This window comes from Gossypium hirsutum, chromosome D01, assembly GCF_007990345.1.
Source record: "Gossypium hirsutum isolate 1008001.06 chromosome D01, Gossypium_hirsutum_v2.1, whole genome shotgun sequence".
NCBI classification, from domain to species: domain Eukaryota; kingdom Viridiplantae; phylum Streptophyta; class Magnoliopsida; order Malvales; family Malvaceae; genus Gossypium; species Gossypium hirsutum.
In genome coordinates, this window is record NC_053437.1 from 15,473,904 (window position 1) to 15,617,718 (window position 143,815).

Genomic DNA, 143,815 nt, shown 5'->3' on the forward strand with positions numbered 1-143,815 from the left:
TAATTGCACAAAGTGTGAGGCGTAAAAGAATTAGTATTGTTGTGACAATATGGTTGGAAATCTGTAGAATCGCGATTTGGTTCTTATTTAGAATGGGTGCCAGCCTTAGCCTACATAGACCAAGGATTAGGTCCTATACCGTAGATTTTTATACAAAACGAGATTATGTGAAGAGGCCTGTATATGCTAGTGACGAGACCTGTATTGAACAAGTTAGGATGAATAGAGCTGCCTTTTTTAAACTATGTGAGATGTTAGAATCGATAGGGGGATTGAAGTCGACAAGGTTCATGCTTGTTGACGAGCAAGTAGCAATGTTTTTACATATCATCTCCCATCACCTGAAAAATCGAGTTATCAAGCATCACTTTAGAAGGCTCGGGGAAACTGTTAGCAGAGCATTTCATAGTGTTTTAAATGCTGTCATACGCTTGCAAGATGTGTTATTTAAAAAGTCGGAGCCAATTACAGCCGATTCTTCTGACACAAGGTGGAAATGGTTTAAGGTATTGGACTGAGTTTTATATATAGCTTCAACAACATTTACTTGATTTAGATTTAAATTAGAACTCTAACTCAAGGTTTTATATCATGTGATATAGAATTGCTTAGGTGCTCTTGATGGAACCCACATCAAGATTAGGGTTCCAACAGTTGATAAACCTAGATATCGAACGCGAAAAGGTGACATAGCAACAAATATGCTAGGTGTTTGTACACCTGAGATGCAATTTGTTTATGTTCTTCTTGGTTAGGAAGGTTCAGTTGCCGATGGACGGGTTCTTCGAGATGCCATTAGTAGAAGACATGGATTAAAAGTTCCTCATGGTAAAGTGTATAATTAGAGGACTTTGAATTATTCATTAAGATCAAACTTTGCGTGCTGAATTAATCATTTTTAAAAAAAAATTTATTTTATAGGTTGTTATTATCTAGTTGATGCTGGATACACAAATTGTGAGGGATTTCTTGCACCATTTAGAGGACAGCGATATCATTTGAACGAGTGGCGTCAGGGTTATCAGCCAAGTTCTCCACAAGAGTTTTTTAATATGAAACATGCCTTAGCACGTAATATTATTGAAAGATGCTTTGGCTTATTAAAACTTAGATGGGGAATACTTAGGAGTCCATCGTTCTATCCTGTAAGGGTGCACAATAGATTATTATTGCATGTTGTTTGCTCCATAATTTTATTCGAACCCATATGAGTATTGATCCCATCGAAGCGGAGGTGGGAGAATGATTACCTACAAATAATGTGGTGGATGACGATGAACCGAATATCACAAATATTCATCCATCAGATGCTTGGGCTACTTGGAGGATGGAACTAGCCAACCAAATGTTCGATGAATGGCAAGCATCTAGAAATTAGTTTGTGAAACTTTTGTATTGATTTTTGTATTGTACTAAACTGGTTGAATTATAATATAATTTCTTCTAATTCAGCATGTGTTATAATTTTAAATTTTTTGTGGTATGGAGCTTTTGATTCATGATACTCAACTTAATTCCTTAGATTTTATAAAGTGTTGACCTTTTGAATCATGATATTAAAATAGTAATTAATATAATTTGTTTTTTTCTTAAGATTATTATGTCAGGTGTTCCAGAATCAAATGTTTCTTCTCAAGCTTCTCGAGGAAGCAAAAGAAAATGGGTTCCCGAGGAAGATGCAGCATTAGTTTCCTGCATGGTGGACCTGTACAATGTTGGAACATTTAATGCTGATACCGGGTTCAAAGCCGGTTATTTGAACGAGTTGGAAAGAATGCTACAAACAGTTTTACCAAATGCAATGTTGAAGGCGAAACCTAAAATTGAATCAAGGATTAGGTTACTTAAAAGGGAGTGGTCAATCGTCTACGACATGCTTAATGGCCAAAACAATAGCGGTTTTGGTTGGGACGAGCATAGGCAGCTCGTTGTTGCTGAAGATGCGGTTTGAGAGTCCTATTTAAAGGTAAGATTATTTCAAGTCTTTATTATATTATTTTTACCAAACTTATGACTAATATGATTTCCTCATTTTTTTAGAGTCACAGAGAAGCCGCTCAATTCAGATATCGTACTTTCCCTTACTACGACCAGCTTACTACCATATACGCAAGAGATCGAGCAACTGGGAAAGATGCTCAAACAGCTGCTGATGTTCTTGAAGAAGTAAATGCTGAGGACGTTCGTACTACAGGTATGGATGAAGAAAGAAACTCATTCTATGACTGCGAAGCTGACATCCCTTTGGATGACATGGATGTTTCTGCTGCGGAGCCGCAACGAGATAGAGACCAAGGGGGTTCCTCATCTTCAAACAAGAGAAAAAAGAAATCTGATGCTCGTGATAATGTGTATTCTTCATTTGATGAGGCTGCCACTTTGTTGGGGGAAAAAATCCAGGCCGTTGGCGATCAAATCAGTATGAGTATTGCCTCTGAGGTGGTAGTTCAGCAGAAGTCAGAAGAATATCAAAAGATAGAAGAGAAAGCTTCAAATTTATATTCAGCCTTATGGTCAATTGAAGGTTTAACCGACGATCAGCGGTATGATGCTTTGAGTAAAATTCCCGATCATCCAACTCAAATGATCATTTTCTTTAGTTTACCTTCTGTTGCCCGATTGGAATGGGTCAGAAGATTTCTTTCTCACCATTAAATATCAATGTTCAAACTTTTTGATGTTGTAAAACTATATAACATATGGATTATAATGTAGAATTTCATTTTCATCTAACATTTTCTTAATATAAGTTAATTATGTTTATGCATAATATAATTCTCAAGTTATATATTGATTTTAGTAAATTCATATAAGAACATTTTATTATTAAGAATTTTATGAAATTATATATCATTATTAAATTATATTTAATATTAATTATTTTAAATTGTATAAATTCATATAAGAAAATTTATTATTAAGAATTTTATGAAATTATATATTATTATTAAATTATATGTAATATTTATTATTTTAAATTATACAAATTCATAAAATATAATTTATTAGTTATAATTATTTTAAATTTTATTAAATCATATATTTTAATTTAAATATATTTAATATTAATTATTTCAAATTTTCTTTTATAGTATCATATATTATGATTTGAATAAATTCATATAAGAATAATAATTATTAAGAATTTTATTAAATTATATATTTTAATTATAATATATTTAATAATAATTATGTTAATTTATATTTTACAGTATCATATATTATGACTTGAGTAAATTCATGTAAGAATATTAATTATTAAGAATTTTATTAAATTATATAATTTAATTATAATATGTTTAATAATAATTATGTTTAAATATGATTAACTTATTTATTATTGATATTAATAATCTTATTAAAATTTAAATAACAATAACAAATAATTTACCAAAACAAATTTCTGCTAATTATTAAGAATTTTATTAAATTATATATTTTAATTAAAATATATTTAATAATAATTATGTTTAAATATAATTAAATTATTTATTATTGATAATAATAATCTTATTAAAATTTAAATAATAATAACAATAATCATTTACCAAAACAAATTTATGCTAAGGGTATTCTAGTCATTTTTGTTTTTTTCCATTATGCTATTACACCTCTATTACATTCAACCAAACACAGGATTACTATTACGCCTCTATTCCATTACATTCAACCAAACAGTTGATTTGCTATTACACCTCTATTCCATTACACCTCTAATCCAATACAGCGAACTAAACGTGCTGCTAGAGTTTATGAAAAAACCTTATTAAAACATAAAAGTTTCAAATCCCAAAACAAAATACAACCAACAATAAATAATTCATGTGTTCAACAGGCCTGAGGGAGATGACTGCTTTCTTAATTCCCTCAAAAGCAACTTAGATAATCTAAAGGAGAAGAAATAAAAAAAAGTTCTTCGAGGAAGAACGATGAAAGTAAATTCCGCAAACGAACTCCTATAACTGAGGGTGTTGAAGATGAGGTTAGGTCAGAGAATGAGAGTGATGATGATAGTCCTAATGGTTTTATCGTTGATGGCTTCAACATTACCAATTGTGACGATAGTTGTAGTGAGTCGCAAGAACATTCTGATTGCAATAATACTCATAGCGAACAACAAGATGTCTCTAGTGACTCAAATAATGAAGTGGACTTCAATATGATTCTCTCTCAACTCAAAAGGAAAAGGAATCATAAGTCGAATCGGGAATTTGAGGGGGAGATGCTCGTGGCCTTTGGCAAGGATCCAAAACTTTGCATAAAAACTGTATGTTCTCTCTACCTGCAACAAGCATCAAGGGAGAAACTTTCCAAGGTAGCCTTGTGCCAAAACCAGAGAGGTTTTAATAAAACCGACGCCTACATGTACGAATTCGAAAATTTATGATTTAAATGACCATCGTCATTGTACTTTGCGCAACAACTGATATCTATATGTTGGAATTTGTACTGTGTCTTATAGGGGCTAGACGTTGGAAGCACGGACATGGGAGGGAAGAAGAAGAATAAACATGACCCAAAATACAAGAAAAAGAAAAATGAAAGAAAACTGTGATTGACAAACAAGTTTGACTTGATCATTTTAGTATGTAAAATCAGATTTTTGTTATAGGTGAAAAATTTTATTAATGATAGTAGTTAAATTACAAATATTTTTATTTAGATGACAAAATGAAAGCATCCGAAAAATTAGGCGATGAACTCCATATTTTACCCTTAAAAATATAACTTCAAAATTCAAAGAAGAAAACATCATTTTAAAATATTAGATGAGAATGTAAGGTAACTGAGCCAAAACCGGGTTACAGTGCTTTGTTTGCTTTACAACTAAGAAAGTAGGGGATCTTTAAAGCCGTAAATTACGTGGCAATTTGAAAGAAGCGAGTAGCCGAGTAGGTGAGGAAGCATAGAGCGAAGGAACGAGCGCGTTATCATTCTAAATTCTAATCAACTTGGAGTAAATGCAAATTAAAGCTTGTACAGTTGTACTCTACACTAAAATTACATTGCCAATTCTTTTAAGAGAACAATGACTTTTTTTCATAAAAACATATATATGTAAATATTTTTACTCTACCTTATAATTTATTATTATTTTTTATTTTTAATGAATTTAATGTATAAATTTCTGTTTACTTAACTATGACTATAACAAATAGAATGATTTAGGATATTAGTTTTCTGAATTAAAAAATTATTTATTAATTCTCTTCTTTTTAAATAATAGCGGTTTAAGTAATGGGAAAAGGAAAAGACAGAGAAAGAGAACAAAAAAATTACTTTAAAAAAAAGAAAGAGAAAAACTAAAATATTTAAAATAAAAATATCTGAAATAAAATATACTACTGAATAGTAAATACAGCGCCTAAAAATTTCAGATTTCTAACATTTCTTTGGAAAAAAGTTGTTTCCTGGTACTTTGCCCTTTTCCCTTCAGAATTCCTTAGTTTTTTTTTCTCATCCGTCTCTTAGTCTCTGAAATTTTCCTATTTATTGGTAAGTTATTGGCATTTTTTTTTGTATTTTTCTCCTATTTTCTGTTTTTATTTTTGGATAATAGATTATATATTTGTTATAAAACTGTAATTTTTCGAAAATTCTGAAAATTGTCCGTAAAATTGGTCAGAAATTCCTGGGTTTTTTTAGCCATTATTAAAAAAATTGCAGCTTCATCTTTGTAAGAAAAATGGAATTGAGTAGATTTGGGGACTAAAACTGAAAGGATTGCAACAGTTATTAGGGTTTTAATTTGGCGATGAGTAAATTCTACTTTTTTGCATATAGATTTTTCACCCTGGGATTTAAGAGCAAGGTAGCTTGTTAGGCTCAAGGTTTTTTTTTTTCAGTGAATTTTGAAAGCTTGATCAACTGACAGTTCCTCGCTCAAGTTGAAATTTGAAACTCCATTTTAATTTATACAAACATTTTCAAAAATCTGCACTTCTCGAGTTCGAGTTCGAGTTCGAGAGAGTTCAGTGCACCAAACAGTGAGTGAGTTCTTTTCAACAATAATTCTTAACAGTCAGCATGAGTATAACATTTCATGTTTGAGATTATTATATTTTGCTGTTTAAAAAATTAGGTTCTTTTTCTGCTGCTGCTGCTGCTGCTGCTTCTTGATCTAATGAATTACTTAGGTATGAGCAAAGGAAAGAACTGAAAAAGCATATATAATTCAATTTTAAACACCAAACAGAAAAAGGAGAAGAATGTCGGGATCTGAGACGGGAATGATGGCGAGTAGAGAGCCCTACAGCTTGGGCATGCAACAGAAGAGTCCGGTGGCGTCACAACCGGCGATACAGAACATGCGTTTAGCCTTTAGGGCTGACGGAACAGCTGTGTACAAGCCCATCACTCCCGCCTCACTCACATATCAGCCAGCTTCCGGCGATGGTGGGGCGGAGGGGTCCGCTGGTGGACCTGCAGTCACTCAAGAACAAGGGCAAGCTCTGAACATGAGCATGAGCATGGGGAGCGAACCCTTGAAGAGGAAGAGAGGGAGGCCCAGGAAGTATGGGCCGGAAAGTACCATGCCTTTGGCTCTTATACCAGCTCCTTCCTCTGTCAGCGTAACCCAATCTAATAGTGGAGGAGGATTCCCCTCACCAACTCCTCCGCCACCTCCTTCAGGAGGATCAGCCTCTTCACCAACTTCAGGAAAGAAAGCTAGGGGAAGACCGCCTGGTTCCTGCAATAAGAAGCATCAACTTGAAGCTCTTGGTACTCTTTTCTCTTGATAGTTGATACGCAAATAAAGCATTTTAATCGTTTAATTTGATGAATGTCTTTTTTTTGCTTTGGATTGGTAACCACGACATTTTCTGTTTTCTACCTTGTTCTCGAAATGCCACTATACTTAGGGATTAAGATCTAAGAGGAAGGATCTAATCTCCCTGCTTTTTCATTTTTACTCTGTTTTGTGTCATATATAGACATACACACGTGGGTGGGATGTGGATGGCAGGTGAGGAGAACAAATGGGCAGTGCGGTAAAAATAATAAAGGAGTGATGGTTTTAGTTTTGTTTATGTTTTTGTTTATGTTTATGTTTTGGTGTTGGTGATGATTTGTAGGGAGTAGTGTCGATTCTGGGTTCTGATTTCTGACAGGATGGAACCCAAGATGCTCTACTGAATAATAATAAATACTAATAGTACTGTAGTACTTACCAGTATTTACCACTAATTAGTAGAAGACTGGAAGTCTTAAAGAGATTATATAAGGATAATCAAACTAATATTCCAAATATCAACACGTAAATACCTGTGATGCTGTGGAATCACATCTGCATCTGTAGTCTGTATTGTAACTTAGACTTCTAACTTTAGACTTGGGATCTGTTCTAACTGACTTTAGACTTCAGAGTTCAGATTCTTATCTTTCCCAAATCACTTATATGCATGCCGACATGCCCTTGCTTCATTTTTCTGTGTCCCCTTTCTTGTTTTTCTATATCTCCACTCTCTTATGTCAATAGCAGCTAGCTAGCAATTAACATCTACCAAGAGTGCTTTTATAAATATATATAATATGTACATAAACATTCTTGAATAATACTGAAGGATTGCAGCTTTCTTGTTATTACAAGATATTTGTTCTTTTCTTTCCTTTTTTTTTTCCTTCAATTACTTTTTCAATATGAAGCATAGTCATTCTATGGCTCTATAAACTTTTTATTTTATTTTATTTTTTAAAGAAGATTCTTAGAAGCCTGAGCTATCTTTGTACTTGGTTACTAAGCTGACATATTTCACTAAATTGTTCTCTTTTTGCAGGATCACCCAGAGTTGGATTTACGCCCCATGTTATCACTGTTAAAGTGGGAGAGGTTTCTCTTTTTCCTTTTAACTTCCCTTACCACTTTTCCTGGTTTATGTGGAAAACTTTTTCTTATTGCTCTTATATGCTAGAGTCAACCATTCTGAAAATTCATTTTTATTCCATTTATTAATAAATGGCATGTTCATCTTCTTGCTTGATGCAAATATGCCTGTCATAAGTTGCCGAAACTTCTTTCATTTAATTTGCTTCGTAAAGATTTTTATTCAACTCTTGTCTTTAGAACCATATTGACTCTGGAGAAAAGTGTTATGTCATTAGTTTTTTGCATTTTGCATGTGATGAAATAAAAGGTCAAATTGGGGAAATGGATTACTTCCCAAAATTCCTCTTCTGACAATGAAAATCAATGAAAACAACAAAGAACTAATGGAGTAAATTAAAATTTTGATAATGTTTGTGATTTTGCAAGTTCAAAATGTATACACAACTTAGAATGAAGTTATGTGAATGAATAACATTATCTTGATGAATATTTTTATGAACTCCATTCCTTTATTTGGTTGAAGATATATTTCTTTCTTGTTAATTTTATAAATATACTGCACATACAACTAGGGGGCATTTGGATAGTCATCTTACTGATGATAAGTTTTGGTTCAATACCATCTATTTCTTAGGTAATCTTTATATTACCTAAGTAATCTAAAATTTGTGACAATTTTACTCATTTTTATTGACTTTGATCCATTTTATTTAAACTAAAACAAAATAATAATATATGCTAATGAATCAAATTCTCCATTTCTTTAATTCCAACTATATATATTATATTATTATCATTATCATTACTGTTATCATTATTATAAGTATAAATTGAGGAAACTTAGCATTTTGTCTATTATATTACCTTAAGTTTCAATTAATTATTATTATGAGTTTTTCCATTTTTTAATTATTTATTAGTTGAGAAAATTTAACAACTTGTCTGTCTTCATCATCATCGTGGTCGTCATTTTACCTTAATTATTTTTATCTATTTTCGTTGTCACCTTTTACTGTTTGCATAATTTAATAGCTTTTTTCGTCCTTATTTGTGATCAATGACAATTTAATACTATTAGGTTATCTTGTATTCTCTCAACAAAAAAATCTTACATTCCAAACAACTCAATCAAACAAGAAAATTAAACATTACTGGTAATGTGCTAAATAATCTAGATATGAGATAATCCTATTACCAGAGTTAATTAAACATTCTCCTAACCAAACACCCCCTTATAGTAAAGGAGAGATACCTTCCCTTTTATTTATATTTTTATTTCTCAATGTGAAGTATTTTCATCTTTTGAGCTATCCATTGCTCTAAATTTCACTGTGCTTCTTTATAAAAACATGTGTATGCAATGGAGTTGTTCTCTCGGTGATATAATAGTTGTAGTTAATTGGGTGATCTGAAGCTAAAATTTTATGTATTTACCTGGTTCTAGGATGTATCGTCAAAAATAATGTCATTTTCTCAGCATGGTCCCAGAGCTGTTTGCATCCTCTCAGCAAATGGAGCCATATCAAATGTAACTCTTTGCCAACCAGCAACATCTGGTGGAACTGTAACTTATGAGGTTTGTGATGTGCCAAAGTATTAGTATTCTTTGTTGTTGCCTTCTGTTTTAGGATTTAAATTTGTTCTTATAAACTGCTTTAGGAATTGAAATCTCTACAGCTTAGCTCTTGAATTTGAAAAAGGCAAAATATTATTTTTATTTTCACTAGTAATTTTTAGGGTCTGTGAGAAGGAGGTGCATATTGGCATAAAGATTCTCGAGTATCAATTTGATCACGCAATTTCTGTATCTATATCGTGTTCATGTATATTGTAGTGTCATAATTGTATTTAAAATATTTCATATTTATGTAAAATTGAATACGCTAATTCACATTATATGGATGTCAAAACATTCATTTATTCATGTTGTATTTGTGTTATTTTTTGTATCCTAAGTTATATCATGTTTTAGTTATCTTTTTGTGCTGTGTCTGATATTGTCAGGTTTAACATCAACCTAATAGATGGATGGCTGTATCCTGTTTAAACTATAAATATTGAACTAAGAAAACATCTTATATAATATCTATTAATGGATGTACTCCCAATGGATGATGGCTGCATAAGTTTCAGAGTGAAATAGAATTTTGTGATGCTTGTTAGAATCATCTATCTGTATTAAATGCAGCCATGGGAATTTAAAGATGTTTGAATAGGAAATCTCAATTCTTAAGCATAAAGCTGGAGCTGATGCTGTCATGGGAAGAAATATGCAAAAGTGGATTTATTGTCAGCATATAGCAGAAGTTACTATGTTCTAGGGATGATTATTCTGCTTCTGGAAGCATTGTTATACCACCAAAGATGTGCCAGATGTGAACTTTATAATGAAAATCAATTATATCAAATTTATTCCACAACCTATAAAGAGAGAGCACCAGTTTACTACGAATATCTAATTTAATGGCATTATGTTTCTTTTCCATTGATGGTGCAGGGGCGATTTGAAATTCTGTCACTGTCTGGTTCATTTCTTCTGTCAGAAAATGGTGGTCAGCGGAGCAGAACTGGAGGGTTAAGTGTGTCATTGTCTGGCCCAGATGGTCGTGTTTTAGGTGGTGGTGTAGCTGGCCTTCTAACAGCTGCATCTCCTGTTCAGGTTTAATTCCTTTTCTCATTTGATATTTTCGTTACTGCATTGTTCTTTTGTTCTAGTATCTTTCAGATTGCATATATTTTCAATCTTTTCAGAATCTTGTGGTATACAGGGATGAACCAAAATCACTCTACGAGAAGTAGAAGTTTCTCTAGATTTAACTCTAGTGAAATATGATGTTAGAAGTTCTACCACCTAAAAAAAGTGATAAATATTTTGTGATTGATGTTATTATTAATAATCCATTTAATTTCAATGAAAAAACTCCATTTAATGTTAATATTATGAAAAATGTAAATTTTAAAGAGTGAGTATTTGATACACTGGCAGTGCACTTTTTTAACTCCCCAAACAAAGTTATAAATTTGCCACATTTCTCATTTCTTTTATATATATATATATTATATGTGTGTGTTTTTTTTATTTTTACTATACACTATACACACTTGTCATCAACCAACCTTGCTTGTCGAATTTTTAAAATCCACTGACAGGATACCAAATATTTTCCCTTCATGAAGAGTTACAGCAAACCTAGGTTTTAGGCCTTTAGGTTTGATGATGTTTACCATATGTCAACTGTTAACTATGTAACATTGGAGCGTTTTGGAGGGTGGAGAAATGGTCTCTGCCTCACCTAGCATTTATCAGTGAGCTCTGTCTCTCCTTTATGCAAATATTTAGATGTATTTTAGAAGAATTATCTAAAGCTGACATGATTCATAGTGCTGCTATTGGCTTTGGGTTCTATACATTACTGCCCATCTCATTTTAAGTAATATACTTCACGTGTCTATGGTACTGAAAGTGAGCTACAATATTGCTTGCAGGTGGTTGTGGGTAGTTTTATTACAGACAATCGAAAGGAAGCAAAGTCAACATACCAGATGGAAGGCCTATCTGCCCCACCAAAGGTTGCTCCAGGGGTTACCAGCTCACCTTCACATGGTACTCTAAGTGAATCCTCAGGTGGGCCTGGTAGCCCGGTTAACCAGAGCATGGGAACCTGCAATAATAACAACAATAATAACCCACAAGGCATGTCAAACTTTCCATGGAAGTAAAATCATGCTTTTAACTGGGTAGTCTGTAGTGGGTCAGCCAGTGTTGTAGTGGGAACCATTTTGTAATTTAAGCATCGTGTAACTGAAGTAGAATTAAGGGTACAGGATTTACTTTTTTTGTTGAACTTGGGACTTGGATGCTAAGCTAGAAACGCCCGATAGGTCTTGGCTTAGGAGTGTTGTTAGTGTGATGCATTTGTAAGGTAAAGGTGTAAGTTAGACGCGAGAGAGAAAGCACTTGTGTTCTAGTTTTTTAGGTGTTGTGTTTCAGACTGAGATGCTGAGTTTGAGTTTGTTGCCAATTTCAGTTACGTTAGTGGAAGGGTGATATTGATGAAGATGATGATGCTCATGTTGAAATTAGCTGTGTTTTACGTCTTATTTATTTTTGCATGTATTCTTGCCAAATCTCAATGCTCCATCCGTCATTCATCCAATGCTTTCATTTTATTTACATTTTGGTTAATTCTGCTAAGTTGTTGGATTTATGTATTTTAATTTAGTTATTTTTAGTTTTCGTACTTACAGAATTTTAAAATTTTAGTTTTGATTATTACATGTTTAGAAATTTAATTAAACAGGTTTGAGATTTAAACTGATGAAATTAAAATATAAATATAAAAGAATATGACCTTTACATTTGTCTGTACAAGGGAAATCGTGTAACAGTTATTACCATGGACCACAAGTTGTTATGGAAATGAGGTGAGTACTCATTACATTAGATGAGATGAAGTTTTCCAATTTTGTTTGATTGGGAGGTGGGGCCTTGGTGAGGGGGTAAAGTCATTTCACAAAGTTGAATGTTTAATTTTTCCCGTTTGTGGCCATTAACAAACCATTCTACAGTGAAGTGAATTAAAGTACACCAACACGAATGCAATGCTCACGCAACTTTTTTAGCTCTCTTCAACAATAGCCTCAAAGAGGGAAACCCAAGTGCAAAAGTCTGCCAGAACCATCCTGTTGCATTATCAGGATCCACTCTTTTTGCCAACCGCCACGCGTACATGCCTTCTCCGATATGTGCTGCAGTAGCTAAGCAAAATGCTAGCCGTATTCCAAACATTGACCGAAATAACATAAGTCCAATTGATCTAAGGAGTGGCACTGGTCCTATGGGTGGGAACCAACCACTAGCAAAAAGTGAAATCATTCCAATCAAAATAATTCCCCATACATATATTGTAGGTCCGTCCAAACTTTTGTTTTTCCTATCCTGCCAATATGATATAGTTGCTGCCATGCCTTCCCGAGGACTCACCATTGGAACATATCCAAGCTCTTGCTGTGCTTTAAGGTATGAGAAGTAATGGGTAAGACCAACCTGCAAACATGCATCAGGTTCATTAAACACGATTTTTTACTAGGAAAATTGTCATACCACCTCAACAACCTATCATCACAATATATAACACCAATATTTTACCCTATTAAAATCAAAATCAGAACAGATGATCGAATATTTATTTTTGGTGCTTTATGCAAAAGTTCTGAATCACAGGCACGGCTCAGAGCAGGGAAAGGGGGAACCAGTTATTAAACAAACCTTATATACTTCAGCAGGAAGAATGAAGGGCTGAGGAAGCCACCACCGATTCAATAAAGGATATAACATTGAGTATACAGCCCAGAAAATCTTAGCTAGATAAAGAGCATGCGAAACAGCGAGCCAGGACTTTGGCAAGTCATAATCTAAACTTTTTAGAAGTGGTTGGATGAATTCAAAAGTGTTGATTGGAGACCCTGCAAAAAGTCATAAGAGAAAAATACCCTTGAGAAACATTGTCAACTTCATCCAGTAAATAGTCAAAATGGATAAAACTGCTATTGCAAATAGTTTTGCACGCCTAATGGAAGAAAACAAGAAAAGCATTGATCACTATTCATTACCATCAGATATGAAGTATGGCTGGCCAGCTGCAACTGGACGCCCTTCTTTTCCAGGAATGTCATCTAAAAGTCTCATGCTTGCCAATAGTAGAGCGAGTAGCAGGTTATCCACATAAACCCAGTCTGTTTTCACATTAGAATTACCTATTTTGAATGGCACCAAGCCTAATTTTGCCATAGATACTATCCTAGGGAGGTGTCGCTCTTCACCGGGTCCATATATAGCAGCTGGACGAACAGCACAGGTATAAAGACATTTTCCAATATTATTCCTGCACAGCAAAGAATCCCCCATGTAACTAATTTCTCTTTGGAGCAGAAAAGGGTGAAGAGAAGGCATGTTCAATGGCAAACTTCAGTAATAATTTAATCTAGATTATCCACTATGCTAGAGTAGATTTTGTCATTCAAGTATATTCTGTGATGACCCCATGAGCTGATGTGGTAGAAACAGCTGAAGGAGAGCCAACAACATGCGCATCAGGAGGACCCCACGCAAGAAAACCAAATCTGTTATTCTTAAGAATTATGTGACCTAAGGGCAGGGGATATTTTGTAAAGGGGCAGTACAATCTATCTATTATAAATAAGTAGAAATGACCTAAGGAAAGCACGAAGGAATTGTCTAGAGTGTGACTGCTACTGCCTCCTCGCTTGGATTAGTTTCTTTGTACTGATCCATTTCTTCTCTTGAATTCACCATACTCTCCTATTTCTTCTTCCTCCTCTTTCGGTCTCTACTTCTTATTATAGTTGTTTGTATTGTTTGGAATTCATTTTGAGGTTGCAGGTTGGTCCATTTTTGGTGCTTTCGTTGCTCTAACTCTCCTCCACCATGGTTGATGGTACTCGATTGGCAAACTTAGATCTGGTAGTGGCTGTGCTTCAGGATGATTTTCAACTACAATCTCAAGCTCTTGCTCAACAAACTAAATCCCTAGACTCCCTTCAATCCACAGTTTCTATTCAGTATCAAACAATGGTTGATATGAAGCATCAAATGGAAGCTGTTACTACTCAACTCATTCAACTTGGGCAGTTAATTAAGGGTAAGGCCACGCAATCAATGATGCCTCCCGATGGAACCAAGGTTGAGACTGATTCCAGAACAACATTCAAGGGTGATCATACATCTCCTACCAACCATTGCCATCCGTCGCACCTTGAGTACGATTCTGATAGGGAAGAGTTTCCGTTCAAGCCCAAACCCGCTCAAGTGGAACTGACTAAATTTAATGGTACTGATCCCGAGTCTTGGATTTTCAATGTGGAGGAATTTTTTGATTTTTACAAAACTAATACTATCATACTATTCCACATACATATAAACTAATACTATCTTGTACCATTTTATTCAAGCCTAAAACAATAGTAGCAGAAAAGGTAACCAAACATGAGGATTCTGGCAGTTCGATTTACTTACTTTAAAGGGCGGCCGTTGTACTTAAGAACCACCTGCTCGGCAATTGATTTACTTCGACCATAGGGATCAAAGTGATCATCAATAGGGAAATAGGGCAAGGCCTCATTGCCATTGACAATCTCCTTTCCACCAAACACAACATTATATGTGCTGACATAAACAAGCCTAGTGATCCCAAATTCAAGGCAAGCCTCCAAGACATGGCAGGTTCCATTGATATTCACCTGGTCAACACGAGAGAACTGAAGCATTTCTTTCCCTGACATGCCGTAGGAAGCCAGGTGAAAAACGCAATTGGCACCACGAAGAGCATTTTCAACATCTTTCTTCGAGGTAAGATCGCCTGTTGCAACCACACAATTTAGGGCAATGGGTATAAGCATCTCAAAATGGTAAATTGAAGGCCTCCCCCGCATATTTAAAAAAAAAAAAAAGACACAGCACAAACTTTATGGTTCAATCCATCTAAGAAAGATAAGTTGAAAACTTTAAAGTTTCTAAGTTTTTGTTACTTTCTTCCGATCATCAGAAAGAAAATAATAGTAGTAGCAGAAGAAGAAGAAGCAGAAGAAAAGGGAAACCTTGGAGGCAGCGGACGCCGTGGTTGGTCAGTTGGAGGGACCAAGGGGAATGATGGCGGAGGTCAAAGGAGCGAACTTGGCGAGCACCTCTGCGGATGAGCTCCAAGCAAAGGGCAGAGCCGACGAAGCCCAGACCACCGGTGACCACGAAGGTGTTGCCTTCGATGCCTTCATTTTCGCTCAAGTGCATTTTGTTGTTGTAGCTGGATTGGATGCTAGGGTGAGATATAGGGTAATTTGGTGAATAAGTAGGGGGATTGGGACGGTGACCGATGGATGGAGACAAGTACTGAGGTTGGCCTTGGCACAATTTTAGTCAATACGGTGCTGCATACGTCTATTGCCTTTCCTCACGGTAATAATGAATTTATTTAATTTTAATTTATTAGATTGAATTATGAATTGGATTACTCGGCTTGATTTGAAGGTTCATTCTAAAAATAAGAGGATTTGAATAAAAATATAGTCTCAAAAAATAAGTTTAAGTAAAAAATAAAATTCGTTTAAAAAATAGATCAAGCCTCGGGTAATGTTTTTTGGCCTAGCCTTAACCCCAGCTGTAGCTCGAATTTGCAAAAAAGAAGAAGCTTGCAATTTTATAGCTATTTTGCTGCTTTTTTTCACTATTTTACTCTAATTTTATTGATGTGACATATAAATTAATTATCATTTGGATGTTAAGATAGCAATTAATTTTTTAAATTTTAAAAAAAAATTAAATATTAATATGGTGTGGGTTGTTACATTGATGCCATATAAGTAAAGTTAACAAAGTCAATTTTTTCAATCTATTTTAAAATAATTTGACAAATAATATAAGTTTAAAATATTAAAAGAAATAAAAATAATTAATAAATAATTAAAATAATTTTTTTTAAAATTGAAACACCAAATAAATCATTTTACCTATATAATATAATATAATATATCCATTTGAAGAGGGAACATGATTATTTTATTCATCTCCGATCCACTTAGAAATTAAAAACTTTTTCTTCAATTTTCTTTTATTCTTTTTTTTCCTCGCAATTGTGAAGGAGGCCGAAAAAGAAGAGGCAAATTTGGGTGAGATCAGTGCAAATTAAAGAAAAGGTACAAAAATGAATAAAGCTTCCATTTTAGGCTTATGTTATAGGTAGAAGAAACTGAAGTAGTTGAATGTTATTCCCCCACAACAAAATCAAAATCACATCTCATCATCATCCATTATTCTAATATTCATAATCTTTTATATAATTTATGTATTTGTTAGAATTGAGTGACCCGAATCCTTATACAATGATAAAATAAAATAAAAGTAAAATCCATATAGAACTACACTTCTTTTATTTTATTTTAAAATAAGGTTTTTCAACCTTATTATACTTCATCTATTTAATATTGATTAAAGTAAAGTGTTTCAACCTTACTACACTCATTCTATTAGAATATGGTTTTACAAGCCTATAAATAGACATAGTCTACTCCTCTTGTAATTAAAAATTCGAATTCGACATAGTGAATTATCTTCTCCTCTGCCAGTGGTTTTTTTCGAAATAGTTTCCACGTAAAATTATATGTGTTCTTTATTTTTCTTTCTCTTTTCTTTACGATACATTGTCATTACCGACATTTTATTTTTCACAAATTGATATCAGAGCTTTCCAGGTTGCTTATCTCAATCACGGTAATGACATCTTTGAAGTATGAAATTTTGCTATTGGATCGCAACACAAGATTCGCGTTTTGGTAAATTAAGATGCAGGCGGTTCTTGCGCAGATGGGTCTGGAGGATACCCTACTAAGGATAGATAAGATGCCTTTGACATTGACGGAGGAAGAGAAGAGGCATAAAGATTGAAATGTGTTAACACAGTTACATCTGCATTTTTCTAACAAAATTTTACAGGTTGTGATGAAGGAGAAGACCACCGCTGCATTATGGAAGAGGCTGTAACAAATATGTATGTCGAAAACTCTAATTAGCAAGCGGCATCTTTATGCTTATCGTTTGGAGGAAGATGCGTCTGTGCATGAACACTTAATAGTGTTTAAAGAAATTCTCTCAAACTTAGAGGCCATAGAGGTTTAGTATGATAAGGAAGATCTAGGGTTGATTCTACTTTGTTCATTGCCCTCGTCTTATTCAATATTTAGAGACACGATTTTATATAACCGCAAGTCTCTCACAACTGATGGGGCTTATGATTCTTTGAACTCGTATGACAAGGTGAAGTATCTTATGGTTAAACCCGACTCTCAAGGAGAGGGTCTCATTGTTCGTGGGAGACAAGATCGGAATGCTGATGATGATTGTGGAAGGACATAGGAACGGAATCCTCGTGGTAAATCTAAGAGAAAATCGAAATCTTCAAACAGAGGTAAAACTTGTAACTTCTGTAAGAAAAAATGACGCATTAAATCTGAGTATTTTAAGTTGCAGGACAAGATCAAAAGGGAGCCTGCGAATCAAAAGAGCAAATAACCAGAAAAATTTGGTGAAGCTGATGTTGTAGAAGACTACAGAGATGGTGAACTTCTAGTCGCTTCTATCAACAATTCTAAAGTGAGCAAGGAGTGGATCCTTGATTCGAGTTGCACCTTCCACATGAGTCCCAATCGGAATTGGTTTACAACTTACGAAACAATGTTTGAAGATGTTGTTTTGATGGGAAATAATGCTTCATATAAAATCACAGGTGTTGGAACAATTAAAGTTAAGATGTTTGATGGAATTGTCAGAAAACTTAGTAACGTGAGACATGTTCCAAAATTGAAGAGAAATTTAATTTTGTTAAGTACTCTTGATTCAAAGTGGTACAAATACACAGCTGAAAGTGGGGTTTTGAAGATTTCTAAAGGTTCCCTCGTTGTGATGAAAGAGTAGAGAAAGACTGCCAAGTTATATGTTTTGTAAGGTTCTACTGTTACTGATGATGCAGCTGTCGCTTCCTCTTCCCTATCAGATGATGATGTTACTAGACTTTGGCATATGCGCCTAAGACATATGAGTGAGAATGACATGGTAGAATTGAGCAAAAGAGGACTTCTTGATAAGTAAAGAATTTGCAAACTAAATTTTTGTGAGCACTAAGTTTTTTGGAAGCAAAATAGAGTTCAATTTACCAGAGGAATCCATAACACAAAAGGAACATTGGAGTATATTCATTTTGATTTGTGGGGGTCATCTAGAGTGCTTTCGAGAGGTAGAGCTAATTATCTGCTAACACTTAATAATGATTTTTCTAGAAAAGCTTGGGCGTTGTTCCTGAAGTAAAAAAGTGACGTGTTTTTTGCATTTAAGTCTTGGAAAATTATTAATGAAAAACAGACAGGAAAACAAATAAAACACCTCCGCACAGACAATGGCTTAGAGTTATGTTCTGATGAGTTTAATGAACTGTGCAAGTTAGAAGGGATCGCGAGATACTTGACAATTTGTCATACTCCACAGCAAAACAGCGTTGCAGAACGAATCAACAGAACGATCATGGAGAAGATTCGATGTATGTTGTTGAATGCTAACTTACCAAAGTCATTTTGGGACGAAGCAGCCTCTACAGCATGTTTTTTTATCAACTGATCTCCATCAATTGCCATTAAGAAAAAGACTCCATAAGAGGTATAGTCTTTGGGTGTCCTGCGTATGCTCATGTTGATAATGGAAAGTTAGAACCAAGATCTATTAAATTTGTTTTTCTTGGTTATAAAGCTGGTGTAAAAATGTATAAGTTATAGTGTCTTGAAAATAGAAAACTTGTGTTTAGCAGATGTGTTGTTTTTATGAAACTGCTATGCTACTTAACTTCTCTTTTAAAGACTTTTCCAATAAAGAATATCAAAAGCAAGTGGAGAATCAGATTAATCTAGAATTTACAACAGAGTCGAATCCTCAAGCCAGTACAGAAATTTAGTATAGAGTTTCTTCTTCACCACAATTCTCTATTGCCAAAAACAAAACTAGAAGAGAAATTAAACCTCCAGAGAAATATGCCGAGGTTGATCTAGTTGCTTATGTTTTAATTGTGGTTGAAGATATAGATGCAAACTAACAGTTATCTAATTATTCTAAGACGGTTAGCTGTGAAGACTCAGAAAAGTGGATGTTTGCTATGCAAAAAGAGATGGAACCACTCCACAAAAACAGAACATGGGATATTGTGAAGCTTCCTAAAGGCAAAAAGGTTGTTTGTTATAAGTGAGTGTTTAAAAAGAAAAAAAAAAGACTCCAGGGGCTGAAGAACCCAGATATAAAGCAAGGCTTGTTCCAAAAGGTTATATTCAAATTCCAGGTATGGACTTCACAGATGTGTTCTCCTCAGTTGTAAAGCATAGTCTGATTCGAGCTTTGCTCGGTATTGTAGCCATGTATTATTTGGAGCTTGAGTAGTTAGATGTAAAAACTGCATTTTTGCATGGAGAACTTGAGGAGGATATTTACATGCAATAACTAGAGAGCTTTACAGTCTCAGAAAAAGAGGATTATATTTGCTTGCTGAAAAAGTCCCTTTACGGTTTGAAACAATCACCAAGACAGTGGTACAAGAGGTTTGATTCTTTTATGACTTAGCTTTGACATTTGTGTTTACTTTAAGAAAGATAATGATGGTTCTTTTGTGTATCTACTCCTTTATGTTGATGACATGCAGATAGCAATAAAAGATAAATGAAAGATAAGAAAGGTTAAAGCCCAACTAAGTGAAGAATTTGAGATGAAAGATTTGAGACCGGCAAAGAAGATACTTGGTATGAAGATTCTCAGATATATAAAAGCAAGTAAATTGTACCTAAGTCAGAATGGGTACATTAAGAAAGTTCTTTGTAGGTTCAATATATAGAGTGCTAAGCTTGTTAGTACTCCTTTAACAGCCCATTTCAGGCTTTCATCGACTTTATTACCACAATCAGATGATGAGATTGAGTACATGTCACATGTTTCATATTCTAGTGCAGTGGGATCTCTCATGTATCCTATGGTTTGTTCACGCCTAGATTTATCATATGCAGTCAGTGCAGTTAGCAGATACATGTCGAATCCTAGTAAAGAACACTAGAAAGTAGTTCAGTGGATTTTAATATACTTATGAGGTACTACTGATGTTTGCTTACAGTTTGGAAAAACTAGAGATGGAGTCATTGAGTATGTTGTTGCTGATTTTGTTGGAGATCTTGATAGAAGAAGATCTCTCACAAGTTATATATTCACAATCAGAGGTTGTGCAATCAGTTGGAAAGCCATTTTGCAAACTATAGTCGTTTTGTCTACCACTGAAGCTGAGTACATGGCGATTACTGAGGCTTATAAAGAAGCAATTTAGTTGAAGGGACTCTTTAGTGAACTCAATGAAGACCTTCAAATCAGTACAGTATTTTGTGATAGTAAAAGTATCATCTTCTTTACAAAAGATCAAATGTTTCATGAGAGAACAAAATACATTGATGTTCAATATCATTTTGTTCATGATATTATTGCTTGTGGTGATATTGTTGTGAGCAAAATTAGCACTCATGAAAATCCTGCAGATATGATGACTAAGTCACTTCCCATAACCAAGTTTGAGCATTGCTTAGACTTGGTTGGTGTTCATTGTTAAAGTTAAACCCTTAAAAGATTTTATGGAAGAGGTGGAGAACTTGTTTGTTGAGAGTTCACGATGAAGAACTTGTTCATTGAGAATTTGTGTCAAGGTGGAGATTGTTAGAATTGAGTAACCCGAATCCTCACCTAAATAAAATGCAGTGGTAAAATAAAATAAAAGCAAAATCCATATAGAACTATACTTCTTTTATTTTATTTTAGAATAAGGTTTTTCAATCTTATTATACTTCATCTATTTGATATTGATTAGAATAAGGTGTTTCAACCTTATTACACTCCTATTAGAATATCGTTTTACAAGCCTATAAATAGACATAGTCTACTCCTCTTGTAATTAAAAATTTGAATTCGACATAGTGAATTAACTTTTCTTCTGTTAGTGGTTTTTTCCCGAAAGGGTTTCCACGTAAAAATTTGTGTGTTTTTTTTATTTTTCTTTCTCTTTTCTTTGCGGTACATTATCATTACTGACATTCTATTTTTCATAGTATTAATTCACACAAAAACTTAAAAAAATCCATCAATTTTTTTGAAAATGTTGAATCTCTCTTCAAATCAGGGATTTAAATAGCGGTCTGATATCAAAATAGTGGCTGCTATATAGCGGTAACGGTGCGTGCGAAACTGTTACTACTGAAAATAGCAGTGTGAAGTGGAGTCACACCGATAGCGGTGGATCACAGCCGCAATTTAATGGGTAACGGTCAATTGCGGCAATAACGGGCCGCTATTCCCGTTATTTTCCGTTACAGTAAATTTAAAAAAAATTCCATCTCCTATAAACAAAAATCAACAAAAACACAATAAAACAAAAGGGAATATATTCCCCTACCTACAAAATCAGAGAGTTTTCAATCCAAAAAAAAAGAAGAAGTCCAAATAAACAGAAAAAAGCAATCAAAACTCAAAAGTAATACAAAATATGAAATTCTATTTCTCATATTTCGGCAAACAACACAGCAACAGATGAAAGCGAGGACTTGAATCTGAAAAGCAAACCCTGCCCTAATCACTTGCACATTTAGAGATTGATAATTCTCAAGTAAGTACCTGAAATTTTGTCTTGATTCTTGTTTGCATGTCTTGAATCTGCAATGCAAATATGTTCTTTAGACTTTAGGGATGAAGGGAGAAGGCACAACTAGCATATTCTAAGAATTTGATATGCAAAGTAGAGGATATGAGTTTTCAGATGAAAAGGATGATAGAGTTTCTCTTCAGTTTTTCTTCTTTCTAAGTTTTGTGTGTTTAGGGATTTAAGAACAAAGGCGTTTCTGCCGTTTCATTTCCTTTTTCCTTTATTTTTTCATTTTTATTTCATTTACTCTTAGGCAAAACCGAGGCACCGTCTTGACAGGTGTTAGGATCAATTTGTTGATTAGTGTACTAATTATTAAATATCCTTTTTTAATGCATTCAGATTTTTATTTCAAAAAAAATCACTAAAAAATTAGAACTTAAAAAATTAGAATTGTTTGGAGAGATTTTATTGAAAATGAAAATTACTTTGTCGACAATCATATTATATTTTTTAATATGAAAGCTTCAATCTTATCAGATTTATAATTTTACTTTATATGTTATTTTTAATTAATATTGTAATTATAATTTATAATGATAATTATTTATTATTTATTATTATTTTAAAATTTCATAACTTTCATTACTCAGGGTTTGTTTAGGGTTACACACAAAATTAATGAAAAATTATAACCTCTGTTGCTTGGGATTTGTTTAAGGTTATACACAAAATTAATGAAAAAATTATAGCCTCCATCACTTATGACTTGTATTATAAAAAGTAAAAAATCAAGACAAATTAATTCATTGTGTTTTTCTTTATCAAATCTGATAGATGACTTCAATTCAACATTAGATAAATCTCTATTGATTTTAGTTTGCATAATATGAAAAACTTGAATTTTTAAATTTGATCCAATTTGAATTTAAATTTTATTAAGATGGAACAAAACAAACTATTTATACCAAAAACTTTGGAACCAAGTAATAATGGGTTATGGTGTATTGTTGTTTTTTTAAAAATAAATAAATTATGTATGGATTATGCAATAAATTTAAATTTTTCATGTTAATGATGTTTATTTTTTTTTGTATTATATTGTTGATAATATAAGTAATGAGTTGCTTATATTTCTAAATATAATTTTATGTTTCTTATATATAAATAAAAATAAAGCATGCCACCACGTGAAGAGTTCTCGACTAAAGGATTGGAGGGTGCACCAAGTAATGATATAGGTTGGCACTTTGGAACTCCAATGCCAAATGCGAAAGGAAATATCCTATGTAAACTTTGTGCTAAAGTTGTAAAATGAGGAATAACATGATTTAAAGAGTACATTTCTCATAAAACCGGCAATGTTGCACCATGCCCTAATGTTACTGGTATGTGATACTTTATTATTATTTTTAAATGTTATTGTAAATTTATCAATAAAGATTATATATAATTGATAATAATATAAAGTGTGAATTATTTTTATTTTATTAACAGGTGTCATTAGAGAAAGTATGATGAATATACTTAAAGAAAGCAACACAAAGAAAATAGACAAAAAGAGGAGAAAAGATTAATTCTTATCTCAACTAATAGAATAGGAAGATGAACACGAGGAATTCATTGATGAGGTTTCTTCTATAAGGCAAGCAACTCGAGAAAGTATCCAATCACAACACGAGTGGGATAGAAGGGAAGAATTCAGACGAAGTACTGGTGGTTGGGATAGCATTTATGAAGAAGGGAGATCTTCTCATGGATCAACTAGAGAATATCATAGAGAAAAAACAAGTAAATCCATCCCAAGTGAGTCTGATTTTACCTTAATAGGAGCTATACCTAAATTGGTTAGAAGCAAAAGTTCAAAGCAACCAAAGGTCAATGACTCTTTTTTAAAGAGTTTTTGAAAGAAGATAGGTGAAGCGGTATCTAAATTTTTAATATATAAAAGACTTCATTTTAAATTAACAAGCTCTTCATGGTTGTATAACTTAATTCAAGTGTCAACAGAAGTTAAATAAGGTGTAAAGCTCCCAATACCTTATGAGGTTTCAGATGTGTATTTGGAGTTAGAGTATCAACGAGTTCATGATTGGATAAATGGACTAAAAACTCATTGGAAAGAATTGGGTGCAACTCTAATGTGTGATGGTTGGACCAACAATTTGAATCAAATGCACATCATTAATTTCCTTGTTTATTGCAGTAAAGGAACCATTTTTTGGAAATCGGTAGATGTCTCAAGTGTCCATAGTAGAGATGCTGAATTCTACTACTATTTGTTAGATTCAGTTGTAGAAGAAATTGGAGAAAATTACATTGTCCAAATAGTGACTGATAATGAGGCAGCAATGAAAGCTGCTAGAAAAAAAATTAATGTTGAAAAGAAAATATCTATATTGGACCTCATGTGTAGATCACTGTTTAGATTTATGCCTTGAAGATATTGGAAAAAAGACCAGTGCATCAAAAGTGTTAGATGAGGCAAAGAAAGTGACTTGCTTTATATACAATCACATTTGGACTGTTGATTTGATGAAGAAGTATATACAGGGGAAACAAATACTTCAACCCACTCTTACTCGATTTGCAACTCATTTCATTCAACTTGAAGAGATAACAAGAAAAAAGCAAGGTCTAAGAGAAATGTTTAATTCAAAGGTCAGTATTTTATAATTGGTTAATATAATTACTTAAATATATCAACCTTTAATGATTTTATTAGTTCCAAATAATTTAAATTATATTATTTTAAAATTTTCCTTTCGAATATATAGGAATTTAAAGAATCAAAATAGGGACAGCAAAGTCAGGGCCTGCTTATGAAGCCAAAAAAATTGTTTGGGGAAAAGATTTTTGGAAAAAAGTCAATGACCTCATAAAAGTTTACATTCCCCTAGTAAAAGTATTGAGACTTGTGGAGAGCGATCAAAAATCAACAATGGGCTTTATTTATGAGGCTGTTGATAGAGCTAAACGAGCAATTCAACAAGATTATCGATATTTCACCAAGTACGAAAAGATTATTAACAATAGATGGAATTTTATGCATTCCGACTTGCATTCAGCTGGTAAGATAAAATGTTTCATATTATATATTAAGAACTATTTTTATATTTTATTATTTTAAGCTTTAGATTATTATTTGATGATATTCTTATAAATTATACTTAGGTTATTTTCTCAATCCTCAATTTCAATTTGGGGTGGTGCATTCTGAGAATGTACTAATAGAAACATTAGAAGGTACACGATCAGTAATTGAAATATTTGAACCTTCTCTTGATACTCAAGTCAGAATGGTTAATCAAGTTAGATTCAAGTACTATTATTTGTAACTTAGTTACATAATTTGAAATAGATTTTTTTTTTATTTTTACTTTATCTTTTATTTATGCAGTTGTTACTATTTAGAGATAAACATGAGACATTCGGTACTCCACAAGCACAAAGAGCTTGGAAGCAAATGAATCCGGGTAAACAGTTAAATAAATTATTTAATTTAATTTATATTATTTAATTATATTGTACATTTTGAAGTTATTTTGAAATTTAAATAATATTATGTAGCTGAGTGGTGGATAATATACGGCACATGTGTTCCCGAATTACAAAAATAAGCAATTAAAGTGCTTAGACAAACAACTTCAGCATCAAATTGCGAACAAAATTGGAGCACATTTAGTTATATTCACACCAAGGCAAGAAATAGATTAAAGTATAAAAAAATTGAGAAACTAGTGTTTACCTATTATAATATGAGGCTTCAGATAAGGCATCAAAAAAGAATGAGCACTGATGATATAAACGCTAGTGTTAATCCTATCAGCCTTGATCATATCTTTGAAGATGTTGATTCACTATCAGAATGGCTTCATGAGAAAAAGAATCCATTGTTAGATGGTGAAAATGTTGGTGTGTTGCCTACGGATACATCTGATGATGAAATAGACGTTGATCAATATCAACAACAAAATTTATCTCATTCAAGTTCTAGTTCAACGCCAAGTCAGAGTGGCGATGGACCCGATGGTGGTGGTTTAAGTCCAATTGATGAGGATGATGGATATAGTGGTGATAGAGGTGAAATTAGGTCTTCTAGTTAGTATGGAGGAGAATATGGGGTTGGTACCACTAGTGGATATTTTCGTGATAGATTAGAGTTTGATGGAAATATGTTTCCTGAACCTAGGAGAGATAGAAGTGAACCTAGAGCTCCATCAAAAGGAAAAGGCAAGAAGCATACTTCTATAGGTTCTTCATCTGGTAGGAAATCGAGTTCTAGTAACCTTGGGTATAGTGATTCATCTACTAGCACTCAAGGTTTTTATCCACCAGAACAACGTTTATATTTTCAACCTTCACATGGTTATCCACAACCATGTGGTTATTATCCACCATTTCCTAATTATGGTGTGCCATACCAGTCTTAAATGCATCCTCCACCACCAATGTATCACCCACCTCCACCTCTCATGTATCCTCCTCCTCAAATATATCCTCCATATCAATTATATGAAAACCAAGGTGAAAATGTTACTTTTTTTGGATATATTTTTGGACAAAGGCCAAGAGAATCAAGTCAAGAATGCTCTCAAAATGGAGGTGAAGGATCTGATCTTCCTCGTCATTCCACTAATTTGTGAAACTAAATCGTACCACTACCATTATTTGTAAGGTATGTTTTTTTTAAAGAAAAATTTTGTTAATGTTCTTAATTTTGATGATATTAAAACATTTAAAATATATCTTTAGATAAATGAATGGAGTATATTTTATGAAAAGATAATTAATAATCGAAGCATGTTAAACAATATATAAAAGTAGAGTAGGAGTGAGAATAAGTGGTAGGAAATAGAAATAATTAATGAGAATCTATACATTTATCTATTTTTTTTCCTTTTGCAGCATAGAATGTTTATATCTTCACCATCTTCAAAGCTATCAAGAAATATTGAAGGCACCTCTCAGGTTTGAATTTTCAATTATTTTATTTATAAAAGCTTTCAAACTTATTAAATATGATAAATGTTTAATATTTCCTTTTATTTTTACTTTTTTATAAGTTAATATAACATTCTTAGAAAATTCGTAAATAAATGTAAGAATAATTAATGATTATAAAAGTTGTGTTCTCATATCATATTAATAAAAGTTCATAAGTATTAGAAAACACTCTAGAAATCATTAAAAGTGACTTTTTATAATTATAATTATAATTCTAATTATTATGTTTTACAATAAATTGTGCGAATTTTAAAAAAATTCACAACCACGATACCCGTAGTGACCGCAATAACATCCGTTAGCTTTTCCTCTCCCAAAATCACTTCTGGTGCTTAATTACTTTTTCACCCCTCCAATAACATAGTACTTTCTTTTTTTTTTCTTGGTGCTTAATTACAAATGTGTTAAAATCATTAATCAAAAATAAAAAAATATTTTTAAAAATAATAATTACAAATATTTAATGGTTATATTTAAATATTAAAAATATAGTTTATATGTTCTAATTAAATTTTATAAATAATTAATATTTATTGCTTAAAAATATTTAAAATTTATATTTCATATATTAAAATATTAACAACAAGTTATAATAATTTTTTTATATTCTTACTAAAATATAATAATATTAACTAATTTAAATATTTGTTACTTGATAATAACATGTCTAAAATGGACATTTTATTTCTCAAAAGCACTTTTTGACAGCAATGCTAAACACTCAAATTTTAAACCAAACTTTTCAAAAGCACTTCTCAAAAGCACTTCTCAAAAGCACTTTTCCACAACACTTTTCAAAAGCATTGCCAAACTAGCCCTAAAACTCAAAAACGCAATAAAAGACCAAAGACAAATTGAATATAAAAAAATGAGTAAAATAAATAGAGGTCTACGTGGCAACTTATGATTGGCTGAATTTGTTTTTCTAACAGGACTAATAGTTGGGGTAAAATGGATAAAGATTTAATAGTTTAGGTACCCGTTCTAACAAATAAAAATGAAAATTTAAATACCAATTTTAGAAAACTAATATAATTTAGATATCACTTTGTTGTTTAAGCCTAAATAAAAAATTACCCTGCACTTTTCCCACTCAAGTACATTTTTTTGTAAGAAGTAATACTTAAACTTTAATTTTGTTACCTTTTTTAGTTCAACCATTGTAGCATCCATTAAAAAAATTAACCAATCATATTATGACATGTAGCATTTTAATTAAATAAAAATATAATTTAATAATATTTACACCTCTTGCTCTTCATCTCTTTCCTTATCCTCTCCCATCCTTTTAACTATAAGAACCCTTCCTTTCCTTGTCTTGAGTCATAAAAAAACCTCCACAACTTCATCTCCTTCCTCATTACCAATTTTCCCATCTTCTAAACTCCTCATCTCTCCCTTAAACTCTTTTAACTGCTTTAAAAATATAGACATTCTATAACAACCCGATTTTTAGTGATATTGGAAAAGATAATTTTGAAACATCATTTTTGAAAATCGGGTCCGTAAATATTAAATACAAATATTTATGGAGTTAGTATAAAAGTATATTAAAGTTTGGTCTAATAATTTTGTTGAATTAATAGTTAACTTAGGAGCAGAGACTAAATTGTAAAAGTCTTATCGCTATAAGTTTTTAATTGATCAAAGACTTAGTGATTTAAATTACAATTAGCCAAAGGTTCAAAATGATACATAAACTATTTTTTAATATGAATTAGTGCTTGATGATGGAAGATTCCACTTATAATTTTTAATGAAGATTCCACTTATAATTGTTAATGATGGATTAAGTTAATATAAGTATGGTTAAGTTAATTTAATTAAGTGGTTAAGGTTTTAATTAAATTATACTAATCAAATTACGTGGAAATGTGTTCATCTTTTTCTTCTTCAACCTGCCAAAGCTTAAACACCTAAAGAAAAAGCCATTTTTGAAGCCTTTACATTCAGTCCTTAATTGGTAAGTTTTTCGAGTCATTTTCTTGTAATTTGTATGTTTTTGAGGTCATGGAAACTTGATTTAGCTAGCACATGTACCAATTTGTAAAATTTTTAAAGTTTTTTTTTAAGTTTTCATTTTTTATTTCTTGAACAAATTGGTGTTAAATTGATAGATTTTAAACATAGATTATGAAAAAGGACTAGATTGCAAATTTTAATTGATATACTTGTACATAAGACTAAATTGAATAAAATGTGAAATTGAGGTGAAATTTTGGTATAGATAGAGAGTAAAGGGCCCTTAAGGGATGTAATTGAAGTCAGTTTTTAAACCAAAGCTCAAAATTGAAAGATATGGCTATTTTGATTTTAGGGACTAAATTGAATAAAATGTAAAACTTTAGGGGTATCAAAAATGAGATTATTTGGGTTCATTCATGTCATGGAATAATGTAAAAATGTTTAGTATTGATGAATTGGATGGAGTAATTGTATCGATCAAGAATTGGATCAAATTGGGGATAATCGTGGAAAAGCTAAAATTGTAGATTAGTCCATGAAAATTCAACTTGTTTGGTGCTTTCACCAGGTAAGTTCATATGGAAACTTACCACTTTATTTTATTTATGTATTATGTTTAAATTTATATATATATTAGAATTGAGTATAATTAAAGGAATTTGGCACATATGTCTTTAAAGGACTAAATTGTAAATTCTTGTAATATTGGTTATATCAAAGTGGTACATGGTGCAAATATGAATATTGATTTTTTATAGAACTTGTATTGATAAATGAAATCATGTAAAAGGATAGATAATGACATTTATATGAAAGTGATGCCCAAGTGAACTTAGTAAAATGTTAGGATATGTATTACATGCCATTAGGGTTATACACGTAATTGAATAGAGATTTACATGTTATTACGAGATCTAGAATTTGTTACAGATTCTTGAGTTAAATGTATTTTAGGTTTAGCACGGACGGGTAACCTCGATATAATGTCATCTTGTGTGAGCAACCTGGTTATAATGTCAGCTTGTGTGAGCAACATTGAAATATTGTCAGCTTATGTGAGCAACCTTGAAATATTGTCAGCTTATGTGAACATTTCATTCTCGTGTATCTGAGTCTATTTTACTAAAGTTCTATTGGGCGATGTTCAATTTTTTTGAAAATGGAAATTTAACCATAGAATGGAAAATGAAATGATATTTGACAATGTTAATGTATAGATGATTACATGACTTTGATTAGGGTTTGAATTATTTATGATTTGAGAACGCATCTAATGCATTTGATTGATGTTATTATATGTATAGATATATCACAATGTGCTAAATGATAGTTAGAAAGATTGCTAAATGGATTAGTTAATTATTCCTAAATCAAGGTATGTTCTAGTTTTCATTTGAACTTACTAAGCATCTTATATGCTTATATAGTTTGTTCTCCCTTTTCCTTGTGGATCGTCACCTTGCGAAACTCGTCAAGACAAATCGTCTTGAAGCTCACACTATCCTATGACCAACTCAGTCGTTATTTGTTTAGCTTGAGTTTTAAGATTGTGGCATGTATATAGGGATAAGATGTTAAGGAAATGGTCACTATCTTGTTCATTTGGCATGTTTTGATGGTTGTGGCAAATATTAAGTTGTTTGAAAAGTTTGGTATGTAATAAATGGTGTATGGATTAGCTATGCTTGATGTTGTTTAGTTAATGATTTTAAACTTGAATATGTCATTTAAATATGCTAAGAACTACATATAGAAGAGATGGTAGGTGAATGACTAGATGAATCATACATGTTTTAGTTTTGACTATATAAATGTGATGCCTCGAATAAGCATATACTTGATTTCTTATTAATTTGTTCTAGGTTGAGTAAATATGTTTTAACATAGGTGATTATGATATATGAATGTATGTAATGATAGACTTTGGTCAAAATATTTGAATAGGTACCAAATGATTCATTTTTGCCAAAAATAAGATTCATGCCCGATGACCAATCTACCTCATCGTAACGTCGACCAACAGTAAGTGACATCGCAACATCGAGTGGCTTGAGGTTGTGACCTGGCTTGCTATTTTGGTGATGTAACGATGTGGAAGATATGACGTTAGGACGTCGGCCCTAAATTTTTAAAACTTTGTAATTTGGTCCCGTTTCGTGCTCGGGTAGACAAAAAAGCTTTCGTAAGTTCGACTAAGACTTGATTTTGATTCTTTAACCATAAATGAATGTGTTTGACATTAAATTGCATGTGCAAATGATTATTTTACTGTGAATTGACTGTAGTTGCTCCGACAATGGATGTAGCACCTTGTAGTTAGACCCGGGGTTGGGTTGGGCGAGAGGTGTTACACATTGTTGGCATTAAATCTTTCTTTCATAAAACCTTCATAGGGAATAATTCTTCATACCCATTTGTCCTAACAACTTGGCGATTGAAGCTAAGAAGCTACAATTGAATGCTCTTTCATTAGTCATTGGATTGGAAAGAAAAAGAGATAGGTTTAAAGATTTCAGTCCATAATTTCTTCTAATAAGGAATTCTTCTGGACTTTACTAAGAAGGAATTTAAGGGTCAGGATCAAATTGAGCCAATTTTCCCTGCATTCAAACCATATTGCTATTCAGAGCATATGGCTTTTCCTTTTAGCATTTTCTTTGAGTGCATTTGGTTTGCTCTCTTATATAATTTTTGTATGCAAAATGGTAAAACCTTGCATCATTCTAATGATGCAAACTGAAAATTAAAATCTTCCTTTGTTTTTGTGATTGAGAACGCAACATTGAAAATAAAACAATAGAGAAGATGGAGATCAACAAAAAAATAAAGAAAATAAAAATTTAACTTTTACCTTTTCTAATTTATATAATTAATTTTATTTTAAATTTTATTTTAGCTAAGCAAAGTGCCACAAGTCATTATATATTTTTTTAAATGGAAATGTGTCTCATTAAAGAAAAAACCCTCTTCACCCAAACAAACCGAAGTCCATCTCGGGACAGCAAAATGAGGGAAAAAGTGCACCAAATTTTATTATAAAATGAATAGCTTACAATCAGTAGTACAAGCCCACAACAACATCCAACCAGAAAAAAAAAACTAAAGCATAAAAACACCAACTAACAAAAGACATAACATCTACAAGATTAGAAACAATTTTTAACCATAGACGATATGCTCAGGAAACAACGTCAATAGCACACTCCAGCTTAGCTCTGACTACCGACAACATGTCTATAATATAGAGAATCAGATTTCTCTAGAAACACTATGGTCCTTCTAAAACCTATAGAAAATTTCTCTCCCGTCCAGTGCCTCTTTTTGCCAACCTATCTACTTTAGTACTTTCCTCTCTAGGAATTAGAGTAATTCGTCAAACAACATCACAACAATACCTATGGTATGCTAGAACATCAGTTTTTAGAGAAGGGACCGGTATGAGGATGTTTTAACAGTCAACCACACTACTACAATCTGACTCTACAATTAGTGTATGAGAAGTCACCCATTTGGAAGCACCATATACTAAACATGCTTCTTTAACAACCATCAACTTAGTTGTGATGGGATCCAAAATTCCCATAGATTTTGATAAACAAATAATATAAACTCCTCCCTAGTCCTTTAGCACTTAGCCTACATTGGCTTCTCCGAAACAACGACAGACTGCCCTATCAACATTGAATTTGAGATGATTGGTTGGAGGCGACCTCCAATTATTGGTGCCACTGCGCACTTTCTTTTTAATGGTGATGCTAGTTGTTACAGGACATAAAAAGACATCATTAACAAATTTTATAAAGTTAGGCCATTTCCCTTTACAGCACCAACTTTCCATCAAAACAACAATGTCGAATAATTAATTTTCATCCACCCTTTTACCATTGAAAACAACCTCATTCCGAAAAAGCCAAATGGACAATGCAATTCCAAAGAAACCCATCAAGCAAATTGGTAAAGATTGAGGCTTGATGTTGGAATTAGCTCATATTTCCAAGAGGTTTATAGGATTCTCAAGCATGAAAAAATGGATACCCCACAAGCTACTACATTATTGCCAATTTTTCAAGAGTCTGAACAATAACAGGAAATCTGATTAACCGATTCCACATATTTCAAACACAGAACGCAGGTAGTGGATGTCAAGAGAAGGATTCCTCTTTTGGCCATTTCTATCTTTATTGGGATTCTACCATGAAAATGCCTCCATATATATTTAAGGACCTACCCATAATGCGTCATCAACTCACAAATAGATAATATAACAGTTGGAACAAAAGTTTAGGGGAGGGTTTGGTAGGGGTGAAGTGCGGTGCATTTAGCTTACTTCTTATCTCAAACTACAGTGTCACTACAGTATCTAATCTCACTGCCACCATTGTTTTTACAATAACCGCAGGTAAACCCACCGTCCATCCAAACCCACCCTAAGTACCACTTCTAGTTAAAAAAAAGTTTAGGTACCATTTATGCTTAAAAAGAAAGTCTAAGTACTTAAAAGGAAAAACCAGTTATAATTTGGGGCCAATTTATGCTTGTGTGTGCAAGGTTTTAGGTTCGAATCCTCTTTCTTGAATTTTTTCTATTTTTGCCTAAACTCCTATCTTTGAACATCTGGTTTATAATTTATTTATGCTCAACTAATGATAAGGATGAGTCTACTGGTTTAGTGGTAAGGTGTTAGCTTACCATTTAGTCTTGTGTTTGAATCATTGCATATGAAAAGTGGAAAAGATTATTTTTGTTTTAACTTCGGGAAAAAAAATCTGATGTAGATAATGATAGGAGTTAGTGAGGTAGTTGTAAAAGTACTAGTGTGGGATTTTCTCTTAAATTTACTCCCTTAACCGTCCATCACCCCCATTCTCTATAACGTACATTTAGTTGTTTTCATTAAGCCATTGAGGACTATTTTTTTAACTCTTTGTTTTCAGTCGTAACCAAGATTTGTGTAAGTAACTTCGTTTTATTTTCTGTTATTAGGTTTTAGTTCATTCTTGAGCAAGTTTTGAGCTGTTAATGTTTAGTTTCCGTTCTTTGTTACTTTCAATGTTTCTGTAATCTGTGCTTAGGTGAATGGTGCGAGATACGTGATCCTTCGGTGGTTTAGATATTGTTTTGAACTTTGATTTTACGAGGTAAGCATTCGGATATTAATTTTGGGGGCTGATTTTTAATGAAGGAAATTATCAAATTAAATATTGGCTTTATCTCTTAGTTGTTGAATGGTATGATTTTATGTTGTATGTAAGATTCAAGAGTGCTTTATTGTGTGGTTAACCAAAAATAGAATCAGGTGTGTGACTCTAACCTGAAACGTCGATTAGAACTCGAAAAAACTGAAAAATAGAGGTTATCTTTGAAATGCTCTACATCACATGGCTGTGTGGTAGCCCATGTGAGCCACGCGGCCTTGTGGACACACGAGCTGGCCAGTTGGGCCGACACGACCCATTTTTCAAAAACTTTTACTTAGGCTAGTTTGACTTAAAAATTTGTAATTAGACCTGATACGAGTCAAGGAGGTGACACTCAAGGGGTTGTTTTTCCTAGTGGTCCAATCACTCGAAGCAAGGCACGACAATTAAAATCAAAGATGAATGCTTTTGTCCAAGACTTTGTTGCTATAAATTTAATTCATCATGTTCGTGACGTTGACAAATACGGGAATGCAATTCACTGGACCAATCTTGGAATAGTGAAAGCCCATAAATTGGTGGATTAATCTTTTATGTATCTTATTATTATTTACTTAATTCTCATTGGTTGGGACACATCACTTATGAGTTTTAAGTAATTTTATTGGTTAGGATATTATTTATTTATTTATTTTCTTAGATAATTTTAAAGAGTTTTATTAGGGTTCAATTACTCTTGTATTTTGCCTATAAATAGGCTTGCTTTCTACACATTGGGGGGAATAAAAAGAGAGTATTTGCTTTCTTCCAAATTTGTGTGAGGCAAATTTTTGAGAATAGAGTGATTCTTCTCTTGCTATTTAGTTTGGAGTTTGTTACTTTCGAGGGTATTTCGGAGTTACAAATATTCAAATTTCTTTCCCGTTCATCGGTGTTTCTAGAGGTTCTTCTTCTAGGGGTTTCGTAGGGAGCCGCTCAATCATTGGCGTTTTTGGTTACAAGTTAACCAAGGCTTCCATAGGGCAAATCTATCCTGTTTTTTCTTTTTATTATTATTATTTAACTAATTTTATTTATTCTCATTTTATTTCTAATTTGTGTTTCTCTTGTGTCTAGATCTGGGTTTCCGCATCAGTTGGTATCAGTTTCAGGTCATTCGGTGTTATTTGTGTTTTTCCTCTTATTATTTAAAACAACAACAACAAAAAAGAAAAGAAAAAGCAAAGAGAGCAAAAAAAACCGCAAAAAAAAGTTGCCTACCTTTCATATGTAGGTTTCTTCTTTTCCTATTATTCTTATTATTTTTATTTTTATTTTTCCTAAAATTGAATTTCTTTTCCTTCTTCTTTTCTTGACTCAAGTATAATTAAAGCTTCAATTTTTGAAAATATTAAGACACCAAACGTTTCCGATTTTTGTTTTTTTTTTAAAATTGGGTAGAGTTTTCTTAAATGATCTTCTTATTAAAGCTTTTCTTTGACTCTAGAGTTAGGGATCGTTGCAGGTTTATGTTTTTTGTTTCTCTTACGCTTTCTAACACTTTGTTTCTTCTTGTGTTAGCAGGTATTAAAGGCACGCACAATTCCTTCATCCGTGTAGCCTCCATTACAAATTGCCTTGTCAAGTTTATTGGCCTCTTAGAGCAATTAGGGTCTTCATTGTTTCTTTGAAGTTTGCACCTCCATTATTTGATCTTGATTAGTAACCTTCTCCAAACATATTTACAAGTTTTGAATCATTCAGAGAGTTATTCTTTTGAGAGCTAACGAGTGATGTTATTATTTTTTCTTTCTTGTTCCTGTTTGTTTGATCTTTCACAGATACCATGCCGCTCACTAGATCCCAAACTAGTAAAAATGAAAAGGATGAGAAAAAAAGAGAGAACGATCATTTGGTCGAGTTGTTACAAAAAGAGATGAAAAAGTTGCAAACTCAATTCGAACATCGCATGACCCAGATGTTACAAGAGCAAAGGAAGTATCTTGATACAAAACTTACAACTCAAGAGAGATACATTGCCGATAATTACAAGAAGTTGAACGAAGCCTTTATAAGCCGATCAAATTCGAGAGATCGAACTTTTAAACGACGGGAGGACCATGTTTTTGATGATGACTTTGAGTCTGAGTATGTACCTAGAGAAAGGTTGGAACGAAACAATGACACCCCTAAACCAAAATTTCCTTCTTTCTCAGGGAAGAATGATCTAGATGTTTACCTTGATTGGGAGGAAAAGATGGAAGCAGTCTTTGCTTGTTACAATTACTCTGATGAGAAAAAGGTAACATACGCTGCCGCTAAGTTCATTGATTATGCACTAACATGGTGGAATCAATTATGTAAAAGCAGGATTCTTTATAGAGAGTAACCTGTTACTACTTGGGTTGAAATGAAACGCATCTTGCGAAAACGGTTTATTCCACCATAATATTATCGAGAAGTCCATCAAAGATTCCAACATCTTGTTCAAGGAGATAGATCTGTGGATGGCTACTACAAAGAGATGGAGACTATTCAGATTAGAGACAATCTTGTTGAAGAGGCTGAGGTGACTATGGCTAGATTCCTTCCTGGCCTAAAGCCTGATATTGCAAATCGAGTTGAGCTACAACACTACTTGGATGTTGAAGAGATGCTTCAAACCGCACTCACCATTGAAAAGCAATTACGAAAGAAAGGGACACTGAGGGGTGCTAGTTCAGTTTCTAATCCTGCTTGGAGAGGAAATTGGCAAAAACAAGATGATAGATTGTGGAATGGGAGAGATGCACTGTTCAAGCCAAATGAGCCTAGAACTTACTCCAAAGATAGAGGTATGACTAATTCATTTAAAGGTTCTACTTCTACTAATCGAGCTCCATTTTCTTTTTCTACTTCTCCTAGTGCCATTAAGCAGCCAAAAGATATTACCTGCTTTAAATGCCAAGGAAGGGGTCACTATGCTCGAGAATGCCCTAATAAAAAGTCATTGGTGATTCGAGAAGATGGCGAGGTTGATTTTGAGTCTGATAACGAAGATGAGATGCCTCCTTTGGAAGATGCTGATGATGTGCATACTCATGATGAGTATGAAAAATACTTGGAGTATGGTGCGCAAGCACTTGTTGCTTGAAGGGCTTTAAATGTCCAGTTTAAAAAGGAAGGGCGCGAACAAAGAGATAACATTTTCCACACGAGATGTTTGATTGGTGGACAACCTAGTTCATTGATCATCGATAGTGGAAGTTGCACCAATGTGGTGAGTTCTTCCCTTGTTAAGAAACTTGGCCTACCTTGTGTGAAGCATCCAATGCCATACCGCTTGCAATGGCTGAATGATAGTAGGGAGGTAAAAGTATATAAACAATGCTTAGTTTTATTTTCCATTGGTAGATACTCTGATAAAGTTTTGTGTGATTTGTTCCAATGCAAGCTGGGCACATATTACTTGGACGGCCATGGCAGTTTGATCGACGAGTAAATCATGATGGTTTCCTTAACCAATATACCTTTGTGTTCCTTGGAAATAAGTTTACTTTGGCTCCACTTCCTCCTCAAGAAGTCTACAATGATCAACTCAAACTTGCTAGTGAGGTGGGTAACGGAAGTGAGGTAAAATCATTGAAAAAGGCTAAGAGTAAAGAGGCTCTTAGTGTTAAAAGCCAACTTAAAGGCCCAACATTAGTGAGTGATTGCACACACAAGTCACGAGATGAGAGAGAGTTTATTCGCTAGGTTTCGAGATATCAAATTTGCTCTTTGTACAAAACAAACATTTGTAATTACTAGGTTTAGGGAAAACTTTGTTTTGACTAACCCTAATTCACATTTGCCTAGTTGTTTTGTTGATCTTTTGCAGGATTTTGAGGATGTATTTCCTTCTGAAATGCCTAAGGGATTACCTCCTTTACGAGGGATTGAACATCAAATTGACTTTGTGTCTGGTTCGAGTATTCCGAATAGACCAGTCTATCGAAGCAATCTTGAAGAAACTAAGGAGATGCAAAGGCAAGTTGAAGATCTCTTAGAGAAAAGGTTGATTCGTGAGAGTCTAAGCCCTTGTGCAGTCCCTGTACTTCTCGTCCTAAAAAAAGATGGTTCTTAGAGAATGTGTGTTGATTTTCGTGCTGTCAACAAGATTACGGTAAAGTATCGACATCCAATTCCTCGATTAGATGATATGTTGGATGAGCTTAATGGTGCATGCATTTTCTCTAAAATTGACTTAAAAAGTGGTTACCATCAAATAAGAATAAAACAATGTGATGAATGGAAAACTGCTTTTAAGACTAAGTATGGCCTGTATGAGTGGTTAGTCATGCCATTTGGCTTAACTAATACTCCTAGCACATTCATGAGATTAATGAACCACATACTTAGACCTTTTTTAGGAAAATTTGTCGTTGTGTATTTTGATGACATACTGATTTATAGCAAAACTTTGAACAATCATGTTGGGCATGTTAAATTAGTATTGCATGTGTTAAGGCATGAATGACTCTTTGCTAATCTTGAAAAATGCACCTTTTGTATGGATAACCTTGTTTTTTGGGGTTTTGTGATAAGTTCTACAGGAATCCATGTGGATGAGGAGAAGGTAAAGGCAATTAAAGAATGGCCTATCCCTAAAACTATTTCTGAGGTAAGGTCTTTCCTTGGGTTAGCCGGTTTCTACCGCAGGTTTGTTCGTAACTTTTCCACAATTGCTTCACCTTTGACTGCACTTATTAAAAAGGATGTATATTTTCATTGGACATATAAGCAAGAATTAGCATTTAATGAACTTAAAGATAAATTGTGTAATGCTCCTATTCTTGTTTTACCTAATTTTGAAAAGACCTTTGAGATTGAATGTGATGCTTTTGGTGTAGGTATAGGTGCCGTCCTCATGCAAGATAGTAAACCACTAGCCTACTTTAGTGAGAAACTTGGTGGAGCACATTTGAACTATTTGACCTATGATAAAGAGTTGTATGCCTTGGTAAGGGCATTAGAAGTTTGGCAACATTACCTTTTACCAAAGGAGTTTGTGATTCACACTGACCATGAATCACTTAAGCACTTAAAGGGACAAGGTAAGTTGAACAAGCGACATGCGAGGTGAGTTGAATTCATTAAATATTTTCCTTATGTTATAAGGTATAAGAAAGGTAAAGATAATATTGTGGCTGATGCTCTATCAAGGAGGTACACTTTACTTAGTACTTTGCATACTAAGTTATTAGGTTTTGAGTATCTCAAATATTTATATGCCACTGATTCTAATTTTGCAAGCATTTATGACGCATGTGAACATGGTGCATTTAACAAATTTTATAAGCATGATGGCTATCTTTTTCAAAATAATAGACTATGCTTACCAAAGTGTTCAATGCGAGAATTATTGGTTCGAGAGGCTCATAGTGGTGGTCTTATGGGTCATTTTGGAGTCACTAAGACTTATGATGTTTTACATGAGCATTTTTATTGGCCTAACATGCAAAAACTTGTTGAGAAAATTTACTCTACTTGCATTACTTGTAAACAAGCTAAATCCACTGTGATGCATCATGGTCTATATACTCCTCTTCCTATTCCTAGTTCACCTTAGACTGACATTTCAATGGATTTTGTAATAGGTTTACCAAGGACAAAGCATGGACGAGATAGCATCTTTGTGGTTGTGGATCGATTTTCTAAAATGGCTCATTTCATTCCATGCCATAAGACTGATGATGCAACCCATGTTGCCGATCTATTTTTTCGTGAAGTTGTGAGATTACATGGAATCCCAAGGACTATCGTTTTCGATAGAGATGCAAAATTTCTTAGTCACTTTTGGAAGGTGTTATGGGGTAAGTTAGGTACTAAACTACTTTACTTTACTACATGCCACCCTCAAACTGATGGTCAAACCGAGGTGGTAAATCGAGTTTTGGGATCTTTGCTTAGAGCCATAATAGGTAAGAATGTTAAATCTTGGAAAGAATGGATACCCTATGTTGAGTTTGCTTATAATCGTTCTGTTCATTCTTCCACAGGTTTTACTCCTTTTGAGATTGTATATGGCTTTAATCCACTTACTGTTTTAGATTTGCTTCCTTTACCTTTGAATGAGATTGCTAATTTAGATGGTGAAAGGAAAGCTGATTTAGTGAAAGAGATCCATGAGAAGGCTCATAAAGCCATTGAGAAAAAGAATGAGTCCAATGCACATCGCGCTAATAAAGGGCGAAACCAAGTCTTGTTTGAACCTGGAGATTGGGTATGGGTGCATATGAGGAAGGAACGATTTCCTTCTAAGAGAAAGAATAAACTTGATGCACGAGGAGATGGACCATTCCAAGTACTCGAGAAAATAAATGACAATGCTTATCGCATTGTTCTTCCTGGTGAGTATGGTGTTAGTGCTACTTTCAATGTTTCTTATCTTTCTCCTTTGAAATTTGATGTAGGTTCAGATTCGATGATGAATCTTCTTGAAGAGGGGGAGAATGATACGAGCCAAGGAGGTGACACTCAAGGGGTTGTTTTTCCTAGTGGTCCAATCACTCGAAGCAAGGCACGACAATTAAAATTAAAGATGAATGCTTTTGTCCAAGACTTTGTTGCTATAAATTTAATTCATCATGTTCGTGACGTTGACAAATACGGGAATGCAATTCACTGGACCCATCTTGGAATAGTGAAAGCCCATAAATTGGTGGATTAATCTTTTATGTATCTTATTATTATTATTTACTTAATTTTCATTGGTTGGGACACATCACTTATGAGTTTTAAGTAATTTTATTGGTTAGGTTATTATTTATTTATTTTCTTAGATAATTTTAAAGAGTTTTATTAGGGTTCAATTACTCTTGTATTTTGCCTATAAATAGGCTTGCTTTCTACATATTGGGGGGAATAAAAAGAGAGTATTTGTTTTCTTCCAAATTTGTGTGAGGCAAATTTTTGAGTGTAGAGTGATTCTTCTCTTGCTATTTAGTTTGGAGTTTGTTACTTTCGAGGGTATTTCGGAGTTACAAATATTCAAATTTCTTTCCCGTTCATCGGTGTTTCTAGAGGTTCTTCTTCTAGGGTTTCGTAGGGAGCCGCTCAATCATTGGCGTTTTTGGTTACAAGTTAACCAAGGGTTCCATAGGGCAAATCTATCCTGTTTTTTCTTTTTTTTATTATTTAACTAATTTTATTTATTCTCATTTTATTTCTAATTTGTGTTTCTTTTGTGTCTAGATCCGGGTTTCCGCATCAAGACCTTTCGTGAGGTCTATTTGGCTTAAATAAGACTCGAAACATGACATCTATCGATATGTGTGAGTATGTGTTATGGTTAAGGTAGGTGAAAAACTTAAGTAAGATCTGTGTTTCGATAACACTGAAAGCATAATTACGTGTAAAAATAAGTATGGCACTTGTGTGTAAAATAACTGTTAGTATAAACAATATGATATGTTATGTTGGGTATGATATGTTTAGGTATGCATGCCATACCATTCATGTGATATATATGTATGTTGTTTTGATTATGCATGTGCATTGGGGTGGGTTTGGTATGATGGAGAAAGTGTTTTCTAGCAGTATTACTGCAATTCTGGTGATTAAATCGTAAATATGTCTGGTAGCTCAACTGCACCATTATGAGTGGCAAACCACCACAACCCGTTGTAATTAGATGGATGGACTCTTGTAGTCCTATTTGGTGTGATTGGTTGGATGGAGTTGGTGTGTAGCGGATGGGGGTAGGACTTGTTCTTATATGATATGACATTTTGATTTGATATATGCTTATGAAAATATGACATTCTAATCATATATATGTTTCGGGTGATGCGACATTTTGATATGATATTTGTATATGAGTACATAATGAGTAGAATTATGTGTTGGTATTTTCATTTGTGTATGTTATAAGAAAAATTCTGTTTGTGGGCTGAGTCACACACTGGGCTTCTAGCTCACTTGTTTGTTTAATACGTTTTAGGTGACCTTCAGACTTAGGATCGGACGGTGTGCGGGAGCTTGAATTATTTTTCCATATAAGATGGTTTGAATTATTTTTAACTAAGTTTTCTGGATTTTTTATTTTTAGACTAAGCTTTTGGATTTGATTTTGGTTTTAGATTTTTTTTATTTGGCTTAAGTTTTCTACATGTTTTCTGTTAAGTTAAAAGAAAGCTTGGTTTTTAAAATTAAACAAAATATGAGTTTACAGCTGCGAATTTGAAATACGCTTAGCGTAAATTAACAACGAAAGTTTTAGAATTTGCACAATTTGTAATTATATGTTTTCTCTAACCTAAATCATGGTTTTTTCAAATTAGGTACTCCAAAATTTTCACTACAAATCTGAGTATTTAGTTAAGTGTTTTCTGTAAAATTAATAAATTCTGCGCGTGATTTCATAAAAAAACTTGTAAGTGTTTTGCTGAAAATAATATTTTTTTGGAATCCACGATTTCTAAAGCTAGGTTCAAATTTATGGGTTTTCAAACAAACTAATGTAATTCCTCTAGCTTCGACCTTAACGTCTAGGTCGAGTTTTGAGTGTTATACTAAAGCACACTTCCAACCTTCGTAAAACCAGTCCAAAACCATACCAATATGCAATATTTTATCCATTTTCAATCCACTAACAAACATGTCTCATTTAGTCATCAACATGTACCTTTACCCATACAATTTAACCAACTAAACCATGCATAACTTAATGCATACTTATTTCCATCCATCATTCAATTATACCAATAGCCATTCACAACATTACTCAAGCCAATAAACATTCATTTAGTACTTTGTTAAACATATCAACCTATGTAATGCCAAATACTCAAACATTCGATATCATCTACTATCACCATTATACTCAAGCATTCCGTCATTATATTGCTATTGAAAAAAATATAATGTCGGTAATGAAAATATATCGCAAAGAAAAAGAAATAGAAAAATAAAGTACACACAGATTTCACGTAGAAACCCTTTCCGGAAAAAACCACGAGCAGAGGAGAAAAAAATTCACTATGTCAAATTCGAATTAATTACAAGAGGAGTAGACTATGCCTATTTATAGGCTTGTAAACCTTATTCTATTAGGAGTGAAACTCCTTATTCTAATAATATCAAATAGGTGGAGTTTAATAAGGTTTAAAAAACCTTATTCTAAAATAAAATAAAAGAAGTATAATTCTATAGGGATTTTACTTTTATTTTATTTTACCACAGTATTTAATTTAAATAAGGATTTGGGTCACTTAATTCTAACAATCTCCACCTTGACACAAATTCTTAATGAACAAGTTCTTTATCACGAACTCTAAACGAACAAGTTTCTTCACCTCTTCCATAAAACCCCTTAAGGGTTTATTGTCAACAACGAACACCAACCAAGTCTAAGCAGTGCTCAAACTTGGTTATAGGAAGTGACTTAGTCATCACATCTGAAGGATTTTCATGAGTACTAATTTTGCTCACAACAATATCACCATGAGCAATAATATCACGAACAAAATGATACCGAATATCAATGTGTTTTGTGCTCTCATGAAACATTTGATCTTTTGTAAGGAAGATGGCACTCTGACTGTCACAAAATACTATATTGAGTTGAAGGTCTTCATTGAGTTCACTAAAGAGTCCCTTCAACCAAATAGCTTCTTTACAAGCCTCAGTAATCGCCATGTACTCAGCTTCAGTGGTAGACAAAGCGACTGTAGTTTGCAAAGTGGCTTTCCAATTGATTGCACAACCTTCGATTGTAAAGACATAACCTGTGAGAGATCTTCTTCTATCGAGATCTCCAGCAAAATCAGCATCAACGTACCCAATGACTCCATCTCTAGTTCTTCCAAACTGTAAGCAAACATCGGTAGTACCTCGTAAGTATCTTAAAACCCACTGAACTGCTTTTCAATGTTATTTACCGGGATTCACCATGTATCTGCTAACTGCACTAACTGCATATGATAAATCTGGACGTGAAAAAACCATGGCATACATGAGAGATCCTACTACACTAGAGTATGGAACATGTGACATGTACTCAATCGCATCATCTGATTGTGGAGACAAAGCCGATGAAAGTCTGAAATGGGTTGCTAAAGGAGTACTAACAGGCTTAGCATTCTGCATATTGAATCTGCAAAGAACTTTCTCAATGTACCCCTTTTGACTTAGGTACAATTTATTTCTTTTTCTATCTCTGAGAATCTCCATACCAAGTATCTTCTTTGCTGGTCTCAAGTCTTTCATCTCAAATTCTTCATTTAGTTGGGGCTTTGACCTTTCTTATCTCTCCTTTATCTTTCGCTGCTATCAACATGCCATCAACATAAAGGAGCAGATACAAAAAAGAACCATCACTATTTTTTTTAAAGTAAACACAACTGTCAAAGCTATTTCTTTTAAAATCATGAGAAGTTATAAAGGAATCAAACCTCTTATACCACTGTCTTGGTGACTATTTCAAACCGTAAAGGGACTTTTTCAGCAAGCAAACATAGTCCTCTTTTTCTGAGACTGTAAAACCCTTTGGTTGTTGCATGTAAATATCCTCCTCAAGTTTTCCATGCAAAAATGCAGTTTTTACATCTAACTGCTCAAGCTCTAAATCATGCATGGCCACAATACCAAGCAAAGCTCGAATTGAACTATGCTTCGCAACTGGAGAGAACACATCTGTGAAGTCCACTCCTGGAATTTGACTGTAACCTTTTGCAACAAGATTTACTTTATATCTGGGTTCTTCAACTATTGGAGTCCCTTCTTTCTTCTTAAACATCCATTTACAATGAACAACCTTTTTACCTTTAGGAAGTTTCACAAGATCTCATGTTTTATTTTTGTGTAGTGATTCCATCTCCTCTTGCATAGCAAACATCCACTTTTCTGATTCTTCACAACTAACCGCCTCAGAATAATTAGATGGCTCTTGGTTTGCATCTATATCTTCAGCCACATTTAAAGCATAAGAAACTAGATCAGATTCTGCATACTTCTTTGGAGGTTTAATTTCTTTTCCAGTTCTATTTTTGGCAATAAAGTATTGTGGCAAAGAAGCAACTCTATTTTGAATTTTTGTACTGGCTTTAGTAGTTTCTATTTTGTAGATTCTAGATTAATCTGATGCTCCACCTGCTTTTGATTTTCTTTATTGGAAGAGTCTTTAAGAGATAAGTTAGGTAGCATAGCAATTTCATCAAAAACAATATCTCTGCTAATCACAACTGTTCTATTTTCAGGACACCATAACTTATACCCTTTTACACCAGCTTTATAACCAAGAAAAACACATTTAATAGATCTTGGTTCCAATTTCCCATTATCAACATGAGCATACGCAGGACAACCAAAAATCTTTAAATCAGAATAGTCAGCAGGATTACCAGACCATACCTCTTGTTGAGTCTTTTTCTCAATGGCAACAGATGGAGATCGGTTGATCAAAAAAACATGCAGTAGAGGCTGCTTCGGCCCAAAATGACTTTGGTAAGTTGGCATTTGACAACATACATCGAACCTTCTCCATCTGTTCATTTGTTCTACAACACCGTTTTGCTATGGAGTATGACGAATTGTCAAGTGTCTCACAATCCCTTCTGACTTGCACAGTTTATTAAACTCATCAGAACAGAACTCTAAGCCATTGTCTGTGTGGAGATATTTTATTTTCTTTCCCGTCTGTTTTTCAATCATGGTTTTCCAAGACTTAAATGTGAAAAACACATCGCTTTTCTGCTTCAGGAAGAACGCCCACACTTTTCTGGAAAAATCATCAATAAAAGTTAGCATATAATTAGCTCCACCTCTCGAAGGCACTCTGAATGGCCCCCAGAGATCAGAATGAATATACTCCAATGTTCTCTTCGTGTTATGGATTCCTCTGGTGAATCGAACTCTCTTTTGCTTCTCAAAAATGCAGTGCTCACAGAACTTCAGTTTGCAAATTCCTTACCCATCAAGAAGTCCTCTTTTGCTCAATTCTGCCATGCCATTCTCACTCATATGCCCTAGGCGCATATGCCAAAGTTTAGTAATATCATCATCTGACAAGGAAAAGGATGAGACAGCTGCATCACCAGTAACAGTAGAACCCTGTAAAACATATAACTTGGCAGTCTTCCTCTGCCCTTTCATCACAATTAGGAAACCTTTGGAAATCTTTAAAACCCCACTTTCAACTGTGTATTTTTACCCTTTTGAATGAAGAGTACTCAACGAAATTTAATTTCTCTTTAATTCTGGAACATGTCGTACGCCACTGAGTGTTCTGACAACTCCATCAAACATCTTAACTCTAATTGTTCCAACACCTGCAATTCTACATGAAGCATTATTTCCCATCAACACAGTACCTTCAAACACTATTTCGTAAGTTGTAAACCAATCCTGATTGGGACTCATGTGGAAGGTACAACCCGAATCAAGGATCCACTCCTCGCTCGCTTTAGAATTGTTGACAGAAGCGACTAGAAGTTCACCATCGATGTAATCTTCTACAACATCAACTTTACTAGAATTTTCTAGTTGTTTTTCATTTTGATTCGCATCCTCCCTTTTGATCTTATTCTGTAGCTTATAGCACTCAGATTTAATGTGTCCTTTCTTCTTGCAAAAGTTACAAGTTTTACCTCTGTTTGAAGACTTCGATCTACCTTTAGATTTACTGCAAGGATTCCATTCCTGTGTCCTTCCACGATCATATCAGCATTCTGATCTTGTCTCCCACGAACAATAAGACCCTCTCCCTGAGAGTCGGTTTTAACCATAAGATGCTTCATCTTATCATACGAGGTTAAAGAATCGTAAACCTCATCAACTGTGAGAGACTAGCGGCTATATAAAATCGTATCTCTAAAGGTTGAATAAGACGGGGGCAACGAACAAAGTAGAATCAGCCCTAGATCTTCCTTATCATACTGAACATCTATGGCCTCCAAGCTTGAGAGAATTTCTTTAAACACTATTAAGTGTTCGTGCACAGATGCACCTTCCTCCAAACGATGAGTATAAAGACGCTGCTTCATATGCAGCTTGCTAGTTAGAGTTTTCAACGTACATATTTGTTCCAACCTCTTCCATAATCCAGCGGCGGTCTTCTCCTTCATCGCGTCCTGCAAAATTTCGTTAGACAAATGCAGATATAACTGTGTTAATGCCTTTCGATCCTTACATTTCTTCTCTTCCTCCGTCAATGTTGAAGGCATCTTATCTACCCTTAGCAGGGCTTCCTCTAAGACCATCTGTGCAAGAACTACCTACATCTTTATCTGCCACAACGTAAACCTGGTGTTGCGATCCAACAGTGGAATTTCGTACTTCAAAGACGTCATTACCATGATTTGAGATGAACAACCCGGAAGCTCTGATACCAATTTGAGAAAAATATAATGTCGGTAATGACAATATATCGTAAAGAAAAAGAAATAGAAAAATAAAGTATACACAGATTTTACGTGGAAACCCTTTCGGGAAAAACCACGGGCAGAGGAGAAGAAAATTCACTATGTCAAATTCGAATTAATTACAAGAGGAGTAGACTATGCCTATTTATAGGCTTGTAAAACTTATTCTAATAGGAGTGAAACTCTTTATTCTAATAATATCAAATAGATGGAGTTTAATAAGGTTTAAAAAACCTTATTCTAAAATAAAATAAAAGAAGTATAATTCTATAGGGATTTTACTTTTATTTTATTTTACCACAGTATTTAATTTAAATAAGAATTTGGGTCACTTAATTCTAACAGCTATCTATTCACATCAACTATAGCTTAACATATAACCAATATGCATACATAGATACTCAAAATAAGACCATCCAAACCAAACATCATTTAAGTTTCAAGATCATGAACATTCAAAATAAGTACACATACACATATAAAGCCTATATACATGCCACATAATTGAGTCTAGAACATTTAAAAGTTTACTAAGTTAAAAGCTAGATAGTGTGAGCTCCGAGATGATCCAATCGACACATTTCGTAAAATGACCACTACAAAAATAGAAAGCAAAACAGAGTAAGTTCATAGGTTTTAAAACATTAAAACTTATCTCTTATCACAATTACTGTAACAAATTAGCTAACTACACAACTCTCCTATCATCACATTTCACAACCGTAAGGTGAGTTCACCACATATGAGTCTTATAACATTTCAATCAGTAGAACATAATCTCATTCAGTGTCACTCTATAAGATCATCAAACACATACATCATTTACATCATTCCAGTCTTATATTTTCATTTCTATCACAATACATACTAACATTCATTCATTTACCTTGTTACCCTGACCGTTAAGCAGATGAACAATAATAAACAAATACGAATATACAAGTAACCACCAAAACACACTAGATTGCTCATCCAAGCGTTAACTCCAATACACATCTGAGCACCAAAGTGCTAAGCCCATAGGCAGCATATGTCATAAAACATTACATCCTTTCAGAACACACTAGGGTCTTCGTAGAGATAATCAGTAATAATGGTCTCCGTAGAGACAAAACTCGGTAATCCGCAACAAATGTTGGATTCCAGTTTACACAATGAATTCTTTGTACATTAGTATCATCTCATATAATATCTCGTCCAACACGCAAATAACCCTATTGGAATGTCAATTGTATCCTATCCTTTCTTACGTTCATCCGGACACATTTAACATATTAGTTCTTTTCTTTACAATTCAGTCCATTTCGCACCTTTTTATACCATTTTATAACCAATTCAAAATACAACCACAAGATATAATTTCATAATTTAAACACATCTAATACATTTACAAACATAACTACACCATATGAACCTACCCGACAAAAACAGCAACAAACGAAATGTCGAAGACTTATCTGTAATATTTTTTCCTCGATTATCTACCGATTGGTCCAAATCTTGATCTATACGGTAATTCATTTCAAATTATCAATTTCAATCACTTTATACTATCTCATTCCGTGTATATGACATATTAATTTCACTTTTAAAAAGTTACCTAAAATTTCACATTTATTCAATTTAGTCAATAAAACTGAAACTATCATAGCTTTCACATTTGAGCACAGTTTTACAATCCAATTTCAAATATATCCTTCTATGACTCTATACTATTTATTTTATGAAAAAACTCATGTCAGTTTCACAAATTATTCATTTTAGTCCCTATGTGCAAAACTAATATTTAAACTTTACAAATTAGTCCTTTTTCATTTTTAAGCTTAAAAGCTAACATTTAAACACCAAAAGCTTCAAAATTCATCAATGGTAACTTTTATAAACTTTAATAGTTTCACAAATTAACCTTTGGGCTAGCTAAAATAAACTCTCGAGATCTCAAAAATATAAAATTTACGAAAAACGGACTTCAAAATCGCTTACATGCTAAGTCTGAACCTTGAAATTCAAAAATAGACAATTTCTTCTATTTTCCTAGGAGAAAACGATTGGGGAAAGAAAAAATTGTTAAAGATGACCCTTTGTTTTCATATTTTAATGTTTTGTAATAATAAATTTTTACATTAGTTTTAACATATAATTTACTAAATATCAAACACCAACCGTCCACCACTTTTAAAAAGTGGTTAATTGCCACTACAAGCCTTGAACAAGTTCTATTTAAGCCTTTTAACTAATAAAAATCAATAGCAATTAACTTTTATGGTTTTTACAATTTAGTCCTTTACCTTAATTACTAACTGTTCAATAAAATTATCAGACTATAATTCAATATAATACTATAATAGACTCGTAATTATTAATTAAAAATATTTACATACTCGATCATCAGAAAATGGGGTTCTGAAACTACTGTTTCCTGTACCATTAAAAAACGGGTTGTTACAATGGGAACTAACTAGGATTCCTTGCTGCCATGCAATCTCTGCTATGTACCATGACAACAAGGAACCAGAAGATTTTGTCTCTGATTATAATAGTAAAGATATACATGGTAGCTTACAAGCATATGTTGCAGCTTATTAGAGGGAAAATATTTTGGCCTAAGACAATTAAGTTAATTCAACCTCTAGTTGTTGAGGTATTGCTTGGGAGGCCCAAGAAGAAAAGAATAAAGGGCAAAGATGAACCAAAAACGATCAAGATTGATAAAAAAAAGGGAGGTAGGCACTGTAGAGCGTGTGGCGAGGTTAGCCACAACATTCGAGCTTGTCCATCCAGATTAACATCTAGGTCCAATACAACTTAGGTATACCTATTGTACATAGTGCCATTTTTTGTGTTCCTGGCTTGATTTTGTTTTATATTAACATATTCTTCATGTCAACTAGAATATTGGATTACGTTCCACAATTGCCAACAGTTTAAGGAATGCCAAATCAACTTCCAATAATGACCGGGATAACATTGCATTTTTATTCAACTTGTATACTATGCTTTATTAATGTTTTTATATACTTGTAGTTGATGCAAATTTTTTGTAGGCAACACCTAATACACAGAATATTTGCTCATATACAACACCTGCCAGTAATGCAATGAGTGCACCAATGCAACATGGTCCAACAACTAGGAGCAAAGGGAAACAAAAGCTTGTAGAATCAACATATGAATCTCATCCCACCATTGCAGATCAATCAAGAAAAAGGAAAATGCCCTATGGTATTGGTTTGTATACTGATATGCGAATTTGTTCAATAAACATGGAATGTAAGTATATGATATTTGTCCCTATACATACTAAATCCTTAAACCTATCACATGCTACTGATACTCAATATATATGTTGTAGCCTGGGTCATCAAGTGAGACAACAGTCACAATCAAAAGAAAGATTGGAGCTACTGCTCCATCGCAGTACCAACATTCCATAAAAGGCAATGGCTTAAAGTGGCAAGGGAATCCTGCTTTGACAAGGAGACAACTACAACAACAACAAGAAGCAAATGTAAGAAGGAGGAATAAGGGGAGGCCTCCAAAGAACTAAATCATAAAGAGTCAAGGAAGCCAAACTTAGGCTAATTACTCAAGATGTGATACTAGACACTTTTGCTTTTATGAATCCAATCATACTAGACACTTTTGCTCTAGGAAATTATCATTCTAGTACGATGCACAATCTTCTTCCTCTTCAAATATTCTAAATTCTTCATCACCATCTTCAATTGCTTCTCCATTTTTTATTGCTTAATTCCTCATCATGCCCCACTATTAGACCTTTTCCATGTCATCCATAAGGGACAGATCTGACCACAACAGCAAAAATCATCTTCTCCCTCATACTCCTAAGAAATTCAACAATAGACATCATTACAACTGGTTTGAAATGATGAAGAATAGGAATTCATTTCGCCAACCCTAAATAGAGGAATAAAACCAAAATTCAGATGAAAAACTCAAAAACCCAAAGACCCAAAGAATAAAACCCAGAAATTCAAAAATAATGTTTTGAAATGAAAGGCACTTTGAATTGTAACCAACAAAGCAAAATCACTTAGTGTTCGCCAAATACCAAAACCCTAATGATTTTGAAAATTTTATATTTCTACTATTCCGAAGGATTAAGCAAGTTATATTTTGCCAGATTGTTTCCGAAGAATTTCAAAATTTTGAGAATTTTTCACAAGTTTGAAGACCCTGTCCAGATTCGATATGATGTATCGATTAACCTTCAATTTTTTCCACGTCAGCAATTTTACACATGATGTGCGCACATTTATTCAGTTAGCTACAACATCAGAAATTACGGTCAATTCTGATTTCTGTTAATGGAAGAGATACTATATATTTTTTTAGGTGAATAAAAATTGGTGTACTTTTTTAGTGCTTAATTGAATTTCTTTTTTCATTTTTACTATTTTTCTTTACCTTTTAAGCCTTTAAATTATTTAATAATAGAAGATTAATTTCATCGGAATTACAAGGATAAATCTGTCATTAACGAAACGGTCAGAGAGAGAAGTGATTTCATTAGAAGCGCTTTGTTTGCGAGCTAGCCGACGCACCGTCCCTTCCTCCTCCGCAGTTTGCTTCTAAAGGTATCATTTTTGCTTCTAAATCTCTCTATTTTACTTGCATTTAATTTTTCTTCTTCTTTTATGCTGTTCTTGTTCGTTGTTGACTTGCTTGATTCGGTTCCTTGTATAATTAATTGGTTTGATATACTTTCTGCATTTTCTTGGGCCGTCTCTTTTCGCATTCTGTTGCTGCTATCGCTTTATGTTCAAAGCTTAACCTTGTTTTGATCTCTAATCAGTTTATGACTAACCCCGCCCCAGGATTCCTGCGTTTCCTTTATCTACACCTCTAGTTTGGGATAGGTATAGGGTTTAAGCCCGTCTGCCTCTAATCCTTCCCTATTTTCTCAATTGCCCTTCTTTCTAAGCGGTTTTTATGATATGTTTTTCATGCTCTTAACAATTTTAGCTTCGAATCGTTTGCCTTTCCCCATCTACTTGTATAGAATTATCTTTGCCGTGGTTCGTTCATTAAGCTTGCCATATTATTCAACTTTAGAGTTTTGCAAACCTTTGCTGAGTTTAATATGGATGATTTTTTCCCCCAAAAGACTTTCGAATGGATCTGTTGACAGCTGGGGAAAAGTCGAATTTTGTTCACAACGGGAACTCATAAAAATGATTTGAACTTTTCCTTTTTATATCATGCATCGAGTACTTATGTTAAACTTTCCCTGTTTTTTATTTATTCACCATGAGCTATATTGTTCTCTTTTTCCTTTCAAATACGTATGTGTGTGTGCACACACGCTGCCAGCTCTTGTATCTAAAGATATATGGATTACTCTGATCAGAGGAGGTAGGTTGGCTTCCTTTTTCTACTTGGCCCTTCTTTTGTGTTCTATGCCATGCATTTTCTTGATCTAACTAGATTTAAAGCAGTTTATAGATGTTAAAACTAAAGTACTAAGTTTCCGGAAGCATATCTCTTGTCAATGTTTTAAGGGTCTAATCATTGACAAGTCCTTTTATTGAGGATGCTGATGCTAGTTGGTCAATAAAGATTTTGTATTAACTATTTTTTTCTCATTTTAGAAAGAAATTATTTGCACTTTTGCAGAACCTGAGGTTGATTAAGATCGCAGTTCGCAGCTCTTAAACAAATAAATTACACCATTTCTTGCCATTCTTCATTAGCTGTAGGTATTAGTAAAATAAAGCTCTTTCACAACTGTGGAGCTCCTCATTATTTTTCGAAATACTAGTCTTTAATTGTGAGGAAAAATAAACAAATGAAAGAGACTTTTTGCATTTCAGTTCATCAATTCCAATCTGGACTTTTAGGTAAAAATCTTGTGGCTGACGTGGATAAAGGGAAGTTGCTGCCATGGGTGTTCAAGATTATGCAGAGTCAAAGTTGAAGCCATCTGTTGATTTAACTGGATCTGCAAAAGAATGTAGTAACGGGCCATCCATTGGTGTTATAGACATTGGTGTCAGTCAAAGTGCCTTCCTTTTCCGAGTTGCATTGCCGGGCATCAGGAGCGATCAAAGTAAGTTCCCTTGTCTCTTACTATGTTATTAATGGCATGTAAAATGCAATGAACCTGTGTAGTTTGTTTAGAGTTTCTTTTCTTTAACTAGTAATGACATTATTAGGCTGGTGCAATCAGAATAGCCATGTGGTATGAACCCTTGCTATCCTGTTGAACAGAAAATATAAATAAATGATGAGTAGATGACTGAGTATGTAATGTTGGTTCCACCAGGTAAGTTAAAATGTGAGATCCAACGTGATGGAAAGGTTCTGATACAGGGTATAGTAACACAAGGCAGTGAAGTGCTGCAGGGATTATCGAGTGTGTGCCAGATGACAGTTGAGAAGTTATGCTCTCCTGGGCCATTCACCATTTCATTTAATCTGCCTGGACCAGTTGATCCGCGATTGTTTTCTCCCAAGTTCCGTCCTGATGGCATTCTGGAAGTGGTGGTCATGAGATACAGGAGGCCAAGTGATCCAGTGGATGCCTGGGCTCCACCTTCTTGAGATCCTTGCATCAAATTATCAAGTTCAGGAAAAGGCATCATGTTTAAAGTTGGGTTTGAAGTTTGTTTTGAGTCATAGAATCAAGTGGTTGAATGGTATGGACATTACTCTCTCCCAACGTGTTTTTATCTTTTAATAACCAGACATTGATAGGAGAAATGAGATTAAGGATTAGTCAAGAAACAAACCTTATAGAGAAGTAGATGACAGTACAAGTGAATTAACATTCCAGATTCTCCAGTGAAGCAACTACTACTCCCTGAAAATTATATTAAAAAACCAACTTGACTTTATTATTAACAAGACAACTTTCATCTTGGATGCCTGCCTTATAGTACAGCATAGATTGGAAAATTGGTCACCATGTATGACCGTTACTTAGGCATAATGATTTTCTTCAATTTAAAAAAAAATTATTTTTAACTTTTTTTTTATTTAATTTCACTTCTTTTAACCTTTGTCAAATCATTTTAAATAGATGAAAAAGTTAACATTTGTTAATTTTATTAATGTGGTATGTATACACATGGATTATTATGTAGATGATATACTAGTGTTTAATTAATTTTTTAACATTTAAAAACTATTGTAAAATATTATTACATCTTTTAATAATTTTAATGGTTTTTAACTTTTGAAAATATTTTTTTATATATTTCTTGAATTTTTGGACTTTAAAAATTTAATTAAATGATGACTTTTTATCTATGTGATAATTTATGTTAATTTATATGTATTTTGCATTAGTAAAATTAAAAATATTAAAAATTTTTTATTTTAGGATGATTTGATAAAGATTTAAATTTAAAAATTAAAAAAGATAGAAAAAATTAAAAATTAAAATGATTCTTTTTATAATATTGAAGAGTAAAATAAATTATTATATTTAATATAAATAAGACGAGGACATGGAATTAAATTTAATTAATTATATAAAGAAATTAGTGGAAAAGCGGGCATGAGAGGGTCTCACTCCAAAGTCCAATCACAGTGTCATGTGTAGTCTGCTCTGCTCTGCATTGCATTGAGGCTGCTCTAGTTTGACTACACCAAACCAAGTGCACATTTGCATCTGTGTTTCGTACATTATTGTAATATAAATATATATATAAATGAAAATGCTATCTCGTTCTCTTTTATTGGGTTCATATGAACGCAATCACATTCACTCTTTTGAATAATAATAATAATGGCATAGGTCATGCAGTCAAAGAATAGGGCAAAATAACATTAAAGGCTTTTTTTTTTTAATTTATCGAAATGGGCTCGGTATTTTATTATTTACCGAAATGAGTCTTTTTTCCCAAAAACGCATCCCCGTCAGCGCGATGTCAGGAGACGTGTCAGCAAAACGCGTCCCTGGGGGTGCGCTTTACTTGCATGGACACAAAGCGCGCTTACAAGGATGCGCTTTGCTGCCACGTAGGCAAAGCGCGCCCCTGGGGACGCGTTTTCCCCGCGTGTGAACAATGCAACGATCATTTTTTTGACCGTTGCCCCCAACGGTAAAAAAAAAACCTATAAAACTCTTTACCCTTTCATTTTTTTTCACAAACTAATCCTCTCTCAATTATTTTCTCAATTTTCTCTCAATTTGCTTTCAAGTTGCTCTCAATTTCCTTCCAAATTTCTCTCAAATCCATATTTAATTTTATTTTGCTCTCAATTTCCTCTTAAATTTCTCTTAAATCCCTATTTTTAATTATTTTAAAAAAATTTAATTATTTTAAATTTTTTTAAATCGTAAAAATTTGTATGAATTTAGCAATGGCCGGAGAATTGATTCGTCTTGATAACTAGCACATATCCACCGAACAAATGAAAATGGTAAGTGTTAAATTTATTTTTTAATTATTTTTTAAGATTTTTTTATTTATGCATTTTTAGATAATTATTAATTTATTATTTGTTATAAAAGTCTGTAGATCGGATATTGGAATGCTATATCCGGAATATGCATGATCCTCCATCACCGTTGGTAGAGAATTACCTGCGGGAAGCAGGTTTTTGGCACGTGGCGACGGTAGGCTGGGGATGCAAGTTGGATCTGAAACTTATCAGTGCGTTGATCGAGAGGTGGAGACCCGAGACGCACACATTCCATCTTTCATGTGGAGAGTGCACTATCACTTTGGAAGATGTAAATCTGCAATTGGGATTGTCGGTGGACGGGTACCCAATCACCGGGTCTGTTCAATCTGGCGATTGGGGAGCGGTGTGCTACGAGCTTTTGGGCGCTATTCCAGAGAAAATTAACAGAGGTCGGATCGAGATGGGCTGGCTACGAGACACATTCTCGGAGCCGGATGATGGTTCAACTGAAATAGAAATAATTCGATATGCTCGGGCATACATTCTTCAAATAATTAAAGGTTGTCTGATGCCGGACTTGTCACGGAACCTCGTACATCTAAGATGGCTGCTGAAACTCGTTGATTTTAGAGTAGCTGGTGAATTGAGTTGGGGGTCTGCCGTATTGGCAACATTATATCGGGAGATGTGCAGGACGACACGACCGAGTAAAGCGTAAAGCAAAAATCGGAGGTTGCCTATCACTACTGCAGTCATGGGCACGGTTTCGCTTTCCATTTCTACGTCCTCGAGTGGACCATTCATATACATTCCCATTAATAATGAGGTAAATTTTATATTAGATTTTTTACAATTATTATGTAGATTTTTAAAAATAATAGTATGCTAAAAATTTCTTTAATTAAGTGGAACCATTCGGCAAGTTATGCTCGATTACCTACCTCTCTTGAAGATATACGGCTTCTATTAGACCAATAGTCGGAAGCACATATAAGTATTAAATAAAATTTATATTTCCATCATGAGCTAGTCGATTGGTATTTAGTATTTAGTATTTAGTATTACGTATATAACTAATATTTCTATCATATTCATATAGTTTCAATGGACATCATACGAGGATCCGGCAATTCGGGCAGTAATTCCGGATGAGTTCTTATAAAATCCAAACGCTTGGCACGCGAAAGTCGCGTTGATCAGCTATGCGACTGTGGAGATGCACCAGTCAGACAGAGTGTTACGGTAATTTGGATGTAGACAACCGATTCCCGTGGCACCTGAGGTGTTTGATGATCAACACAAAATCGACCTACAGTAACTGCATACGGATTGGCCGAGATTCTGGTCCCACTACATCGAAATGTGGGAAGATTGGTATGAGTATATACCTACTATACAATTGATCATCGTTTCGGAGTTAGCGTGCATGCCGGAATACATGCCATGGTTTAGGATCCATGGCAAGCTGTATTTACTGTCGGGAGAGGAGAGGTAGCGGCAATTGCGTGTCCAAAGGGAACGACGTGGGCCTTTAAATCCAAGACAAAAGGACGACGACGCAGACCCATCAACAAGGCCCAGAAATTCACCTGGCCCATCATCAGCGCCCATAACTTCATCAGGCCCAGCAACAGTACCGACACAGTCACCTGACCTAGCAATTCAACCGACGATACCTACGGCACAACCTTTTCAGATGATGCCAGGTGCGTATCCTAGCCCCTTAATGTATCTTAACCCTTATATGTTTCCTTTTTCGAATCCCATGGCAAGTTGGAGTCAATGGCCGGTTCATCTCAATTTTCTGTTATGCCGAGTGGACTACCGATGTATAGGCCAGCATCGCACGAGGGATCGCAAGAAGGGCCGTCGGGGAGCTCTTCTTATTACCAATCCCCATTACTGTATGGGTTTCAAACACCGTCGATATTGGTGATGGAAACTCCTCCACATTCAATATTCTATCAAAGTGGTTCATCGTCCCACACCGACAACCAGATGCCCTACCGGAGGAACCAGAATCCCCGCCGGAGCAATCACAACCCCCGCTGGAAGCTGGACAAAGGAGGAATTCAGTACGTAACCGTCAATGGTCGCCATGTGGCACTGAATCCGGCGGGTACGGAGATTGATTTGTAATTTAATATATTTGTACAAACATTTTGAATATTTTGATATTATTTGATGTAATAAAATAGAAATTTATAAATTTATAATTTATAATTAAATTTTGATATTAATTGACAAACACAAAAACCTTAACCATAACCCTTAACTTAAAAACCCTAAACTAATTTATTAAAAATTTATAAATTTATAAATTATAATTAAATTTATAATTTATAATTAAATTTATAATTTATTTGACAAACCCTAACAAAAACCCTAACCTTAACCCTAACCCTTAACTTAAAAACCCTAAACCCTTAACTTAAAAACCCTAACCCTTAACATAAAAACCCCATAACCTTAATCTTAACAAAAACTCTAACCCTAAACCTAACCCTAATATGATATAATTTGATAAACTTACTAACAATTAATACAATTAACAATTAATAATTTTACTAACAAAATGTTAGATTTTACAAAATGTTTTGATTGGTACAAAAAAATATAATTTTTTTACAATGACATTTAACTATTGCGATTTGGGCATGATCGACTTGTATGGCCTGGATTCCTACACCATCCACACAACTTCTGTTGACTGGATGTTTCTCGAATATCCATATTGTTACGTATTCTAGTCGAGCAAGGTCGACCCTTTGGTTTGCGACGCAATTCTCTATCCGGTAACAACTTAAAAGGAGTAAGAGATACGGGCGGCCACTTACGTTCATCTAGGACCGATGAGAAAACGTATCTCCAGACGTTGTACATGTTTTCTAATTTGTACACTTCGTCCACATAGCTCATCGGATCTAGACGGAGATTTTGACAAGTTGTAATAACATGAGCGCATGGATAACGAAGTGCATCAAACATCCCACAATCACAAGTCCTGTTTCACAAGTGTACACGATATTTCCCCCAACAACACCTTGGTGCGGTCTGTCAAACTCTGTCACGCGAAACCATAAGTTGTCTCGATCGTGACACACTGTGTGCATAGTGTATAACACACTTTGGAAACCCTGCATCTGGCCTACATAAATCGTTGCTCACTTTGGAAATAACGCCTCCAAACGAAAATATGTCTCTCGCACAACCGATGTTATCGGTAGATGGCGCGTTCCTTTTAGAACAGAATTTATGCATTCAGTCAGGTTTGGGGTTATATGATCATATCGTTGGCTATCGTCGTATGCTTGTGCCCACTGTTCGAAACGTATGTTACAAAGGTAGTCCGCCCATTCCCCGTTAATTGAACGTAAAATTACCAACATCTCGTGAAAACGGTCTTTATTTATTTCATACCCTGCCAATATAAGTTCATAGCGAATATTACATACCACTTCTTCATTTGCAACTAATTCAAATTGACAAACAAAATAACACAGATAGAGACTAAATACCCATGTTGGTCACTTGTCGACGTTCGCTCTTAGATGGATATTGCCCGTAGTAGTTGGAAGTAATGTGCCTTAGGCAATATCGATGGTGTATGCGCTGCTATAAGCTTCCCTGTCGATCAAATGCAGCTAGTATACCTGTACCCCAATCTGAAATAACACAGATATCAGGTTGGGGGCATATATGCCTCTTTAACCTAGATAGAAAGAAATCCCAATCATCAGATGACTCCCCCGGTGTTATTGCAAACACAATTGGAAGAATTCTCCCATTGCCATCACGTGCCATTGCAAGCAATAGCCGATGAGTATACCTACCAAACATAAAGGTACCGTCTATTTGTACCAATGGTTTACAGTATGGAAATACGTCTCGGCATTGCTTAAAGGTCCAAAATAGGCGTTTGAACATTTGGAATCCACGTAGCAATCAGTCGTTGTAGTATGCATATTCTGTTTCAAGGTTTGTGATGGCACTTGGGACGTATCTCTCTAGCACTTGACACCACTGTCATATTTCATTATATGAGGCGTCCCACCCACTATGCATCTTCTCCAACATCTTTTGCTTAGCTATCCAAACCTTTTGGTAAGAGGGCGTGTATCCTATTTGGCTACGAATATTGACAATTAACACCGGCACTGAAGTTCTGGGATCTACTTTCACCGTGGGCAGTATCAAGCTAGCTAACATAGCTGAATCTATCTTGGGATGATCTTATGAAACACCTATAAACGGAGTACATTAAATAATGCAACATTACATAATAACAGTATTATTCAGAAACCATCAATACTGTACCTGCATCACATGTATGTGGACCTTTGTACTTTTTTATCTCCCACAACCTTGTCCTTTAACTTAACGAGGTGTAGATTTTCCATGAACATGTGCCGTCTTGCACGGCACACTTCACCTCAAACTTATCAGTTTTAGATTTAATAACGTGGTAGTTAACGCCGTTTTTTATGATATGTTGTTTCAAAGCACCAATAAAACTATCCTTGTTGGAAAACTGATTACCAACTTCAAATTCACCCAAATCTAGCCCCGAACTTGTACAATCACGCAATCGGTGTGGTAGATCTAGAAACTCTAACGCATCATCTGCAAATAGATCGACATTATGCATGTGAGTTGGAGGTGAGTATGCTCTGAGTCGTGGATTTTTTTCTTCATCTGAACTCCTTTCAGCATCTTTAGGTTCTGTTGGAATAGGCTCTGGTTTAGAAAATAAGTCAACTTCTGCACCATCGGGCCCGGGCTCTTGAGGTGGATCCAATCAGAGTCATCTTCTAACCCACCATCATCTGCAGCGTACGAGGTCCCCTCACAGGTGGACGTCGTAGGGAGTACATCATCCCTTCTTCTGGGCATTTCATAACGTCCCCAATTGGATGTAGATTGTCAACCACTAGAACTTGATGTCGTTCCCCAGTACGTGTTTCCAGCATCAAACATCGAGCCACTGACGTACATGTCCCATCCACCGACAGAGTGTCTTGCAGGGGATGTGCATTCTACACCGCTACCAAACATGGGCTATTCCGTGTTTTGTAACCCGCTAATCGAGTGTCGGCCAGGGGTCGTGTATACGTCTCGAACACCGGTCGCAAGTACACCATTTTGGCGACGTAAATTGTACATATAACTCAATATACGGTGCTCTACTAGCAAGATGAGTCTGCACCATTGCCTCCAAGCTACGAGCACCTTTTATGTCGAACGAGTCATATGTCACCGGATCAACAGAAGAACAAAATTGATATGTAATAGACAGAACTTTCATTGGCGTCGTTCCGAAAATTTTACGCCTAATTCTTTTACGAAGTTCTGTCAAATCTATGTTCTGGTTAAAAACCAGTTGCACCGTATTCTCCGAAAAAAAACAACACCGTTCTCGGTGTAGCAAACCTCACCATCATAGTAAATAACAGCACTAATACGTTCACTCCTATTTAATTTCTAACCTTCTTAGCCTCTCTAAATTTTTTTGCTTTGTAATTTATGCAATCTGAGAGTATTTTTTGTCTCATTTATAGCCTCACCCTAAACATGCTACTGTAGGAAAAGCGCGTCCATGAGGGCGCGATTTCATAAATTCTTCTGATAAAGCATCATACTTGAAGCGTTTTTATATTATTCGCTCAGAAACGTAAACTCGAAATTATTTTTCAGGACCTACTGTAGCAAAAGCGCGTCCACGTAGGCGCGATTTCAGAAATTCTTCTGATAAAGCATCCTGCTTGAAGCGTTTTTTATACTATTCGCTCAGAAATGTCAACTCAAAATTATTTTTTCAGGACCAACTGTAGCAAAAGCGCGTCCACGTGGGCGCGATTTTAGAAATTCTTCTGATAAAGCATCCTACTTGAAGCCTTTTTATACTATTTTCTCAGAAACGTCAACTCAAAATTATTTTTTCAGGACCAACTATAGCAAAAGCGCGTCCACGTGGGCGCGATTTCAAAAATTCTTCTGATAAAGCATCCTGCTTTGATTTTATCTTAAAAACCCATAAACACGAAACCTAATATAATTTTTAAAAAATTATAATTAATTTAATTAAGAAACCCTAAACCCTAATCCCTTATTTGTTTAATTTTTTTATCTAAAACCCTAAAAACCTTAAACCTTAACCCTAAAAACCCAAAACCTAATGGCGGCAAAAATGCGTCCCCAAGGGCGCGCTACGTGGCAACAAAACGCATTCCCGGGGGTGCGCTTTGCCTACGTGGCAGCAATGCGCGTCCTCGTAAGCGCACTTTGTGTCCACGCAAGCAAAGCGTGCCCCAGGGATGCGTTTTGCTGACACGTCCCCTGACATCGTGTTGACGGGGATGCATTTTCGGGAAAAAGGGCCCATTCCGGTAAATAATAAAATATCGGGCCTATTTCGGTGAATTTAAAAAAAAGAGGGGCTTTTTTTAGTATTTTGCCCCAAAGAATATATATTTCAGTAGGAATGATAAAATTTCAATTTTTTTCATGATTTTTTGATTGAATTGTTTTATTCGAAATGAATTTTTTTAGAGTGGATGTGAAGCGGGGCGGGTAAATTTGTTTTTTAAACAGTAGAAATAGAGTGGTTATGATAATTGCTTATCATGTCCTACCCCAATCCATTATATATAATTACCATTTTTATCCTTGTTTATATAACTATTAAAAGGGTAATATAAAAATGTATTATAAAAGCTTGATATATTTTATGTTCAAATATATTTCTAAAGAATATATTTAAATATTTACTTGACTTTAAAAATATTAAAAACAAGGGGCAAAAATTAAATTGAAGTAGAGTAAGGTGGAGAAGGGATGGATGCATCCAACATCCATGGAGATGGTAGTGGATTTCAAGATTATACATCCGCAGTAGAGTGGAACGGATGGTAAAGCAAAGTGTGCCAACTGTGAAGAGATGGTGAATTTAGCAACATCTTCCCCATACCGCTCCTTTGCCATCTCCAATTCCAAAGCTAAGGCTAGTCTTTTAGGCTTTAGTAAGTTTTATTTCTCCTTGTTATCCTTGTTGCCTTTTATTGTTTCATATAATATAATCTTAAGTTACAAAATGGTATCAAAATTATGTCCATTTTCTCAAGTATGTATTTAAACTTTTCCTTTGTCACAAGTGGTACATAAATTATATCCATTTTCTCCGTTAATCACATTATCCCAGTTGTTAAACAAAATCTCTTAACAAATCATTTTAAGGCACTTCACAATTTTTAATTAAAAAATTAAGTTCAATATTATTTTAATTTAAAAAAAAATTATAAACGTATTCGTCTATTTTGTTATTCTTTGTTAAGCTAGTCATTGTATGGGTGGAAGCAATCTCCAATAGAGCAATCTATGAAGGCTTTCAGTTATAATCAAAGCAATCGCTGATCACACTCTATTCATAAAGAAACGACAAGGTAAAATTACTGCACTCATTGTATACATTGATGACATGGTGGCAATAGGAAATGATCTCGATGAAAGGGAAGCACTTCAAAACTAATTGTTTCAAGATATTGAAATGAAGGACTTTGGTCCTTTGAAGGTTTTAGATAAACTAAAGGGAATCTTTTATCTCAGAAAATATACTCGTTTCAAGAAACTGGTATATATGGCAACTTATCAACCAATTGATACTTTTATTGAAAACCAAGTTTCAGTCGACAAAAGGAGATACAAAAGTCTTGTAGGAAGTTTGATATATGTAGCACACACACGTGCAGCCTAGACCTTGCTTATGCATTAAGTATTGTAAGCCATAATCTTGGAGAGCAACACTTGAAGATAGCTATGCGATTTTGAGGTATTTGAATATGCTCTAGGGGTGGAAAGTTTGTTCACGAAAAGTGCAAATGGTTCGAGTGTAAAAGCATATATTGATGCCGAGTAATAGATGATAGTTAAGGTCCACTTCTGGTTATTTTACCCTTGTAGCAGGCAATCTTGTCACTTAGAGAATCAAGAAACATATGTTGTTGCATGGTCGAGTGCGGAGGCTGAATTTAGAGGCATGGCACTTGGATTATTGAAGTTTTATGGCTCAACGTTATATTTGGGATATCCTCCAATACAACCAATTCAACTACATTGTGATAGCAAGGCTACCTATGATATTGCTCATAATTCGATGCAGCCATGCATATGGAAGTTGATAGATTCTTCATCAAAAAGAAATTGGATGAAAACAATACTAGAGTTGCCAAAAATTAAGTCAAAGGATCAATTCGCCATTGTTCTTACTAAGGTAGTGTCAAGTCAAAATTTCTCCAAGTTTATAGGTAACTTAGCCATCTGTGATTCCATGCACCAACTTAATGGGTATTGAAATATTTGAGGCTTGGTTCCATAGATTCAATTGCATGATTTCGTTTCAGACTCTTCATAAAATAGGAAATGATTAGTTAGGAACTTGATTGTAGGATCTTTAGCTAAAATAATATAACTGTCAATATACTATATTGTTTATAGCTCATGCTATTTATCTAACCTCTAAAGCTTGCCCAAAATTTGGGAAGGCTTGGACAAAGAATTAGACTCATTTAAAATATGAGTCGGGCTTCAAGGCTTGAGCCTGGTTTGACTCATTTTTTAAATTTATAATGTTTTATGTCGTGTTATTTTTATATATTATATAATTTATAACACATAAAAATTAAATGTATAGTAATATATAATACTAATATAATGTAGACATTAATAAATATTAAGATTGACTATACATAAAATTTTAATAAATAAAAAATATCTAAAATTATTAAATATTGAATTAAAAAATATAAAAATATATATATATTTAAAAATAACATAGACAAACTTAAAATGAGTCTAGACAAATCTAAAAATGTTAATATGATGCTTAAATTTGACTCGAAACTGAACTAATATGACTCATGCACACCTCTAATAAATACCCATGCATGCATATTCTTCGAAAATAAATATTTGAACTTCAGTAGTATTCATCTATAGGTAATGCATTTGGCTACTTGTGGAGGCCGTTGCAAAGAAATTATTGCATATATTGGTATTGATAGCTGAGCTACTTTAGCAGAGAAAGAAGCAAAACGCACCACAGCAGGCTCCGGTCGATCTTAAAATAAAATAAAAACATGTCTGTAAATGTAGATGTAGATGTTTTCTTTTGGTACACAGATGTAGATGTAGATGTAGATGTAAATGTAAATGTGATTCGTAGATGTAATGTAGGGGATGGATGGACATTATTAGAGTATAGACTCTGTTAGTCTGTTACCATTTTGTTATATAGGCTGGAATATTGTTATCATTTTATACCATTTTATACCATTTTGTTAGTCTATTATTGTTACTATTTATGTTCTAGTCTATGTGGATGATATTATCGTTACTGGAAGTATGACCGACGGTATAAATGACTTTATTCAACAGTTACATAATGAGTTTTCCATTACAGACATGGGAGATCTTCATTACTTCTTAGGCATTGAAGTCACTCGATCGTCCACTGGGAGTCTCTATTTGTGCCAACGCAAATACATCCAGGATCTGCTTGACAGGAGTTCCTTGGCTAACACGAAGAGTATTCACACACCGATGGTTAGTTCTTTTACGTTATCTAAAGATGAGGTAGATCGCCTCGATTATCCTACTGAATATAGAAGCCTTACCGGTCATTAAATATGTTGTTTTGACTCAGCCTGAAATAGCTTATGCGATAAATCGTGTCTGTCAATTCATGCATGCACCTACTACGGTACATTTGGTGGCTTTGAAAAGAATCTTGCAATATTTACATGGCACTATTGATTATGGGTTAATTTTTCGTCCGTCCGACAGATTGTCTTTAGTTGGCTATGCTGATGCCAACTGGGGACTAGATTTTGATGATTGTCTCTTGGTGTTCTAAGAAACTACAAGTTGTTTCTCACTCCACGGCTGAGGCGGAGTATCGGGGTCTAGCAGCAGCTACTAGTGATGTTACTTGGTTAGTCTCTCTGATAATGGAATTACAAATTCATTCTGTAGATCCACCTACTGTTTGGTGTGACAACTATAGTGTAGTAGCGGTTGTTGCTAATCTAGTCTTACACTCTGAATTTAAACATGTCGAGCTTAATCTATTTTTTGTTCGCGAAAAGGTCATTGATGGTTCTCTCGTTGTCGGTAAGGTTCCCGCATGTGATCAGGTCGCTTACATTCTCACAAAACCATTGTCCATCTCTACTTTTGCTAGGTTTCATAGTTTACTTCAAGTCTTAACTCTTGCGAAACTGGGTGAAGCCGGGTGAATATTAGAGTATAGACTCTATTAGTCTGTTACCATTTTATTATATAGGTTCGAATATTGTTAGCAAATAGTAGCAGCAGTTAATCATAGCAGTTAGTCATTCAAGTATAAATTGTATTAATGTATTATTCAAGGTAAGCAAATAATATCAGAAGAGATTAAACGTGTTCATTCTTCTTTCTTGGTTATTCTCATAATACAGTTGTTAACGGACATGGGAGTGTTTTAAGTCTTAAATAGATGGCCAGGCCTAGCAGAGTTGACTGGGCCACTCTCCTTTGATTGGTTAGTATAAATTCGACCCTACATGTTTCCTCTTATTTTTCCCCTCACGAGGAGCGAAAAAGGTGCTCAATAATCAGAGCTAGCTTAGCTGGCTAGACCAGAGAGAAACGAAAAAGAAAACACGTTGAAAAAGTAGCACTAACACCTACTCACTAGGGATCTAGCTAGCTACCTACATAGCTGGGTAGCACCACCATGTGAAGGGGAGGAGGTGTTTTATCGTTTATGTATCTTAGATATACATAACCTAAAGTAAACCAAACTTCTTGTATTCCTATGAATGTATATGCATGGATGTAATGTATAGAATATAAAGAAGCTGATTAAGGCCAAATTACTACGATATACGTGCAAAAGTCAGGAGTCAGGAAGGATATCCTGTTGCTGGGTGGTGTTATCTTTTACTTGGCCTACTCACCATGATCTATGTTTATGTTATGCATACGTAGTTACTAGAGAGAGAGAGAGAGAGAATAGCAGCCTACGATACCCTTTAAATTACCTGCTCATGCTACACGTGCAACGCCGACATTTTCTAGAGCTCAGCTGCACCCCCCCCCCATTAATTAATCAATTAAAACAACTTCATCAATCATCAGGTAGCTAGGTTTGCGGGTAACAGGGCCCGGCTCCCATTCCCAGGTATCACCTCCATTTTAACTACTATACTAATTTTCTATTTCCAACTTATTTGAATTATTACATACGTTTAGTCTTGTTAATCTCAAACAAGTAGAGCTCGTGTTATTTGTATAAGGTTGTTATATCTAACATTAAATGGACCAAGATTACGTATGTATTATATTATATATATAAAGAAATATAAAGAAAATGAAAAGAAAGGGAAAGGGAAAGAACTACCCGTATTCCAGATTTGGCGATCTAATTATTGTACAAAGTAAACTAACGTTAAATTTTGTCTAGAAAAAAAGAAGGGAAGAATTGAGTGATGATGATGATCTCACTGTTGTGTTGTGTCCTGTGAGTGAGCTATCCCTCCCTCCCGTGGTTATCCATCCATCATAGAACGTACCTTACTGACTCATCTCTCTTTTCTCTCTCTTTTTCAATATGCTCACATACGCACGCATAAATCTCTGTCCTCTGCAACCGACTTTGCATTTACTACCCCCCCCCATTCTCTCTATTACATTTACATATTCCAATCTCTCTGTTTTTTTTTTTTGGTAGCTCTTCTCTAGCCTTTCAAGGCCTCGATTCAACCCTCCCCAAATACCTTTTTATCTTGTTCAAATATTTGCATGTTCCTCCATTCATTCCAGTCACAACAACTAGCCTTTACTCTCAACAAGATGTTAGCAGTGGAGGAAGTTTTAAGTGAACTTGGCGGGGAAGAAGTGAACGAGCAAGGGTTGCCGCCGGGGTTTAGGTTTCACCCCACTGATGAAGAACTCATAACATTTTATTTGGCTTCAAAGGTATTCAATGGAAGCTTCTGCGGAGTGGACATTGCTGAGGTTGACCTTAACCGATGTGAGCCTTGGGAGCTTCCAGGTATATAATAAATTAACACTCAATACTTATTAGTGTGTCATTGTTAACATGTGTATGGTGGGTCTAACTATTTAGTGTACTGTTGATGATGGTAAATGGATAAGATGTGGCGAAAATGGGGGCAAGGGAGTGGTACTTCTTCAGCCTGAGGGACAGGAAATACCCGACGGGAGTGAGAACAAATAGAGCTACTGGAGCTGGGTACTGGAAAGCCACCGGAAAAGATAGGGAAGTGTACAGTGCCTCCACTGGAGCTTTACTTGGCATGAAAAAAACCCTTGTTTTCTACAATGGCAGAGCACCCCGTGGAGTGAAGACCATGTGGGTCATGCATGAGTACCGTTTAGACGGTGACTTCTCCTGCCGCCACACGTGCAAGGTTGGTACATGTGCACCGGTGGGAATCCCACCAGACACCCCCTCCCCTCTTTTTCATTTTTTCCTTTTTGTCGTTTTCTGGGTTGACATATTCTGCTCAGCTGAATGCTAATAATAACAATGATATGATGAAACTGTAGGGTAATTTCTGATGTGATTGCCTTCATTTCACTTACTAGTTACATGTTTGTTGTTCATGCACAGTTCAAATAAGATTTGGAAAAGGCTAAAAGCATGAGTATGTAACACTGAATTGTCAAATACTACTCATGGTATAATATTGAAATGGTGTTATTTTTTGCAGGAAGAATGGGTGATTTGCAGAATAATACACAAAACAGGTGAGAAGAAAAATGGGGTAGCTGCTGCGCAAGGGCTAGGCTATATCTTGGAACTTTCTTTATTATCTTCAACAACAAAAACAACAAATTGCCTCCGTCCACTGCTTGAAACCCCAACTCCTTTGTTAGAATCTCAAACCCAAATTTCAATGCAGGCTGCCCATAACTCTTTTCTGGAAAATGACCTGAAAAGCTTAATAAACCCGGTTGTGTATCCAGCTAATGGGTTCCAACCCTCCTTTACAGCCACTCCCACCACCTTTAGTAGCACACCCGACAAGAACGCCAGCAGCAACTCATCAGCAGCCGCATCGATGCTCTTCAAGTCCCTCCTCTCACATCAAGAATGCGTTTTGAGGGAACAAGCAGCTGCTACTATTCCCAAACAGTGCAAGACAGAAGCTAACTTTTCCAATTTCCAACTGCCTGATTCCACCTTGAGTTGGACGGAGAAGATGCATCCCAACCCTTGTCAAGATCCCATGTTTTTCGACATGGATTATAATAATAGTGTGTTGGGGTTCGCTGAACTCTGAAGGTCAGGTGTTGCGACTGAGGCCTGGGGTCACTTCAATTGCTTTCTAGATTAAGATTGTTAGTTAAGATATCATATTGTTAGCGTTAGGACCCTATCCCTATGTCCATGACTTTCTTTTTATCTTAAGTGTTTGTGCTGGCTTGTTGGTGTAAAATGTAAATGAGTATCCTACAAAAACTCTGAACCCAATCCATGCACGTAACTTTGTAGGATTGGAGAAATTCCTGCACCTAATTCAAGTGATTGTGTATTATTATAATATTTATGGGCCTTATGTATATATTTATTTGTAATTACAAAAACTTCTTCCCACACCTCTGTCAACTGTTTTTCTTGAAATTCTCGTCCAAAGCCAAGCCAGGGCAGACCGTACTGAAAATAAAGCCTGCCTTTCTTCGATATACGTTTGGCTGCTTTGATGCGAGGAATATTGGAATGGAGTGTGAGGTGAGGTAAGTTGCATTGCATTTGCGCCACTTCAATGTTACCGAATACCATCATAAAACTATATATTTGGGATGTTCAATGTTAAAATATCTTAGTCATCAGTTTTATATTCTTTTGGATATATTAAACTATTTTTTTTTGGTAAACTGCATCATTAGTCATTAAATTATGTAAAGTTTTTATTTTGATCATTTAATTAAAAAACTTACAATTTAGTCATCAAACCATTCAAAAATTTTTCATTTAATTTATTGAATTATTAAAATTGATGTTATATAACTTTCTCTGTTTGCATTACCTGCGTGTACTGAATCTTGGGTTAAAGTTTCGGGGGACCTATTAAAATTTTCAAAAATTTTAGGAGTTTTATGAGAATTTAAAAAAAAAATAGGAATCTAATTTATTTTTCTGAGATTAATGAGAATTTTAAAAAATTTTAAGAGAACATAATTAAAATTTTCAAAAAGCATTAAAAGGTATAATTAGAATTTTTAAAAATTTTGAGAGGGTCTAATTAGAACTTTTTAAAAGCTTTAAGGGAAAAATAAAGCTTTCCAAAAAATTTAAGGGTCTAATTAGAATTTTCTAAAAATTTCAAATGACAAATCAAAATTTCTCAAAATTTTGGGAAGCCTCATGAGGATCCCCTCTGCACTAATGTTTGCTTTTTTTTTCAATCTCGAATACTAATCATCATATTGACTTAAATATAAAGTATGTTCTACTTATCGATAGGATATTGATCCATCGGTCGAATCATTGTTGAAGCTCACTGGTGGAACTTTTAAGAATAAAAAAGCTTAACCCAATTATTTTAAATAAAAACTTTAAAATAATTTAATGACTTAAATGAAAACTTTCAAATACTTCAATAACAAAATTGTAACTTTTTTTAATTAAGTGGCCAAAACAAGAACTTAACCATAATTTAGTAACTAATGGTGTATTTTATCCTTTTTTTACATTAAGTCAAACTTTACATGATCTATATTAATTAGAACATGAAATATGACAATAAATAGTAAAAAAAAATTTACATAAATATATGTAAAACTTCTTTGATCCCTCACCTACGGAGAACACTCAAATATACCAACAACTTGAACAGAGACTGCAAGTATAGCGTTTTACATTACGAGAGAATGGTTTATTTCGGTTGACACATTCATTCTGTTCAAGACTTAATAAGGATCCACTCTCAAAGTCACAGCTCATATTGATAAGAGCTAGTTAAATTAGAAGCCAAAACAAGAACTTAACCATAGTTTAGTAACTAATGGTGTATTTTATCCTTTTTTTTACATTAAGTCAAACTTTACATGATCTATATTGATGAGAGCTAGTTAAATTCGAAGCCACGTTTTACCAAATTCTTTTGTGCTCTTCACAAAATAAAAGAGCAACATTGCAGATAATTCGCAATTTCCAGCTGAATGTGAGCATATAATAGCAAATTTCATGCTCAACAATCTGAATTCTAAGGCAAGCTGAATCCATAGTATAGCACAGAGGACCAATTAACAACATAATAATCCAAATTATTCGGCAGGGTTACGAATGGGGCATTCTTGTATTCATTACATAATATCTTATTCTTTTGACAAAGTCTGAGAAGAAGGGAAGATTCATAACAGAAAAGTTCTTCTAAAGGCAAATAAAATGCGTTCAACCCTCTACAAACCTAGAAACAGTATGCAGACATCTGGCAGAAAACCCCATTAATGGAAAGAGATACCTGCATCAAGAAAATTACGTAAATAGTCAGTGAGCATCCAACAGTATATTCAGTTAGCTGCATGTTTTACTTATCCCTTGAAAACATAGCACTTCGGACAGTACTACAATGACCAAAACCTAATGTTTCAAAGTTTTCTTCCCAAAATAACTTCTATTCATTAAGCTTGTAATAACAACAAATTAGTCCTAGATGCATTTCAAAATTCACTGAAATAGCCTTCTATATATATACCTACAGGTTGGACGACCTTACAGTTGTTCCAAAGGAGGAAACAACAAATTCGGCTAAAAGCAACAACAATCAGATAAATAAAAGCAATGGCCTGTTTACAAAATGTGTTGTCAATAATGAATAAATCTAGATCATGCTTCCTTAAATACTGCCTACCCAGCTATCGGTAGGGCAAACCATTAGAATTGCAGCATGAGTTAACCAACTAGAAGGTATCGTAAAATCCCAGTTGCAAAATGCATAAAACATAAGGAATATGTCTGAATCTGATCTCTGGTACATGTGCTATTCTATAGAGCATATCAGAGTCTTTGAAAGAAATGAATCACTCAACAGAAACTTTGTCACCAGAAATCGCTTTCTACCTAGCAATTTTCTAATTGGTATGCATGATCCCAATCAAAAAGCCTAGCAGTCCAATTAGCATATATGGTTTATTATAAGATTATTGAATAAAACACACTTAAGAATTTATTTATTTATTTAGAATTATATATTTATATAAACACGAAAACTATACATAAATTCCAGAAAACGTTTTAGATTCCAATAAATTGTTTTTAGTTCCTACTAAACGAACCGAAGAATACCACTCCTATCGAATTAGGTTTCATATTGATTCACGTTCCCGGGAACATAGGCAGAAACCATATAGTAACTTCCTAAGGAAAGGATCCCCCCCCCAAAAAAAAATCCATAGGAAAGGGATTAAAGCCTCACGAATGGCAGGCAGGCTGACTTAGCACCCAATAATCAACCAATGATAAGGAGTAGGGAAAATCAATCCAGTCAACAAAGTTTTATGACACTTTTGGATGGTCAATATTTCAGATTAGCAGAGGGGGTCTTTGCTGTCCCAGACCTAGGCTAAAAGGAAAATAGATTAAGGAAAGGCGATATGCAAATTGAATTTGCAGAGCAAGCGGGGCGATATAACTGTTATCAAATCGCAATCAGATCCGTTTTTCACAATAATCAAAGACAGTAATTAAGATCCGAAACGCAAGTGATCATAAATACAATAGGTAAAACCCTAACCAAAGCAGAATCGACTTTTTGCTTTTCCAGAAAAAAAGGGGGGGGGTAAAAATACAAACCAGGAGAGAAAAACTAATTGGGGGATTTGCCCTTCTTGGGAGAATCATAGTTGGGAGGGGAGTAAATAATAGCAGCAACCATGGATCCAGGAAGGACTACGTATTTGGAAAAAGCAGCCAGTCTTGCGACCAAAGGCTGTCCCTTCAGCAGCACCATTTTGTTTTTCTGTTTGTTTTTGGGTTGTTTAAGTTTCTCCGGCGGCTGGCTGATGTTGTGATTGTTTTGTGATGACAAGTGATATCACTTCAATCTAGTTTTGGATTGGGCTTTTATCTATTCCAAGTTTCTCCTCCCTCCACTTTCATTTGGGCCTCCCATTTTGCTCCCCACCTCAGCGTCTGTGTCATTTACACGTAAAAAAAATATTATGTATCATTTTAATTTTTTATAAATTTAAAAAATATATAATGAGCTCATGATGTCATGCATTTTATTAAAATTTCCAATTTCAATTAATTTTATTATTAATTTATTATAAAATTGCTATATTTTGTATTATGTTAGTGATAAAATTTAGTTATATATTAAGCTTTTTAATTAAATAAGAGTGTATCAAAGGTAAAGCAAATAGGCCGCCCGAAAACATAAGCCCTACGTAATATAAATATATATTATATGCATAAGTCATAACTAATTGTTAAATAGAAGTAAGAAGTTTAAACTTTTTTTGATTGAAAGTTGAACTAAATTTATGATTTTACATACATAACAGATCTAATATGAAAGGAAAATATTAAGGAGTGCAAAAAAGATTTTTCGATATTAATCCTGGATCATTTTACACTCCAAGTCGTCATCATCTAAATTCAGTACTTTGTGATATGGCTAAGTTCTTGTTCTAAAGCTGCATAGTTTTTTGGAGTACTACAATGAATATACTAATTATTTCCTTCTTCAACGAAAAGATGAAAAATTCTATAAGATCATATATTAAGCCTAACTTTTAAATTATTATCATGAACATGTTGAGAAATCCATATTAAAAGTGTTGAAGTTAAAGATTTCAAGCTCCACAAATAAGGGATATTTTATTGGAATTAGTTGAAGTTAGTGATGATCTTTAAGTCAAAAGTGAAGTCGAATGTTTAACAACAAATGAGCTTGAAAATTTTGAGTTTTTGTCGGGCAGTCATATTTGTTATGAAATATTATTTGCTGAGAACTCGGTTAGCAAAAATTTACAATTGAAATATATGCAAATTGATGTAGCTATAAAATAATTAAAAGGTCTTCTTTCATTTTTTTTTTCGAAAAATATAAGGAAGACGGGAAATAGCTATTGAGATAGAAATAAAGCCTAAATTTCATGAAAAATGTATTATTTGTAGAAATAAACGATTAGATGAAAAATGTTTATAATGAAACAATAAAATCTCCTCAAGAATATTTTAGAATCGAATATTTTTTATACATAGTAGACCAAAAATAGATTTGAATAATTTAAAATATATGATTTTTTATTCAATGTAGAGAAATTAAAGTCAGTAGACATGTTTTCTTAATCTTGAAAATTCTTTAAAACATGGAAGTCACACAGATATTTATGGATTAGATTTGTTTTTGGAATTGAAAATTTGGAAAGAAATTATCAAATTAAAAAATGACACCCCAGCTAACATATATTATATAAAAAGACTTGATTCCTTTCCAAATGTGTATATTGCTTGTAAAATAATGTTAACTATTCCAGTTTCTGTTGCATCAAAAGTTTTTCAAAATTAAAATTGATAAAATCTTACTTAAAATTAACAATGTCTCAAAAAATTTAATTGGATTAGCTATTTTTTCAATTAAAAGAGATTAATTATAATAGTTAGATAATTTTGAATCAAAAAAAAAAATTTTAATAGTTTTCTAATAATTACATAAGTAATTTTAAAAAGCCTCACTTTACAATTTTGCATTACCCATGTAGAGATGTCGAGACACCATGCAATTAGATAATGACATTTAATTTTTTTTGTTTTTTTTAATCCTTAAACTTGCATTGTTTGTCAAATCACCCCAAAATAAATGGAAAAGTTAATGTCTATTAAGTTTGCTGATGTGGCAACCACGTGTATGCTACATTAACAATTAATTAGTTCTTTTAAAAATTAAAAATATAAAAAAATTAATAATTTTAAAATTTTAAAATATATTTTTTAATTTTTTAAAATTTTAAAAAAAATTAATTAATTCATGGCGTGAAATCCACGTAAGGCATCCACGTGGCAATTTACGTGTATGCCATGTCAAAAAAGTTAACAAATGCTAAAAAAAAGCGAAAAAAAAAATAAATGAAGGCTAAAATAATTTTTTTGTAAAATTAGAGGGCCAAATAAATTATTATACCTTTTTATAAATGTTTGTTACTGTTCACCCTGTTACATAATTTAATAGATATATAAAGTGTTATTACATTAAATTTAACTTTATAATAAAATTTATATATTATGTACAGGGAGGAAGTTAAGAGACCTAGCAGGGGCCTGTGACCCCATACGTCTTTAAAATTTCATTAAACCCTTACAATAAACATCTAAAAATATGATCATTTAGATGACATTTCACCCAATACAAAGACAAACACCCGCCCAGTACGACTTGGTTTTCATTAAAACCAATGGAAGATATCAACTTTGGGAGTGTGGAAGTCTTTTTCCCAAGGCAAATTATTGTGGGTGTTGGGTGTGATCGGAGTTAGTGGAGTTGTTTTGCTTTAGTCATTCTCTTTACCAGAGTGTAAAATGAAGAAGGCAACTGCTGGAGGGCTAGGAATGTAGAAAGAACAGAGGTTGGTCAGTGCTGAAGACATTGGTGGTGCAAACGAATAGGATGATGAAGAGATACAGAAGTAGGTGGTATGCAAACCCTATCTGAAACAATCAACTTGCTATCTCACAGGAGAAAAAAAATGAAACTATCAATCACCACCTACCCGTTTTGTGCTCTCTCTCCAAGTATCTTATTAATATAATCCCATGTGACTCTAGCTCCTATTAATAAGGAACTCAACTTCCAACAAGTCTTGAATAGGAACTAAGATTTAAGAACTAGCTGTCAATTAAACTTAGAATATCTTTGTGACACAAAAATGAGAGTCAATTGAGGGTATAAAACTATTCATCTTCCTATAAATCTGTGGCTTAACATGATGGTAATAGCAATGGACTGAGAACAAATCTTGTTTGCTTTTGTTGATATGTATAAGGAAGAAATTATCATCATGATTTTGGGTGGGTAAGTTTAATTTTATTCATTTTCAACTTGTTGTATGAGTGATAATGTTGAAGAAGAAGTAAAAGTAAAAAAAAAAATTGAAAAATTATAATCTCAAAAAAGGTTTTGAAAAATTATGACATATGTCGCGATTTAATTATTGTTAAGTGCAAAATGTATTTTTTTAATGGTGCTACATTTTGGGCTAAAGCATTTGACAAAATCAAATTTTAGGGATTACTTTTGACCAAAAATATTTCAAGGTTCAAGAACCATTTTACTATTAAAGCCTTAGAAATTTTATTTGTCCGAACTCAATATGTTCCTTAGGCCTTTGATACTTCTTTAATATCAACAAGGATTGTAGGAATAAAAAAAAAAGCCTTAATTGAAGTGAGCTATAATAGCCTGCATGGCATAGATCATACCAATATTCTTTTGGCGTATAATTGAATAAGTCAGAGTGGTATTGGGGTGAATTATTGGCTTAAGAGTTGGGTTGGCGTGTTTCTTGAATTCTTCAGTACGCCATTGTGAGGTTCACCTTGGTGGAATTCACCATTTGGTGAACTCTAAGGTTGGCAAACTCTAGGGTTTGACGGACTCTTTTGTAAGGCTGTCTGCCAACCCCAGATGTTCTGAGCTAATTTGTTAGTCTGCGAAGTGATAAGATTGTTTTATGTAGAAACGATAGCTCGGTGAGCATATTTAGAGTTCATTTCAAACCTAGTTGGAATTGAACTAGAATACTGTAGATGACAACTTGATATGTTTAGGTAACCGAATGACCTGTTTAGTTGGTTGCCTAAGTGTGCAAGCAATGTTTTACCACTCTGATTAGTGGTGGTAGTTACTTTTGGCAAGGGTTAAATTTCAAATGTTATTAGGCAAACTTAGTCTCTGAATTCAAGGTCGATAATGGGGTCTCAGACCTTTCCACTAAGCTTATCACTGTTGTTTGTGCTATAAAAGGGTGTTTATAATTAACATGTTCTACTTTTTTGTTTTTTTCTCTATGTTCTCTCCTACATCCTTAAGAAATTTCTTTTAAGTTATCTTCTTTAGAGGAGACGAGGAAAATTTCTAGAAGCTTATCAAACGTCATTGATAAGTACCAACAGACTGGTAATATCTGGGAAACCCTTAGGTTGTTGTCAAGGAGATTTACGTCTTTACTCTAGTACATGCATGATCAATTTATAGTAGAATGGTATGATAACTATGATTATTTCTTATTTAGCTCAAGAAGCTAGAGAAGGTCCAAGCGATCGAGGCAAATGACCAATAGAGTAGATTCTATCCTAAAGGTTTTGGTGAGTTCCTTTTGCTTCCTTTGGGTTTTAAAAACTCTTTGATATAGAGTTGTGTAAGGTAAGTTGTCTCAGCGGAATATATGTCGATGTGTTGTGTATTGATGAGTTAGTGTTGTGTGTACATGGTCATGGTCACGGTTAATACCCACATTGTGTGCTAGACCAGTACCAAACTATCTGTGAAATGTGAAAATATGGAAAGAAGCTTTATTTGTGATGCCTTCGGTGGAGCAGCTTTATTCTAAACTGAACTGGCAGATCACAGCCCGACCTTGAGGAAGAACACGTGTTTAATATGATAAGGAATATGAATAATACTATGATTATGATTGATATACGATTCTGATTTCTGAATTATGAGTTTGAGGCTGGTACAATGTTGGATCACAAGTAAACATACATGATTAAGGAAAGTGTACATAAGTTATTAGCATGTGTCAGCTGAAGGGTTTGTGTGTTATAATTATGGGGTGTGCGCTAGAGAAATGTATTGGTAAATTGGCGTAATGTTACTATAAGGCGGAGTCCAATAAATGTCTTTATCTTCGATTTGATCAGGGGTAACTTGATAATCATGTTATGTTTATTAGGAACTCACTAAGTTCAAATGAACGTAGTCTGTCACCTTTCATTCTCAAACAATTTATTAGTAGAAGAAGACCCATAAAAAGGGATTGCGCCAGAGTTGTGTCTACAAGTGAGCCACTTACCTGTTTTGTATCATGCATGGTTGTTCGGCAAAAGGCGTATACACACATTTTGTGTTTAACTTTTTTTTTACTACACTAATGTATTGTTTTGCCTTATAAAGTGTAATTGACCTTATTTATAACTTTGATCGCCAAATTCCCCTTATTGACAGTTTTCAAGACTATCTTTTCCTAAATGTATTCGCCTTTGATGGCGGATCCTAATCAATGGGTAGTTTATTAATCCCTATTACACTTCTTAAAAATGTAATACCAAATGAGAAAGGAATAATGATTTTAACATAAAAAATGAATTCCTTATAAATTTTTTTTCAAACTTTGAAACAAGCCAAAGGTTTTGAATCTATCGGTAACAGCTCGATCGTTGGGCAGATTGTTTGGTTGTTTGGTACACACCATGTCTTCCAAACGGGATAATGGGTGTTACATGAGCGTAAATGGTTCTCCCGGGGGTCTATCTTTGGGGTGGAATAATAATTGTGATATGCATTTAAGATCTTTTCCAAACAACCATATTGACATTGATATTAGGGAGCACGTTGATGGAAATGCTTGGAGATTCACAGGGTTTTATGGAAAACCAGAGTTATCTAATAGGAATCGTTTATAGGAGCTACTTCAAGAATTGAGTGGGAATTATGTTGGTCCGTGGTTGGTTAGTAGAAACTTCAATAAGATAACATATGTCTTTAAAAAGAAGGAAGGGTTACAACATGTAGAAAGTTAGATGGGGGCCTTTAGGGCAGCTCTTGATTACTCGGGTCTAGTTTATTTAGAGTATAATAGCCACTGGTGTACTTGGAAAAGAGGTCATCTCCCGCACACGAATATCCAAAAGCGATTGGACAAGTGAGTAGCTATTACAAATTGATTTGGTATGTTTCCTAATGTATCTAATCTCATATTCTATACTTTTTTTCTGATCATTTCCCTCTTTTATTCGATATTGGAGTGGTTAGATTGGGGATAGAGGTGCCTAATGAGGTAAACATAATTTGGTTTGAGGTTTGGTGGATTACAAAAGACACAATGGAGAAGAAGGTCCTCGCCAGTCATGGTTAGGGTGTAAAGGTGATGGGCTAACTAAGCTAAAATCTTTGGGGAAGGATTAAAATATTGGGCTTGAAATAGGAAGACGACCTCCAAGTAGAATGTGCGAATTTTGAATGATTGACTTGCTGATCTTTGTAATATGGATCCCGATGAGGAGGTGTTAAATAAAATAATTGACATGAAATTAAATACGAATTGGGAGATTGACGAAGAGGAAAAGTATTGGGAGTAACAAGCTAAAGTGAATTGGCTCCTGAATAAAGATTAAAACATTGTGTTTTTCTGCTAGTTTGCTAATCATGGAAGAAGAATAAACATGATTCGGTGTTCGAAAGATTGGATGGCTTGATTGGTAGATTCTAATGAGTTGATATAGGATGTAGCAAAAGATTATTTTATTGATCTATTCACATTTCAAGGGGAAATAGATTTGTCATTAGTGCTCTTAGGTATTAATTGTTGTATCTCTCTCATGATATGAATAATTCTCTTTTAACACCTTTTACAAATGATGAAATTTTCCAATTTGTTAAAGGGATGCATCCTACTAAGGTTTCGAGTCCTGATGGTTTCTCGACTATATTCTTTAAGAAGTTTTGAAATATTGTGGGGTTGAATATTGAGAAGTATTGTATACAGATATTGAACAATGAGATTAATGCTAATTGGATTAATGAAACGATTACAGTTTTAATCTCGAAGAAGGAAGATGTGTGTAGTATGTGTAATTTCAAACCCATAAGTCATTGTAACATCCTCTTTAAAATCGTCTCTAAGGTTATAGAAAATCAATTTTGAATGATTGTATTGATGGTGCACAGAATGCTTTTATGCTTGTTAGGCTTATTTTAGATAATGTTTTACTAGCATATAAGGTATCTTATTCTTTCAAGAACCGTCACGTTGGGTTGAAAAGATCTTTTGCCTTAAAATTATATACGAGTAAGGCATACTATCAGGTGGAATGGAACTTAATACAAGCTATTATGGTTCACATGAGTCTTAACGCGAAGTGAGTCGATTTAGTAATGCATTGTGTTAAATCAGTTTTGTACTCGGTTTGCATAAATGGGATTATAGGTGACTGATTCTTTCTGCGGAGAGCTTACGTGAAGGTGATCCCCTTAGCCTTTATTTATTTTTTATTTGTTAGAAGTTTTCGTTGCTTTGTTGCATTTGGATAGGACTAATGGATCGTTGAAAGAGACGTGAATTTATAAAGGAGGCCCGAGTTTGACACATTTGTTTTTTTTACAGATGATAGTTTATATTTGGAGAAGCATTGTCGATGAGCATTTTAGTGGTTCGATCCATAATTCAGAATACGAATCTCTATAAGGCAATAGGTAAATTTTGATAAGTCTAAGATCTTTTTTAGTAGCAATGTTCCGAAAAGTTATGCCAACTTGATCATTCAAACTTTAGGGGTTTGAGAATGTTTAACCTTGAAAGGTATTTGTGCTTCCTAAATCATACCTACACACCTTATTCTTTTATAGGGGAGGCCACAACTGTTATTCATGCATTATGATTTGTAGAGGATTTAGGCGTTGCATACATTGAGATTGAAGGAGATTTATTTATGAAGCTAAGGCATTGGTTACAAGATTCACACAACGCTAGTTCAAATTTATTTAGAAAGGTCATATACCTGTGCACTGTTTGGCTCGTGAAGGAATCCATCAAGGCATTGATAACTTTTGGGTAAAGAAAGCTCAGATGCCGATTATGGCCACTATTGAGAAAGATAGGTGGTGGGTGGATCCACCGAACTAACTTTTGCTGCTAGTCGATTTTTTTGGGGCTGATCGAACATTTTTAGAAATTTTGCCCAAATATTAGCCTTTGAGGTGGCTGTTAGGTTCTTTTGAAACTCAAAAGCTTTGGTTGAACTTTATGCTTGCTAGGAAGATAAATGTCTTTATTTTTGTGTTTTCTTTTTACTTTTCTATCACAATTTTTTAATGTTTTTTTTGAGATAGCTTAGCTATCCTCCATTGATTTTGTTGTCTAGTTTTTTTTGCCTATCTTCCTTAATAAAGTTTAGCCTTTAAAAAAAATTTCCTCCTTAATTATATGAGTTCATAAATTGAGTTTGTGTAAAATAAATTTGTTTATTCTATACACCTATATATAAAAAGGTCCAAATGACCTCCTTTTTTGACACATGGCTAGCCTCCTATAGTTTTTTTTTTTACGTTATGTTAATAATGGTTGAATTTCAACTTTGATCTTTCTATTTTCTAGGTTGTATATAAAAGGGGCCAATTTTCAAATGATCCCTTTATTTTTTAGGTTATACAAAAATAGTTAAATTTTAATTTCAGTACTTATACTATGCTTAAATTTTAGATTTAATATTTATATATTAATTTTTAACATAATATGGTCTCTAAAATTTATAATGCAATTAGTGAGTATAAATATTTTATTCTGATTAAAATGTTGACGTGAATTTTAAGAATTGTTAATACCATTTTTTTTTAAACTTAGATCCATTACAATGACATATTTATCACATGATTAAATAGTGAGTACTTTTTTAAAAATTTTAGAATATCACACCAGTAAATTGAATAAAAAAAATTTAACCATGTTAACAACTAGATCTAAAATTTTAAATTTGAAAAATAGAATGATTAAATTCTTAAAAATACACGCATAGGGACTATATTATAAATGTGTAGAAAACTACAAAAACTTAGAGCATATTGTAATATTTAAATTTTAACAACATTCTTACCACTTGACATGTTTTTTTTTTCCTTTTTTGGGTTTGCCTTTTATTTGTTTTTATTTGGTTTTTTTTTTACATTATAGTTAAATTTTAGTTTTGTCCCCTATATTACGCTGAAACTTACGTGCTGTTTGGTTGGGTGAAATAGGTATGCCATTACAGCCCTATTCCGTGGGCTCCACCTATTCCGTCGTTTGGTTGGGTGTAATGCCCTATTACGGGCTTATTACATTACACCCCTATTCCTAAAATCTGCTGCTTTCTATTCCCGAAGGAAAGCTCAGTTTTGCTTCCGTTTTGGTTCTCCCGATTTCATCTGCCCTGTTTTACCCTCCCAACCCGAAAGCCACCTCCACCCTCTCCCTCCCAACATCAAACAGAACCGCCCCTTATATTTTCCCTTATTTTCCTTCTTTATTACAAGTGTAAAAGAAATCTGAGTCAGATTTGTTCCTGAAGGTAACTGCAAAAAAAATTGGAGGACCGGCCACACCAAGTGAGTTTTCAGAAATACTGAAGGTAACTAGGGCACTTCAAGAGATTCAGAAATACCAGAAGAGCTCAAATCTACTCGTTCCTGCTGCCAACTTCATCAGAGAAGTGAGCACTCTTCCTCGTCTTCTTTATGTTTTTGGTGCTTATTAAGGTTTTCTCTTTCTAACATATAAAAAAGCAATACTGTAATCAACAAGCTTGGTTTTTTCCCCCCATGTTTTAATGGTTTATGCTATGTAAAATTTCTTTAAACAAACAGCATGGGTTTTAAGCTAATAAGCTTTTAAAAATACAATATATTCATTTCCAAAGTTCTTAACTTGCATCTGGGTTTTTCTTATTTACCTTGTTTTTGCATTAAAAACCATTCCTTTGCTCTTTTTTTTCTTCTCACAATCAAAGTTCTTAAAACTTCAACTTTTTTATTCATTTATTCATCTTTATTTATTTGTCTGTTTGTTTGAATTTTTATTTAGTAAACGTTTTTGAATTGTATTCACTACTGGCAAGTTTTATATATTTTTTATTCACTTATTTTGTTTTTGATCTCAAAATTCTGACAAGGTTGCCTGTAAGTGGGGGTGTTTCTTTAACTTCATACCTTGCAAATTGAGTCTCTTGTTTTGACTTTCTTGTTTGGTTCTTGATTAGGTCTCAAGATTTCCTTGATCTCCATTCTTTCTGGGTATGTTTTGAATTCCTTTTTGTCTGAAACTTGTAAAAAACAGTGTTTACTTTTACCAATTGCATTGGTTTCTTGATTGATTTTCATGGAAATTGAATGGTGTTGTTTGGTTTTATTGAAATATGGATCCCTTTTTGTTCATCCTTTCTGTATGTTTTCGATTCTTATATGGCTCCAACTCTTCATTTTTCTTGAAATTTTCGTGTTCGACATGTTTTTAGACATGGGTTCGGGGTATCAAACATTTATACCGAATCTGAGCAACATAGCTTTGATGTGCCTTTGATAATATTTTGTCTGTTTTATGTATATTTTCTGAATAGTCTTTCTATTTTTAGTTGCAACATATTCTTGCTTGATTTTGGATATTCCGTGGACTTTTTTGTTCGGTTCTTGATTGGCGTCATCTTCGTTTGCAGTAATTCTTGATTTTTAGTTTATACACATATGCGATAAAGAACAGTTGCTGCAGTATATGTAATTGTAATATTATTATGGTAAATTGAGATTAAAATAAGCTCTATTGGCTATGAGTGCATGAGTTATGGTTGAATTTGATTAAAGGAGGCATCTTATTAAATTTCTATATTTGACTCTAAAATTTTACAATTAGCTGATATTAACATCTCTACAGTGACTTATCCAAATCATCTCTGCGCGAATTATACAGCACCTTTCAACTAAAACTAGTATTTATTTTTATAAAACTTACCAGTTTTTAGTATTAAACTTATAGAGTAGTTTAGGGTGAAAATTTAGGATGGGAATCAGCCTATCAGGATATGGAGACTGATCTAGCATTATTGTACAGGGGTTTGCTAGTAAGAGTAAGAAAGAGAGAGAGGTTTGATTTTGTTGGCATTTTGCCAATGTTTTTCGGTGAATATTTTTAATAGGTACATTTAATCATTTAGAGGGAGTCTTGAACCTCCATGAAACTTTTCTATTCTTCAGATAGAGCCAATCCCAAGTGGAAATCTACCTCCTGGTTTTGATCCTGTTGAAGGTTGCAAGCTTATCAGAAAGGAAAAGGTATTATTTTCAAGATTTTCCCTTTTCTTTTTTTCCCTTTATGAAGCTGTGAGGGTGCACTGTAATGAATATTTTATATGGAGCTTTAATTCTCTGCCTCTGGAAGGTACCTTTTTTTGAAGCAATGTAGGAGTGGGATAGCAATGTAGGGTGTTGGATTTATTTTCTCTTAATCAATTTATATATATATGATTTTGATAGAGTGATAGAGTGATAGATGTTGCTCCCTTGAGGAGTTATATCGACCATGATGAGTATTTAAGGGATCATGGGCTCAATTACGATACTTCATCATTTAGCTCAAGTTTCGGTGTCTATGAGAACTATATGTTTTGCTTTTTTATGGTTTACTCCATAGTAATGTTTTTCTTTATATTTTGCAAGTGGTGATGTAATAAGTTGATTTTTATTGGTATTGAAAAATTTGAATTTGGGATCGAATTTCTTAAGTTGAGCTAGTTCAAAAATTTTAATCGAGCAATTACAAGACCTGTACGAAATTATATGATCAAACCACTAGTGATTACTTAGATGAGCCGTTAGATATAATACAATGAATAAATTGTAAGGTGATTAAAATTGAAGGAATTAATTAGAAATATTTTATTAAAAATAAAACTAATTAAATAGGTATATTCATATACAACGCATTAATTAAAAATGTTTTTAAATAATTAAATTTAAAAATATTATTTTAATAATATTACATATATATCAACTTTTGAACCATTATAAATTAAACTCAATCCAATCATGAGTAAATAAAATAAAATAAAAATTGGATCATTAGATATAATCAAGTAAACAACTTGATTAAAAAACAATTATTCAATATATTAGTGGTAAAAAAATTTCAAATCCACATTGAAGTTGAGAAACTATCACTTTATTCTTAATTTTCATTTAAAAATAAAAATAAATAATGAGACACATGTTGATTTCATAATTTTGGTTGTGGTACCAAATAATAATCCTAATTAAAATTAATTGTATAGTGGATTTTTTTAATATTTTAGCATTTTAAGAAATTTAAATGAAGTTTTTGGGTGTCTCAAGTTGAGTTCCTAATCGAGCTTAAGTACTAATTATTCATTGTTATTATGATTGAAAGTGCTTTTAAAAATTGTTTAAAGAAAAATGTGGTTTGTTAATGTTAAATTTGTAACATTGTTGTCAAAAATACGGTTAAATGTTAAAATGTTCTTCCTAGAGATGATAGTGCAAAGTAAAAGATAGTTAAGTTACATGAGATTTAAATAATTTAATACAATGATACACGAGATATAAATTTTAAATATTTTTTAAGTAATTAATATAAATTGTTTATAAAATTAATGAAATAGATATCCATATAAAGAAATGAATTTTAAGTTGGAAAGATAATTTTAATTTCTATTTTTTGCTTCGTAAAGATTCTAAATTTGTATTCTTCATTTTTCTTTGATAGTGTGTTATTGCTTCCTATTGAAGCGGCTTGTTTGATTGCTTCCTCCACCCACAGTTGAGCGTCTTCTTTTCACACAATCACTGTAAGTTTTTTGGCAATTAAATTATTTAATTTTATTTTACTGTTATTGAAATTATGATTGGAGAAATGTGACCCTTTTACTACGAGTTGACAATATGGAACACATTAATATCTTGCAGTAATGGCTCGTCTGCCTTTAATTGCACAAAGTGTGAGGCGTAAAAGAATTGGTATTGCATTGACAATATGGTTGCAAATCTATAGAATTGCGAGTTGGTTCTTACTTACATTGGGTGTCAGCCATAGCCTACATACTTATAGACCAAGGATTAGGTCCTATATTTTAGATTTTTATGCACAACGGGATTATGTGAAAAGGCTTATATATGCTAGTGGCAAGACCTGTATTGAACAAGTTAGGATGAATAGATTTTCCTTTTTTAAACTATGTGAGATGTTACAAACGTTAGGGGGATTGAAGTCGTCAAGGAACATGCTTGTTGATTAGCAAGTGGCAATGTTTTTACATATCATTTCCCATCACCTTAAAAATCGAGTTATCAAGCATCACTTTAATAAGTCCGGGGAAACTGTTAGCAAATCATTTCATAGTGTTTTAAATGTTGTCATACGCTTACAAGATGTGTTATTTAAAAAGGCAAAGCCAATTACAACTAATTCTTCAGACACAAGGTGGAAATGGTTAAAGGTATTGGACTGGGTTTTATATATAGCTTGTACATAATTTAGTTGATTTAGATTTAAATTTAGTATCCTAACTCAAGGTTTTATAACATGTGATATAGAATTGCTTAGGTGCTCTTGATGGAACCCACATCAAGATTAGGGTTCCAAAAGTTGATAAACCTAGATATCGAACGAGAAAAGGTGACATAGCAACAAATATGCTAGGTGTTTGTACACCTGATATGCAATTTGTTTATGTTCTTCCTAGTTGGGAATGTTCTGTTGCTGATGGACGGGTTCTTCGAGATGCCATTAGTAGGAGACATAGACTAAAAGTTTCTCATGGTAAAGTGGATAGTTAGAGGACTTTGAATTATTCATTAAGATCAAAAAAATTTTGGAGAATTAATCATTTTAAAAAAAGTTTTTTTATATGTTGTTATTATCTAGTTGATGCTGGATACACAAATTGTGAGAGATTTCTTACACCTTTTAGAGGACAACGATATCATTTGAATGAGTGGCGTCAGGGTTATCAGCCAAGTACTCCGCAAGAATTTTTTTAATAAGAAACATGCCTCAGCACGTAATGTTATTGAAAGATGCTTTGGGTTATTAAAACTTAAATGGGGAATACTTAGGAGTCCATTATTCTATCCTGTAAGGGTGTACAATAGAATCATTATTGCATGTTGTTTGCTCCATAATTTTATTTGAACCAATATGAGTATTGATCCTATTGAAGCAGAGGTGGGAGAAGGATTACCTAGTAATGTGGTAGATGACGCTGAACCGAATATCGTAAATATTCATCCATCGGATGCATTGGCTACTTGGAGGATGGAACTAGCCAACCAAATGTTCAATGAATGGCAAGCATCTAGAAATTAGTTAGGTTTAGGGACAAAATGAGTTTGAGTTAATTTGTTTATGTTATTTTATGTATCTAGCTTATGAAACTTTGGTGGTGTTTGAATTGTTTTTTGTATTATACTAAACTTGTTGAATTATAATTTAATTTCTTTTCATTCATCATGTGTTATAATTTTATACAGTGTTGAGCTTTTGATTCATGATATTGAACTTAATTTTAATTTTATAAAGTGTTCACCTTTTGATTCATGATGTTAAACTTAATTTTAATTTGTTTCTTTTTCTTAAGATAATTATGTCCGGTGTTTCAGAATCAAATGTTTCTTCCCAAGCTTCTCGATGAACCAAAAGGAAATGGGTTCCAGAAGAAGATGCAGCATTGGTTTCCTGCATGGTGGACTTGCACAATGTTGGAACATTTAATGCTGATACGGGGTTCAAAGCCAGTTATTTAAACGAGTTGGAAAAAATGTTAGAAAAGGCTTTACCCAATGCAATGTTGAAGGCTAGACCTAATATTGAATCGAGGGTTAGGTTACTAAAAAGGGATTGGTCAATCGTATATGACATGCTTAATGGCCAAAACAATAGCGATTTTGGTTGGGATGAGCATAGGTAGCTCGTTGTTGCTGAAGATGCGGTTTGGAACTCTTATTTAAATGTAAGAATTATTTCAAGTCTTTATTATCTTATTTTTACCAATCTTATAACTAATATGATTTACTCATTTTTATAGAGTCATAAAGAAGCCGATCAATTCAGACATCGTAGTTTCCCTTACTACGACCAACTTACTGCCATATATGCAAGAGATCGAGCGACTGGGAAAGATGCTCAAACAGCCGCTGATGTTATTGAAGAAATAAATGTTCAGGATGTACCTACTACAGATATTAATGAAGAAAGAAACGAATTCTATGACTACGAAGTTGATGTCTCTTTGGATGACATGGATGTTTCTGCTACGGAGCCGCAACGAGATAGAAACCAAGGGGGTTCCTCATCTTCAAAGAAACAAAAAAAAAAGAATTCTGATGCAAGTGATCATTTTTCTTCTTCATTTCATGATGCTGCCACTTTATTGGCGAAAAACATGCGGGCCATTGGCGAACAAATCAGTAGGAGTATTGCCTCTGATGTGGTAGTTCAACAAAAGTCAGAAGAATTCCAGATCATCCAAGAAAAAGCTACAAATTTATATCCAACCTTATGTGAAATAGAAGGTTTAACTGTGGATGAGCGGTATCGAGCATTGAGTAAAATTCCAGATCATCCAACTCAAATGCTCGTTTTCTTTAGTTTACCTTCTGATGTGCAGTTGGAATGGGTTAGAAGATTTCTTACTGACCATTAAAAATCATGGTTCTGTTGATGATATTTTCGTAACTTTTTCTGTTTTTAATATTTGGGATGGTATGTCGTTATAATGTTCTAACTTTTTGATGTTGTAAAACTGTATAACATATGGATTATGACATAGAATTTCATGAATTTCATGTAACCTTTTGTTAATATATGAAAATTATGTTTATGCAAAATATAATTCTCAAGTTATTTATTACTTTTAATATTTGTTTTATTGTAGAATAATTAAATTATTTGTTTCACTAATGATATTTTAGCACATTAAATATGTATTGCAGTTTAAAAATAATAAAATAGATTATAAATTATATTTAATAATAATTATTTTAAATTATATTTTATAGTATTATATAATATGATTTTAGTAAATTCATATAAGAATATTTAATATTAAGAATTTTATTAAATTATATATTTTTATTAAATTATATTTAATAATAATTATTTTAAATTATATTTTATAGTATTATATATTATGATTTTAGTAAATTCATATAAGAATATTTAATACTAAGAATTTTATTAAATTATATATTTTTATTAAATTATATTTAATAATAATTATGTTAAAATATGATTAAATTATTTATTATTTATATTAATAATCTTATTAAAATTTAATAACAATAACAATACCAATACCAATTTTCCTAAAAAAAATTCTGCTAAGGGTATTCTAGTCATTTGAATTTTTTTCCTTATGCTATTACAACATCATTCTATTCAACCAAACACAAGAATACTATTACGCCTCTATTCCATTCCATTCAACCAAACAAAAGGATTACCTATTACGCCTCTATTCCATTACACCTTTATTCCATTACAACGAACCAAACGTGGTGTTAAGATTTAATATATATTGTAATTTTTTATTTAATTTAATTCTTGTACTTTTACAATACCATTAGTTAGCATAAATAGTTAATATTGTTAATTATTTTAATTAAAATGTTAAACCTAAATTTTTCTTAAATACACCATTCTAGTTTTTTTTTATCATAAGGAATTCAAATTAGTGTTTTTAAGAAAACTCTTAGGCCTTGTTCTTTATTGCGTTTGGGGTTCCAAAAAGTGCTTTTCAACTTCATAAATAAAGAACACCTAGCTTTTTGGGTCAAAATTGCAGTAGAAAGGTGCTTTTCCATGCAAAAGTTGGAATTTAAGTGCTTTTGATTTTTAACTTTTGTGTTTGGAAGTGAAAATTATTAAAATACCCTTAATTATATTATTTATTTAAAAGACATATAAAAATTAAATTAATTTGTATTTAATGTATCAGTATATTAATGTTTTAAATATAATTTATTATTAGATTTAAGTTTTAAAATTTTTTTATATATGATTAATTTTATAAATATTTTATATTGATTAATTAAAAGGTATGTAAAATTTATACTTCATGTACCATTATATTAAATTATTTAAATATCATATAACTTAAATAATTTTTAACTTTTCACTAATATGTCCAAAAGAGATATTTTAACCTTCAATGAAGAATAATAAAATTTACAAATCACACTTTTTTATAACACTTTTTACCATACTCTTTAAAAACACTTTTTTTTCTAAAAGCATTTTTCAATGTAGAACTAGCCATTAATCAACATTTTCAACATTTTTTTTATTGTTACACGATTATCAAATAAATATTTTTTTCTTTCAAAATGACACGCTAGTGAATCCAGAAAAGGAATTTTAATGACGATGATTACTGGACTTGAATTTTTAAATATCGAAAGTAGAAAGATAAAAATCCTGAAAATAAAAGTAGGAGACTAAATTACAAATATACTAAGCGTATAGAAACTTAGAACATAATTTAATCTTTAAATTTTTTTTACTCTATAATTTAATACCAACAATTAATTCATCCAATGCAAAGCATTAGATTACCATAGTTATAGTCAGACTTGTCCATGGGTCAGTGGCCCACTTAAAAAGTGGAAGAGTTCGGGCAAAAAATATAAGTTTAAAAAATGTGTTTGAGAAAAAAAAGCCCATTTAGAAAACATGTTAAGCCTCGGGTAAGATTTTTTGGCTCAGGACCAGCTTGGCCCGACCTGAATTTGCAAAAAAAGAATCCCTGCTATTTTGTTTTTTTTTTATTATTATTTTGCTGTCATTTGACTATTATGTTGCTACTATTTTGTTATTATTATTTGGATATTGTATAACTCTTGTTTTATTCTTAATTTTGCTACTATTTTAGACATTAGCATGTTAAATCGCAAATATGTTAGTTTTTTTAAAATTTATTTTCAATTTGTTGAGAAACATTTATTTTAATATTATTAATATTTTGATGAATTCTATTTTTAAATTTTTATATAAAAAAATAAAATGAGTCAAGCTTGAATTTTAATACACTTAGATAAACATTTAAATCCATTCTTCGAACTAGATTAAACCCCAGTCTATCAATCGTGCCTAGAACATCACAACTCTAGTTATAGTTATTATTATTGAATCCGAGAGTTAAGTCCATTTTAGTATGTTGACTAGATGGGGTTAAATGCTAAGGGGACAGTGGTCCCAATAAGGTGGGTTTGGGCCACATGGTCTTATCAATTGCGTGGCCGAATTACAGATGAACTAAACTGTTCATATTTTAAATATTTAAATAAAATATAAACATAGTTCTTGTAAAATATAAATATATAAATATATAAATAAAATTCAAATGAAACATTAATGGAATTATTTCTTTATTTGAACTCAATGAATATTAAAAATGAAAGTTCTTAATGCCTTTAATTAATATAGATTGTAGTCGAAAATGGAGTTTTATAGTATATATTATTTCTTTTTGTTGGAGGTTTGATAATTGATGATGAGAAAGAGGAGGCACGGCACATCAATGCTATGAATCTATCTCGAGGATGAGGGCCTTGGGTTTTTAATAATAATTTATTGTTGATTTAGAGAGGACCTATTTTTATGGATTTCTGTGTTTAGATCGTATGGTCTAATGTTGAAACTTATGGCAAAATAGTTTGGTTAGTGGTTAATTACAAAATACAACCTCTTTTATCAGCGAATCCAAATTAGACTCTAACTTTTAATAGTTTATTTTTTTTTATAATTTTTAAGAAGTTAGATTAAAATTTTATCATTTTTAATGTAATTAATTTAAATTTTTAAATGACCTAATTTTCCATTTTAGGGGGGGCTGGGGGCCATGCCAGCTCCCTTAGATACGCCACTGGCTTGGGGGATTTTGATTTAAGTGATTTGGGTTTCTAGGGACTATGATTGACTTGGGAGCAAGGTAGAGTTCCTAAGGATAATATACGTGAACAATTAGATCGAGATAAATTTTTGAATAATTCAGTGATTAAATTATAATTATTTTTAATTAAGTGACCAAAATAAAAATTTACCTATAGTTTAGTAACCAATGATACAATTTACCCAACATATTTCAACTTTTCAATTTTGTTTTATATAAATAAATAATATATATTATAATTTAAATATTTTATAAATTATTGAATTAATTGACATTTATATTTTAATAATATTTTTTCTTTCTTCGCATTCTTTTGTTTCTTTCTTCTTTATTCTTTTGGCAATTTGTTTTTCATTCTCTAAAATACAAATAAAAACAATAAAATTTTATTGACTCCTAAAAACATTTAATATTTATTATATTTTTCCTTTTTATTGGTTTATAAATAAATACAAAGAGAATTAGGTAATACTTTAAATTAGTAAGTATAAATTTTATTTTCACTAATTAAATTCTAAAAACAAAAATATTAAATGAAAATATAAGATAAAATACTCTTAATTAAGTAATGTAAAAAAAATATTCTAATAAATTATTTATTTAAATTGAATTAATATAAAAATATAAAAACACGAGTTTGAATAAACTTTTAAACTAATGAGAATACCCTTTCTTTTTCATCATATTACTAAATTTACATTTAAAAATAACCATAATATTTAATCTAGAATTATTAATTGATATAAACAAAAGTTGTGCAAATTTTTTTGATGTAAAATAGAGTTATTATTTGAATATGATTTTAAGCATATTGATTATCACTTAATTAATATTAGAATTAATTATGTTGATTAGTTATTATTCAGAGTAATGCTACTTTGCATTAATTATAGAAACTAAATTTGCATATTGTATGCTGAATATGTTAAAAATGCTTTAATTATTATTTACATTTTTTAATTATAATATTTTAATTGAAAAAATTATATATTTTATTATATTTAATGATTCAAATAAAAAATATTATTTTTCATTAATTATTGTAATTAAAATTACATCATTTTTAAAAACTAATTAAATATTAAATGCATAAAACTAGTGGTGAGCGTTCGATCGAATCGAATGAAAAAATTTCGAGTTAATTGAGTTGACAAATCATATTTTATCATCCTAATTTGATTTAAAATTCTCGAATCGAGTCGAGTGAGATGAAGTTCGAATCAAATCGAATAGAATATATTTGTTCAAGTTAAATTTTAAAAAAATAATTTTGGGTCCTTGTAACCACTGTCACCCACCGTAATAAAATTTGTCCACCGTAATAAAATTTTTTATTAACTCTCATCACCTCATAATTTATTTATTAATCTTTTATATACGGGTTAGCTTCTTTGCTTGCTTAGTTCTTTCAATTATCTGCAGATTCTTGTCACTATGTATTTTGGAATTAAAAAATATATTAAATGTAAAAATGTGGTTTTTTAATAAAAGTTATTTTAAAGATAAAATTTAAAATTGATACCAATATAAAATTTTAATACGAATATTGTATGACATCATTAATAATTCAATTTTAATATAACTATTTAATATGACTAAACAATTCAATAATATAAATAATATAAAATGTGAAATTTAATTTAATAATATAAATAGTAGATATAAAAAAATTTATTACTATTTATGTTTAGGGGTTTTTTTGGATAATTTTGATTTTTATTTGAGAGTAGAGGGTGAGAAAAAAAAATTTAGGGGGAAAATAAAATGTTTTGGGGAGTAAAAGTTTGAGGGAAAGTAAATAGGGGAAGTAGAATTTTGGAGGGAAAATATTAAAAAAAATTGGGGGCTGGGGATGGGTTTGGGGTAGATGGGGGGTGGGATGGGAAGGAAGTAAAAGCTTTCAGGGGGATAATGGGAGGGAGTAAGAATTTTAGGGAAAAATAAAAAGTTTTGAGGGTTTTTAGAAGTAAAATTTTGAGAAAAAGTAAATAGAAGAGTAAAATTTTGGTGAGAAATGAATTTTGGGTGGATGGAGGGATGGGAGGGGAGTAAAAGTTTTGAGGGAGAATGGGAAGGAGTAAAAGTTTTGAGGGAAAAATAAAAAGGTTTGGGAGTTTGAGGTAAAAATGTAAAATATTATAGTTTTATATTTGATTTGTTCGAATTCGAAAACTCAACTCGATTTGAACGCGAAATTCAAAAAAAAATTCGAGTTGACTCGAATAACTCGATTCATTTAACTCGAAATTCAATTTGTTTTTTTAATTTTTTCGAGTCGAATCGAGTTCTGGTCACCTTTGTATAAAACAAAAGGGAGAGTTAAAAAATAATTTTATAAAATTAAGAGTATTAAAATTATTAATAAAGTAACTAAGAAGCGGTCAGAAAAAGTAAAAACATGTTAAAAGTTTTAGGGATGAACATATGGGTAGTTTAACAACATTTGGTGCAATTAGGACTAGAAAATGGCAACCAAACAAGTAGTAATATCTGGCAGCTCTAGACTCAACGTGACTAAAGGCGGACATCCACATGGCAAACATGTGCACCCTCCAAAGTCTCACTCTACTATTGATTTACTACTAAACAGATAACTAATAGTCTTTCTACTTTCTATTCCAAGAGTCTTGCACCTTCCGTCCTTACTCCCAACCTACGTTCTTCTTTTCATACATCTTAATTTGCACTCTTATTATTCCCATCCTACTCATTTTATTATTAGTTTATATAGATATATGTCAGAGTTTGATGTTCAGATTGCCTTTTCCCCCATTATTACCGTTCTATCCAAAAGACAGTACAATCATGCCAAAACTTAGCAATCCATCTGTACTAGCTGAGGTCCACTGAGTCTGAGCAGAAGCAGCAGCATCTTTATCAATTATTATCACTTAAAGGTGGAGCGGGTGAGAACCAATAAATATTCACAACCAAGTTACCACTGTTACTGTCTTGGTGTTAGCATGGAATATAATAAGTTTTTTATTATTATTAAAATAATATCTCACATATGCTATCTATTAGGCACAAGGTAATCCTTATCCCTCTTCTCCACCTTCACCCAGCTGGCCAGCTCCTTCAGGTTGGGTAGCCTAGATTAAGTATTAAGAATATAGTATGCATAGTACTATATGATTCTCTTGTAGTGACTGGCTGAGTGGTTTCTGTTTGACAATATGGTGAAGAATGGTGGTTGTGCATTTGACTTCGAGACCCTAAAATCTCATTTACTTGCTACTACAGGAAGGACTCTTTTCTTCTCTTCTCTGGTACTAGTGCTAGTATCTAGTTACAACAGCCATCCCTTCCTCTGTCTCACAATAATTTTAAGTAAAAGTTTTCTTTTTCAAACTCTCTCTCTAATATATAGATTTCCATCTTCTGTACTTTAAATTCTGTCTCAAAAGGTTCACTTCTCCTTTTTGGCTCATACAATACAAGGTTACTCACAGCTACTAAAAGATATAAATATTTTTGGTGCAATGAATAGTTTTGTTTTATTTTTGAGTATTTGGGGGGGGCGGGGCGGTTGATGTGCTATTGCGATGATTTTGGGGTAGAGTCTAGGTGGATTGATTAAATGCAATCAATGTTTGGTGTCTTTCAAATAAAGATGGAGGAATGGTTGATTTGTGATCCAGGTTTCTTCTCTGCTTGCAGATAAGTTCCAGGCAAGGTGTTTGATTCATTGTTGAAAAGAGATGAGGGGTGCTGCTTTTGTAGCCATTGCTGCTACAATTGGTAACTTTTTGCAGGGATGGGATAATGCTACCATTGCTGGTACTTCCTTCTTTCACATTTATATTTGTTACCTGCTTATTTCTTCTCAGCATCATGGTGTTTCCATGCTTCCAACAAACAATATCTAGTACTTGTTTCATTCATTTGTGCTTTCAGGAGCAATTGTGTACATTAAGAATGACCTCAATCTAGGAACTAGCGTTGAAGGTCTAGTGGTGGCTATGTCACTGATAGGAGCAACAGCTATTACAACATGCTCAGGGGCTATATCAGATTGGCTTGGTCGGCGTCCAATGCTGATAATGTCTTCAATGCTTTATTTTGTCAGTGGTTTGGTAATGTTGTGGTCACCTAATGTCTATATTTTGTGCCTAGCCAGGCTATTAGATGGATTTGGAATTGGTTTAGCCGTGACTCTTGTCCCAGTCTATATATCTGAGACTGCCCCATCTGAGATAAGGGGATTGTTAAATACGTTACCACAATTCACTGGTTCCGGGGGAATGTTTCTATCTTATTGTATGGTTTTTGGGATGTCATTGATGGACTCACCAAGTTGGAGGTTGATGCTTGGGGTTCTATCCATCCCTTCTCTCCTCTATTTTGCCTTTACGGTTTTTTATTTGCCTGAATCTCCTCGGTGGCTTGTGAGTAAAGGAAGAATGCTTGAAGCTAAACAGGTTCTTCAGAGATTACGTGGCAGGGAAGATGTTTCAGGTTTTTTTTTTTCCTTATTTTTCTCCCCTTTCCTTTGAACATGTTGAAAATATAGGGGACTTGGCTGTTGAATGGTTAGATATACTACTAGGAGCTAATAGTTTGACTTGTTTGCTTGCTCTACTGGATCCACTGAGAGGTGTTACATAAATCATGAATGAGCATAAGCTCCATTTGTTATTTATCTTTTTATTCTTTAAGATATAAACAAAAAGGCATGATGCATGCATGTAGGTCATCGGAAACTTGAACAGGTCTGATTTATATATTTGTAGACTATACAAGGGATTGGAAAGTTAGTTGGTTTTGTCTGTATTTTTGGGAAGGGTTTCTGACCTTGGGGTGTTCACATCAATATAATACTTTTTGAGTGCTTTTCTCCCAATTTTGTTGGCATCCTTTTCATGAGTATTAGCGAGGTAGGCATCATGTGCAGAATAGATGTTGGGGGCAAGAAAGAGAGGAAAATCTTCTCCATTCCTGTCTATTAAGTCCTTTCACGGCACGCACTTGCCTAATCTTTATGCCTGATAAGTAATAACAAAGAAGCCTCCATAGCATTTCTTTTTTGGTTTATTGAAAATGACAGAAATTCCTGTGTCCTCCTATTTAACTCGTTTTAGACTAATTGAAGGTGTGGAGCTTACTGAGACTTCTTTGGTCTACAGGAGAGATGGCTTTGCTGGTTGAGGGCCTTGGCATTGGAGGTGAAACCTCTATAGAAGAGTACATAATAGGTCCAGCTGATGAACTTGATGAAAGTCAGGAACCCGGTGCTGATAAAGACAAAATCAGACTATATGGACCGGAAGAGGGCCTGTCTTGGGTTGCCAAGCCTGTCGCTGGACAAAGCATTCTTAGTATTGCCTCTCGCCCCGGAAGCATGGTGAACCAAAGTATGCCCCTTATGGACCCTCTTGTGACATTATTTGGTAGTGTTCATGAAAAGCTTCCCGAGACAGGGAGCACGCGTAGTATGCTTTTTCCGAATTTTGGAAGCATGTTTAGTACAGCAGAGCCTCATGCTAGAAATGAACAATGGGATGAGGAGAGCTTGCAGAGAGAAGGTGAGGACTATGCATCAGATGCTGCAGGAGGAGACTCGGATGACAATTTGCATAGCCCATTAATCTCACGTCAAACAACAAGCTTGGAAAAGGACATGGTTCCCCCAGCTTCCCATATCAGTTCTCTAAGCATGAGACGCCATAGCACTCTTGTGCAAGATGTTACAGAATCAGTTGGTGGTACAGGGATTGGAGGTGGTTGGCAGTTGGCATGGAAATGGTCTGAGCGAGAAGGTGAGGGTGGAAAGAAGGAAGGAGGGTTTAAAAGGATTTATTTGCACGAGGAGGGAATCCCAGGATCTCGACGTGGCTCTCTTGTATCACTTCCAGGTAATGATATGCCCGCAGAAGGTGAGTTTATCCAGGCAGCTGCACTAGTGAGCCAACCTGCTCTTTATTCCAAGGAGCTTATGGATCAGCATCCTGTTGGACCAGCAATGGTTCATCCAGCTGAAACTGCCTCAGAAGGACCAGTTTGGACTGCTCTCCTTGACCCGGGAGTCAAACGTGCTTTATTAGTTGGGATTGGGATTCAGATTCTTCAGCAGGTACTCAGCAGTTATATGTTTCGACTTTTTCATTTTCTCTACAAAGTTTAAGATTTTAAACAGCAGTGGCAGCTTGTTACATAACAATGTTTGTGAATTTGTACTTTAAACGGAGAAGTTTGAATCTTGTATTTATCAGTTGAGGCTAATTGCATTATGATTCCCATGGTAAGTTAAACTAATTTTCGAACTTCACATGTAGTTTTCCGGCATTAATGGAGTTCTCTACTACACTCCTCAAATTCTTGAAGAGGCAGGTGTTGAAGTGCTTCTTTCAAACTTGGGCCTTGGTTCAGATTCTGCATCATTTCTTATTAGTGCATTTACAACCTTGCTGATGCTGCCCTGTATAGGTGTAGCCATGAAACTCATGGATATATCAGGCAGGAGGTAATCTCAGTTTCTCTTAATATTCTCCTTAACACCCCTTCCCTTTTTTTTATCCTTAAAAATGGAAAGAAACTAATACTTGTATCGTTTGCAGGCGGCTGCTACTCACCACGATCCCGGTGCTTATAGTGTCACTGATCATTCTAGTTTTTAGTGAACTTGTGGATTTGGGCACGGTTGTGAATGCTGCCATCTCAACTGCATGTGTTATTGTTTACTTCTGCTGCTTTGTGATGGGCTATGGACCAATACCAAATATCCTCTGCTCTGAGATCTTTCCAACAAGGGTCCGGGGGCTTTGTATTGCAATCTGTGCTTTGGTTTATTGGATCGGAGACATCATTGTTACTTACACACTGCCAGTGATGCTGAGTTCTATAGGCCTAGCGGGCATCTTCGGGATATATGCTGTTGTATGTCTGATATCGTGGGTGTTTGTGTTCTTGAAAGTACCAGAGACCAAAGGAATGCCACTTGAAGTCATTACCGAGTTCTTTTCTGTTGGTGCAAGACAAGCTGGTGCTACAAAGAATGAGTGAAGTCACACTGCTTTCAATGGTGTCAAATTCTTTTTTCAATTTCGGCCGTTAAGCTTTCATCATTTTTGTTCCTTCTTGTTGCTTTGAAAATTAGGGATCCTCTTATTCAAACATTAAAATTATAAAATTTTCCCACTAGAAATTGAGTTTACGTGTATTTTACATGGTGAACCACCCTTCTTAACTTGGATTTCATAAACAATAATTGCATCAACAAGGTATGTGGTGGTATATAGGTCCTGCCGCCTAGACGACTAGGGTTCTCTTATGATAATAAAATAAAAGACGGTCAGAGAGAGGCAGGACTTCCAATCCCATCGTATCTCAGTTGATGGGTTATTCTGCTCCATTAGTGGACCATCCACCTTATTTTAATGGACGGCTTGAAATCAAAGGCATATATTATATGTTTTACCAATGAAGTAAAATTTCATAGTAACAGGCATAAAGAAGAGTGGACTGGAATATACCATCTTTGTTAGGTCAAGAGAAGAGTTAATTACTAGTTTAAAAATTCCCAGTTAGTGGGTTATATACACTTTTGTTCCTATCACCCTGTGTATAATAATAAATACAAGTATGATCGTTAGTGATGCATTCAATTTTTAGCACCACCCACCCCACCCCACCCCCACCTTTCAATCACAAATTCCATTTCACAAGTTGCCAAAATCAGTTACATTTACTCAGAATGGAAACAAATGCCTGCTTTCCTTCCATCTTCCTAAATCCTGGAATTAATAAATTAATGAAACCTTTTGCTCACTATCATCATATCTCTTGGATTGCACTCAATGGACTTGGGAAGAAGTTGGGTTTTCATTAATTTTGACCTATTTTTAACCCATGTAGAAAGTGAAAGCTTTTTTCAATGCTGAATATAATAACATATCCAACCCAAGAGGAATGATTTTATTTTAGGTACTTTTTAACCTGTAGTGAGTGAAGAGTAAGTGGAGGTGGAACAAGAATCTTGATGCCCCTGCCCAGCCCCACAGCCACCAAACAAGGGGAGGATAAAAGACCCCCCTTCCCCAAAAGCCAAAAATAAAGCATAAACCACTTGTTTAACGTTGAGCTACCCACTTTATACTTTGCTAATCAGATAGCCTAAAAGTGATGAAGAAAAACAAAAGAGATGGACTCTTATCACCTACTGTTTCCAAATATTTTCTCTTCATCACATGCCCCTTTTTACCTTTTATTATTTCTATTACAGGTAAAATTTCCAACCCTCATTTCATCGGAATATATTTAAATCAAATCCCAGCCTGAAACCGGATTCACTTGGGAGGACCACATCAAAGCAAAGAACAATGCATACTTTACAAGTGAAGAAAATATCATGGATGAGCCCAGATAACATCTATATATTACTAAATTGCAATGTTTTGATGGTGGGTATGATTCAGGTAAAGGGAACAGAGAGGAGTTCGTCTTACAGGAATTTCATATTCTGATTTTCTGCCTATAATTATATTTCACAAATATATATATATTATGTTCAACTTTACATACATAAATACACCAAATCAAATACTATTACATACAATTCAAATCAATCAAAACCTAAATGTTCCTATTAGGAATAGTAGTGGTATTAATAATAATCATTGGCGGAGGTAATTAGCTAATGAAAAACCTAACCTAACATGATTTCACTTGGAAAAGAAAGAAAAAAAAATGGAGGAACCCAGAAGGTGGCTTGGGTTGGCTAGGGCAGGAATGTATTCACATCATCTTCACGCTCTTTCAATCTAGCTTCAGTGTTAGTTCCGGAAGTTGAAGCCCCCGGGCCGGGTAAACCCCCACACTTTTGGCACCTGGCAACCAGAATCTGACGGCAGGAAGGGCATGAAGAATGGGAGCCCAGCCAGGTGTCGATGCAGACGACGTGGAAGCCATGGCCGCACTGTGGAAGAACCCGGATTTCGTCCCCTGCGGCGAACTCCGTGAGGCAAATCGCGCAATCGGAGAATTTGGCGGAGAAATCAGGTGAGAAGGTAGCCTTAGGGAGGGACTTGAGGATCTTCTTCTTGAGGCCCTTGTTAGCAGGAGGGGTGGGACGGGATGAAGCAGAGGGATTGGGAGCAAAGGCACCGGAGAGACGGCGAAGCCAGGCGCAACGAGCGACAGCAATGAGACCGAGGACGCAAATAAGGGCACATAGGAGGGCTGCAAGGATAACGACGAAGTCGGAGTCGACGGTTGCCGATTGTTCAGGTGGCGGCTCAGTAGTGGCCGAGGAGTTGGCGGCGCCAAGGAGCCTAAAAGGACGAGTCATGTGAAGAGAGAGAGAGAGAGAGAAGTGGTTTTGGTTGAAGTGAATGTAAAATGTATCAAAGACTGCGTTTGTCTTGTGTTAGTTCCAACCTTTTTCTCCGTCGATGTCATGATTTATAATAAATCTCCCTTTGTTTTGTTTTGTGAATGCTCATTAAATTACTTCAATTATATTTTGATTTAACTAAAAATACATTATATAATAAAAATATTTGATACGAGTCTTTAGATTATGCAAATGTTCTATAAAAAGTATAATAAAACATTTTTTTAAACAGTATCGAAATACTCACCCATTATATAAAAAAACAAGAGTTTAAGTGGGACCCATTTGCCAAAATTCAGGGTTGGGTCAACAAGGCTGTTGACTATTGGGAGCTTAAATGGTGTGAATTTATTCCACGGTTTGATTTTAACATTTTGTTCCTTCAATTTCTAACTTAGCTATCACATATTTTAACCAATCAAACCAAGCCAATGACAACATCTTAAATGTTTTTTAGACTTCCAAAATACGTGTCATTCCTAAAAATTAATATATGTAATTACAAATCCATATAAAAATCCCTAATTTAGAATATAAATAACATACCATAGATAACAAAACCTATGGTTTTAACTAATTAACAATAACTTTCTTTTTAGTTTTTACTTTTAAAAGTTATACGATAATATTTTATTTTCTTAAAAAAACATTATTTTATATTTAGTTGTATAAGATTTAACATGTCATTTAACAGTTTTAATAACGAAAGGACTTGATGATATAACGTCAATAGTTTAAGGATATAATTAGAACATCTTAAAGTATGAGGACCAATTGAGAATGAGGGTCGTAGTTTGAGGTGTCAAGTGCAATTAACTCAAAATCGAGTATATAATTATCCATAGAATATACGAGTTTTAATAAAAGTATATTTGGTGTTTTGTGGTAGTGAGTCAAAATTTTGATATAAACAATTTCGTCGGGTCAATAAAACATCCCATACAATTAAGCGATAATGATAAAAAAAAAAACTTGTGTGCCGATGAGTTCAAATACGAAAGTACAAGCTAGGAAGGTATAAGAAGCAATTTCTAACTTAATGTTACGGATTCTTAGAGATAAAAGTATGGTCCAGTAAGCCAAAATCGTTTATTATTTTGGTTGCATAGTGAAGTGTGTTGACACCATTTTTTTTGATGGAAAACGGGGTCGACTTGGGTTTTTGAAAATGAAAACGAAAACGGGAGTCGCCACCAATCCTTTTTTATAAGATGTGATTGGATCACCTCGAAAAGTGGTTATTTTTAATAAAAGGTTTGATTTTATTAAAACAACAAGTTTGGTCCACGAAACTCAGAAAACGGGTTCGGGAGTCGATTACGCACGAGGAAGGATTAGCACCCTCGATACGCCCAAAATTGGCACCTAGTTGATTACTTAATGTCTTAGTGTCGAAGATTGAAAACTTTAAAGAAATTTAAAGTACGATCCTTAAAAAAAAACTCGAATGGCATGGATTAAAATTCAAGAGGAAACTTGGCAATTTGGTTAAACGAGAAATCGAAACCTAGCACCTTAGGGCACGTTCCTCGAATTTCCAAACGCAAAATATTGCCTTATTTTGAAATTTTTATGAAGGATATTAAGCCATTTGAACGAGAAAAATCGACACCCAGCACCTTAGAGCGTGTTTTCTCGAATTTCTAAATGCTAAATATTGCCTCAATTTGAAATATTCTCCTTTTTTTTGAAATATGGTATTTATATGCATGATGGGATAATAAATAAAATAACGCGACTAAAAAAAATAATATGAGCACAAAAATGAATAATAAATAAAAAACAAATCACTCATGAATATACAATAACAAGTAAATAAAAAAAACTAAAGCATTAAATAAATGGACATATAAATAATCAAATAAATGAAAAAAATAAAGAAAATAGATAAAAAATTATAAAATATGAAAATATATAAGTACATATAAAATATATATATATATATATATGAAGGTATTCATATTTTAATACGTAATATATATATAAGTATGTATGGACATATTCGTGAGAAAAACAGGAAGAAAAAAATGTATATAGATATATATCTATATAGAAAAAAATGTATATGGAAAAAAATGTATATAGATATATATGTATAGATATGTATATAAATAAAAAATATATGAATATGTATGTATCTATTAAATAAGTTACTAGATAAATATATATGCGTGTATACATATAGATTATAAAAATGTATATATATATATATAGGAATCTAAAAGAGTTTATACATATAATGATTTAAAATATATAATATATTAAAAGAATTAAATAAATAGTATGCAAAAACAATTTATAATAAACAATAAATAAGAAACTCAAAACAAATAATAATAAAGGAAACCCTATTTTAAAATGATAATAAAATAAAATAAAATAAATGGACTAGGGACGATACTGAAACCAAATCGAATCTGGGGGTTTTAATTGCAAAAACCATAAACAGGTCACTTAGGGATTAAAATGGCGCTCGCACAAAGAAAGAAGGACTAATTGGGCAATATACCCCAGTCCTAGAGTGCAATGTTCCAGCGCAGAGGACTATATATGGTCAAAGGACCTGATTGGAGCAGAAATAAAGTTTGCGGCCCAAATCGAAAAGAAATAGGAAGTTGGATTGCACTTCCACGCAAGATGGAGGGACTAAATGCATAAATTACCCATTAAGGCAAAGCATGCACAGATTCCCCCCCACCAAATGGCGCCGTTTCACTTATCCCCATTTAAAACAAAAAAAAAAATTATAACTTCATTTTATCAGTGTTTTAAAGAAAAAAAACTGAACCTATCCTCTCCCTTTCAAGGTTCCCAGTAGCCAAACATGGCCCACGCCGGCGAGCGGCGGTTCCAAAGGCCAAAGCTCCTTCACGAGCGGTGGTCGGAGCGAGAAAAGGAGGGCTTTTTAACCCCGTTCTCGACCTCCACCTTAAGGCCCGATCCTCCAGACCAAACAAGCCGAAACAAGGAGAGACCTTTCGTCTCCTTCTCGGTCCGATTCCAACACCGAAGATGGTCTCCGGCGACGGGCTTTCGAGACCGGTAAGTGTCCCTTTTCTTTCTTTTTCGTTTTGTTTTTTTAGTTTCAAAGAGTAGTAAAAAAAACAGAAAATAGAAGAATATATAAAAAAAATTATTAAGAACAGAGAAAGAAATTTGGAGTCAACCTTTTCAATTTTTTTGATCTGCTCCCTTTTTTTTTTGAATACAGATTTTGGTGGCTTTTATAGCCAAAAGATAATCCTAAAAATCTATTTCCTATTTTATTTTTATCATTTCTGTCAAATATTGCTACTGATGCTGCTGTTGTTCCCCTTTCTTTGCTTTGCTTGCAGGTACTGGTGAAGTCAACAGGTATTGGAAGAATAAACCTAGCCTTTTTGGTACAAAACTGGTCGTGCTTCGGGCGTTGAGTGCGCTGCAAATGCACGAGGAGACGTACGGCGCACTGAGGCTGCTGGTTGTGAGCTGAATTGGGCTAGGGTTTTGCCATCTTGGGCCTCTGTTGTGTTTTTATTTGGGCTACGGATTTTGTTTTAATTTTGTTTATTATTGTGTGTTTTGTGTTTAAGGTCAGGGTAGAATTGGGCCTGTACAGCTGCCCCTCTTTGCTCGTTGTCATGTAATGAGAACAGAGCAAAGACTTCAAAAGGGCCAATTTTGCCCGGTCTCACCGAGTCTTGACTTCTTCTACTATTTCTTTTCTTCAAATAACTCCGTTCCAGTCCATTGTGTCTTGTTGCTTCAATCCACTCCACTGCATTTCAAAAAGATCTGACTTGTAGCTTTAATTTTCTTCGCCGCAACTTCTGGGGGACGATGTTTGTGGTTTTAGTCTGTTCCACTGTAACTTCAGGGAGATAAGACTGGATGCAATCTGCTCTACTACATCTTCAGAGAGATAAGATCTTTGTTTTAATCCGCTCCACTGTAACTTTAGGGAGATAGGATAGTGTCTTCGATCTGCTCTGCTGTAATCTCAGGGAGATAAGATCCCTAGCTTCAATCTGCTCCACTATAACCTCAGAGAGATAAGATTTGAAATTCTTCGGTCTACTCTACCGTAACCTCAGGGAGATAAGACCTGATGCGATCTACTCTGCTGTAACTTCAGAGAGATAAGATCCACTCCACTGTAACTTCAAGGAGATAGGATAGTGTCTTCGATCTGCTCCGCTGTAAACTCAGGAAGATAAGATTTCTGGCTTCAATCTGCTCCACTGTAACCTCAGGGAGATAAGACCTGAAATTCTTCGGTCTACTCCACTGTAACCTCAGGGAGATAAGACTTGTATATTCAACCTGCCCCACTGTAACTTCAGGGAGATAAGGTTTGTGGCTCCGATCTGCTCCTCTGTAGTCTCAGGGAGATAAGACTTGATACGATCTGCTCCACCGTAATCTCAGGGAGATAAGATCTCTAATATTCACCGGTCTGTTCTCTAGGGAACATGGCCTGTATAATGAACCTAATTATGCCTAATGATTAGCATGGCACGATCAAAAATGAATCAAATGCTCCTAACTAGACATGTGTGAATGGTGTTTGCATGAATGCAGAATTTTATATTTCCGAGAATGATCTCGCTTAGGTTGTCATTACTCGAAGTTTATTAAAGCTTTGTGACCGACGTGTTACAGCACCCTTTTTGCTTGACTGGCTTTTCTGATAAAACATTTAGCCAAGTTGTCCCCACTGTAAACCTCAAAGTTTAATCCATTTGGGCGCACAATTTGTGCCATCATTATCCCACTGCAATCCAATGGTAAAAATATGCGGCTTTCATTTCAATCCTATCTTATCAGAAATCAAGGATACAGGATCTAAATCGTTCTAGTTTCTTACACCATTCTCAAGGTGTCGTATTTATGTGCAAATGAAGGCTCTCTTCTCTAAGGTAACCTCTTCCTATTGCTTGATGGTCATTGCTTGCTTGTTTGTGTAAGCTTTGTCACCAACATGGCGTTTTGTCAATCAACACATTTGACAACAAAAATCCAAAGAGAAAATCTAAATTTAGACTATTCCTTCCCAAATTTCCAACCTTTAAATTTGGTGCGTTCTAAACAATAGTTCTGCTTCAGGCTCCTTTATTATTTAGAAACTTTCCAGAGTTATGTGTAAAACTTCCTTTGTGAAAGTTTTGTTAGTCCATACAACATATTTGCAAAAAGGTCATAACAATGGATAAGAATAAAGCTGGTTCTGATCATAAATCAAAAAGAAATAAAACATCGAAGATAGTGAAAGAAAGACGACAAAGAAGTGGATTGAGAATGTGTATCTTAGCAAAAAGAAAAACGTATTTTCAAGAATATACATATAAATAGAATAAGAACTAGGTGCCCCAGTTATCGCAGCTTGAATTTCTCTGTACAAACTTTCTGAAGACCATTCGGAGTTTGACATGTGTTTAGGAGATCTGCAATACTCTGTCAATGATCCAAGACGTCGCATATCATTTCTTGTTGGTTCGGGTAAAGCAAGATCTTCACATGCCCCTGATCAGAATTTGATCTGCTCAAATCACCTTATGCCCTAACTCGATCAATACTTGAGCCACCCTTTCTGGTTTTTGACTTAAGCCCCCTTTGGCCTCAAGGTGCCCTTTGCGGGTTTTCACCCTGGCCTCTCCAAAGTTTTTTTTTGGAAGCAAAGCGCCCTTTGCGGGTTTTCACTTTGGTTCTCTTTTCTTTCAAGTGAAATATTTCTTGACGGAGTCTGCGTTTACAGGGTTTGGCAAACTTTTGCCATCCATCTCACATAGGATTAAAGCCCCACCGGAAAATGCCTTCTTTACAACATAGGGACCTTCCCAATTTGGCATCCATTTTCCTCTCGAATCCTTTTGCATGGGGAGAATCTTTTTTAGCACCAAGTCTCCTTCACGAAACTCTCTGGGGCGGACCTTTTTATTATAGGCTCGCATCATTCGTTTCTGGTACATTTGCCCATGATGGATAGCTCTAAGCCTCTTTTCTTCTATTAGGTTCAACTGATCGTACCGAGATTGGACCCAATCGGCTTCGTCCAACTGTAGATCAGATAGTACCCGTAGAGAGGGGATTTCAACTTCAATGGGTAATACCGCCTCCATTCCATATACCAGAGAAAAAGGTGTTACTCCGGTAGAAGTTCTAACAGATGTTCGATAGGCAAGGAGAGCAAATGATAACTTCTCATGCCAATCCTTGTAAGTTTCAGTCATTTTCCCCACGATCCTTTTGATGTTCTTATTAGCCGCCTCCACTGCACCATTCATTTTTGGACGATATGGCGATGAGTTATGATGTTTGATTTTAAATTGGCTGCAAACCTCAGCTATTGTGCTATTATTCAAATTTAACGCATTGTTGGATATAATTTTCTCAGGCATTCCATATCGACAAATAATCTCTTCAAGAATTTGCTAACTGCTGACTTCGTGACATTTGCGTATGAAGCAGCCTCTACCCATTTGGTAAAGTAATCAATGACCACAAAGATGAAGCGATGCCCATTAGAAGCCTTTGGTGATATTGGCCCAATAACATCCATACCCCACATGGAAAACGGCCAATGAGAGGTCATGACGTGAAGAGGTGAAGGAGGCGCATGTATTTTGTCTCCGTAAATTTGGCATTTGTGGCATTTCTTGGCGTAATCTATGCAATCTCCTTCCAGGGTGGGCCAATAGTACCCAAATCTCATGATTTGTCTGGCCATCATAAAACCATTGGCGTGCGTCCCACAAATACCCTCATGTACTTCCTCCAATATTTTCTTGGCTTCCACGGCATTCACACATCTTAACAATATTTGATCCTTCCTTCTTTTGTATAACTACTTCCCCATCTAGGACATATTCGATGGCTATTCTTCTCAGAGTTCTTTTGTCATTCTCTGTCGCTTGATTGGGGTACTCCTGATCCTTCACGTACTGTAGGATATTCTGATACCAAGGACAATCATCTTTTCCCTCCTCTTCAATATTGCAGCAATGAGCTGGGTTCTCATAGATACTCATCTGAATAGGCCTCATTGCCTCGAGTCTATTCACCTGAATCATCGAAGCTAGAGTAGCTAATGCGTCAGCCATTTGGTTTTCCTCTCGTGGGAGATAACAGAAGGTGATATCATCAAACTCACCAGCCAATTCGAGAACTAGTTTTCTATAATCAATTAGCTTAGGGTCCCTAGTTTCCCATTCCCCTTTTAGTTGGTATATCACCAATGCAGAATCCCCATATACTCTTAGCACTTTGATGTTTCGTTTAATGGCTGCACGAATGCCCATAATACATGCTTCATATTCTGCCATATTATTAGTACAATCGAAGTCCAACTTGCTTGCAACAGGATAATGATCTCCATTTGGGGATACCAAGATTGCCCCAATTCCATTACCCGTAGCATTCGAAGCTCCATCAAAATTTAACCTCCATACGCTACCCATTTGAGGATTCTCTTCAGTGTTCGCCACATACTTCAAGTCCTCATTTGGAAAGTCGAAGTTCAAAGAGTCGTAGTCTTCCAAGGCTCTACTAGCTAAGAAGTCAGCTATCGCACTTCCCTTTATGGCCTTCTGACTTACATATACTATGTCAAATTCCGAGAGCAGGATTTGCTATCTAGCCATTCTCCCGTTTAAAGTAGTAGATTCCATCATATACTTTAAAGGATCCAACTTTGAAATCAGCCAAGTCGTATGATACAACATATGCTGCCTTAGTCTTCGGGTTGCCCAGATTAAAGCGCAACACAACTTCTCAACTGATGAGTATCTCATTTCGCAATCAGTAAATTTCTTGCTGAGATAGTATATTGCCTTTTCTTTCTTTCCCGTCTCATCATGTTGGCCTAATACGCATCCCATGAAATTCTCCAACACTGTTAGATATAATATCAATGGCCTATCTGGACTTGGTGGTGATAAGACTGGAGTATTAACCAAGTACTGCTTTATCTTATCGAAAGCTCTCTGGCATTCTTCATCCCATTCACCCGGATTATGCTTCTTTAAGAGACGGAATACCGGATCACATTTCTCCGTCAGTTGTGAGATGAATCGAGCAATGTAATTCAATCTCCCTAGGAAACCTCGAACTTCCTTCTGCGTGCGCGGGGGAGGTAAATCTCGTATTGCTTTTACTTTGTCTGGGTCAACCTCAATCCCTTTTTTGCTAATTATGAAGCCTAATAACTTCCCTGATCTGGCTCCAAATGTGCATTTTGCCGGGTTAAGCTTGAGCTGAAATTTTCTCAATCTCAAAAATAACTTTTTCAAGACTTGAACGTGCTCTTCTTCCGTTCTAGACTTCGTAATCATATCATCCACATAGACTTCGATCTCCTTGGGCATCATGTCGTGAAACAAAGTCACCATAGCTCTTTGATATGTTGCTCCCGCATTTTTCAATCCGAAGGGCATTACCTTGTAACAAAATGTTCCCCATAAGGTAATGAATGTGGTTTTCCTCATGTCTTCAGGATGCATCTTTATTTGATTGTACCCGGAGAAGCCATCCATGAAAGAAAACAATGAATAGCTCGCCGTGTTATCTACCAAGGTATCAATGTGAGGCAGTGGAAAATTATCTTTTGGACTCGCCTTGTTCAAATCTCTATAATCCACACACATTCGTACCTTTTCATCTTTTTTGGGAACAGGGACGATGTTTGCTACCCAATCCGAATACTTGACCTCTTGTAAGAATCCAGCGTAGAATTGCCTTTTGAGTTCTTCTTTTATTTTCAACACAATATCAGGTCTCATTCTCCTGAGCTTCTGCTGAACGGGTTTACAATCTTCTTTTATGGGTAGACGATGCACAACAATGTTAATGCTTAGCCCGGGCATATCTTGGTATGACCACGCGAAAACATCTTTGAACTTTCGGAGCAAATTAATGAGGTCTTGTTTTGTCTTTGCAGTGATTTCAGTGCCAATTTTCACCTATTTTCCATCCTCTAGGCTCACGATTTCTAATAATTCCCCATGAGGTAGGATCTGTTTATCCTCTTCTTCCACCATTGTTAGCAAGTTCGGAGACACACCATAATCTTCGTCATTTTCAAAGTCGTGAGATCCCTCCAAACACATTTCTTGCTCAAAGATAGGCTCCGTGTTTGAAGCAGCATCACTCATGTCGTTGATATCTGAAGACCTATGAAGGCATACCAAAGAGTATACCAAGAATATATAAATTTATGAATGAATATTTGTGCAAAAGAGTTACAAATGAAAGAATTATTTATAAGACAATTAATCAAATGGAAAGTACTTATTTATATGTAAAGGAAAAAAGTGACTGATCGAGATGAATGTAGACATGTATTTCATTAAAATGATGATATTTAGGCCCAAAGCCTATTTCACAAAAGATTTCATATCGTTCCTAGGCCAAAACAATAGGAATGTTTTGAGCATTACTCTGAATAAGCCCTAAAGACTACAGGGATTTCTTCAGCAGTCCAATTGTTTAGCTCGCTCCCCGGCTCATGAGGGCGGATCTCCAACAAGGCCCTTTTTTCCGCTGCTTCCACAGTGTTGATATGAACATTTTCCAACATTCCTTCAATGTCTTTGCTACCGGACACTCCGCACTCAGAATGAATAAATCCTCCCGACACAAAGGATGTAGATATGTGGGGAAAGGTTAAAGGCTCCCACTTAGCTTCATATCCGCTCAAACGTGCCCTTCTTTTCTCTTGTCTCTTCTCTATTTCTTTCTTTTTCTGCTTCATGTCTGGCTTGTATCCTAAGCCAAAACTATCGAACTTTTCCTTCAATATTGGAGCTTCAATCCTTCCCTGAAGATATTTTCCCAGTCCTTTCCCTGGTGCGGCTCCTCTTCTTACCATCAATCGCAACCCCATTTCGGTGGTCCTGGATATTTTCAGTATTGGAATTCTACTTCCCTCCGCAATAAACATCGCGTTCACAAATTCTAACGACCGAAAAGAACATTCCAGTGCATCATCGTTGATGTCCACATAAGGTACATCACTGGTCATCATTGCGATAATATCTTCCTCTGCATCTATTGTTACCAACCGACCCTCCGATACCAACTTTACCTTCTGATGTAATGATGAAGGTACTGCCCCCGATGAGTGTATCCACGGTCTTCCCAATAAACAGTTGTAGGAAGGCCTAATATCCATTACCAAGAAGTCCACCTCATAAGTGATTGGGCCAATCCTTAACGGTACCTCAATTCTCCCCATAACCTTTTTTTCCGTTCCATCAAATTCCCTTACTATACTCTGGCATGTTTTCATGTGCGAACTGTCCACCGGTAATCGACCAAGAGTGGATAGAGGCAATACATTCAGTGCAGATCCATTATCAACTAAGGCTCCCGGGAGTGTGTATCCTTTGCATCGGACAGTAACGTGCAGGGCTTTAGTAGAACCCCTTCCTCCGGATGGTATTTCGTCATCATTGAAGAAGATAAAATTGTCAGCACCTATGTTGTTGATCAACCGATCTAGCTTGTTTACCGATATATCGTCGGCCACATATGTTTCGTTTAGTACCTTCAGAAGCGCATTCCGATGTATTTCTGAGCTTAGAAGTAAAGCTAATACAGAAATGCGGCTGGCTGTTTGTGCAGTTGCTCCACAACACTGTATTCACTGTGCTTCAGAAACTTCAAAAACTCTTTTGCCTCATCTTCTTTTATTGGTTCATTAACCAATGGCTCAACTCTTGTTGCTTTTCCTTTCCTCTGTTCTTTCTTCCAATTCTCTTCCCTGGACGACTCTGCTTGAGTGTCATATCGTTTCCTATTGCGTGTGTAAGAACCTATTTCCTGGCTTTCTTCTGCTTTTTTTTTCCAAGATGGTCACATTGCACCCATAATTCCACGGCACCATTTTGCTATCCTTATACAAGAAATTTGATGGTTTTTGAATTACAACTTTCGGTGTTACCTGAGCTCTAGTTTCATTACCTTTAGGGCGTGAGATAACGACCACAGGATGATTTATTTTCGGAGTTCCTGTTCCTGACTCTGTCGCGCATATGCTCCTCTTTTCTTCCGCCTCTTCATAAAACGTCATCTCTTTGTTATCCATCATGCTTTGAACCAAAGCCCTGAATCCTTCACATTCTTAGATTTCGTGCCCTGTTTTATGATGGAATTCACAAAAATTTTCCAACTCGTACCCTTCCTCAAAATTTGAAATAACTAACCTTCTCTTTGCCATCTCTTTCCAGACCCGTTTCAACGGAGTTTTTACTTCAGTAATGTCAGACTTGACTTCTCTTCTCGTACCTTCACTCACCATATTCACCCCCTTATCAGCGTGATTAGGTAACAGATTTTCTGAGTTAGGTGAGTCGTCAAGTTTAACAACACCTAATTTGATAAGTCCTTCCACTACCTTCTTGAAAGCTGTACAATTTTCTATTGAGTGCCCTAAAATTCCTGCGTGATAATCATATTGTGCATTCGTGTCATACCATTTTGGATACGGGGGTTGTAGAGGACTCAAGTAACGAGGAGCAACAACATGTGCATTGAATAAAGTCTGATACAATTCCTTGTATGACATTGGGATTGGCGTGAATTGGGGCTTTTCAGTAGTTTGCCTAGCTCTCGATTCTTGTCTTGACGATCCCAGTTGATTAGCAACCGCTTTCTTTGGTTGATTCACAGTAATTGACCTACCGTAGGCATTCACATTATTCACTTCATTTTCTCTTTTCCTCGGGGCTGCCCTTCTATTATTTTCCCCTCCATCTATTCTTCCACTTTTAATGGTATGCTCAATCATTTCACCATTCATGATTATATCCGAGAAATTCTTTGAAGCGCTTCCCAACATGTGAGTAATGAATGGGGCCTTCAATGTATTAATAAAAAGCGTCGTCATCTCTTTTTCTAAAAGCGGTGGTTGTACCTGAACCGCCACCTCTCTCCACCTCTACGCGTACTGTCTGAAGCTTTCGTTTGATTTTTTTTCTAAATTCTGCAGAGTTATCCTGTCAGGCATCATTTCCAAGACATGATCGTATTGTCTCATGAAAGCCTGTGCCAAATCTTTCCAAGTAGTAATTTTTGTTCTGCTCAGCTGATTATACCACTTTGACACCGCTCCTGTAAGGCTTTCCTGAAAGCAATGTATTAATAATTGATCATTATTAATATACCCCGTCATTCTTCTACAAAACATAGTAATATGGGCTTCTGGGCAACTGGTCCCGTTATATTTCTCAAATTCCGGCATTCTAAATTTGTAAGGTAGCACCAAGTCCGGAACCAAGCTCAGGTCTTTTGCGTCTTTCCCATGATAGCTTTCAATGCTTTCTATTGCCCTAAACTTCTCTTCTATCCATTTCCATTTCTCCTCAAGTTGTTTTGGAAGCTCCTCCTTCGCCTTGTCCTTTTCGGCCATCTCGTCAAGATCTGGGATAGCAATATTATTCGGGCTATCTCCAGGATTAGAGCCCACCCCGGGTTGAAAATTCATTGGTATGGAAGCATCGCCTTGGAACTGCTGAGGCCTAACCGACACAGAGGGTCTTCGTGGATGCAGCTCAGTTTGAACCTGCGCGTGCGGAGGCGTGAAACTTGGAGGATAAAGTGGTTCGCTATTGTTTTCTTCCTCATTAACAATCACAGGTCCTTTCCCCTTATCTACTCCCTTCAATAATTGTGTCATCTTAGTTATCAGATCGTTTTGAGACTCCCGCATCTTTTGTTCTATGTCATGCTGAATCTTTTCTATCTGCTCCTTCATTTACGCCTGCAACTGGTCTTGCATTTCCTTTTGAAGTCGTTCTAGCTTTTCCAGCCTTTGGTCCATAATTTTTGACTTAGCTCGAGTGCCGTAACCTTGTTGGTTTTCCAGGTTAACTGAAATAATTTTATTCGATTAGGGTTCTTTAATGGTCATTAATGCATATGATATGATGCAATGCATGAAAAGAATGCAAAAAGAGGCAGTGATTCTAATTCAACTTCATTAGAAAAACTCAACTAGAAAGCAAATTTCTTTTACATAAAGTGGATTACATATACGGCTTTGCCTTTATGCTCAAAGCCTTAACTCTCCTAAGGAGCCAAGCTAACTCTCGACCCCGACTTGATTCCAATTCATATTTCAAACTCAATACATCGGCCTGAACTGCTAAAGTTTGCAAATGATCAGCTACTTCCCGAATTTGAGATATAGCTTCACCCATCACGTAATCCCTATCTCTAATCTGATTTTGAGAATGGAGGAGCTGCTCTTGGCATTGTTCGTTACGCCTTTCAAGAAGTTCCTCTCGCGATTCAGAGTTTTGCAGTGCATCTTCAAGTTCTCCTATTTTTTTCTTCAATTCTTCGATGTTATTAAAACTTGCTTTTAGCTCGATCACAGAGTTGCGATTACGGCACAAGTGAAGCGACCTTTTTAACTCTGCTACCCAATCTTTCAATCTTGCTTCTTCATTTTGGCATTCTAATAAACTTTTTTCCAATGCGCTTTCTCGAGCTCGGGCACCTTGAAATTTCTTTTCCCACTGATCAGCTTTGGTCCTTTCTTCCTCGATCTCCTGTTTCTATTGTTCCGATGTTTTCCCCAAACCCACAGTTCGCATTGACAATCGTAGCCTTTTATAATCTGTTTTTAAACTATCTAAATCCTCTTCAGCCTTATTTTTCCCTTTTCTTAACTTTTCAGCTTCCAACTTGTGGATATCAACATCTAGTCCCAAACGCATCTTTTCTTCTTTCAGTTGTTCTATCCTCTTTCCAAACTCTGAACTTCTTTTTTCGAAGTCTTGCTTGATGATCTCTAGTTCTGAAGGGACTATTCGTAAATACTCTTCTATAGGACGACCACATTCTTCTCCTGGCTTTGGGATGTTATCGTCGATCCTCTTACTCCGCCACCCGTGATATTCGGGAGTTGTCGTTGCTCCTACGGTAATTCTTTTCATCCGGTGAATTCGTTTCCAAGCGTTAGACATCTCTCAGATCTTTCCCTTGTAGTTATTACCTTTATAAGAAAAGTCACACTGGGCTAGCCCTTGCGTTGCCGGTATGAACTGCCTTGACTTATATTGCCTTAACACGAGCAAAGGGGCATATCCGACAGCTCCCCAAATTCCAAGCAAAGGGACCTAGTCAAAGTCCCTACATCGGTACAAAATCTCGTCGGGCACCATCCAAGAAGCTCTCCATTCAACATCTTCATCTCGTAGATTATGAAGGATCGTCATCCACTTTTCCTCCGTGATGTCATTACGTCTTGGTGTTGCTGCCAATGCCTTCAAAGACGAGTAATTTTTTGAGAAAACTTGATAAGAAATCTTATCCACCTTCCAGAAGTGGCTGTGAAACCAAACCAACAGGAGTTGTGCACAACCAACGAATCTTCCCTCCCCCGTTCTTCGACATGCACTTAAAGACCAAACGTTTCGGCCAAAATTGCTGGAACGGGTGTGACCCTCCTATCAAGTTGATCAAACAAATCTGTAACAGCTTCGTCTATATGCCCCAACGCTTTAGGAAAAATAACCAGCCCATACATACTCAAAGCAAAAACATCAACCTTTTTCTTCGTATCCGGGTGTGCCAAAATCTGACCTCGCAAACTTCTCCAAGGGATACATCTATTTTCTCCCTTTTGTTTGATTCGTGCGGTGACCCATTGCTCACTCATTCCGGTAATTCTCGTTAACTTCTTTGTAAAAGTCGAAACATTAGCAGTTCTAGAATAAACTTTATCCACTTGGATTCTTGGACAACGAAGTAAAGTTGTATACTCCTCCACAGTAGGCACCATGTCTACCTCCCCAAATGTGAAGCAGCTATAAGCGGAATTCCAAAATTGGGCCAAAGCTCGAAATAAATGTTCATCTACATTGATGTCAAGCAAGTAGGGTAAATCACCATAATTATAGTAAAACAATTGTTTGACTTTATCCTCCCATTGAGCCCAAATTTCTTTCAACTCTTGAAGATTGTTCTGAGTCACATTGATGCTAGTGTAATCCCATAACTCTGATGCAAACCCCATTGTCAGACTATCACCTTTCTCGAGTTGCGACTTTTCTGACCATATTCGGATAACCGCATTATCTTCCACCTTGCTAAGAAATTCACTTTCCATGATTGGCTTTTCTATCTAGTAATCGAATGTGAATCAACGCCTTTTACAATGAAATGCCATGCAGACAAAATGCCATGCAATCAAAACAAAATAAGTTAGTATCAAAATTAAAAATCCGAGACAAGCAAGAAATAATAAAGCACCTATTTGAAGTAGTTCTATCTAGGCTGGGTTCCTAGGGTTCACTATATGTGGTTTGGTTCTAAAGATAAGGTACCCGAACCAGCAGATTCCTCGATCTTCACCCATTATAGGCTCATATAGACCGAGTTCAGTTCAGGGGAACACATTTCCCTATGGCTGCACGGAGATGAAAATCTCACGAAGACATAGGTACGAATGTATCCCAAAAGCGATCCACTATCCTGCACGAAGGTGAAAACCTCACGAAGGAAATAGCTTCTCACTCCCACTTAAAAGGTGTGACTAACGGTCATGCAATGCAATGTGCAGAAAGATACTAAAGTTTAGAATACAAAACGTGATGAAAACTATAACTCAAAACCAATGCAATGAGAGGATCGTATATTTAAATCACATTTTCAAATTTCGACAAAAACACAAGAAATGATCAACACGTGGCTTGACTCTCTTATTTTTTGAAATCCCCAACGGAGTCGCCAAGCTGTTGACACCATTTTTTTGATGGAAAACGGGGTCGACTTGGGTTTTTGAAAATGAAAACGAAAACAGGAGTCGCCACCAATCCTTTTTTATAAGATGTGATTGGATCACGTCGAAAAGTGGTTGTTTTTAATAAAAGGTTTGATTTTATTAAAACAACAAGTTTGGTCCACGAAACTCAAAAACGGGTTCGGGAGTCGATTACGCACGAGGAAGGATTAGCACCCTCGATACGCCCAAAATTGGTACCTAGTTGATTACTTAATGTCTTAGTGTCGAAGATTGAAAACTTTAAAGAAATTTAAAGTACGATCCTTAAAAAAAAAACTCGAATGGCATGGATTAAAATTCAAGAGGAAACTTGGCAATTTGGTTAAACGAGAAATCGAAACCCAGCACCTTAGGGCACGTTCCTCGAATTTCCAAACGCAAAATATTGCCTTATTTTGAAATTTTTATGAAGGATATTAAGCCATTTGAACGAGAAAAATCGACACCCAGCACCTTAGAGCGTGTTTTCTCGAATTTCCAAATGCTAAATATTGCCTCAATTTGAAATATTCTCCTTTTTTTTTGAAATATGGTATTTATATGCATGATGGGATAATAAATAAAATAACGCGACTAAAAAAAATAATATGAGCACAAAAATGAATAATAAATAAAAAACAAATCACTCATGAATATACAATAACAAGTAAATAAAAAAAACTAAAGCATTAAATAAATGGACATATAAATAATCAAATAAATGAAAAAAAATAAAGAAAATAGATAAAAAATTATAAAATATGAAAATATATAATTACATATAATATATATATATATGAAGGTATTCATATTTTAATACGTAATATATATATAAGTATGTATGGACATATTCGTGAGAAAAACAGGAAGAAAAAAATGTATATAGATATATATCTATATAGAAAAAAATGTATATAGAAAAAAATGTATATAGATATATATGTATAGATATGTATATAAATAAAATATATATGAATATGTATGTATCTATTAAATAAGTTACTAGATAAATATATATGCGTGTATACATATAGATTATAAAAATGTATATATATAGGAATCTAAAAGAGTTTATACATATAATGATTTAAAATATATAATATATTAAAAGAATTAAATAAATAGTATGCAAAAACAATTTATAATAAACAATAAATAAGAAACTCAAAACAAATAATAATAAAGGAAACCCTATTTTAAAATGATAAAAAATAAAATAAAATAAATGGACTAGGGACGATACTGAAACCAAATCGAATCTGGGGGTTTTAATTGCAAAAACCATAAACAGGTCACTTAGGGATTAAAATGGCGCTCGCACAAAGAAAGAAGGACTAATTGGGCAATATACCCCAGTCCTAGAGTGCAATGTTCCAGCGCAGAGGACTATATATGGTCAAAGGACCTGATTGGAGCAGAAATAAAGTTTGCGGCCCAAATCGAAAAGAAATAGGAAGTTGGATTGCACTTCCACGCAAGATGGAGGGACTAAATGCATAAATTACCCATTAAGGCAAAGCATGCACAGATTCCCCCCACCAAATGGCGCCGTTTCACTTATCCCCATTTAAAACAAAAAAAAATTTATAACTTCATTTTATCAGTGTTTTAAAGAAAAAAAAACTGAACCTATCCTCTCCCTTTCAAGGTTCCCAGCAGCCAAACATGGCCCACGCCGGCGAGCGGCGGTTCCAAAGGCCAAAGCTCCTTCACGAGCGGTGGTCGGAGCGAGAAAAGGAGGGCTTTTTAACCCCGTCCTCGACCTCCACCTTAAGGCCCGGTCCTCCAGACCAAACAAGCCGAAACAAGGAGAGACCTTTCGTCTCCTTCTCGGTCCGATTCCAACACCGAAGATGGTCTCCGGCGACGGGCTTTCGAGACCGGTAAGTGTCCCTTTTCTTTCTTTTTCGTTTTGTTTTTTTTTAGTTTCAAAGAGTAGTAAAAAAACAAAAAATAGAAGAATATATAAAAAAATTATTAAGAACAGAGAAAGAAATTTGGAGTCAACCTTTTCAATTTTTTTGATCTGCTCCCTTTTTTTTTGAATACAGATTTTGGTGGCTTTTATAGCCAAAAGATAATCCTAAAAATCTATTTCCTATTTTATTTTTATCATTTCTGTCCAATATTGCTACTGTTGCTGCTGTTGTTCCCCTTTCTTTGCTTTGCTTGCAGGTACTGGTGAAGTCAACGGGTATTGGAAGAATAAACCTAGCCTTTTTTGTGCAAAACTGGTCGTGCTTCGGGCGTTGAGTGCACTGCAAATGCACGAGGAGACGTACGGCGCACTGAGGCTGCTGGTTGTGAGCTGAATTGGGCTAGGGTTTTGCCATCTTGGGCCTCTGTTGTGTTTTTATTTGGGCTACGGATTTTGTTTTAATTTTGTTTATTATTGTGTGTTTTGTGTTTAAGGTCAGGGTAGAATTGGGCCCGTACAAAGTGGATTAAGATCTCTGCTCTAGCATTGTTTTTAATTTGTTTTATTATTATTAAGTTAGGCTTGGAGAACTTTTAGGTGAAACCCTAATTTTTTTAAAAATAGGCATAAAGTCTCTCTTTGTAATCTTGAATCTTTTTGAATTTGTATAATCCAACAATTTTAAAGATGAGATAGTATTGATTCCTAATTTAATATAATCAACGAGTCAATATTCCATTTCAACTAATAATATTGGCTCTTGCTTCTCTATAAACAAATTAATAGTATTAAAGCTTTAGAGTTTTTTTTCCCAATTGTATTTTTTATTTATGAACTTGTTTGTGTTGTTATGTCTTAATGTTCTTCACTTTTATTCTTGTGTTCATTGTTGTTATTCATTTTAGCATTCACATTTTGCTTTTGTTCTTTTTTAAAGTTTATTTAAGTGTATTTGAATATCTTCGTGAGTCCTTATTCATTTTTGTCTTATTTTAGTGTTTTGATTTTTGTTCAGACAAAAAACAAACCATTATGTAAAAGAAAGAAAAGAGAAGGGAAAAAAAGCTTGGTAGGATTGGAACCAAAATCGCTTCGGAGTTTGGTATTTTTATAGATTTGCATCATATCGAGACAAAGTAGTAAAGGGGAAAAATGATCATTCCTTGTTGGAGTCTATCCTACAACAATGCGAATGTTTGATAGAAAATAATGAAAATACTAAAAAAAAGTAACTAATGCCTTAATAGTTTGTAAAATGAGTGTGTACCATTTAAGCTATCTCATAAGTGTGAGTGTGTTGTCCAATGTTATCAAAAACATTTCTATTATTAAAGTTATGGTCATAGTCCAACTGTTTGTCCTAAACTATAGTTAGTTACTATTGTTAAACCAAATTTTATTTGATAAAAGATTTTGATATAATAAATTAACGTGTTTTTTTAATATAAGTTAAAATTGACAAAATGATTTTTAAACTTGAAGTCAAAGAAATAAAACTTTGAATATTTATATTAAACTTTTAGAAAATTTTGAAACAATTTTAAAATTAAGTGAAAATGATTTTAACCAAGTCAAAATGATTTCCATCAAGTTAAAATCATTTTAACACATCAAAATGATTTTCAAACAAGCCAGAATTGCTCCAGGCCAAAAAGTATCGATATCATCTGGCAAAGTATAAATATTTTTGGAATTATCGATACCCTAGGAAAAATCGAGACCAAACATGCATTTTTTCAGGAACCTTAAAAGTTATCAATACCGTTTTACCAATATCGATAATTTCTGAAAATAATCGATACCTTTCTTAAAAACGATTCTAAAATAACATTTTTTTCTTATAAACCCTACAAAGTATTGATTCGGTATTGATACCTATTTCTAAAAGTATCGATAAAATATTTTTTTGGTATCAAATACTCGTAGTTGCAGGTGAAATAAATACTGGTTTTACATCCCCAATGGTCATATTCACTACACCAACAACCTCAACGGTTGGGAATCTATTAGAGGGTATAAATACTATCCTCTAAAGACTTACAACATCAAGAAAACCATTTTCAAGCAAAAATCATCAATCAAACAACCTTAGAGTTTAATGCTTTCACATTCTTCTTACATACACTTGTGAGCTTTATCTCTATTATCTTTCTCAAGTGTATTTTATTGTATTTGAGCTTCATTTTGCAAACAACTTAATTTTGTAAGAATAGTTTCTTTGTTTTCTTATTATTTGTATCTCTTTGAGAGGGTTTGTAACTTAAGATTTGGGGTAGAAATCTTAAGGAGTTGTAAGGTTAAAAATTGTCCTCAAAGGTTGAACAAATTAGCGAGTTTGGAAAAATCTTTAGTAGTGAAAAGTTAATGTAGTGGAGTAGGCAATTGGGGGCAAACCACTCTAAATTCTTTGTGTTCATTGTTTCATTTTTGTCTTTGCTTTCGCCAAAATTTTTGAAGGCCAATTCACCCTCTCTTGGCATTTTCAGTTTGTTCCATCGAGCTAACAATTGGTATCAGAGTTAGAACTCTAGAGATAGTTTTACAACCAAGAGAGAAGATCATTAAGATATCCAAAATAGAAGCCACAAGTAAAGAAATTTACTTCATGACATTGGAGCAAAATTCCACTATATTGGGCGAAGGGCATTCCCCCATAAGGCCTTTTTTATTCAATGACACTAACTACTCATATTGGAGAATAAGAATGAAGATATTCATCTAAGCTAATGTCTATGAAGTTTGGAGGATAATTACTAATAGGTCATCCATTCCAATAAAGAGGGTCAGAGGTGTTATTGTCTCCAATGAAAAGAGTGAATGTTATTGTCTATGCACACTCTATTTTGTGCTCTTGGTTCAAATTAGTACAATAGAGTCTCATTATGTGACAGTGCAAAAGAAATATTGGGACAAGCTTGAAGTCACCCATGAACGGATAAGTAGAGTCAAGGAGTCCAAGATAAGTCTTCTCACCCTTGATTATGAGTTGTTTAAGGCAAAACTTGAAAAAAAGAATCAAGGAGATGTCTAATCAATTTACCCACATCATCAATAGTCTCAAAACCCTTGGGAAGACCTATCCCAACAAGGAGATGGTGAATAAGATGTTGAATAGTCTCCCAATGCATTGGGAAGCTAAAATGATGGCAATAGAATAATCAAAATATCTCAACTCACTCTACCTTGATGAGCTCATTGGTTTCTTGTTAACATATGAAATGAAGATCAACCATAATGCACAAGAAATCAAAGAAGCTCCAAAGAAAGTAGGAGTTGCCTTCAAATCAACAACTTGTGAGAATGATGAAGACTTTAGTAATTATGATGATGATGTAGAGATGACAATGGTTGCAAGAAAATTCAAGAGGTTCATGAGGTCCAATAAAGGAAAACAATTTTAAAAGAAGGAAGGACTCAAAATTAAATCAACCAAGGAGAAAGATCCCATCATTTGTTATGAGTTTAAGAAACCATGACACATCAAGTTTGATTGTTCTCAATGGAAAAAGAAGGGGTCTAACAAACAAAAACACAAGGCCAATGTTGCTACTTGGAGTGATGATGACTCATCCAATGAAGAAATTCAAGAAGTATCCAACTTATGTCTCATGGTCATCGATGATTCTAAGGTAACTTCTAACTCATCTATTTCAAATTATTATTCTTTTGATGAGTTGTAAGATGATTATGATGAATTGGGTTTGGAATTTGAAGTCATGAATTCAAAACATAATAAAAATATTTCAAATTTGAAAAATGAAAATGAATTGCTTTCCAAAACCAATCATGAACTTGAAGAGAAAGTAAATAAAATGCAAGAAATAATTAATGAGCTTGAGAAAAAGAATTTAGACTTGCATAATGTATTTTCTAAAGTTCATAATGGTCATGAAAAGCAACTTGAGTTGCTTAAGAGTGGAATAACACTCTAACAAAGTTTTAGAAAAAGGAGAAAATTCAAAACAAAACTTTGTTAAAAATAATTTTAATTTCTATAAATATAGAGGTTCCTAAAACTTTTACAATAGAAAAATCATTAAAAGTATATGAGTCCCTAAAGGACTTAAAACTTCACAAGATAAGAACTTGATTTCAAAATGGATACCTAAAAGGACTAAAATTATAGGAACTAATGCTTATGGACCCAAAAGAATTTGGGTGCCAAAAATCAAACTTTAATTCTATATTTGTAAAGGAGCATTTATTTGAGATGGATTATTCAAGGAAAAACTTATGGTACCTCAATAGTGGATGCTCAAGACACATGATCGATGACAAGAGTCACTTTATCAATTTGAAGCAAAAAAAGTGGAAGAGAAGTTACGTTTGGTGACAACTCTACAAAACAAATTGAAAGAATAAACTCTATTGGTAAAAACTCTTCAACTATTATTGAGAATGTCTTATATGTCAACGGTCTTAAGCATAATCTTCTAAGTATTAGTCAATTATGTGATAAATGTTTCAATGTCATATTTGAGTCTAAAGGTTGTAAATTTATTGACATTGCCTCTAATAAGATTGTGCTTGTAGGACATAGGATAGAATATATGTATATATGGTGCATTTAGATGATATGCATAACTCTAACTTATGCCTTGTTGTTAAAAATGAGAATAACTCTTTGTTATGACATAAAAACTAGGACATGCTAGCATGAGCATATTGTATAAATGAGCTAAAAATGACTTAGTAAGAGGTTTGCCTAAAATTGATTTTGAACTAGATAAAGTTTGTCATGCATGTGTTAAGGGTAAGCATAAAAGAGTTTCTTTTAAACCTATTAATGATGTATCATCTAGTAGAGCTGTTCAACTAATTATTAAATTGTTTTATGTCGTGGGTTTATTCTATTTATAAAATATAAATTTTTTTATCTCGTGGGTTTATTCTATTTATTAAACTGTTGTTTAATATTAATATATTTGACATAGGAAAAAAATAAAGATATATTAATAATAAAAGTTTAAAGATGTTTATTATTTTGATTTTATATTCACCTATTTAGTAAAAATAATTATTACATTTTAAGAATAGAAATTAGTAATAATTACAGTGCAAGCCGAGGTGGTGTTCATCTAATCTGATTTTTTCTCCTTTTAGAGCACGTTTGGTTCGCTGTATTGGATTAGAGGTGTATTGGATTAGAGGTGTAATAGCAAATCAACTGTTTGGTTGAATGTAATGGAATAGAGGCGTAATAGTAAAACTGTGTTTGGTTGAATGTAATAGAGGTGTAATAGCATAATGGAGAAAACTAAAATGACCAGAATACCCTTAGCATAAATTTGTTTTGGTAAATGATTATTGTTATTGTTATTTAAATTTTAATAAGATTATTTATTATCAAAAATAAATAATTTAATCATATTTAAACATAATTATTATTAAATATATTAAATATATTATAATTAAAATATATAATTTAATAAAATTCTTAATAATTAATATTCTTATATGAATTTACTCAAATCATAATATATGATACTATAAAAGATAATTTGAAATGATTAATATTAAATATATTTTAATTAAAATATATGATTTAATAAAATTTAAAATAATTATAACTAATAAATTATCTTATATGAATTTGTATAATTTAAAATAATTATTATTACATATAATTTAATAAGATATAATTTCATAAAATTATTGATAATAAATTTTCTTATATGAATTTATATAATTTAAAATAATTTATATAATAAATCTATTGTATAACTTTCTCAAAGAGGTTCTTTCATCGTCGGGCATGGGTGTTGAAACCAGATACTTTAAGAAAAATGAATACTCTGACAGGGGTATAAAAAAGGGATACTTCAAGCAAAATGAAGAGTCGGAGAAACATAGCTCTGTATATTCTCTCAGTTGCTATATTTTTTGGTTTTCTTACCTTATTCTCTGAATTTTCTTCCTCAATGAGGTTCTTTTTTATTTTTTGATTTTAGCTTTGCCCCTATGGCATGAACCTTGTGATGAATTAAAAAATTAAAGAAATATATAAAAATGGGTAAAATTACAATGAATCATTACTCCAAAGTTATAAACTAGTTATTCTAATATGATATTAAAATGCCAATAGTGCAAAACAAATAATTTTCCAAGGATACCAGATTAGAAGGGACTTAAAAGGCCAACTAGACAGAGAAATTCAAGCAGATGCATCGCCGTATTTCATCATTGATATGTTGCATTTTGGATCATAATTCAAATTCAACTACAAATTATAGGTTAATGGGTTTGAAGCAGCACCAACAACTGTAGCCATGGGATTCGACAAATTGGGAGCAGCAAGAATTGCAGTAGTGGTGTTTGATGGAACTGTAGTTCCTACATTCAAACAAGTTCAGTCAGTTAAGTATCTAGCATTTCAATATGATTCAACAAGCATACAACTATGATAAAGAGGAGTTACTCTTAGCAACTAGGAAAAATATGACATAAAAAGACATCAACTTATTTTTCCCGTGAAGCAAAAAAAGAACATCTTAACACCATACATCAATGGCAAGCAAGACCAAGTCATTTTGCCTCTATATTAATGGATTTTCTAGCAGCAATCTGAAACACAACTCCATAAGTTAAGCTATCATAAAGATACAATTATGGCTATAATAGTGGACCTTTATAAACTTTAAAATATAGTAGCCAAGTACATTGAATAATAAACTTGAGCAAAAGGCTGCAGAAGAAAAAAGCAAACTGATTTCTATGATAGAGAAATCAATGCCCGTATTGATAAAGAGAAGGCCAACAACCACAATAATAAAGAGACATTTAAGCCATCTAAGAAAAAACATAAGCATCCATGTTAATCAGATTCACCATTTTGACCATGCAACAACTTATAGAAAGATATAGAAAAAAACGCTTATGAAAACAACTAAACATGAAAAAATACCTGCATATATCGCACAACAGTACTAGTATAATCAACAGCTCTCCTTTGGGTCAGCCTTCTCATTCTTTTCGCAGCAAATTTGTCACCATGAGCTGAAAGAAGTATTTAATAGAAAAAATAAAAGAATTTTGTCAGAACTAAAATTTAGATAGCCTAACTTTCCAATCATTTCAAAGGAAAACCGTAAACTCAACAATTTCAAGGATTAAACTGTGGGGGTTTTAAGCATTTTAACCATCTACTTTGAGGCCAAGGAAGTATACAGCAGTAAAATTTTGCAATTTTCTCTCAAGGTCTGCACATATGTTCTATGCTTATAATCAGATTTCCTTCTAAAAGTGACAAACAATCCAAACTAGAAACACAGTCTAATTTGAAGTAGAAATCTATTAGACTGTTGTACCAACGACGATTTAGCACCAAAACTTAAGATCATAGTCAAATATGGTTCAATGACAAATATATAATTGCAAAATCATCACATCAATGTCTCCTTTCACATCCTCTTCAACTGTCATTACAATTTCTTCAAACAAGATGTTCCAGAACCAAACATCCATTACTCATCATCATTGGTTTTTCAACAAAAAAAAACATAAACAGATCAATAAAAGTAAATGCATTGAATTTCTCCAGTAAATGCATTGAATTTCTCCAATAAACTGCATCATCATCCTACACGGGAGCAACTTCCTCTTTCTTACACTCCCACAAGAGGGACCCTAAATACTCCCTACAATCTTCAGCACTGTCGATAAAATCACAGAAATTTACTTAAGAGCATGAGTCAAAACACTCTTGAAACTGCTTGTGCTCCATGCAATAAACTATAGCTCAACAAACAACCCAATTTACCTTGTATTATTATCGAAGAAACCGACAGTGATACTCTGATTAGCAACTGCCAATTTGTGTTCAGCAGAAGCTCTGACTTGTTCTTCAACAGTTTGAACCTTATCAAAGAAAATATAATCAAACACAATTCAAGGTAAAACAAAATGGTACGCAACAGAAAACACTACTTAATGATTAGGAACATACTGTTTCAAAACGTAAAACAAGTACATCCTTCTTCTGGCCTAGCCTATGAGCTCTTGCTTGTGCTTCAAATCGAGACAGAGAATAATCGTCGTTTCGCATCCATTCTGAGTTATCAATGCATATCATGGTAGCCTAATTGACCGATTTGAAAATTGAAAACCAAAAAAGAAAAATCAACAAAACTCTTTTGAGTAACGAAAAAAGAAGAAAAAAATACTAAAATAATTGATAATTTAGAAGAAGGAGATCAAAAGAGGAATCTAAAATTGAATAGCTTACCTCGAGAACCATGGCTAAAAAACCGACAAAAAACACAGAATAGAAATGTTAAAAAGAATGGAAAAATCAAAGAAAAAACGCTTCACTCTTTCTTCAATGGATTAAGCTAGAATTTCCAATTTTGTGAATATATTGAAGAAAAAAAGAGAGGGTTTTGGTGTGCGGAGCAGATAGTGTTGGGAGGAAATGGGGAAGGGAAATTTGATGCCGAGACGAGAAGAAACGATGACGACAGATTAATCAACGGAATCAGTGGAAAATGGGAGGAGAAAATGATTAGGACGGAAGAGGAGAGGGTCGGGTAGGGAGGGAGGGTAAAACAGAGAGATGGGGAGGGAGGCCGGGCGTAATGGCTAATACAACGATTTGGGAACGGATTGTAAAACACGGGAATTTGGGGATTAGGGGCGTAATGTAATACGCGCGTAATGGCTAATACAGCGAACCAAACGCCAGATTAGGGGCGTAATGTAATACGCGCGTAATCGGGGCGTAATGGATTGGGTAATACGGCGAACCAAACACGCTTTAGTATATATGAAAAAGAAATTAGGACTTATTTGGAAAAAAAAAAGATTGATTGTAATATCTTTGCAAAAATTACTTTTAATTAGTACCTTATTAAGAGATTATATATATTCTTTTATCAATTTAACTTTCCAAAAATATATACTTATCTATTTAATGCTAAATTAGGTTAATATTTTTTAAAAAGTTACATTAATAATTAATTAATATTGTATGTTTTGAGGTTATTACATTTTTAAATTGAGAAACGCTAAAACTAGATAAAAATTTTAAAGTTTATCATATTTCTATCAAATTTTGTTATAATTTTAAAATATATTTTAATAAATATATAGCCAAGTTTTGTTAAAATTTAGTAAAAATATTATTTTAAATAAATATAACCTTTTAATAAAAATAGAAGTATTTTAAAACCTAGTTTAAATAAATATAACCTTGTTATAATAAAACTAGAACTAAGCAAATCAATTGAATTTTAGCTTGATTGGCATGTATATTGTTGTCAATACATGAGAACCTGGGTTTGAGTGGCTTGAAAGGTGTAGCAGTTGGTGATGGCCACATATAAAAGCCATCTAAGGCTTTACTTGCTGTAAAAACTTGGTGAATATCTCTGAAGATCGCGTCAAACCATAGAGAGGGCATGGTGCAACATGACACATATTTTACCCTTGTTCTTGCTTCCAATGAAGGTGTGCCATGCCATAGAGTTTCTATGTCGCGCTATGATGACAACGTCTTGAGTTTTCAAGTTCAAAAAGGTTTTGTCTTGCCATGAGATTGTTATGGGATGACATGGCTTCGATTTGGCTTCTTCGAGACTTGTAAAAGGCCTTCGATTGTTTGTACATGCACCCTACTAATGTCTAGCTCCTCTGTTACCATAGAAAACTTATTTCCTTCTAATTCTAACATAAAATAACAAATTAAATTCCTAATTCTAGAAAATAAAAAACAAAATATATAATATTTACAAATTAATCAAGTTCGATGGTTTAAAATCTACGTTGTGCTACCGGACTTGTCCAAGAATTCCTTGAACTTCACCATTGACTTCATCTGTTGGTCTCGCAGAGGAGTGGAAGGCCAGGAACTGGTAGTAATGGTTGAGCTAATTGAGGCAGAACTAGAGATACAACGACGAAATTTGAAGCTCGTGCACTTGCCATAGCTTATGCCAAATGAGCCAAAGAAGAGGTTACAGCTCCTAACGCCATAGCTGGTACTTTTTCTTTCTTCGATGTTACCGTACATGCTTTGATTGACCCTAGGTCAACACATTCATATATTTACACTACATTAGTAATCAAAAGAAATATGTTAGTAGAGTTGACTAAATTTGATGTTAGAGTATCAAACTCGTTAGGTCAGTGTGTCATTGTTAATAAAATATGTAAAGACTGTCCACTAAGAATTCAAGCCCGCGAGTTTCAAGCTAATCTAATGTTATTGACGTTTGACAAGTTTGATATTATTCTTGATATGGACTTGTTAATGACCACCTATCTCCATCGATCTCGCGAACAACGGGAAAGAGTAGAAAATTGACACTCGGGAATTAAAATACAATATAAAAATTACGACTTTACTGCAAGTGTAACAGTTCAGTTATAATACTTGTAGTGTTACAATGAAATATTGGAGTATTCCAAGGATCAAACCCAAGAGAATCGTGGATTGAACAATTTTTAAATAAACATGTAAAATAAAGAGTCTAACCAACTAATTGCAAAAATTATATTACGGAAAATCATGAAATCAAGATAAATTAATCTAATTTACTATCTAACTAGAAATGACTAAATTGTAAAACATGCAAAGTTGTAAAACTAATAATTAAAAAACAAATGGTGGTTGGTTGACATTAATATGGTTCACTAATCCTTGAATTAGGTTTCTGAATCGCTTAAACTCCCAAAATGGCTATATTTTACCTCTTAGTCTTCATTTTACTAAGTTAGACAAATTAATTCGGATTATCTCTTGATATCATCGATTAACCTGGGACTAATGAATTGGTTCCCAACAAGATCTCCTCTTGGTATCACTTGCCAAAATATTTCCTTAGGGTCATCAATCTTAAGTCCTTAAGTTCATTCAATTTATTCCAATTTGTTACAATTTAGTCATTCATCCAAAAGTAAGCTCACCACATCTCTATCAACCAACCCTCTTCAAAGTTTAGCTACTGATGCTGGAAATAAAACTAACAACCATAAAAATGAAAATGAAAGAAACCATTAAAGTAAAGCTTGAGAAAAATATATAAAAGTTGGGATTTTTATGCAAGAAAACTAAAAGGACAGGCAAAAAGAAGCACTTAACAAGAAAATCAAAAGCAAGAAGCATAAAAGGAACAAACTTTAACAAAATCAAAGTAAAAGAAACTGAAATGCATTAAACTAAATCTAAAAATGTCTTACAACCAAGGTACATGGGTTAAAAGTACAAATAAATCTAAGCTTTAGTGATAACTAACTTTAAGAACAACTAAAACAAGAAGAAAAGTTGTAGGGAAATGTAAAATCTACAACTAAAGAAATGAAAATAAGAAAACCTAAGAAAAACTAAGCCTAAAATAAGGTAATGTGACTTCCTCTTTTCTTTTAGCCAAATTTTGGCTGATATAACATTTATTATGGCCCAATTTGTGTACCCAAAATACCTTTTAACGGGCTCTTCGAGTGGGCAAAGGCTACTCTTTTTATCCAATTTTGTCCCTCATGATATTGGTATCACAATACTAAAGAAGAAGATATCGCGATACCTCAAATAATTTTAAACTTGTGGGTCACGATACCCAAAGTGGATATCGTGATACCAATGAATGGTGGCATCCAATCTCAACTCTGTTGGAGGTATTGTGATTCCAAGGTTTGGATATCGCAATACCCTCTCCTTTGGTGACGTTCTCGCTCAATTTTAACATCCAACACTTCCCTACATCACTCAACCATGTGTTAAGGCCCCCAATTACACTATTGGCCAATTTGAGTCTCAAAATGAGTAAAAATAAGGCACTTAAACTTATTAACCTAAAATCTAAAAATTACAAAAAATCGTAGAAAAGACACTACTTTGCTTGAGAATAAGCTCCTTAAGTATACTGGGAAAGCCTAACTTGCCATATCAAACTATGATAGATCAGTTAACTCTGCATGATTCTTTAGTCAATTGTAGATAGAAAAAATATTACTAAGATGTTAGGATGGTTAATTGATAAATGTTGTGGCAAACAGATCTGATTGTTCAGCCAATATTATTTCAACAATATCTGTTCGAGAACTAATTAGAAAAGGTTCTGAAGCGTATCTAGCCTACATTTTAGATATTAAAGTGTCAGAATCAAAGTAGAACACGTTTCGATAGTTAAAGAAATCATTGATGTGTTTCTTGAAGAATTTCTAAGGTTACTGCCTAAGAGAAAGGTTGAATTTGTTATTGAAGTAGCACTGGGAACTACTCTTATCTCTATAGCACCGTATAGAACGACTATTATGGAATTGAAAGAATTGAAGGCTTAGTTGCAAGAATTGTTCGACTGGGGATTTATTTGACTGAGCTTGTCACCTTAAGGTGAGCTAGTGTTATTTGTGAGAAAGAAATACGAAAATATGAGATTGTGTATCGACTATCGGTAGCTGAATAAATTGAATATAAAGAACAAGTATTCATTTCCTTATATCAATGATTTATTTGATCAGTTGAAAGGAGCTACCATGTTTTTGAAAATTGATCTCTAATAAGGTTTTATCAACTTAGAGTCAAAGAGCCAAATGTGTCAAAAATTACTTTTCAAAATTGACACAGGCACTACGAGTTTCTAGTAATGTCGTTTGGGCTAACCAATGCCCCATCTGCTTTTATGGATCTAATGAACATAAATTTTCATTTGTATTTGTATGAATTTGTTGTGTTCATAGATGATATATTGATCTACTCAAAAAATGAAAATGATCATCATCAACATCTAACACTATGAGTTTCTAGTAATGTCATTTGGACTAACCAACTCCCCATCTACTTTTATGGATCTGATGAACATAATTTTTAATTTATATCTGGATAGATTTGTTGCTGTTTTCATAGATGATCTATTGATCTACTCGAAAAATGAAAATGATCATGATTAGCATCTGAGAATTTTACTACAAACCTTGCAAGAAAAATAATTGTTTTCAAAATTCCACAAATGTGAGTTCTAGCTACGAGAAGTGGGATCTTTGTGTCACCTAATATTGGCTAAAGGTATACGAGTTGATCTAAATAAAATCTCAGTGATTGTGATCTGGAAACCTCCAAAAAAAAGTCATAGAGGTGCAAATTTTTTTGGGACTTGATGAATATTATCGATGGTTTGTAAAAGGCTTCTTGATGATAGCTTTGTCGTTAACAAAATTGCTACAGAAGAATGTCAACTTTATTTGGTCAGATAAATGCCAATAGAGTTTCGAATCATTGGAAGCAATGTTAACAGAAGCTCCGATTTTGACTCAATATGAATCTGGAAAGGAATTTGTTGTTCTCAGTGATGTTTCACTTAATGGTCTAGGTTGTGTATTGATGCAAGAGGGAAAAGTAATTGTCTATGCTTGTCGTTAGCCTAAGCCACACGAGAAGAATTACCCTATGCATGATCTAGAATTGGTTGTAGTAGTTTTTGCCCTAAAGATTTGGAAACATTATTTATTCGAGGAGAAATGTCATATCTTCACAAATCATAAAAGCCTAAAATACTTATTAACACAAAAAAATTTGAATATGAGACAACGTAGATGGCTTGAATTACTAAAATATCATGATCTGATTATCGACTATCATCCAAGTAAAGCTAATGTGGTAGCTGACACCCTAAGTCCGAAATCTTTGTTTGTTTTGAAAGCAATAAATACTCATTTAACTCTAAAGTGTGATGGTTCTATTTTAGCCGAGTTGAGAGCTAAAAGTATTTTCCTCAAAGAATCAAGGTATTGTAGAATGATGATCTTGAGTTGCAAATGAAACAGAAACTTGTTGAAAATGATCAAACTTCTAAGTTCAATGTTGATGATAATGAGAATTTCTATATTCACAATCGTTTATATGTATTGAAAGATTCAGAGTTTAGATGAGACATTTTACACAAGGCTCACAATAGCGCGTAAACGATACATTTAGGCAGTAATAAAATGTATACTGACTTGAAATAGGTATACTAGTGGCTAAGAATGAAAGGAGAGATCACTGATTATGTGAAAAAGTGTCTGGTATGCCAGCAAGATATAGCCGAATATCAAGCTCTATCAAGCTTGTTACAGCTCTAATGATTCTGAAATGGAAATGAGGATTATTTACTATGAGTTTCGTATTAGGTGCCTTTGCCACCAAAAAAGAAAGATGCGATATGGGTAATAGTTGACAAATTGACTAAATCAACACACTTCGTTCCTATGGGAATTGATTATTCACTTGAGAAATTAGTTGAGATGTACATTTCCAAGATTATGGCATTACATGACATACCATTTTCTGTCATATCATATCGAGATCTCAGATTTTCCTCCAGATTTTAAGGTAAATTACACGAAGGTCTGGGCACGAAACTAAATTTCAGTACAACATTCCATCCTCAAATTGGCAGACAACCAGAATGGGTTATTCAAATACTTGAAGACATGTTGTGATGTGTCATTTAATGTGAAGTTAGTTGGGAGAAATTTCTATTGTTAGTTGAGTTTGCGTATAATAACAACAGCTATCAATCGAGTATCAAAATTGCACCATACGAAACATTATACAAACGTAAATACAGAACTCCTCTATGATGGTAAGAGTTGGGAAAAAGAAAGCTGGCAGGGACAGATTTAATTCGTGAAACCAAAGGAAAAGTTTGAGTTATACGAGATTGTTTGAAAGGTGCCTTAGATCAATAGAAATATTCTGCTGATTTAAAAAGAAAAGACAATGAATTTCAAATCGGTGATAATGTATTTTTGAAAGTTTCACTTTGGAAGAAAGTTCTGCATTTCGGTAGAAAAAGAAAGCTCAACTTGAGATTTATAGAACCATATAAGATTCTTGAAAAGATTGGTTCAATAGCCTATTGATTAGCTCAGCCTCTGAAACTTGAAAATATTCACAGCATTTTTCATGTGTCACTATTACGTCGATATAAAATCTATCATTCTTACATGATATCTCCTGATGAATAGAATTACAACCAGATTTGACGTATAGTGAAGAACCAGTAAAGATTGTAGCATGGGAAGTAAAAAAGTTAAGAAACAAACGAGTGACTTTAGTGAAAGTGATGTGATATAGACATGGTACATAAGAAGCTACATGGATCCAGAAGAAACAATGAGATCTCAATACTCACATCTTTTCTCAGGTAAATTTTGAGGACAAAATTTCGTAAGGAAGGGAGAGTTGTAACAACCCGATTTTCAATGGTGTCGAAAATAACAGTTTGGGAACCCCATTTCTGTAGTCTGAGTTTGTAAATATTAAAGTTTGGTCCATAAATTTTGTTGAATTGATAGTTAATTAAGGTACATTGACTAAATTGTAAAAGTTAATCATTATAGGTTTTTAAATGACTGAAGGAATACATGAGCAATTGAACCATTTTAATTGCTTCAAATGGTGGTGGATGTTAGTGAAAATTCAATAATTTGGTTAATCTTGATTAAGATTAATTAATTATAGTTTAAATTAATTAATTATGGTTAATTAAGTTATAATTAAAGTATATAAACAAAAACTAAAGAAAAACAAATGACATTTTCTTCTATTCATCTTAACTAATTCTAAAATAATAAAATAGGGTTTAAAGTTTTCAAAATTTTGGCAACGAATTGGTATGTTCAATTAAGTCATTTTCTTGTAATTGTTATGTTTTTGAGGTAATGAGAGCTTGATTTAGTTAGCCCATGTACCAATTTTCAAAAATTTTAAAGTTTGTGAAAGTTTCCATTGATGAATTTTTAAAGAAATTGGTGTTAAATTGATATATTTTAAGCTTAGAAGTGAAAAAGGACTAGATTATAAACTTTAATTGTTAGTTTTGTTCAAAGGGTCTAACATGTATAAATTTTGAATTTTATATAAAATTTCTATAATAATAGATAATAGAGGGTCATAGAAGGATGTGATTGAAATCGATTTCAAAATTGAAGCTCAAAATTGAAAGTTATAGCAATTTCGGTTTTACGGAATAAATTAAATAAAATGCAAAACTTTAAGGGCATTTGGAAAATGATGTTGAACTGATTCATACATATAATAGGATGTTATAAAATGTTTGGACTTGATAAATTGAACCAAATTATTGTATAGATCGAGAATTGAACCTAACAGAAGATAATAAGGAAAAGGCAAAATTATTGATTAGTCCTTAAATACTTGTTCGTTTTTTGTTTTTCCAGGTAAGTTCATATGAAACTTTCTATTTTATTTCATGTTATGATTGAATTGTATTTATTTTGCTTATTAGTTTGGATAAATGTGATTTGGTGATTTTTGGCATCAATTGGACAAAATTTCAAAGTATGAAAAATATGATATTTATGAGTATGTACAAGGTACCAAAATGGAAATGAAATGTTTATAAGATTGGTATAACATGTATATGTTGTTATAGGGATTAAAATGATATGATTACAGTAACAATGCCCGTGTGAACTTAGGAAATGGTTAGGATATGTGTGGCATATTGTTAGGGTCAAATATGAAAACAATTAGGGATTTACATGGTTATATGAGATCTAGCATTTGTTACGGATTCTCAATCTATATGTATCATTGGTTTAGCCTAGACTGGTAACCTCAATACGATGTCAACTTGTGTGAGCAAATTTATAAATATCAACTTGTGTGAGCAATGTCAGCTTGTGTGAGCAATATAGTCTCATGTATCCAAGTTCGATTTACTAAGGTTCTTTCGGGAGAAAATGTAACTTAATGGAAATGGAATTATTGGAATGGATTGAATATGAATTGAACTATATATATGTTGCCTATTTGAATATGATTTCTTTTTAATGATCATGATATGCAAAGTTATGAACTAATTGATTTATGATGTATATACATGATGTTGTTTGATAGTTATCTTAACATAGGCTAAAGGATGCCAAATTGATTGTTAGGTGTTAAATATTTACTTATTTAAATTGTCAAGGTAAGTTAAGTAAATTTTATATTGACTTACTAAATGCTCAATATGCTTACTCTATTGCCTTCCTTTTCCTTATAGATTGCCAACTTGCGGAACGTGTCAAGCGGATCACCGAGAAGCTCACACTATCTCATTATTTGTTTGGTAGTTTTTCAATTGTTTTAGAACTTGATTTTTTGGCATGTATATAGGTGTTATGTATTTTTTAATCTTGAATGATGACATAGCTTGAAATTTTATGCATAACTATGAATAATGGTAATGCTTATTGAGATGGTATGCTTTTGGCAAATGGTTTGATCTATGTTTATGAAAATTGAAATGTATTGTTGATATGAATTTATAGTAATAAAGATGATATTTGGCTAATGGTTTAATATGTATATCTTGATAAAGGAATGATATGTCTAAAGGTTGTTTAGATGTTATAAAGTGATGTGAGGGTGAATGTGGTTATGTGTACTTGTTCCGGCATGTGTAGGGAATGTTTGAATGTAGGAAAACTAGCCAATTAAGCTCAAAATGTGAAGGTTATATGGTAATTTTGAAATAAATACCAAATGGCTCAAATTTTACCAAAAATAGAGTCGACGTCCTGACGAGCAATCTTCCTCATTGTAATATGGATCGACAGTGAGTTGCGTTGTAATATCGAGTGGCTTGAGGTCACGATGTGATAAATTGTTTGGCTACGTCACGATGTGGAAGAAGTGACATCACGACATCGGTCTTGAGATTTTGAAACTTTGCAATTTGGTCATATTTCGTGCTTGGGTCAACAAAAAAGCTTTCGTGAGCTTAATTAAGACTCAGATTTGCTTGTGTATCATAATGTAAATGTGTTTAACATATAATTGTATGTTTGAATGATTGCTTTACTGTGTAATTAACTGTATTTGCTCCGACAACGAATATTGCATCTTGTAGCTCGGACTCGATGATTAGGTCGGGTGAGGAGTGTTACAGATCTCCACTATAGCGATCCGACATTTTAATTATGTAACATCCCGATTTTGACCCTATTCGCAACGGTGGTTTCGGGACCACGAATCTAAGTCAGAAAAATATTTTAAAATTATTTTTGGGGTTTTTACTGTGTGAATTTATGTCTGTTAAATTTTTGTTTAAAAATTTCATCGTTTGGATGCCCGATTAAATAAAAGAATTAAATCGCATAAAATGTAAAAATGGATTTCTAATTGTTAAAGGTGTTTAATGGCTATTAAATGAAAATGCGGGGCACTTGCATGTCAATTATACCATTTATATTAGTGGCGGACAATACTGGACAAGGTTAGGTGAATTTTATATTATGTTAATAAGGTTAAAATGGTAAAAAGTATAATAATATGTAATTAAATAAAAACAAACATAAAATAGCCATGCAATTGTGTTCATCTTAGCCGAATGTTGAAAGAAAAAGAAAAGAAAAGAGAGTTATTAGGTTCGGCCTTATCTAAGTTCAATTAAGGTATGTAATTAGCTCAGTTTTTGATGATTTTTACATTTTTGAGATCGTTGTTATGTAAACTAGCAAGCCCATGTTTCAATTTTTGAATTTGATAATTATTTTTTGTTTTGCAATTGTTGAAAGCTTGATGAATCTTGTGTTTGATGATAGAAAATAAATAAATATATGTTGTTAGATTAATATGTTTTGTATTTGAATTTTTGGCGAATTTGAGTAATTTAGGTTAAATTGTGAAAATAATAAATTGAGGGACTAAAATGTGAAATAAATGAAATGTGAGGACTTATATAAGCTTAATGAATATTCGGCCAAGTATGGTGTGATGAAATTTTGTTTATTTTGTATTTTGTGAAATAGGGACTAATTTGTGAAAATATGAAATGTTAGGGGAAAAGTGTAATTTGCCTATATATGTGTTTTTGGATGAATTTAATTGAATATGTGATTAAATAAGTTTAAATGTTACTAATTTAAAAGAAAAGGGGAAAACGGAATTGGATCGGGAGAAATCTAAAGTTGTTGAATAGTAGTCCCGGTTCGTTTGTCTTCGTTCGAGGTAAGTCTATAAGCACATAAATGTTGTTAACTTTAAATATTTGTGAATCTGAAATGTTGAATTGAATTTATGTGCATATAAATATGAAATAGCCGAATGTATATGTATATGGAAACAATATGTATAAGTTTGATTCAACTGAAATACGACGTATGAAAGTCCTGTACGAACCAAAGGAATTTCGATAAGTGTTTTCGAGTAAGACCCTGTGACCCTATGTGGGACAGTGGCAATCGGTTTGTAATTGCAAATAAGACCTAGTGTAGGACAGTGGCATCACTACGTGAATACATGTAAGACCACGTGTGGGACATTGGCATTGTACAATAAATGTGATTATTCAAGCACTCTATTTAATTTCGAATGATTCAATGGGAAATGATAAGTTGTGATCAAATATGTTAAACGAGCTAAAATATGATCAGGTATGTGATAGTGGTTTACCTAATTGGTAATAATGTAAATTTGTTTTATTAATATGTGATAAAAAATATTCATGATACTATTGAAAATGTATGTGTTTATGAGAAGTATATTCGGCCTTATGATATGTATAAATATGTGAGATTAAGCTTGATTAATGAGTATAGGTAAATGAAGGCATTTGTATATTCAGATATATATATATGATAGTATGACTTTGAGAATTTGATCATAAATTGATAAAGTATATAGGTATATTGGACAAGTTAAAGTTTACATATGAATGAAATATGTGAGTTATGAAACTATAAGCTTGAATTTAAATGTGATTAAAATAGTATAAATTGGTTTGGTTAATTAAATTTGTTTATGTTATTGAAGTGTTTATTTGCTTATGATTTACTAAGCTATGGTAGCTTACTGTGTGTATATGGTTTGCCTATGTATTATAGATTTTGGAAGCTAGTTACGGGATTGGGGATCTTAAGCGAAGTCTATCACACTATCGTTTGCTTATCGGTACTATAAAAAGTTAAATTTCGAAGCTATGACATGTATAGGCAATACTACATTTTGGATTTATGTTTGAATGTTGTGTATATAATATGCCATGCGAAAATGGCTTATTATTTTGATGTGTGGATTATAATGTTTAAGTTATGATAGTTTAGTATTGGTAAGCATGCTTGAAGTGTTTAATGTAATTGTCAATGACTTTGAATTATTCGGTCATGGTCTATATTAATGATATGTGTATGATATGTTTTGGAAATCCTTAAGATTTATTTTGTTGACTTAGTTGATGTTCATTTTGATAAGAGTATTAAATGACATAAGTGAATATAAGGTAATAAATAAATGTGTTGTAATAAATGATTTGGATAAATAATTTATGTGTGGTGGTTATGAGCTAGTTGTGATTCGGCATAGGTACTTATGAGTTTGATAAATGGTTTGTTAGTTGGTTCGTGTTTAGCATGGTTAAATAAAATATAAATTAATTGAAATGTAGTATTTGAATTTAAAAATTTAATAGAAGGAATTGATAAAAATTTTGGTTATATGTTTAATTATGTAATAGTCGAATATGAAATCATTGAATTAGTCTTGTATATGACCTTTGTTTTATAGTTCATGATAGGTAATATTATCATGTATGGATTCGATTTTGGCTAGTTAAAGTGTTAATCAACATGGTTGTTTTGTATTATGCTTATATGTACATTTGTGATGAGTTAATGAGAAAGGCAAATTATGTTTGATAAATGGGTTTGGTTCTTTAAAATGCTTTGGCTTGTTAAATGTTTGAGTTAAGTTGATAGTGGACATTGTTAAAGCATAAATATTAAATACACTTGCATTTGGCTCAAGCTTTGGGAAAATTACCAAATGAATAGTAACATATGTTAATTATTGATAATGAGTAATTTGAGTACATGCTTATATTCGGTCAAATAGTATGATATTATGGTGATGTGTTTGATTTATTATTTAATGACATGTAATGTTTTTATTTAGTATTATTATTTTTGCAAGCAAGTTAAGGAAATTGGTAATTATGTTTTGAGGTATTAATATATACAATGAGTAATGCTATTTAATAGACCATGTTTTCTATCATCTTTGCCGCTTATACTATTAATCAATGTGTTTTGATATATGCTATATTAGATGGTAATAGATGCATGATTATAATGTAATATTCAAATTTTATAAGGTGATTAGTGAAATGTATGAAAGATGTGTATTGTCCGGTAATGCCTCGTAACTCATTCCGGCGACGGATACGGGTTAGGGGTGTTACAAATTATCAGTACATTAGAATAAGATGTTTGCTTTAGTGAGACCAATATTTCAATTATATTATTATTTTTAATTAAAAATCTTTAGTTTACTTATGTTTTATTAAGTTAGGCTTGAACCCATATTTTTCTTTTAAATAGGCATGTGGCCTGTTTTGTAACTTTGAACAACTTTGAATTTGGATTAAAATCCATTTGAGAGGATTTGATCAACTTCGCCTTTGATGAATTTAGCAATTCCAAAGGTGAAATGTTGTGAATTTTGATTTGCTTCTTGATTCTTTATAATTAAGGGGTCAATATTCGTCCTAATTAACATTATCGGTTCCTACTTGTTTATAAACGAGTCAATGGCCCATGTTATTGAAAACTTTTTCGAGGATTTTGTTTCCATTCATGGTTGCTTGGTTTCAGATCAACATTTGATCTCCAATTTTAACTATAAACAAAACATCCAATTTTAGTTATAATTGCATATAGCTTTCTCACATGATCTCCAATTTCAATTAATTCTTTTGAGGTGGCGAGTTGGATTGACATCTTCTTTGTGTGTTGAGTTGGACTAAGTACAAAGATAAGTTAGGAGACATTTGAGCACACTTTTTAATATTTAAACTAATCTAATATTAATATTTTCAGTCATACTCATGTTTGATAATCTATAATAAAAGAAATGATTGTACAATTTATTTCAATTATTTTGTAACATGCAAATTCTATGGACGAAGTTGTGGCTCTTCCTAATCGACCCATCACAAGAAGCAAAGCATGACAAACTAGATTCATTCATTCAACAAATTATTTCCAACAAAGGAATTCCATCAACATTATGATGTCGTACAAAGCTATTTCTCTAACATAAATTTAAGCATTTTCAAAGTGTGAGGAAAATTGTAATAAATTTTATCTTAGATAAATAAACTTTTTTTTAAAACTAGTTTTATTTAGCTATTATCCTTTTATTTATCTTACATAATTATGTTTTTTTTTAATTTAAACTAGTCTTATTTAGTTTTTTTATTTATCTTAGATACTCTTTTTTTAATAACCTAGTTTTCTTTAGATTTTTTTAGCTAATTAGACTTTTTTTTAAAATTTAAACGAGTTTATCTTTGTATTTCAAATGCTACGTGCTAGCCTATAGATGGGAGCCTTGGACCATATTATTTGAATCAGGTCGGATCATCCAGTCAGATTGGGAATCAAAAATCATTTGGGATACTAGTTTGAATAACTTTGGATTTCACATTAATATTATCCTTTAAATACTTAATCTTCAAATTTTGATTTATCAAATAGTCTAATTATATTTTTTATTTAATTTTAAGTAATATACCAAATATATTTTATAGCTTAAATTCAATAATTAATTTTCAACATTTAAGTTTTCAATTTATCAAACAACACATAAGTATAGTGCTTTTTTTAGGGGCGGATAAAAGCAACGAGCTTAATATAAAAGCACGAGTTTAGAGAAAATTTTAGATCGACCATTATGACCTTTTTTGTTCATTATATTACTGAATTTACCATTTAAATTATTTTTATTATTTATGAGATTTATCACATTTATAAATTAAAATTTTGATTTTAATAAAATATTTGGTTAATAAATTTACTTGAGAAAATAATTTATCATACTTATAAATAAGAATTTGTTATTTATTAAAAGACTTTTATTATTATATTGAATTACTTTGTATTTAAAGTATATTGAATTAATAATTATATATTTTTTACAAAGTATTATGTTGAATTTATTGACTATTAAGAAAATAAAAATTAAATAGTGAAAAGTTTAATTTACAAATGCTTTAATAATTACTAGTATTTTTTTTATTAGCACTAGATTTTAATTATCAAAATAAGTGATATATTTTAATTATTTTTCTTAGTTATGTTTTGAATAATGTTGCTTTGCATTAATTATATGAAGTAAAACTATATTGTACATTGAATAAGGTACAAATGTTTTAATTATTATTTTGAATTGTTTTTAAAAATTATTGACCTCTTTAGAGACGACATTGTTAGGAGGGGTAACCACGGACTTCAAACATAGATCGTAAAACGAATATAGAGAATACTAAAAGAACATATTGATTTACTGTATATAATTTTTTTAATATGGTATAAATATTTTAATTATGATTTGAAATTTGTCTTACTATATTTCAATTGTTAAATACGTTAATATATTTTAATTATGTTCAATAATTCAAATAAAAAATTAAAAAAAAACTAATTACAATAGCTAAAATACATTGTTTAAAAAATAAATTTAAAAATTAAACGAGAAAATTTAAATGTAACACTAGAAACTAGTAATTTTTCATTCATAATCAAATACATTTATTATAACTTTGCTTTGATAGCATGTCTTTTAAGTTTACTTTGATAGCATGTTTTCTTAGTTTCCTGGTTTTTTTCTTTCTTTTTACATTGGGCAATTTTCTAATCAGAACTGAGATTTTGTGTAGTTAATTGATACGATGGAGAGCGAGATGGCGACACTTTCCATTGAGGACGGAGAAGAGGAGCCACGACAATTCAATTTGGGAGATGATGGTACTGAGGCCATTTTATATTTCTATGTGGTGGGTAGTTTTCTTATTGCGAGTGTCATTCAGTTTCAAGCCATGCGAACCACATTGGTTAATTTGTGGCACCCTCTTGGGGAGTAACGATCACAAATCTAAGCAAAAAGAGATTTTTTATTATTATTTTGTTTTATTATGAGATTGATCTTAGCAAAGTCTAGGAGGGGAGCCCATGGACGTTCAATAATCATCTATTGATTTTCATAGATTAAAGCACGTGGAAGATCCGCTACAAGTTCCTTTATTCCATGTAGATTACTAGGTCTAGATACATGATATATTGGTCAGTTTAATGTCCAAAGGTATGGTAAAACAGTTTGGGGATTTTATTGGTTAGTTTCTAGACTACGATGCGAAGTCTATAAGTAGGGGATTTCGGGGATATATGAGAACTCGCGTTAGGATCAATATCCTGGGTCCATTGAAACGCAGGAAAAAACTGTTCTATCCCAGAAAATTATGTATCTGCTCATTTCCAATATGATAGATTAACTATTTTTTACTTTTTGTGTGGGCGGTTAGGTCATGTGGAAGGTTTTTGTCCAGTCAGAATTATTCATGGGGAGAAAGAATTGCCACTATAATGGGACATTTCGCTAAAGGTCATACTTAGAAGATCAATGGTGTCCAAGAGTTATTGGTTACGTGAAGAGGGTGATGTTTCTTTCTCAGTTATTATGGGAACTTTTTCTGATAAGGCAAAGTCAGCTACTAAAGATGATATTCATGGATTGTTTCGAAATCCTGATTTCCTTAATCATGTTGGAGCTAATTTAGGCATAAATCTGGGAAGTAAAAAATCGGGAGATATTGGGGAAATTGGGAGTGTTGATTTGAATATGGGTATTGGTGAGGACAGCCTAATGGATATTGGTGAGGGTAAGAAACGTCATCATATTACACCATCTTCTTTTATTTCTGATGCTTAGGGTTCAGGGAAGACTTTTACTAAACAGACAAATGTTCAATTATTTGAGATATCTATTTGCTCTGCGAGGTAGGGCAGTCGAAAGTAATAAAACTCCTAATTTGAAATGTTCGAGGGCTAAGGCACCCTCGGGATATTTAACACCTTCGGTATATGTTGACGGAGACTAACACCATTGAAACTTTTTTATTGAAACAAAGCTACAGAGTTTGAGAATGGAAAAGGTTAGGCAAAGTTAGGGCTTTGTGAATGAGATAAAAGTTAGTAGTGATGCTACTAGAGATGGTCTATCATTATGCTGGAAATAGGGTTGTAAGATTTCACTTCGCAGCTTTTTAATGAGTCATATTGATGTCATGGTAAAAGATGAATCGGAGGGTAATAGTTAGAGGTTTACGGGGTTCTAGGGGCATCCTAAGGGAAATCTTCGCAATCAATATTGGGAGTTGGTTCGAGATTTATCTGGAAGAAATAATTTTCTATGGCTTGTTATGGGGGACTTTAATGAAATAGCTTACTCCTATGAGAAG

The 143,815-nt window shown here is 33.6% G+C and overlaps 7 protein-coding genes and 2 long non-coding RNA genes across 30 annotated transcripts; 5 read left to right on the forward strand and 4 right to left on the reverse strand.

Moving 5' to 3' along the window:
• The first annotated feature begins 5,315 nt into the window (after window positions 1-5,315).
• On the forward strand, window positions 5,316-11,886 carry LOC107922009 (AT-hook motif nuclear-localized protein 10). Of its 8 annotated transcripts, XM_041087123.1 has the most exons (7): window positions 5,354-5,496; window positions 5,847-5,991; window positions 6,083-6,723; window positions 7,779-7,831; window positions 9,273-9,404; window positions 10,326-10,487; window positions 11,315-11,886. In XM_041087123.1, exons 3-7 carry the CDS (start codon window positions 6,210-6,212, stop codon window positions 11,546-11,548), a joined length of 1,095 nt encoding a protein of 364 aa, XP_040943057.1. In that variant the 5' UTR covers window positions 5,354-5,496; window positions 5,847-5,991; window positions 6,083-6,209; the 3' UTR covers window positions 11,549-11,886. The 8 variants fall into 8 exon arrangements, with proteins under 8 accessions (XP_016707323.1, XP_040943060.1, XP_016707319.1 ...); XM_016851834.2 differs by lacking the exon at window positions 5,847-5,991 and having other exon boundaries at window positions 5,316-5,496; window positions 6,197-6,723; XM_041087126.1 differs by lacking the exon at window positions 5,847-5,991 and having other exon boundaries at window positions 5,316-5,414; window positions 6,138-6,723.
• A 451-nt stretch (window positions 11,887-12,337) lies between these two features.
• On the reverse strand, window positions 12,338-15,794 carry LOC107922008 (short-chain dehydrogenase/reductase family 42E member 1). 2 transcript variants are annotated; one of them, XM_041087122.1, is made up of 6 exons: window positions 15,446-15,771; window positions 14,865-15,207; window positions 13,442-13,713; window positions 13,098-13,294; window positions 12,729-12,875; window positions 12,338-12,598 (listed from the first exon to the last, which is right to left on the reverse strand). In XM_041087122.1, the coding sequence occupies exons 1-6, from the start codon at window positions 15,633-15,635 to the stop codon at window positions 12,587-12,589; spliced, it is 1,161 nt and encodes a 386-aa protein (XP_040943056.1). In that variant the 5' UTR covers window positions 15,636-15,771; the 3' UTR covers window positions 12,338-12,586. The 2 variants fall into 2 exon arrangements, with proteins under 2 accessions (XP_040943056.1, XP_040943055.1); XM_041087121.1 differs by having other exon boundaries at window positions 12,338-12,875; window positions 15,446-15,794.
• A 36,030-nt stretch (window positions 15,795-51,824) lies between these two features.
• On the forward strand, window positions 51,825-54,321 carry LOC107920894 (increased DNA methylation 3). Of its 6 annotated transcripts, none has more exons than XM_016850718.2 (4): window positions 51,842-52,110; window positions 53,150-53,232; window positions 53,374-53,582; window positions 53,799-54,321. In XM_016850718.2, exons 3-4 carry the CDS (start codon window positions 53,417-53,419, stop codon window positions 54,074-54,076), a joined length of 444 nt encoding a protein of 147 aa, XP_016706207.1. In that variant the 5' UTR covers window positions 51,842-52,110; window positions 53,150-53,232; window positions 53,374-53,416; the 3' UTR covers window positions 54,077-54,321. The 6 variants fall into 6 exon arrangements, with proteins under 6 accessions (XP_016706202.1, XP_016706207.1, XP_016706204.1 ...); XM_016850715.2 differs by having other exon boundaries at window positions 51,845-52,110; window positions 53,150-53,228; window positions 53,347-53,582; XM_016850717.2 differs by having other exon boundaries at window positions 51,885-52,110; window positions 53,150-53,228.
• Window positions 54,322-67,732: 13,411 nt separating this feature from the next.
• Window positions 67,733-69,306, forward strand: LOC107921388 (protein CUP-SHAPED COTYLEDON 3-like). The gene is given in 3 exon segments (NM_001327191.1): window positions 67,733-67,976; window positions 68,081-68,355; window positions 68,659-69,306. Coding segments are annotated over 3 exon segments (1,050 nt in total). The 5' UTR covers window positions 67,733-67,774; the 3' UTR covers window positions 69,232-69,306.
• A 1,891-nt stretch (window positions 69,307-71,197) lies between these two features.
• Window positions 71,198-73,232, reverse strand: LOC107921040 (uncharacterized). The gene is made up of 2 exons (XR_001690913.2): window positions 72,747-73,232; window positions 71,198-71,415 (listed from the first exon to the last, which is right to left on the reverse strand). It is a non-coding gene; the product is annotated as an uncharacterized lncRNA (long non-coding RNA).
• An 8,723-nt stretch (window positions 73,233-81,955) lies between these two features.
• Window positions 81,956-88,492, forward strand: LOC107922648 (uncharacterized). Its single transcript, XR_001691392.2, has 6 exons — window positions 81,956-82,361; window positions 82,908-82,941; window positions 83,896-83,973; window positions 85,421-85,502; window positions 87,291-87,662; window positions 87,738-88,492. It is a non-coding gene; the product is annotated as an uncharacterized lncRNA (long non-coding RNA).
• Window positions 88,493-94,212: 5,720 nt separating this feature from the next.
• LOC107922001 (monosaccharide-sensing protein 2) lies at window positions 94,213-98,754 on the forward strand. Of its 7 annotated transcripts, none has more exons than XM_016851818.2 (6): window positions 94,213-94,507; window positions 95,262-95,381; window positions 95,499-96,059; window positions 96,728-97,674; window positions 97,877-98,064; window positions 98,159-98,754. In XM_016851818.2, the coding sequence occupies exons 2-6, from the start codon at window positions 95,303-95,305 to the stop codon at window positions 98,601-98,603; spliced, it is 2,220 nt and encodes a 739-aa protein (XP_016707307.1). In that variant the 5' UTR covers window positions 94,213-94,507; window positions 95,262-95,302; the 3' UTR covers window positions 98,604-98,754. The 7 variants fall into 7 exon arrangements, with proteins under 7 accessions (XP_016707307.1, XP_040943061.1, XP_016707305.1 ...); XM_041087127.1 differs by lacking the exon at window positions 94,213-94,507 and adding an exon at window positions 94,546-94,632; XM_016851816.2 differs by lacking the exon at window positions 94,213-94,507 and adding an exon at window positions 94,554-94,931.
• A 1,287-nt stretch (window positions 98,755-100,041) lies between these two features.
• LOC107922003 (RING-H2 finger protein ATL80) lies at window positions 100,042-101,111 on the reverse strand. The gene has a single exon (XM_016851819.2). It carries the CDS (start codon window positions 100,885-100,887, stop codon window positions 100,318-100,320), a length of 570 nt encoding a protein of 189 aa, XP_016707308.1. The 5' UTR covers window positions 100,888-101,111; the 3' UTR covers window positions 100,042-100,317.
• A 23,610-nt stretch (window positions 101,112-124,721) lies between these two features.
• On the reverse strand, window positions 124,722-126,722 carry LOC107921828 (chromodomain-helicase-DNA-binding protein 3). Of its 3 annotated transcripts, none has more exons than XM_016851670.2 (4): window positions 126,541-126,714; window positions 126,355-126,452; window positions 125,500-125,591; window positions 124,722-124,928 (listed from the first exon to the last, which is right to left on the reverse strand). In XM_016851670.2, exons 1-4 carry the CDS (start codon window positions 126,564-126,566, stop codon window positions 124,830-124,832), a joined length of 315 nt encoding a protein of 104 aa, XP_016707159.1. In that variant the 5' UTR covers window positions 126,567-126,714; the 3' UTR covers window positions 124,722-124,829. The 3 variants fall into 3 exon arrangements, with proteins under 3 accessions (XP_016707159.1, XP_016707158.1, XP_016707157.1); XM_016851669.2 differs by having other exon boundaries at window positions 125,504-125,591; window positions 126,541-126,710; XM_016851668.2 differs by lacking the exon at window positions 125,500-125,591 and having other exon boundaries at window positions 126,541-126,722.
• Between the last annotated feature and the right edge of the window lie 17,093 nt (window positions 126,723-143,815).

Bases quoted from the DNA above. Each gene is read 5' to 3' on its own strand.
- LOC107922009 (XM_016851834.2), top strand. From the start codon at position 6,210: ATGTCGGGATCTGAGACGGGAATGATGGCGAGTAGAGAGCCCTACAGC. The intron at 6,724-7,778 runs GTACTCTTTTCT...CTCTTTTTGCAG, and splicing joins GCATCAACTTGAAGCTCTTG to GATCACCCAGAGTTGGATTT. The intron at 9,405-10,325 runs GTTTGTGATGTG...TTGATGGTGCAG, and splicing joins GTGGAACTGTAACTTATGAG to GGGCGATTTGAAATTCTGTC.
- LOC107922008 (XM_041087121.1), bottom strand. From the start codon at position 15,635: ATGCACTTGAGCGAAAATGAAGGCATCGAAGGCAACACCTTCGTGGTC. The intron at 13,714-14,864 runs GTAAGTAAATCG...TTTGCTGTGCAG, and splicing joins TACAACGGCCGCCCTTTAAA to GAATAATATTGGAAAATGTC. The intron at 12,876-13,097 runs GTTTGTTTAATA...GCATGTTTGCAG, and splicing joins TTCCTGCTGAAGTATATAAG to GTTGGTCTTACCCATTACTT.
- LOC107920894 (XM_016850713.2), top strand. From the start codon at position 53,417: ATGGGTGTTCAAGATTATGCAGAGTCAAAGTTGAAGCCATCTGTTGAT. The intron at 53,583-53,798 runs GTAAGTTCCCTT...TGGTTCCACCAG, and splicing joins GGGCATCAGGAGCGATCAAA to GTAAGTTAAAATGTGAGATC.
- LOC107922001 (XM_016851818.2), top strand. From the start codon at position 95,303: ATGAGGGGTGCTGCTTTTGTAGCCATTGCTGCTACAATTGGTAACTTT. The intron at 95,382-95,498 runs GTACTTCCTTCT...TTGTGCTTTCAG, and splicing joins GGATAATGCTACCATTGCTG to GAGCAATTGTGTACATTAAG. The intron at 97,675-97,876 runs GTACTCAGCAGT...CTTCACATGTAG, and splicing joins GGATTCAGATTCTTCAGCAG to TTTTCCGGCATTAATGGAGT.
- LOC107922003 (XM_016851819.2), bottom strand. From the start codon at position 100,887: ATGACTCGTCCTTTTAGGCTCCTTGGCGCCGCCAACTCCTCGGCCACT.
- LOC107921828 (XM_016851668.2), bottom strand. From the start codon at position 126,666: ATGATATGCATTGATAACTCAGAATGGATGCGAAACGACGATTATTCT. The intron at 126,453-126,540 runs GTATGTTCCTAA...TTCTTTGATAAG, and splicing joins TTGTTTTACGTTTTGAAACA to GTTCAAACTGTTGAAGAACA. The intron at 124,929-126,354 runs GTAAATTGGGTT...GTTTGAATGTAG, and splicing joins TTCTTCGATAATAATACAAG to GAACTACAGTTCCATCAAAC.